The following is a 121,896-nucleotide window of genomic DNA, read 5'->3' as shown; positions in this document are numbered from 1 at the left end:
TTAACTGAACTTTGGCTGAACACTCACAGGGGAAAAAGGGAAAGGCAGTGGAAGCTTGAATGCATTACGTTACCCCAAGAACTGGTGAGCAAATCTCAGAGACAGACAGGCTGACAGTGGGAGAGTTGCCCAAACTCTATGAAAAACTCTCCCAGCTTTATGCTGCACAAACAGCCTGCCTACACCCTTTTGTTGTGCACACACATGCATGCTAGAACAGAGATATGTAACTCCAAAAGTTGCATACAGGGACCTAATTCCATTCTTTCCAAAACATGTCATAAATGTGGATTATTGGTTCGGTGCAGATCCTTGTCCTGTGGTTTCTCCACCATTGCACTAAACTGTTGCTGGGTCAGACAAAACACAGTGGAAAGAATGCTTTAGGACTGTTTGGGACAAGAGAGAAAGAGAAGAAAATGGTGGAGTGATGTTAAAAGAGAAGTATTTACAGTTTCAACAAGTATCTCAGTTTTATCCGAGGGCTCTAGAGCATATGCTAGATCAGCATATGGTTGGTGTTCTGTTGGTGTAAACCCCCAGTCACTCAGAAGTAGGTCACACTTGTGAGGGTTGTGTTTATGTACACTACAATTACATGTAATTATTTACCATCTACTCCTTTCCTGTACCAGAGTGATATAAACATTGACTCAACTGTCTTCACCAACAGAGGAGAATAGGGTATAGTCTTCTTGAGAATTCACAAATCATGTATTTTATTATTCTCTATAGGATTCACTAACATCAGTTTAACCCTCACTGACGGGAAGACCTCTCTGTCACCATGGTTTTCAGATATATCCTGTTTAAAGAGGAGGTCGTTGGAGGCCTACCAGAGAAAAAAGGGGCCTCTCAAGCTAACGTACACACACACACACACACACACACACGCATTCACACACACATGAACTGTGGGAAATCCTGAAAAGATAACAGAGACATCTTTCCCAGAAATTAGACCAGAGGTAGAGATTATGGGGGGAAATCAAACTCCAAGCAGTGACTTTGAGTGAGAAACCCCACCTTCAGGAAAAGACAACAACATGACCTTCAGTGTCAAAGCAATGGAGGGTGTCCTCGTGTAAAAATGTTTAAAGATAGGTCATTCAAGAGACTTCTCGCCCCTTTGAGCTGGCAACACATTGTTTACAGGTGTAATAAATACAATACCGTGAAAAACATGCAGGCAAAATGATGCGTCTTTTCTAACAGTATGAACAACAGTTTCACCTCAGATTGTTTAGGTGTGTCTTGGAAACACGACTGTCCATACTCATCTCTTCATCTTAGTTGTGGTTAAAGGAACAAATGTGAAAACTCTGACTTCTCTGAAACCACCTGAAACGGAAACCGCTGACAGATGCAACATCTCTGCTGATCTCCTGAGTATAGTTTCTCAACACACACAGGTCTGTTGCCAAAGCATTAAGGTTAAATACAAGAGAAGTTATGTTGTGTTATTTATAAGGAGAGTTGAGATTGTCATATAATATGTCATAATAATAATAATGATATATAATATGCTACTAAAAGTCTGTTGAACATTGCAAGATTATGACTCAATTCTAAGTGAAATGGGTGGTTACACATTTTCCGAGATACAGTCATGAACTTTCCTGTCAAGAGTGAGACGTTATCTTCATTTTGGTAACGTTTCACACTATTCCATGTGTTTCTAAGTTTACCAGCAACTGGTCCCCAAAAAGGAAATGATACAAAAATAGCTATCCATATAAGGGTGATTAGTCATACATTAAGTTTTTTGTAAAAGATAGATATTATGTGAAAATGATGACGTTTGTAAATGAGTGTTCTTTTTTCCCCCGATTTTTCTGTTAAAGATTTTCCTTGTTACTCCAAGAGGTTGATAGTCAAACTTTTGGCTTCTTACAACTTTTGTTCTGTTTAAACAACTTCACTTGCATGCACATACCCACATGGGAGACACGGCATACACATCTGTTTCCTGCATGGTGGGAGCTCTGAGGGTGGTGCTCTCTGTGGGTGTGTCCTCTCTGTCAGAGACGACCCCTCTCATGACTCATCCTATTGTTAAGTTCAACTTTCTTCGTCACCCCTCTCCTAAATTATGAGAAGATACTTAGGAATGTTTTACATCTGACGCCCCCTTAGCTCCCACAGTTTAGATTTCAAACCCCGGACCGTGGGCCTTATTTCTGTTCTTTTTTTGTAATTTCCAGTAAACCTGCTCTTTCAGTTGTACAGAGGTATTGTTTCCCTAACAGAATCACAGTCAGTAAGAATATATGTGCCCTCAGAAATACTCACAGTAACACAATCCGACATATCTCCATTAAACTAGCAGTTTTGGTGAGCGGATTTAACAGGAGGGTGGTGGATAAGCAGACCCACTGACCCTTCATCTGTAAGCAGATTACATGTTATCACAAAGAATGCTCAGGGTTTAGGTTGCAACAATAACAGACAGTAGACTGATCTGTTGTAATCAACATGAAGAGGAGACACAAAGACAATAATCGAAACCCATCCCTTAAGTCCTTAAAGAAAAAGAAAACATATTTTCCAAGTCCAACATTATTATAATCCAGGCAATACATTCATATACAAAAGATAGTTTTAGAAAACTTCTGAATGATACCAGTCTTGCAGACTTAATTTAGTACAATATTCAAGAAAAAAAACAATTTCTAGAACCATGGCAATCATGGCATACCATGTATGATGTAGCAATAAAACAACATGCATTATAAATATTTCACTCAATTTAACATAGTAAAGTTAACATGGACTATTGAAGCAGGATTCTCATGAATTTCTATTTATATGATTGTGATATTGTTACTTAAAAAAGCACACGTTATTGCTGTCAACAGAAATCTTTGAACATTACCTCTACAGGCAGCATTAAAGAATTTCATTTAAAGTTTTTTTTTGTTAACACAATGTGATCTCAAATAACCTTTCATTAACTGGAAACTGTCGAGAAAGTTGCTTCCTTTGTGCTGAATGGCTTCATCAGAGTTGTGTGCTTGACAGCTGGAGCTAAAAACAAAAGGTCACAAGAGGCACGGGAGTGAACCGAAACAGTGAAAATGTGTTGTAAAATACATCAAAAAGAGCTGAGGGATGCTAAAACACTGAGCTGATGAGAATTGCAGCTGGGGGCAACTATCAATGGATTTACTGCTAACGAGACATTCAAATATCGATTACATTTATAGTTAAACCAGAATGCTAATAGTGCTTCTTATTGGAAAAAGGTGTATAAAGTGTTTATTATATTTAGGGGTTAAACAAACGTGGAGTTAAATATAAATCAGTTATTGCAACTTAAACCAATTTATTTAAATGTATAATTTTAAAAGAAGTAAACTCTCTAGCAACATCTCTATTACTGAGGACAAGTCAACTTAATTGATAGTATGTTGATGCTTGTGACATTCTTCAGGGTAAAAAAACACACACACACACACACACATATATATATATATATATATATATATATATATATATATATATATATACACACACACAAAGGATCATATATTAATACGAAATTACAAACAAACAAACAAATAAATATTCCTATAGTGATCTACAGCGTGGCAATTGAGCCTAACAGAATCGATCGTTGTGTGCGCGTGTATATTTGTGGATGCTCGCGCGCTCCATGCCCCGCCCTTAACTCGAGGAGTCCCAAGTCAGTTACTTGTGATGAAGAAAGAATAGGGGCGGAGCCCTTATGTGACGTCAATGTATCCCTCCCACCCAGCTTAAATTTACATTTTCTATGGGTCCGGGCTGAGAATGTGTGTGTCTGTGTGTGCTGGAGCTATTGCACAATTTACAAAGGCACACACCTCAAGCCCCAAGAAGTGATCCAGAGGCGCGCTGATGTGGCCTGAGCCACTTGGTCGTTTTAAATATTAAACAACTGGAGTTAGAGAAGTCACGTCGGGGTCGACTTTGAGGTAGGTGTGTGTGTATTTGTGTCTGGAGCTCTTGCGGTTTTGTGTGAGGTTGTTCCACGAGCGCACTAACAAAAGCGGCACGCTTTTAAACTGTCTGTTTGATCCCCTCGGCAAAAGAACAATGTTTGTATTTGAATCTGGACAGTTCAAAAGAAAAGAAAAGACCAAAGAGACTGAGAATGAGATAGCAAAAAAACAAAACTCTTGTTTCATTGTCTCCTTTTGTTGCAGCTCAGGACTTGTAGCCAACGGGACAAACCAAGCACAAACACGTTGGGGTTGTTGTACAGCATATTCAGGCTACTTTGATTCACTTTAGAGCAGACAGATCTGGTTTTACTTTAATTCATTTTTTTGTAATGTGAGAGAAAGAAAAAAAAAAACAACAGCCATAATGAGTTCTAATGTGACCTGTGATATTCAGAGATGTGATTAGGACTTGACATTAAGTTCCAGTATTATCTGCGTATACTTGTGATGCAATGTAAAAATTGAACCGATCTAAACCTCACTTACTGTCTGACATGGCTTGCTATGAGGGTATGTGCTATGATAGCCCTTCAATACTCGTTTAACCCTAAGTCTTGAAATGACACCATTTTGGGGACAAACAGCTTAAGAAAGGGACCATATTTTATGAATGAGCTGTATCTGAAGTCACTATGTGTGAGTTCTAGCACAGCAGTGACTCTTGCAGTCTGTGTCAGCGAAGCACATGGCTTCAGTCAGAGCTGATACACAGGCCACTTTGATGAAGCCAACGGTCAGGTGAGGATGTTTGTTTTTGTTATATTTTTGAGGCAACAGGTCGAGGTCTGTAGCACTTCACAGTGGCCTATGTGTTCAAACGTGTGTGAGAGTTTCTGTCAAACTTTAACAAGATGACAAACAGCCAGATAGAGCATAAATCCTGATAGAGGGTTAAGTGTGTGTGTGTGTTTGCTGGGTGGAGGTGCTGTAGCAGCCAGTCAAATACAACTGAGCAGTTTTGACATGTGAGTTTAGCTTTGGGTCAGTCGACGCGTTCAAAGCAGGTGGTATGTATTAAACCCTTTTAGATGCCAGGGTTTCTTTAAGTTTAGATGTGTACGTGTGTATGCATGGAAGGAAGGGAAACTTTCTCGCACATGTGTTAGTCATTTGGAGGGGGAGTTTGCAAAACGATTTACATCTGTTTTCTGATCTTTGAACCCCCTCCTCCCCTCTCTCTCTCTCTCTCTCCTGTTTCTCCTACTCTCGCTGTCTTCTGTTTCCCGTAAGGGCAGATGCTGTCACAGTGTGTGTATGTGTTTGGTGTTACAACTATAATACCCTCTCCTCCATTATCACTGCACCCAAAGGGATTTAAAAATGTGAATGAAACGAGTTTCCATTCTATAACAGCGTGTGTCCATTTAGTGGTTCTTGTGCATTTCTCAAAGGAATCATTTTAGAATCTGAGCCCATGACAGGAACTCAACCTGACCTCAAGAAAATAAAGGTATGTGGGTCAGGAAAGGCTGTGTGTCCATAAGGGGTAACCGGCAACCACATGTGTTTTGAGAGTATTATCTCAGACAGTCCTGCTGCTCTGTCTGTGGGCACAAAATCTTCATTACTCAGCAGAACGCACTGATCCTTAAGACCGACACGGCACCAGACACATTGACACTACTGTTTGTGTGCGTGTTTTAAAAACTGGGATCTGTTAGTTCATATTAGATATTTTGTTCTCTGGTATTGAAAGGCTGCTTTGTAGAGCACGCTTTAAAGTCTTTTCCCCTGTAATGACCCATGTAAACAAAGACTGAGGTTTTAGATGCTCTCTGTACTGAGAGTGGAGTCATCATGGTTAGAGTTTTATGTCTCCACACTGCAGGTCCAGTCTGCACAGAGACTTTTGGATTTGACTGATTTTGAGACCGTTTGTATTTCGATACTAATTGGAACTATTTGTTCCCCCATATCCCCTCTTCATTTTACAAGACAAGCAAAAGCAAAACATACAGTGGTGGTCAATGTTATTGTTAAAAAACACCCGTATGATTCAATAAAATAATAAACCTCTGTGAAGGCTTGACGATAAAGTACAATCTGGCTACTTTGCCTTCCCCTGAAAAACAATTTAGTACTTCGAAGGTTGTCTAACAAAGTTTTAGACATGACTCATTACAGATCCTTTTTTTCCGAAACATCATATAGACTACAACTGAAAATAGATTTATAGTTTTCTGTCATTGTGTTGGTTAACATTAGAAGGAGATGAATGAAATAAATCAGACGCAACATGACTTACAGTTATTGGGGCTATTGTTCAGACTGTCATTTACAGCCTAAATGTATCCCAGCACATGATGTATTAGGGTCGTTTACCACCTCAACTTTACAAAGTCGTCAAAGAAAACCATGAGAACCTGTCAAAGCATTCGATGCAAACTATTGATATCAATTGAACACACGTCCCTGTCATGTGCGAGCATGGTTTTTGAAGTGATGCAATCACTGAATCCCACAACAGGACAAAGGATCTGTTTACACTCCGCTGTAGTTTTGTTGCTATGGTTTTAGACGCTGATGTCATGATTCGTGTATCAGTGCCCTGATGGAGAGCTGGAGTGAGATCGATGCTTTGAGAGCGTTTGTGGTCATGTGTGTTTCTTGTATAAGATGTCTGGAAGTCAGACGTTCAAAGGTATTGTTTAGACAGGATGGCCACTGGACTTTGATTTACTCAGAACAGAGAGATAAGATATATATTAAATGTATACACAATAGTGAAACAGACGTGCACACCTACAGAGACTCTGTAGAATCCCATTGATTTTCCTCCTGTTATGCTGGAGCTTCAATCACAATAAAGCCCCATTACTGTGCTGACCACTTTGCGTATAGTCCTGGAGAATGGATGACACAGACGGATGCACACACAGACTTTAAATGGCTTCCTCCTTGCAGCTTGTTAGGTAAAGTAAAGAGATTCAAAGTCTGAGCTGAACAAATTGAATTAAGCACTTTGTCGATCTGTATCAAAATATATGATGATGTCTTTTAACAAACAGAAACGGGAACATGCGCCTACGGAAAAAACAGAGCAACTATGTTTTGTTTCAGCCTTAAGCAATTAGAGCTTTGATGATAAAAACGTACTTCAGGCTCTGGCAAGTTTAATTAGACTGTGAATCCACATAATACATTCACAATTAGAAATATGCTTTTACATAAAGAAAGTTAGCAGATGAAACAAAGAGTCATTTTGCCTTTTTGTTGACACCTGGTTACCTCATTATAAATTTGTGTGTGTATGTGATCAGCTCACACCCTTCTGTGTTCGCCTGTCTGGATAACGATAGATTGTCTGGTTACCCACAGTAACAGTTGTTATTGGGGGTTTCTCTTCAAGCATGTAAACAAAGGAGAACCTCCCAAATCCTCTCCGGTGTGCCCCCAAGCCAATCAGATTAGAGCTCCCAGCTGAGCTCTGCCAATAGAGGGAGAAGAGGGGCGGGACTCTGCTCCATGAGGAAAACACAGGCGTAAAGCACAAAGCTTTGAATCTGGAAGTGGAACAGACAGCAGAGCCATAACAAAGGCTCTTCCTTTATGAGTGTATGGCACTTCACACTGCAGAGCCAGACCGAACGACTGTGGCTTTTTTTTTTTTTTTTTACTAAATGGCTTGCACACTAATTAAGAAGCAGACATGTGAACTGCTTTTAAAAGGGTGATGTTTGTAGGAGTAATGGTATAAGGGCACATGTTTACATCACGGGCAGGGAGGAGGAAGAGCCACAAGCCAAGGTGCATGTGTGCTCAGTCTATAATTTGTCCTGACTCTGTGTGTCTAGATTGCAAAACGACTTGTAATCTGTGCATGTCTTGTGCATATGTCTAAGTCCACCTGTTCTCTTTTGACCTATACATACAGAAACATGTGTCAGCTGTTAGAGATCATATACCAGCCTTTTGTATTGGACTAACAGGTGTGCCACCCCCCCACACATTACTTCAGAACATGTGTTGCAAATTTTGTATGAGTAAGCATGGTGAGTTTAGCCTTTGTAAAGAACAGTGTATATGGCAAGGACCAAGTGTTTCTGTCACTCAAAGTTGCCACTGTTTAAAATGGTGTGTGTGCATGCGTCTCTTATGTAATTTTTGTTGTGTGCACAAAGCAAATAATCACTTTGCAGGTTCATCACATTCCTACAGTGTGACTCAAAGTGGTGTCTGTGCCCTTTCAATCCATCCATTCACTCTGTAATCTGCCTCAGACAGGGGCTCACAACATGTGGCAACAGGACAGAGCGCAGGCCGCTGCGTGAAATAACTTCAGTCAGTGCAGACAGAGATCACAGCCCAAAATGAGAGAAGCAGATAGCGAAACCTGCATAATAATCTGACAAGACCAGATGCAGCCACTGCGGCTTTAAAAGTGAAGCCATGACACAGAAAGTGTTGGGAAGTAAAACATTCAAAGTCAGATGTAAACCGCATCATAACAAAGTGAGTCCATGATGCACATGAACATATGTAAAATGGATAAATGTGCTATTGTTTAGTTTATGAATAATAGGAACAGACTTGTACAGAACACAGGATGAACAGTTTTGTAAAGGTTCCTCTATTCTGCATCGTATCTGTAAGTACATTGTTTTTTTTGTTTTTTAAAGGTTTATTTTTGGCCTTTATGCCTTTATTAATAGGGGAGGAAAGTGGATAGAGTCGGAAACAGGGAGAGAGTGGGGAGAGACATGCGGGACAGTGGCCACAGGCCGGACGCGAACCCGGGCCGCCCGCGCGAGGAGCAAAGCCTCGCAACATGGTGCGCGCGCTGCCGCTGCGCTATCGGCGCCACCAAGTACATTGTTTAATATATAACAAAGTACTTCTGTTATTAAATAGGTAAAATGTCAATGTTTCTCTCCAAAGCTTCATTTGCTCTGTAATAATCTGATTTCAGACATGGATATACTGAGGGGAAAATGTAATACTTAGTGTTGACCAACTATGAAATGATGAAAAGGAAACACCAATGTATCTGCATTATTATTACCAATACAGACAAACAGGTCTCTAAAAACAAAGATGCTGTTAAGTGGTCACTTGATGCTGCTGGCGTTCAGTTTGATAAATAAACCCAGTTTATCATCAACTAGCCGAGTTATTTACATTGGAGAGTTTGCACCACTGTGATCGTCACCATTGACAAGCATTCAAACAGGATACAGAGTTGGGTTAGGCGTTGCACATCGGTTACTGTGGTGATGTGCCTCACTTCCTATAGTACAGACCTCAGAGACCTGTACTATGACGCGAGTTCAACATACCCAGGCTGTCTTATCTTGCTTTACTAGCTCCAACAAAGTGCTTACATGAAGCTGGTTATCAACTTGACGAATCAATCCAGAGTTTCTGCGAGCATGTGATTGTCATATTCCAAGAGCCATGTAAAAGAGATCAGAAAAAATCAGAACGTTTAACACAAATTACAGACGACATTTTAATTACAAATAAAGACTAGCGTAGGCTATAAGTAATACCAGTAACCTGGTACAACTTAAAGAAAAAACAACTGGTAAGCTCCAGTGGGGTTTTTTTTTCAGCCTCTTTTGTTTTGATGATGTCAGTAAAGGACAAATACAGACTTTTCTTCGTAAAGCCTATTTCAGAAAACAACAATATGAAAGGAAAGAAACAGTTTTTGGTCTCTCTCATTTCTCCCCTCTCACAAGCAGCTCTAAGTGCTCATCGATAAATACATCTGATTGGTCTGTAGGCATTGTTTTTTTTGTTTTTTTTACAAACTGATTTTACACCCTGAACATAACTCGCTCCAGAGCAGGTAAAGTGTTCAGCGGAAGTTACCAGAATAAACTTGAGAATGTTGAATAGATAGAATGTTGATAGATGGATACTTTATTGATCCAGAGGGACCGACTCGGTCCAAATGAAAACTAAAAACGTGTTTTACAGCAAATATTGCAGATAGATGAGAACTACATGAGAGGGAGAAAATCCAGTACAAACAATGATTTGGATAAACGATTATCCCAGCTGGCAGGCGTAGTAATTAGTTTGGGTGTTTACTTTTCCTCATGACAGTCTGTGGAGCCACCCAGACTCTCCATTATGACATCAGAGTTTTAAACATCCACACATACAAACAGACATATCTAGTCCTGCCGAGCTGAAGCCTAACAGCTCATGCCCTCCTTTTATGACACAATCGGTGTTGACTCTTAGTTTACTCTTTGTGTTGGTGCATCGATGTGCGTCTGTGCTTTATGAACTCTAAAACCCCTGATTGTAAATTCCAATCACCTCGTGTCTCCCTGGTGACATCATCGTATTGTGGGAAGTGGGCTGGATGCTTTCGTAGGTCAGAACATGTTGAGGCCCCAGAATTCCCCAGCTCCTCTTCTCCTGCGCTCCAGACCCCCACTCCAACTCTAAGGCAGGAAATACAAAACAGATCCAACCCCCCCAATACCCCAAGCATGCTTTACAGGATCTATTCTGCTCTTGCTTTCTTCAGCTCTGTGTTCCTGCTCTGGCCTTCTCATGATTCAGTCCTCTTTAAGGTAATAAATATTCATATCTTTACATGTTTGTTTTTTTTAATTGAAAGTTTGAACAATCTAAATATTCTTTATTTGATTACAATTTCATTGAAGACACGCCAGACATCTCCTAAGGACTATGGTTTTTATATGTTTAATCTGTTGTCACTTTCATGTCACTTTCAAATATGAGCTCTGTGTTTGCGTCCTCTACACACATTTTGTGCTCCTGACTAGTTCATTGTGTTCATGTGTTCTCTTATCTTTTTGTCTACTTCTGTCTTTGGCCTGCACTGGCACGTCACGTTCCCCTCAGGGGAGCTGGAGTGTCACATGTTATTTTGCTTACACACACGCACACACATTAATGATAATAATAAACTTTACTTATGTAGCACCTTTCCAAACGGAGTTTTAAAAGTGCTTTACAGGATAACACAACAGAGACGTTGAAAGTAAAAGCGACACTAAACGTAAAACAGTGAAAGATAAAACAGAATAATGAAAACAATAAAAACAGATGGAGTGGGTGAATAAAACAGAGGATCATTGGAAGGCGAGCCTATAAAAGTGTCTTAAGAAGTGACTTAACTGATAAAACAGTCTTTATCATTCATATCTCCTCTGGAAGCCACTGGGGTCTGTAGTCTGGGGGCCCGAATAGCAAACGTTCTGTCAGAGAGCAGCATTAGCGGACCTCAAAGTCCGTGATGAAACATGAGGACTTAAAAGATCAGTAATATAACTGGGGCCCAAACTGCATCGAGCTTTAAAAGTAACAAGTACAATTTTAAAATCAACTCTTAAAACTAACTGGCAGCCAATGCAAGAATGGAAGGATGGGTGTGATGTGTATTTGTGTCGCTTAGTGCCTGTTAAAATCCAGGCTGCAGCATTTTGTACTAGCTGTAAGGAGCAGAGTGATTTTTTTTGCTGCCGATGGAGAAAAGCTAGTTACAGTAATCTAGACTTGATGAAATAAAAGCATGGAAGACTGTTTCCAGGTTTTTTGGTCAACAGGAATGGCTTAATTTTGTTGGAAAGTTGGAAAACGCATGACTGTGTGACTGACTTGATATGGCTGCTCAAAGTGAGATCTTGATCAAATAAAACGCCAAGATTCCTGCACTGGTGAGTAATGAGATGGGTGTATGGACCTAGTCTGCTTGTGAGTTCGGTATTAGCAGAGTCTGTACCTAAAAGTAATATCTCTGTCTTTTTTTAGTTCAACTGAAGGAAATTCTCAGACATCCATTGATGAATTCGTAAGCGAAGACACTTCATTGAGGTTATTGGGGTCACAGCTGAGATAAAACTGGGTGTCGTCTGCATAAAAATGAAAACCGAGGTTGTGCGCTCGCATGAGATGTCCTGGTGGCAGCATGGAAATAGTAAAAAGAATTGGGCCATGGACTCATATTATGATACTGTGAAAACGATGACTCCACATACGTAAGCTGTTAATTTTTTTTTAGTTCTTGACACAAACTTTAAGATACGTACATGCATGTTTACTTCTGTTTCAAACTGTGCTCAGGAAATAAGTGCACATGTTCGTCACTGCCCATCATGATTTATGTGCTGTCACGAGGGAAGCTTGTAAATGAGCATGCACGCACACAGGTCCTGTCCAGGAAATGAGCTCACTGTCACTACCCAACTCTCGGCTTCTTCACTATATCTGTTGCTTTCTCTCCAACACATCACCCACCCTGGCTCTCCCTTTTACATCTCACCCCACACAGCTGTCAGTTAAAAGCTCATCCATCTCTGTGTGTATTTTAATGAGATCGTCCCCTATTTATGTCTGAATGGCCGCTTCATTAACAGAGAGACTAAGAGAAGCACACTCGGTTATGTCCGGTTTGTACAGCAAGGGGGGAAGGCTGTGTGTATAAGGGAGAAAGAAGGGGTGTGGGGGTTGCTTTAGGGGTTTTTGATGACGACATTTCCCCTGAGGGGGGGACCTCCCATCTGTGAGTGGAACAGACTGAATCTGGCCAAGAAAAGATATAAAGAGAGACTGAACTCAAGGAACTGGGTTGAGTTGGATGGGTGATTTTATTTTTTCAATGGGGGTCTCTTTAAGTTTGATTTTTAAGCAAGCAGAGCAAGCTTTTTTGTTGCGTACAAGAGTGATGAGAAACCAAGATAAAGCCTGTTTTTTTTTTGTTTTTTTTTGCACTGATGATCTGAAAGAGCAACCTAAATAAAGGCCAAAGTCTTGGCTTCCTCTCTTGGCTTTAACTTAAACTCAAGAGAGCACCCAGAATTACTTTACAAGCCAATTTAATTTGCCTTTGCTCTTCAAAATACTAGGTTTGTTTCTAATGTTGGATCAGATGTTTCAATGATCAGCATACAATACACCAGAGGCTACATTATGTCGCTCTCTTGTCAGCATGACCCATGGGTACATTTGTGCAGGATCCTGTTAAAAAAAGCTAATCTTGGCTCGCTAATGATGGACTGGGTGTGGTCTGCAATATGCTCACGACCAATGATGGTTGACAGTTGGCCCAACCGTGCCCTGCTCTGTGTGTGTCTGTATCCTGGAGGATGAAAGGGGGGTCACATGGTGGTGCAGCCCACCAGCTGCTCTCCTCGCCTTCATTTTCTCTGACTCTGCAGGCCACCGTTGACTCGTCAGAGCTGATCCCTATCATTTTTGTGCATTTTACCCCATGTGTCTATCTTGGCATGCATCCAAACATAAACGTATCAACCTCTTCTATCTTTTTTGCCCGTCATGTCTGTAACAGTCCGATTTACGTAGGCTAATGTTTTTTTTTTAATTTCCTGTTATATTAGCATGCTTACCAGCAGTGAAACTAGAGAGATGCATTACAGTAGTCATTGTTTGTCCTCCTTCTCATCCTTCATTACTGTTAGACAAAGAAGAGGGCTTTTGATGGTTATGACCGTTTCTCAGGTCTGTCACATGTAGCAGTTCTTTCCTGTTCGAAATGCTGTGTCACTAAAATGAAGTGTGGGTGATGGAAGGTCTCCATGGTAACACAGAGAGACAATGACAGTTGAGAAATGTGGCTGTATTATGAATGCAGGTCTTTGTGCATGTTCACTCTTATAGCAGAGCTAGTTGTGCTGATGCAATCACTTGGCAGAGTGCAGACTCTACCCTGCAAACATTAGTCATTCTATCAGCTCTAATGCAACCTGCCACCGAGAAGAACTCTTTCACCAACAGTCACTATGGTGCAACAGTGCTAATCTGAGCCACTCATCCAGTCACTTCAGGCTTCGTACAAACACACGTTGTTTAATTTTAAACCATGACTTGAAAAGTAAATGTGCGAGAGAATGATAATATTATGTAGAACAAAGTATTTCTATTATGTTTGAGCCTTTCCCTGGGTTTAACTTTCTGAAGTCCTTTTTTTTTTTTTTTTTTTTAAATCTTTTTTTCTTACATATTTGATCAGTAATTTCTTGACACTGGCTGATAGAAAGAGGTGACGCATCCCAAGTGTGTGAAATAACAGGAGCACGAGGGTCAGTCGGATGACATGGGGAAATCAAGTAAACAACGAAAAGCTATCTTTGACTCTTTATTGTAGAATCTCCACCGACCCAGTTTTTCATTCCATTGTTTTCACCAGTTCACTTCTCATTTTTGCATTCCTGGAGTCTCGGGTCACTCCGAATGCTGCACCCTTTCTCTTGGAGATTTGGGTCTTGTTGTAGTCTAATTAGCCCGCGTGCGTGTGTTTGTGTGTATGTGTGTGCGTTTTTGCTGCAAGGTTGTGTTTTGTTTTAATGGGATTCCTGGAACAGCAGGACATGTTGTCCCAAGAACTGAGTTTAGAAGTCGGCACTAAAATGCTTTGGGGCTTGCTACTTGACTGCATATTTTGTTTTGTAGTTTTCTTGCAGACCATTAAATTTTCCACTAAATGAATGCCTGTTATTTGGTATTGTATAGTTTATGACCAAGAAATAGTAACAGCTCAGCTATGCAGTAAATGTTGTTGTCATCGACTCTTTTCTTTACCTGTTGGACTTTAAATACTTGTAAAACATGTGATCTATTGCTTAAGTTAAACAAGACGGGACATTTATTGAAATATTCAGAACGACCCAATGATAAGGCAGAACTTTTGAAGGGCTCTAATTTGAGGTTATGGGTTCCTTTTGAACGCTTCATGTCACTTCCCCTCTCCCTCGGGGCACACAGGAAGTTGTAGCAGATGTGTTAACCTAACGGACACTTTGACAACACTGCCAGCCTGTAAGTTCCTGTGCCCCCTACTGCCAGCGTTAACACACGCTGCCTTTGATGTACACAGGCCACGTGTGCTCGCACGCAGCGAGCTGGTCCACCCAGAGGTGGGCAAACACTATCACCGGGTCACTAAACAAACACTCAACATTATAACCAATGTTTTCACATGTAAAAGAAATGACCTAAAGCTTTCTTCTATGAAGAGATGTAACTTAAAGTTATACTTATATATAGAGAGATAAATATAGATAGTAAGTTTTTTTTCCATTGGCTACATTAGAGGGTAAATAGATTATTTTTAAAGGTTTCTAATCCAAGAGTAGAAGGAATTACTATCCACCATCGCTTTAGTTCACAATCAAATGGAAAAAGCTGTATTTGCATATAACATACTCTACTCCATCCATCAATTCTAATTACAACAGGGTATTTCTCTGTCTTTGTTCTGAAGCATGCAACCACAAACCGTGTTTATCTTTGGCTTCTTTGTTATGTAACTAGAACAGTTTAGCTTCTGGGATGCACGAATGTCGACCCCTAGTGGTGTCTTCAACACATTACAGCAATCATTTGAGTGTTTTGTTTTGATTCTTAAGGACACAACCCCCCCACGTCTGTATCAAACACGTGCCGTAAAATGTTTTCTTACAACTGAGAAGTGTGATTGGCCCGCTCATGTTCCATAAAATTGCTCAGTATTTTTAGACATTTTCAGTCTGTCCTTCCTTGTCGGTGTCAGACAGGCACTCACTCACAGGTTTTTGACAACAGCATTGTCTATACAAATGAATCATTCCTTAGACTATGTGGGAGGAGAGGAAGGTGACATTGAAATAAACAGTGCTGTGTTTCTACCATTATTCTATTAGTCTTTATTGTGCTGTTTTTGAATTACAGACTTCTTTGCTGCAATTGTTTGTAGACTATTTAATGAACGTGATATAAATACTACAATGTTCCAGTAAATAATTAGGGGAATCATTTAAAGCTAAAATGTGTGTCTTCAGAAAAACATCGACTATAAAATCGTGGCTTCTGGATGCACGTTGACAGTGTGCAGGGAAGACAGACGAGGGAGGGAGAGATAGTGTGTGAGAGCGCAGCTATAAAACAGACTCTGAACTCCAACCAGCTCAGTAGCGAACAGCTGTGCAGAACAAAGCACGTCTCCTGTGTGAGGCTCTGTGACGTGCTGATAAACAGGACGGCAGGTTTTAATAGAATTTCCTGGAAGACAAGCTCTTAAGTTAAAATAGCAGACATGGCGACAATGTTCAGATTCCCCGTCTTTCCTCATCTGCAGGGTGAGTTATCCAAAGATTCACTTTTGTCCATTTTTTTTTTATGAGTAATTACAAGAAAGTATTTTACTAGTCTTAAATCTGAAGAAATGATGTGAATGTTTAATGTGAATCTGCTGATGTTTTTTGGTAACTGTAAGTGAACTGAACTCTTCACTGTTTTCATGGAGCATGTCAGCCGTCAGGGAGAAACTAGTGTGGACATTTTCTTGTTTACCAAAGCAAACTAAGGAACAGTGGCTGTCCAATACATTATTTTTTTATACCTTTCGTACCTATCTTTAGCGTGGGAGTAACATGTTATTAGTAAGGTATGGTGTCAGTCCAACTTTATCTCAGTTAATTCTCGGCTTTATAATAAGCCCACATGTTCACTTTTGGTCTGGAAAATATTAGATTTGGACTCATTATCAGGTAAACATTTTTTAAGTAAAAATCCCCCCAACAAATTCTGTGTTGTACTTTAAACTACAGAATGTGTTTTGTTTTTCAACTAAGTAATGTTGATAAAAACAGCTCTTTTATATGTGGACATCATAAATGTGAAACCCTCTGATATGTAGTACAATACAAAGCATTGGCTTGACTCTTTGGGTCACTTATATTTAATTAACTTACTATTGTACCTACTGTTATTTAATTTACTGACTGTTATTCATTCACTATTTTGCATATGAGTTCTGTTATGTACAACATTCCTCTTGACAGTGTGGTACTATTATGTAAGTCCAGCACAGAGTCTCTCCATCACCATAGAGACCATCCAAAAACTCTGAGCTTATGCCAGACGATCAGGCAGATGTTCATATTAGGGTTTAAAATCACTGTGTGATTTTCTGAGAAAAATTTGATCCCTGGAAATGTTTGAATGTGTTTTCTTAATTCCCCCCCGCTTCTTTTTTGATTTTTCCAATTTAGATCCGTGTGATCCTGGTCTGTCGTTGTCATCAGGGAGGAGTGTCATGGCGGAGCCCGACTATCTGGATGGAGACTGTGATGAGCTGATCAAACCCAAGAAGTTGATCAACCCGGTCAAGAACTCCAGAAACCACCAGGACCTGCATCGAGAGCTGCTAATGAACCAGAAGAGGTAAGTGGACTGACAAATACACCGTCAATACCACTCTCCTACTTTCCTCTACATTCTTTCTTTCTTGCTTTTTCTTTCATTTTTTTTCTTGTAAATCCACATGGTGCAGAAACAACCAGACTGAAGTTCAACAAAGACAAATAAATTCCAAACCTAAGATAAGGACTATAATAAAGTGCATGCAATTCACGCGCAGCATATAATTGGAGTGATTATGGATTGTAAAACTTCCTGTCTGTTCAATCGTGTCTGGGTCATTCTTGATTCATCACGGTCATCTGCTTGTTTGTTTGTTTATAGCAACAATATGAAGTTGTCCCTGCTTCAGAACCGCTTAGCCAAGATAAAGCAGTAGAGTTGGGATCCATGACCAATTAGTTTCATCTCTGCTCATGGTGGTTCAGTTAATGCAGTTATCCAGCTGCTTTCATGGTTTTCTTGCAGACTGTGCTGATGCTTCTGCAGGATGTCACTTTGTTTGACTTCACTGGTCCATGCAACCTCCAGCAGCAGTATTATGTAAAGCTAAGGGTATGAAACTTTCATAGGAGCTATTATATAAATCCCCAAGTGCATTAGTGTGTCAAAATTGGTTATGTAAAGGTCATACAGACACACTACACAGGATAAAGCTGCTCCGCTGGCTGATATTAACACTGGATCATCCAGCATTGGATTTAGAGTGCTCTATGTGAGCATCCATGCATAAATGCACATCGATACATTGACCCGAGATCAGCCTTTTAACACAAAATGTTTTAATTTCTCTCAGCAAACAGTGCCGGCAGCTCTGTGCCCGAGCTATTAATAGCGACATAAACACACATGCTGTGGACAGCTGTTACATCACAGCAGAGATGTGCAGTCTTAAACAGGCCAAATAGTGAGCATCAATGAATGATGGAGAAGAGACCAACGTGGACAGAGTAAAGAGGCCATGGAGGAAAAAATCATTCAATTATAAGAAGAAAAAAAAATAGGTTATTGCTCAAAATGTTTTTTATTTGCCATCTATACAAGATATGTCCTGGAGCATAAGGACGGCCTTAAAGATGAGTCTGCTGGTACTCTGTGGGGATGAACATGTTATGATATGGCTCTGTCTTCTATTGAGAGTATAGAACGCTTGCCCACATAATGGATTAGTCATGCTGATGAGAGTGGGGAGGGGTGGTGGAGTGTAGATGGATGCATGGATGGATGAACGGTTGCACAAAAAGGGGGGGGGGGGAAAGTGTTATGTAATCAAGATTACAAAACAATTTCTGGCTGAAGGCCTTTTCTCTGCCTGTGCTACCTTAGCTGCGATGACTCCTCCCACACACGTATAGAAGAATGCCAGAAATTTCAGCCACCAGGACTGTGCAAGTGTTTGAGCAGATGGAGGTATTGATGTGTGGGATTTTGAACACACATTTTTCCCAGTCTGACTCGAGTGTGCGCTCTCCTGGGAGGGGGTCGTGATTATGTAAACGTTGCCCATGGTGGAAGAAGAGTGGCGTAAGCATCTTTACAGTCTGTCTTATTACTTTCAGTGACCTTGACCCTTCTCCCTTCCTGCGTGGGTTACTTCAAAAACAGTGTGACCTGATCACCTCTCTCACTCTCTTGTCTGCTTCAGCTAGTTAAGTGCTTTCATAGGACCCCTCACCGTCAGGAAAAACAAGAGTGACTGAAGTTAAAGTAGTGCCTCCCACTACTTCTTCGAACATCATGTTCTTGGTTATGTAATCTTCAAGATTGAATAATGAATTTGATTAAGGTGTCGTGTTGCTAAACTGCAGTGAGGTAGGGAGGCTGTTTTTTTAGAGTCCGACCGATTAATTGGCCAGCTGATAATATCGGCCAATAAGCAAACCAAGATACTGTTCGTCTCAGCTAATTTTATATATATATATATATATATATATATATATATATACTGTATGCGCCGACATTACTAGATTTATTTACCAGTCAAATAGTTTCATTGAATTACACAATCAGTTCTTTTATTGGCTTTCACCAGCGTTGTACATGAGGAAATAGTTTCCAGTTAAGTGATCATCTTGTGTACTTTATAAAGTATACAGTATCTGTTAAGTGTTTGAAAACATTTGAGGGATCAACGCAGTAAATGTGTATATTCTATCTATCTTTACAGATGAACATGGATCTAAGAAATATACTGGCATCTGATTTTATTTGTCCCCAATATCGATATCGGACTTAAAAATGTAATACTGGTAGGGGCCTAGTTTTTTAAGAAAAGGAAGAACACAGCCTGTGCATGGGAAAATCAGTAATCATGCAGAGACTGATCTGTATAATATATTTTTTAACTGAATTAATGAAGGGCACATTTGATTTATGACCCACAGATATCCTCTGTCCTTTTACTGTTCTTTGTTGGGTTTTTTTCTTGTGGGCACTTAGTATGCCTTCACAATCCATTATGGGATTTGCTGTTAATTGACTTTGTGCTTTTTCGAATTGTTCTTCAACCATCCCTGTACACTATGACTAAGCTTCTCAGCTCACGAGCCTCTCATCCTCGGCCCCCACCCTTCTCTCTCAGAAATTGGAGGAGTTTGGTGCATTACATAATATTTGAGACACACTCACACATTACTAAGATGTCCTCGTCCTCTTTCTGAATTTTGGTGCACAAGCTCGAGACAGTTGTGTAACAATCCCTCTGGCTTTCTCAAAGACTACTGCGATCTGTATTTTCCATTTTTCAAATCCAAGTCCATTCCCATGATGGCAAACAGTCCAGAACATGTAATACAGATCTGTGAAAGTAGAACGAGGTCATTGCGATCATCTGTTACACATGAATGTGAACCATAATCTCCCTCTGAGTTTCATTAGAGCATGATGTCTGAGGTTTTTTTCATTGAGCTTTATCTTGGTGACATGCCGCTTAACTCGTGGTTTCTTCACAGGGGTCTGGCTCCTCAGAACAAACCTGAGCTCCAGAAGGTTCTGGAGAAGAGAAAGAGGGAGCAAGTTCTCAAGGCCCAGAAGGAGGAGCAGGAGGCCCACAAAAAGAGGAGTGATCTGGAGGTCGAGCTCATGAAACGACAACAGAAACTAGAACAGGTAAATGATTAATCGGAAAGTACAAATTAACTGTCCCCTTTAGCATCATAAACATTGTAGAGCTAAGAATTTATTGCTGGTTTGGATCTTAGGAGTTGAAGCAAGAGGCAGTTTATAGAGTGTACTATCAGTAGATAACTAACTTCAAAGATGATTTAATCTAAATATGGAATTGTTTATTTTGCAGTTGGAGCTCGAGCAACAGAAAATCGAGGACGAACAAGAAAACACGCCTGAGTTTGTGAAGATGAAGAGCAACCTGCGCAGGACCAAGCAGGAGACTGACGGGGAGGAACGGACCACCTAAGAACCAGCAGGGGCATCTGGGTCTGGCTGATTGTGCACGTGTGTGTGAGCACAGAGGCGTCACAAGTGTGTGCACGGAAGAGAGAGATTGTGTGGTGACCCGACAGTGGTTTGAGATGAACTTCCTGGCTTTCCCATCCTAGCTGTTCCTCCTTGCAGTGAGGGGAGAGACTTTACAGACTAAAGACACCTGCCCCCTTCTGCCTGCCAACCACGGACGGCCAGTTCAACTCTGCTTCTCACACAACATCCAGCAGAAAACAGAACCCCCACCCCACCCTGCACAAGGGACCCTAAAACAGACATGTAACATACCTTTCAAAGAGGTCAAGAAGCTTCCAATGAGTTCTGATGGAGACAAAACCAAACCCACAAACACACGCACACATACACAAAGGAGTTTTTCCCCCTCTTTTTTCACTCCTGTCTCCACAAACGATGTCGTCTATACTTACTGTTATCGATGTTGTTATTGTTTATTTTTTTGTCTCATCTTCAGACTCAAATAAGGAAAAGTGGACACTGGATGGACTTTTGAAGCTGTTTAATGTAAAAGCCAAACAAATGTGCTTTTGTTATTTATGTTCGTAGCTTTTAGCCCAGGTATAGGGGAGAACACTTTTAGTCGTTCCGTGTTTTAGTTTGTTTCACAGCATAGTTTATGAAGCCGGATCAGGACAAAGGGAGTGTACAATTGTGTGAAACACTCAAATTTCCTTTATTATTGTTTTTATTTTTCAACTTTTAACATGCCATTTCCTCAGCTGATGCAATGTTGAGCAATAGCGGAACTCCCAGGCATGAGAGTGACCATTTCCTTGATATATTCTGTTGTTTTGTATCATTTAAGTGTTACTTAATAAATAATTTAAGATTTTGTTGGGTCGGTTAATAACAATAAGCACTGATCAGTGTTAGTATGCATTAATTAACAAACTACATGGTGTTTACATGTAAGCCACCTGTCATAAAAGATATGATTGATTGGTATTTCTTGGAATACAATTATCTGCATGGCTCCTGAAACAACTCCGAAAAGCTTCCTGGAACTTTTTCCATTCTATTTTTTGTTTTTAATTACAATTGAGGCATTGATGTTCAGGCAGATCATTTTAATTGAAATAATTTTTCCAAAATGGTAATACAATCTGAGAAGCTGTGATAACATTTGAAAAAGCACCTCTGGTGGTTATTCAAATATTACATAGTATTATTGGTCTGAATATCTGGTTATGGGTCTCAGAGATAATAAATATTATTATTCTCTTGGTAAAAGACATTTTTTAACAACATAACCCTGTGTTTTTTCTCCAGAATATTCTTTGAAATAAAAAATGTAACACATTGAATTTATCTTTATTTATTGAAGTGCTTGAATATTTTGAATTGTTACATTGTAATTGATTTGTAAACGAAAAGCCCCTTGAGATGTACCATCTCATTTTTGAGGGGGTCCTACTATTACTAATAGGATATTACGAAAGACAACTTTATTTTCCAAATAGAATATCAGACAAAAATAACAGCAAAGCAGTATGCTGATCAAACATAGTTCATCTGTTATAAGCTCTGTCTATTTAGTCTGATGCTGATGTAGATTTTGCTCCCAGACTGCAGCATTCAGATGTCTAGACGTTGGGCTGTGTTTGGAGCAATTCTCTGTCTTGATTATTTTGCTTCTGTTTGTCACTGATGATAAGAGGCACATTTGAGATTGAACTAAATGTAGCACAAACAGAATCCAGGGAAGCAAGAACAAGTTGTGACAAATTAATATTCCATTGAAATTGTTGGCAGTGGAGTATTAAATTAGGTGAACTGAATTTAAATGTTTGTGTTACTTCAAAATGTATCAGACCAAAACTAGCCCTAAGGAGGTGGTGCTTGTGTTGAAAAGGGAAATGGGAGTTTCTTGTTGCACTTATAATGTGGGTGTTGATTCACTTCAGGGTAAAAAAAAAACTGCTTAAGTCTAGTCTTAAAATTAAAAATGCATTAGTGGCTCTGATAGATTAATAATAATAATAATAATAATAATAAGGAAACATGAACCATGACGTTAGAATAAATACATTTACGCTCAAATAAAAATTATAAAAATTCCAGATTAAAGGCGTTGTGATTACTTTCTTAGTGATCAGTTTTGATTAAAATTAAATTAAAATTACAAACATAACAAAATGTGACTTCCACAACACAGCTTCAAAATGAGTTCTGCTATAGATAGATAGATAGATAGATAGATACTTTATTGATCCCGAGGGAAATTCAAGTGATTTCTGCGATATATATTCAAATACGAAGCACACGGTACATGTTTATGATGTTTATGACTCCTGACATCGCTGGTGGAGGTCAGTAGAGAGGTAGAGAGGTAGAGAGCTACTGCTTTGCTTAAAATCCACGAAGAAGAATTCGATCCGCGCTCTCATCAGAAAGCGACAAACATGGCGGCCTGCAGACTTTTTTTTTTTTTTTTTTTTTTTTTTTTTTTTTTTTTTTTTTTTTTTTTTTTTTTTTTTTTTTTTTTTTTTTTTTTTTTTTTTTTTTTCATTCAAAAACTTTATTGAACGTTTCTTTCAGTACAAACGTAGAAAACAAGCACATCAAAATTGCAACGTCAATATCCAGCACTTCATTTCAAAATAGAGAAAATAAATGACAATCTTAAGAAATAATAAATGAGGTCTGAACTGAGAAGAAAAAGGAAATTAAGGAGAAATAAATAGTAAATGAAATATACAAGGGTATGTAATGTTAGTTGTCTAATACTTTGGGAAAGTTTTTCAAAACATCGTATATCATTTTTGCTTTTTTTCCATTAATTAGTTTTAAGGACTTGAGATAAAGTTTGAAATCATTCAGAAAAGAGACAAAATTGGGGGATGACTTTAAAAATCTATTCTTGTGAATAAAGAATTTTGCCAGACACAGAATCAAATTAAGACAAAGTTCCTCATTTGTATTGTTTGAGATTCCAAATGTAATATCATCTCTGGAGATGGAAGGTAGACGTGACGATATTCCCTTTGCGATCCATTTATGTATTTCAACCCAGAATGTATGAGTCACATCACATGAGAAAAAGATATGGTCCGTGGTTTCAATGTCACTTTTGCAGAATGAACAGATGTTATCTTCAATATTGAAGCGTAACCTGAGTAATTCTTTGGATGGGTAGATGTCATTCATGATTTTGAAATGTATTTCTTTAGTTTTAGGGGGTAAAGGTAGTTTGAGATACAAGGATCTTAGTTTGCCAACAGAACCTTCATCAAATTTATTCAAGATGTTATTTTTGTTTTGCTTTCCTGGGAATGATTTGTCCGTGAATGATTTTCTTATGAAAGAATTATTACACTTTTTATCCCATATTAAGACACCTTGAATTGAAAGTGGAGCCAATCGCGGTTGAATAGTCTGATGTGTCATTATATTTTTCGTCAGGAAGACAAATTCTTGAGGAAGTGCTTTTTGTAGCTTATCAAAATCAGCTTTCATTGGGTTGAAGTTATGTTTTGTGCAGAATTGATCATAGTTTAATAAGTGACCATTGTCATCCATCAAGTCAACCAGGGACCAAATACCTTTTCTAAACCAATCTTCAAAAAACAAAGATTTCTTTCTGTATAGTACATATCTATTATTCCAGAGTACAGTGGAGTGGGGTGAGAAGTTATGGACATATAACAATTTCCAATACAATAATATTTGTTTATGGAACTCTGATAAAGAAATAGGAAGTTTGTTGATGTCAAAATCTGTGACAAGAAGAAATTTTAACCCTCCAATTTTATTAAATAAATGATTTGGAATACAGAACCAGAAGGAGTTACTATGTTGGATCCAGGCTTTTATCCAGTTTATTTTTAAAGTTCCATTAAGACAGTCAAAATCAATAACTTTCAGGCCTCCATCCCTAAAGTCTTTAACCATATTACCTTTCTTCATATAGTGTGCTTTGTTCCTCCAAATGAAATTCATATTGATCTGGTTTATTGATTTAATTAATTTGTTTGGGATAGCAATAGAGTAAGTTGGGTAAATACATCTGGACAAGCTTTCCATTTTCGTTAAATAAATTCGACCAAGAATTGATAGATCTCTTTGGAGCCATAAACTCAACTTTGCTTTACATTCTTTTAGTTTGTTTTCTACATTCAATGATTGACTTATTTTTTGGTCTTTTGTAAGGTGAATTCCCAAATATTTGATTTCTGACTTGATTGGAATGTTACAAATATCCTGAAGTATTGTTTCATGTATTGCAAATATTTCGCATTTTCGCAGGTTTAAAGTTAACCCAGAAGCATTGGAGAATTGTTTTACTTTTTCAATAGCTAGTGGAATTTGATGTCTATTTTTTAGAAAAATTGTAGTATCATCCGCTAATTGGCTGATAATAATATCTGTACCCAATACATTTAACTTTTTAATGTCACTACAATTTTTGATGTGAATTGCTAACATTTCAGTAGCTAATATAAATAAATATGGTGAAATTGGGCAACCTTGAGGGATACCTACCTTAACCTTAAAGCTAGGAGTAGTGCCTTTAGATAATATGACACAGCTGCTGATATCCTGATATAAACCTTTAATAAGATTTCTAAATTTAGATTCAAAGCCAAAATGTTCAAGTACCGACAAGATAAAAGAGTGTTCTACTGAATCAAAGGCCTTGTAAAAGTCTAGGAACAAAATAAATCCGTCATCTTCAATTAAGTTTCGATATTCAATAATGTCTAATACCAGCCTTATATTGTTGTGGATTGATCTGCCTTTTAAAAAACCTGATTGTGTTTCTGAAACAAGATCTGAGATCCCTGTTTGAAGACGAGTATTGAAGATGTAGGTTAGTAGTTTGTAGTCTGAGTTTCTGAGAGTAATAGGTCTCCTGTTTTCTATAAGTCTGGGGTCTTTGTTGGGCTTTGGGATTGAGACGATTATCCCTCGTCTCATTGTGGGTGGAAGTAAACATGTTTCAAAGACTTCGGAGAAAACCTGATGCAGCAACATTTTAATATCTTCCCAGAAGTATCTGTAAAAGTTTCCTGTAAGACCGTCTGAACCAGGAGCTTTGTTCAGAGAGAGGCGACCAATTACTGCATCAAGCTCTTCAACTGTGATTGGGTTTTCACATGTTTGTTTACAGTTATCATCTACCTTTGGAATATATTTAGAAATACCTTTAAAAAATTCCTCACAGGCTTCTTTTGAGAATTTGGAGCTGTATAGATGGCTATAAAATTTAAAGATTTCGGATGAGATTATTTTTTCGTCATTGACCTCGATGTCATTGATCATTAAGGATTTTATATTATTTCTTTCTTGCCTTCTTTTTTCAAGACCACAAAAATATGCAGAATTTTTCTCTCCCTCTTCTATCCATTTAGCCCGTGATCTGATAAAAGCCCCCTGTGCTCTTTGAGTATAAATTTCATCTAATTTGGATTGCAGATTCAGTATTGTTTGTTTGTCATAATCAGTAGGGTTAGGCTTATTGCAGTTGACATTTAGGTCTCTGATAATGTTCAATTCTTTTTCTTCAAATTCTTTTTTAAGTTTTTTACTGAAAGATATAGTAAATTGACGTATTTTGTATTTAAGGAACTCCCATTTCTTCACAGACGTTGTCAGTTCATCCAAATTCATAATCTCAATAATTAGTGACTTAATTTTTTGGCAGTAATCTCTGTTTTTTAGTAGACTGGAGTTAAATTTCCAATATTTGTTCGAATGATTTCTTCCGTTACCAGGCTTGAAATGAAGAGAAATAATACTGTGATCAGTCAGCGGAGCAGCTGAGATATCTGAGCTGATGTCATAACATACTAAGTGGCTTGAAACCAGCCAATGGTCAATCCTAGATTTATGTTGGTGATTTGGGCTAAACCATGTGTATTTAATCGTTCCTGGGTTAAAGTGTCTCCATGCATCAATTAGATTTTGTTCATTACAAAAGTCAGTAAATATGGTATTAGGGTGGCTCGTTGAGAATCGAGGAGGAAATTTATCATAGAATTCATCCTGGACTAAGTTAAGATCCCCTCCTAATATTATATTATCTGTTGAGTGGGATAATTTGAGATCATCTAATTGTAAAGAAATGTGTTCAATCAACCTTTTATTTTCTCTGCAGTTGTTGTAACCATATATATTAAAGAGGATAAATTTCACCTCATCAAGGGTTAGGATGAGAGCGAGCCAGTGACCATACTCGTCTGCGATGTGGGATATAACTTGTCCTTGGAAATTCTTCAGGAGGATGGCGACACCTGCTGACCTGGAAGAGCCATGACTGAAAAAAACTTTGTCTCCCCACTGTTTAGACCAAAAAACATTATCTTCCTCTTTGGAGTGAGTTTCTTGTAGAAATATAATACTAGCATTCTTCCCTTTGCAGAACAAAAAAAAGCTTTTCCTTTTAGTTATGTCTCTTAGACCCCTTGCATTTACAGAAATGAGAGAAATGTCATTTTTAAGTTGAAGCATAAAACGATAACAAACAAGAACACTAACAGATAACCTGAGTTGTTATGAACACAATCTAGTATCTAACAGATACTGAGGATTTATAGCAGCAGGACCCTGAACATATAACTTTCTTATTCAAGAGAACTCACTTGTTAGGATATACCAAGGTTCATGGAAAGACTCTCTGACCATTTATGAAGGCAAATGGGCCCCTGAACACAGCCTTAAGCCCATCTTTTCTTGCTTTTTCAACTTTTGGCCACACAGCTTGTCTTGCCTCCCTGTCTTCTTTGATGAGATCTTCAACGAAGCGAATGTGGAGATCTTTACAGATGGGGTGGTTTTTAGTGGCTCGCCAGAGTTCATCCCTGAAGAACCTTCCATTGAACTGCATGATGACTTGCCGGGGTCTTTCAGTATTTCTCGGGCCAAGACGGTGGACAGAATCGAGGATAAGATCCATTTTGTCCTTCCAGTGCGGAGCAATTCTTCCGACGATATCAGCAACAACCTGACGAGTGTTTTCTTCTTTCTCTTCCCTGAGGCCGTTCACTCTTAAGTTCCATCTCCTCTTGTACCGTTCCAGGTCTGCAGCTCTTCTCTCCACCTCTGTTTCTCTTCTTTCCAGCTCTAAGCATTTCTCTTGTAGTCGTTTTACCTCACCTTCTACTTTCTTGTTTTTTTCTTTGCATTCTTTGATTTCAGCCGAATTAAATTCAACAGCTTTTGCGATGTTGGATATAGTGAGAGTATTTTGCTTCAGCTCCGTTTTGAAATCTTCCATCATGCTTTGAAGAGTGCCAATTGCAGCCAGGATTGCCGCAGTGTTTCCAGCACCTGTGTCCTCAACTCCTTTTTGTTTTTTTTGAGGCACTGGTGGTTTAGAGGGCGATGATAAGATGTTCTTGGTACCTTTGGCGTCCGTCTCCATCATTTCTGATCCGCAGTAGTCATGGGTTAGCAACGCTTCAATATTAGCTTTAGCGGTAGCTTTTGTCATGTCGGAACTTCTAGATAATAAGCTCGTTTACTTGGTAACTGGGTTTATTTACTCGTTCGTAATGCCTTTTAGTAACTTCGTGTAAAGTTGAGAGATATTTTCTGTGAGTTTTCGAATCGAACTTTTTTGATTCAGGGTCCTGCCGCTTAGAGCTATTCACGGCACGTCCATCTTCTCCGCCATCTTACCGGAAGCCACCTGGCGGCCTGCAGACTACTCCGCTGCTCTTCATCAAACTTTATGACAGTATTACCTTCGCTTACCCGCTCGATTCCACTTTGCCGAGTACGACCGGTTTCTACACCTCGTTTTGGACGAACGTTAACATCTTCTAGCCGATTATTAGCAGGTATTATGTTGTCACGTTTTTTTATTTTAGCATGCTAGCTCAGACTGTGCGGAGAGGAAAGGACACGAGAGATGACGAGGACGCTGCTGCTGCATGCTTGTTGTTGTTGTTGTTGTTGTTGTTTGTTTGTTTTTTGTTTTTTTATTTCATGGTCTTCAGTCTGATCGAGGATTGCAAAATACATCAAACTCTTCTCGTAAGCGGCCTCCTGTCTTTTTTGTTATTTTACAGCACTAAAATTCACAGACAAGCACGAATGGATCCGAGTAGAAGACGACGGGATCGGGACTGTCGGGATCAGTAACTTCGCCCAGGTCAGTTCTCAAGCCGGACTCGGCGTCCTTGTGAATGTGCTGGTCACGGTTGTTGACCTTACTTTCTGCCTCTTGCAGGAGGCTCTTGGAGATGTAGTTTACTGTGGACTACCAGAGATTGGGACACAGCTCGCCCAGCAAGGTATGAAGTCCAGATGAACTAGACTTACAGGACTCAGAGAGAGATTCAGATAGTTTAAGAGAGATGCTCAAAAGTGGGGAAAAAAAGGAAGAGCCCGCTAGTCTACCAAAAAGTGTACATTTACTAAATAAATCTATAAAACAATGTTAGCTTCACTTTTATGCAAGTTTGTTTCTTGAAGATGAAAACATCATCAGAACACAGTCTGGTTATTAGTGCAGATAAAGTTCTGCCTTTGTCCCGATTCGACCCTGCACGATATCAGCCAGAAAACGAATATCGGATTTTATCGGACTGCATCTAAAATGTCAGCGTCTAATATAAACGCTCTGATAAGCAGAGACCATTTAACAGACTTTTAAAGTATAATTTCTTTGTAGTATTTATTGAGGTTATTTTTCAGGTTCTTCAAATTTATTTGTATTTGATTAAATTGTGTAATACCCTAGATATTATGTTTTAGGTTACAATTTGTGTAACTAATTAATTAATAATAAATGGCTTAGTTTTTCTCATATCTACTGTTGCTGACTTTTATTCTCTGCTTGAGTAACATCACTGGATCAAGCCTTTTCTAACATTCCACACAACAAAACAAGTAATAAAAGTATTTATGATTTCTGCTAATATCGGATCAATATCGGTATCAGCCAATACTCAAGGCTGCAATATCTGTAACGGAAGTAAGACAGTTGTATTGGGACATTTCCAGCTGTCAGTACAGATGGGACCATTAATGTCCCACAGAAACAGAGAGGGTAGATATTTTTTAACTATAGAATGTTTATTACTTTTGTGTCTTTGACCTCTTGTGTGTGTGTTGTTCTCTCATTGTAGAAACAAAAGATAGAACAAAGGAGGATTGCAATTTCCTGCAACCTGCTAGAAAAGTAGGACATTAGAAGGATGGTTCTCACCACCAACTCGCTCATGAAAAACAAAGTGCCCAAAGAGGATTTATTTAATGACAAAAAAAAATAGCAGTTTGGATCTCAGAAGATAAAAACGTGACGGATCAAAGGAGAAAAACAAACGCATGCATATAAATGCATATTCAAAGACTTTTGAGACATTTTCAGTAAAACATTTACTACCCACTGAAAACAGCTCTGCAACCCACTTTTAGGTACTGACCCACCCGTTGAGAACCACTACATTAGCCAAACTTTTAGCCTTGAGCCCTAAAATGAATGAATCCAACTCTGCTTAACACTTTTGACCTTTGTACTTTGTTGATGTATTTAACATCAACCGTTAAAATGAAGCTTGAACTCGTATTAAAAATAGTACTTTAACTCAAGTATTTTTTTTGATGCCAGTACTTTTATTGTTGAAGTATTTCAGAAATGTCACTGTTCTTGGACAAGGATTTGAACCGCCTAATCATTACACATCTGGCTATCAGCCTCTAGAGATGTTGATTTATTAATGATCTCCAAATGGAAAAGTGAAAGAACAAAAAGTTCTTTATGTTCTTTCCATGCGTCTGACACCCTGGTGTAAGTGATTTTGTTTCTGACATCTATTCTTTCAGATGAATTTGGAGCTCTGGAAAGTGTGAAGGCTGCCAGTGAGCTATATTCCCCCTTGACTGGAGAAGTTGTAGAGGTTAATGAACTACTGGCAGACAAACCCGGTCTGGTAAACAAATCTTGCTACAAAGATGGTAAGCACAAACATAAAATTACACAGTCCAGATGGTGTCATTTGAAAAGTTTTGATGGTGGGAGAAGTTTTTTTCTATAGATTTTATATCCATACTGTTCATTAATTACCTCCCAAAACATTTGTAACTTTTTGGCCAGTGTATATTCTAAAAAATCAAAAAAGAATATAGGGATGTCTCTCTATAATCTGCCGAGCTTCTTTATGCCAACTCAGGTGGTCATCTTCCAGGACGTAGGTCTCTGTATATAAGGTTGTTGATGTAACCACTCGGCTGTCCTGTGCACAAAGATCCATTCAATTATTTACTAATAAAAGCTTTGTATGGAAATGCAAAAAAATCAAATGTGACATTGAAAGTGAACAAGTGTAGATTGATTCATTACAGATATTTTTCTCCTTTTTCATATTAATACCCAGTATTTACATGCAGGTTTAGGGGAAACGCTTTCAAGCCTAATACATTTTGGACAGTAGATGGCAGTATTGCCTTAGTTTTGTCCAGGGGTCTCCCACCTTTTTTATTTGTAAGCTTGTGCGCCTACAAGGAAATGTGGGAACATAGGTCCTAATTCTGAAAAAAGTCTTTGAACTGTGGGAACATAGGCATGCTCCCTATGAGACGAGCAGTTACACAAGGAGAGCTGGACAGTAGAAGGACATTAACCCAGCAGCAGGACTTAAATCTATAGAGTACTGCCAGAGCATTACAAAATGACCTCAAGCAGGCTAGTGGTGTGCACGTTTCTGACTAAAGTGTCATGTGTGCCTGATGCCTACTTTCATGGGACCTATGCTCACAGCCCAGCACCATGCAGCTTGATTCACCAGAGAACACCAAGATTGGCAGGTCCGCCTTGGGCGCCCTGTTCTTTTCACAGGTTCACAATGAGCACGTGTGACAGGCATGAAAGAGTCAGTGTTGAACATGAAACTGCCTGTAACCATGATGCAGCATGACCGGTTTGGTGGTGGGTCAGTGAATGTCTGGAAAGACAACCTTGGAAGGTCCCACAGAACTCTATGCCAACGCTACTCTGACTGTTTGTAGATACTGAAACCTACAAATCCTCTTAATCCAACTGAGCATCCAGAGGACATTATATATCAGTCAGTGCCTCTGAAGTCACCAAGTACCGACACAGACTGTCCCAGAAGATGTCCTGATCCAAGTCTGGGAGGAGATCTCTCAGGACACCATCCAAGTATTCATAACCAGCAACCTCCTGGGCGAGGGGGCTTGAGTAGATTTTAAAATGCGTATGTTACATTTTTTATGAAGAAAAAAAAAAAAGATTAATGCAGAAAAAAACAAAAGTAATGCTTTTTTAAAAATGGCTAATCTTTTTTTCTGCCTCAAACGAGACCTGTTGCTGCCCGTTTTATGTCCATGCTGGATTATGGTGATGTCTTGTATGAGCTTGGCTTTTGCTCTGGACACTGTGTATGAAGGAGCTTTGTGGTTCATATCCATTCTAAAGGCCTTCACTCATCATTGTCTGTAGTATTTGTCTTGGTGTTTTTGTCCATAAGTAGACTTAAGTACTGGTGTATTCTTATCTACAAGGCTATTTTAGGGCTGCTCCCATCGTACCTTCTTACGTCAGTCAGAGGAGTACAGGAACTTTTCTTAACGTCTGTTCCAAAGATCAGAACTGATCTGGGGAAAACGGTCTTTAAGTTTGCAGCTCCCTTTTGAAAAAGACCTCCACACTTAATAAGCTGGTCTCATTGGATAATCATTTTTCAAGTATTATAGTTATGCTTATTATAGTATGTTTGTATATATGACTGCCTGCCTTTTTATCAGAAACTTAACTGTTCTGCCCGTCTTGGCCAGGACACTCTTTAAAAATCACCTTTTAATCTCAATGTTTTCCTGGATGTTTTAAAACTAAACACCAAAAAGTGAAAGGGAAAAAAACCCCCATCCCTTTTGATTTATATCTGTATAAGATTTAAACATGTTTTTAGACCAATCTTATTTAATTCACTTTCCTTGTTTTTAAATAAATGACACTTTCACTAAATCTGTGCTTACGGAAGTAAAGGGCAAATATTGTCCCGATTTGCAGTCCAAAGTACTTTTGAATGACATATAGTAAACATCACACACAAAGTATTTCTACAGAAGTTGTCGCTGTGCTGATTTAAAAATTCAAAACATAGTGGGTCCACGAGATTGGTGAACGTAGGCTGAGTAATGACAGTATGAACACCAAGCAAGGGTTGATATTTAAGAAAACTGCGTCACTGTGATGGATGACATAGCTTTTGTATTTTATTCTTTTGTTGAAAAGGAAAGTCAACCTGGTTTTAAAAACTATGGTATTGACTGTGTGACTTGTAATAAACTGGCCGAGGTTTGTAAAACACCAAGACAGACATTTCTTTTAGCTAACGATTGTTGTCACCCTCTCAATACAGGTTGGCTGATGAAGATGACCATTGCCAAACCCACAGAGCTCGATGCTCTAATGGACGAAGCAGCCTATGAAAGATACATCCGCTCAATCGAAGACTAACCAGACACCTTCTTTAAGTGATAAGCTCTCTTCTTCACAGACACACCTGGCAGAAAACAAGTTGCATCAGTTGCATTGCTATGCTTAGCATCCAGCAGCGGAGTTCAGCAGCTCCACTAGTGGGTGCTGCTGACCTGACAGTGTTGTAGAGCTGCGAAGATTCGTATTCCTTTATTTACTGTTAAAGACTGTCAATCTGCATCAGCATCAATTTTGAGTTGTGGCAGATCCCTAAACAAGAAACTCAGTCAGTGGAAGTTTTTAAGCATTTCAGCCAAAAGAAAACTTGAATACATGATGTAGAATAAGACTGAAAAGAAGCACTTTTGTCTCTGATAATAATGTTGGCCTGTGTTGCATGTGTGGCAGTTACACTGTAGAAAAGGGACCTGTAAATGAATAAACAATTTCTGAAACATTTTGTTTTATTTCTTTAAGTAAAAACTTTATTTAAAAAATGGGTGAGGTGAGGTTTGAGCAGCTGAAGAGTTGAACGAATTTAGGATGGTCACATTTAAATGCTATACATATAGGAAGAAACTTGCATTGCTTAAAATCAAAGAAACTAGTTTTAGTTATTCCCATGTAAAATGCACAGAAACAAACAAAGGTAACATATCAAGCCTTGAGGTAGAGCCCTTTATACCAATATCAACATAACCCTCAAGTAACCCACATCCGTTTTCTGATGCCATTTCGTTCTGCGTTTTTACACAATTTCTATGCACGTTTATTTAAGTTTAATTTCGGTTGAAAAAACACCATCCCATTGCTCAATAGCAGAGGTTATATTAATTACTCCGGGTACATAATGTACAGCACTTCCACCAAGCCTCTTGTAAAGTGGTTTCTCAGTATTTTTTTTGCCAATTCTTTTGAGTAGATTTTAAGTGAAGACTTTTTGGCTTCTTTCTGCCACATCTTTGCAACAAGTGTTCCGTAACATACTGTGCATTTCAACGCTTGTAGCTGCATGGTAAATATGATCCTGCAACCATTCAGTCTTGATCTCTGGGTCACCTGAGAGAGGTGACTGCTCCACCAGGTACTATAGAAAACCTGTCCTTGGCTGTTGGAGTTCTTCTGGCTCTGCCCCGAGTTGCAGGAGGCCTCGGGAGTCCCTCCATCCTGCGATAATCACTCTCAAGCCTCTCCCTTCTCTGGGTTCCCTCGTACATCACACTGGCAGTAAAATCTCTCTCATTAAGGAAGGCGATGGTCTCATCCCTCTTGCGGCTCACGTATCCTTTTAAGACTGCATTGTAAGGATTTGACGCGGCGTCTGCATCTGGATCTTCTAGCTGGTGTTTGAATTCCATGCGGGTGATAACAGGCAACAAGAACTGCTTCCCTTCCTTCACCACATCCCCCGCCCTGTGTGATAAGCCCAGAGCCTCAGAGACCAGACGAGGGGGCAATGGGACTAAATCACAGCCTGAGCGCTTGTCCACATACCGACTAAACTCTTTACGCACCAGAGCTACATCTTGCAGAGAATGATTCCTTCGTTCAGCTAGGTCTGTAATTATTCGCTCGGGATATGTCTGGCCAAACACCACACCTATGAGGAGAGTAAGGAGGGTAATTGTATGTTAAAGTGTTCACCTGTACAGTGTAGGTAAGCATGTTTTCAAAATATTTGACTGTCCAACTAATTTTGAATACAAATATTAAGAAGCAGATAGCTGCTTAAACAGCCTTATAACTATAACTTCCTCACCAGCACGCCGTAACATGGATGAGGGACACTTCCAGGGTTTGTGAATAAGTTCGTCGGGCAGATCTGCAAGTTCAGGGCACCATGTTCTGACGTAGCTGCCGTTGGGGTCACAGGTCATTGCTGCATCCACAGGATGCATGACGAAGTTCCAGTGATCCAGACCACACATGCCCCCATTCTGCCACATCATAGCATCTATTGCAACATCTGCATCCACTAAGGTGTCCTAAACACAACACGTTGAGATACAATCAGTAATTGGTTCTTTTTATACTGTGTGTTGCTGTGAACGATGTCTATTTGAGTGAACTTGAGAGTCATGTGTGACTTACCTGGAACCAGCGATAGCCTTCTTGCCACGGCAGGTAGAGATATGCAATAAGAAAAGATGCCACCACATGTCTCATATAGTTGTTCATCCAGCCTGTAAGCCACAACTGCCTCATGGCTGCGTCCACCAGAGGGTAACCCGTTCGACCTCTCTGCCAGGCCTTCAGGTGGCCATGATTATCACTCCATCGCAGAGCCTAAAAATACCAATAGAAGAATACTCTATTGGGTACATCGTCATGATCCGAGGCAGACCAAATAAAAACATGACAAATTAAATTTAGAGTTCAACTTTACAATTTCTACCTTGTATGGCGGCCTGACGGATTCCCAAGGAAGGTCAGGAAACAACGTTAGCTGCCAGTAAGCCAAATCTCTCCACGCCAGTTTGCGTTGGAATTTTGGGGGTCGACAGCGTGCGCCTTTAGCATCCCACAGCAGCCAGCGTGGGCTCAGCTGACCAAAGTGAAGGTATGGAGACAGGGAGCTAGTATTTGGGGCATCTGCCCTACCAGATTCTTTTTCATACCTATAGACACCTAAGAAACGTGAAGAATCAGAAGCGTCTACTGGATCAAAATTCTTACTTCATGCCAGTCAACAATACAAACAGTAAGACATATTTACAACGCCTTACCATCTTGAAGAAAGGCCGCTAGTCGTGCATGTGCTCCTTCTTCACTGAAATCCCAGGATTTACGAATGTTAGCCGCCCAGTCAATCTGTTTTCCATAATGAACAAAGGGAAGCATTGAGGACTTCATGATACCTTCAATTTATTTTGGGCTGTTGCTTAAGCCCTACAACACTGATCTGCAGTAGATACTGACCGTGGTGCCATCTTTTCTGCGGGGCATGCGGGCCAAGCCTAGCTCATCCAAAGACACACCCTGAGGCCAGTGGCCAGGTGTGGGGAGAGATACTGGAGGATCCAGGGGAACTCCTAATGCAGACCCCGGGTTCTGTTCACAGCAGCTCATGAAGTGAGACACAGAGCCTATTCCTGAAACATAATAATTCAACATAACATTTCAACAACTTATTTATGATTAAACAAAACTCAGTAGACTAATTTCCTTTTGTTGTGACTGACCTCTGAGTCCCACACCCTCTGTGCTGACGGAGTAAGGGTCTTTGAGACAGTATGAGTGAAACATCTTCAACTCAACGCCATCTTTCTGAAAGGCTGACATCACCTCATCATCCCTCTCCTTTAGCCATGGCTCATAGAGGGCATTAGCAAAGACTGTTTTTGCTCCTGTCTCCTTTACTAGCTCCTTAAGGCAACGCAGAGTTGGCCCAAGCTCATCCTTCACTTCTTTTGCCTTGAGAAAGACAAGATGGCTGCCAATGCACTCCAGAGATGAATGGAAACAAGACAACGCTTGATGAAGCCAGTATTTACCTGTAAAATAGGTAATTGAACAACCATCAGGCGGAAAAATTAACTTTCACTTGTATATGGCATGCTAAAAAACATGTAGAGCAACTGCTTAGGCCATAATAAATCATAATGTTGACAGCTTACAAGCTCCTCCCATAGCCACTGTTATCCCAGGTCCCTCCTCCTCCTCAGGGCTCCAGATGAAGATGGGTATGACAGGTGCACCAACCTCCAATGAGCCATTGAGAGCAGGATTGTCACAAAGTCTTAAGTCCCTCCTAAACCACAGCAGTACTGGTGGTTGTGCTGATGGAGAAGTTGGTAACCCTACAACATGCTGACAAGCGCCTTTGCGGCGCTGGCGCCTGTTCTTCGAGTGTTTTGGTTTCAATTCTCCTTCACACATCATTTTGTCACCTCCTTCAACTGTGTCTAGCTTAGGGATTGATCTTGAGGGTATGGGAGCACACACAGTTTTACTTGTCCCTGGCTCATTCTTTAGGGTTGTCTTTGGTTGGTGCCCTTTTACCCTGCCTCCAGTGTTTGATAAGTTGGGGTCTTCTTTGCGTCCAGTTACATTCACTTGCTGGGTGGGACTGCGTTCCTGAGCCTGAGGCACTGAAGTATGTTGAAAAGACTGTATTTGATTGAGCCTTTCATGAGGTTGGTGAAGTGGGGATGTCTGGCCTGGGGTTGACAGCTGGTGATCTTTCATTTCCAGTAAAGAGAGAGCCAATGCCACTTCAAGTTCATCATCTTCAGTCTACATATTCAGAGGGGAAACCATCACAGCTGTTAAATAACTGCTTATGTTTGAGGTAAAGATGAAAAAGTTGTTATGGAACCACGTGCAAACATTTGCAGCAGTATGTAGTGCAAGATCAACTTTAAAAAATAAAGTCTTATAATTGTTGGTCTTGTTTGAACTATTGAGGTTCAGTTGGCAATAATAAGCCAATTACAAAGCTCTTTTCTTTCATTGGTTCAATTCAATAACTCAGGTAAGCAAAGCCTTTTAATACTCTACATTCAATTGTTTCTCTGAAATGTGGACTACAATACTCGGCTAAAACCACAGAACTAACTATACTAGCAGAAGCTAACATGTGCTACCAGTCATTTATATAATATCATGGTAGGGTACAGTAAAGAAGAGCCAGAAGTCGACACTGGCACGCCAAGAGTCTATCTTTCTGAGGGGCCGGTGGACACATTAAAAAGCTGAATGCCACTGTAAGTTGCTGTAGCAATTACACTGAAAAATTAGCAACAAATATGCCCTTATTCACATCTGTGAATGTCAACGTCGTTTAGCTACATTGTTTCTGCTGACATGTTGAGTCACAACTTTGACTCGTCGTCTTTTGCCTCCCGTAGCTCCATAAACAGACGGGGGATATCATTTGGGGATAACATTTTTTTTTATTTAACTTTTCCTACCTATTTGAACAGAATAAGTCATTTTCCAAAATGTTTTCTTACTTCTTACTTACTTACTTACTTAACTTTGGGCCATTTTAGCACCGACCGAGGTATTCAAAAGTTTGAGTTAGTGAACAGAGTTAGAGTTAAAGGGTTATGTATGACTAACCTTTAGAAAGTATTCCTTGTAGATGGAGATGAGAATGGAGTGCAGGGAGATGTTGGCAGTGGAGAGGGGCTGGATGATGGACAGAAACTGTGACCGGGTCTCCTGTTGTCCCAGGGCCGACAGACACACCGCCAAAAAGCCCCCCGGATCCTCTTTACCCACAAGAACTTCCCTCAACACCTTTCTCACCAAAGCTTTACCGTCTTCATCAGGACCCACTGAAGGCGACATCTTCGTGTGAAAGGTTGAGGTGATAGGACGAGACAGCTAAACACGGCGAAAAGAAACAAAGAAAACCTTCAAACATGTCTGGTAAGTTTCACACTGAGAATATGTCACGCTCAGTCCTGAAGCTTGTCTCAGTAGTAGCCTACTGGTTACAAAACAACAGCTGATTTTCAGTTACACAAGACACGTGTTAGTGTTTTGTAACCTGCAAAGCTAAAGGTTTAAAATTGGTACATTTTCACCAGTAGGTGGTGTACTAGTCTAATGAATAAAAAGTAGGCTACCATATGTGAAGCCCCAAGATGTAAGGCAGACATCCAGGGTTGTCTGGCTTTCTTCAACACGCGAGTAACAGTTGGGATTCCCTTCTTTTAATTTGAGTTATAAATAAATAAATATATAATAAATGCAGTAGTGTTGTAGTCAAGTCACTCTATGTCATCTTCCACTCTACAAGAAATAACCCCCTTTCATATCATACACCTGAAATACCTTTTTTTATGACAGGGGTCCACACAAGCTAAATACAATCAAAGAAGGATCATTGGCACAATTTGGATTGATGTTAAAATACGAGGGGGGGAGCACATCTTCCTTAAGATTATCATTCTTTAATTTTTACGCAGCCTTCATCTTGACATGAATGCAGTCCTTTTCAAGTGCAGCTTGTGGTGTAGAGACGGAACAACAAAGCCAGGAGACTGTGTACACCCAGCAGAGAATGTGTATTGATGATCTGGACCTGTGCAGGGGGTCTACCTAATTAATACACGTTTTGTTGTTTCTCTGTTTAAATGATGCCATGCATGAGCTTTAATGCACACAGCAGGGAAAATCATTTGTGGCACTTGTGGACCCAATTCTAAAATGCTTGATGTAGTTCATAAGCTTCACTTTTAAAACTTGAATGCTCATATAACTAAGTCATATTTTGGTCATGCCTAAATATTCTCAAGTAGTTATGAAATATGTAACTATGGGCTTCATGTATATCGACTTAAAGAGTCAATCATTCTGGCATTATTTGAGAAGTAGTTCGAGAGTAAAAGGGGAAGATGTGTTAAGAGCTGTGGTATGTGGCGAGAGCAGGACAGAAAGAGAGAGAAAGAGATGGAGAGAGAGAGGGAATCAATAGTGTTTAGACAGAGAAGTGGAGTCTAAGTGTGTGATCAATAGAGAGCAGAGAGGAGAGATTAGCTGCTTTTCTCTCTCAAACTAACACTGACAAATTGGTGAATTGGTGTATCGGCCCTTGGGCTAAACGGATTGACCTGCTGTTTCCATGTTCTACCATGTACTGTCAATAAAGATCTGTGTTTATTGTGGGTCTCAATGAAGAGAGTGAATGAAGCACTGGAAAAGAGAAGAAGGGACAGGAAGTCAGGGGAATGGTTGAAGTTATAAATGGGGAAAAGCAGAATACAGCATTGGTGCCCAAGTAACCTTGATTCTCACAAAATGTCCACACACCTCTGTCTCATTAACACATGCGTGCACTCACATGTGCATCCTCGTGCACACTGTTATAAAACCATAATAACGTCTCCAGGAAAATTAATGGAAAGACAGATTAAAAACTAAGTGAGGAGAAACGGGCCACTGGTGTAGCTATTTGCAACTCATAAATCATTCTGACACACCCACGCGCATGTAGACACGCAAAGACACACACACACATTCATAGACATACACGTACTGTAATTAACCACAGGCTATTTACTCTCTCCTGCTGTAAATTAGACATGCAGACACAGTTATTACATTAGGGGGATCTGCCATGCAGAATACTAACAGGAGGAGGAGGAGGGGACACAGGTACGCACAACAAACTCCTTATACAAACACAAACACACACGTAGGCAAGAAAGAGGGTATGCAAGAATCATAGACTGACGGGAGTGAAAATGAAGCTGCAGCACAGAGAATAGGGGCCCCCAGCTCTTTGTTCCCTGCTGCATTTCATTATCCGAAACGCCAGCCAACACACACGACACACTCACACACAACGCACCTCCCCCTTCCCTAAAGCTGTCTGCCTGCTCTCAGTGCACACAGCACAAAAGACAGGAAAATAGAGATACTGCGTCAGTGGCATCTGCTGGCATCTGGACTTGGTCATGACAAGCATGTCTGCATGGTCATCATGAGTAGTTCAGATGGTCCAGAGGCTACCAAGTATTGAACAGTTTTTCATCCTGCACTGACAGAAAGCGCTTTCCCATAAATTCTTTTTTTAAGCAGAACAAAAGGAGATAAGGACTTGATTAAAGCAAGTATTGATACTCTGTCTCGGCCAACTTGTCTCCATTTAGTTCATCTGAAGATTTCTCTTTTTCCTTGCAGTCAACCTCCTGCTTGTGTGTGTGTGTCCTCTGATTCCCCCTGCCTTCCTCACCCCTCTCTGTCCCTCTGTTTTCCCACGGTGATCGATAGCTCATTACAATCATTGACTGCGGCTCATCAGCACCTGTTAAGGTCTGGAGAGACAGAGAGAAGGTGCATGTGTGTCTTAGGGGTGCCTGTTGATAAATAGAAGAGATTGTTCTGGAATGATTCAGGGGTGAGGTTAGACATTTGGATGGGTATTTTCTGATCCACATTCACTGCTGTGGGTTTCTAGTTTGTCACCGCTTTATGGTCTGTGGTCTTTGGGAACATCTTATTATGCAACTCACGTGGGTACCATGGTTTGTTGCTATGGTGATTGCCAAGGGAGCCAGAGTATCATAGGTGTTTATCCAAGACAGGAGCAAGGCTATTCACCGTCTATCAGGACATGCTTCAATTTAACACACAGGTTTGGACCACACATTGAGATCGACAGTTGTAGAGGGACAAAGGGAAAACATGTGAATACAACACAGTCAAGTGTGGGTGTAATTTAATGGATAGATTATTCAATATTCATGTTCCTGGAAGAAAGACCTTGATCAAACACCCTGTTGTTGGTTTAATGCGTCACTGCAGAGTTTGGTTTGGGAGAGTATGGGCTGTGTGCAGAAGGAAGCAAACGGAGAGAGAAAGTCTGAGAGACCCTACAAACCCTGGTTAAAAGCAGGGAGAATGATTTAAAAAGAAAATAAAGCAATAGGAAGCAACAGTGAAACATCAATAAGTCTGGCGTGAGGAGTGTTTTTTTTTAGGAACAGGGGATAAAAAATAAAGGAATAAAAAGTGTGCAAGTCTCTCTGCGCATGCATAAATTACACTCATAATTTACATATTCATTATGTTTTGTGTACTAATGAGTGTATTTGCTTAATACCTCCACCACCACTGGCAGCTTTAGTTTAGCATGTCAGATTTAAAAGAGCTGGAAATGAGGGAAAAGATAAGGGATCAAGGGTCATTTGAGGAAAGTGGGTGAGGTCAATGGTATCCCTTCCAGTGATAATCAGATTAATCATTTTTGCATGGTTTCAGTGTATTTTTGTAAAAATCACAACTTGCATAAACCTCTTAGAGACGTCAGAGGAGACACATGAGATGGGGGTTGGTAAAAATTAATTAAAACAAAACAACCATTCTCTTAACTCAGGGCTTTCTTCGTCTTTCTCCTCTTGTCTCGGTGGAATAAGATACTGCTGTTGTAATTACCTTCAAGGCCATCACTTCAGCATTCCTTCAGGTGCCAACAAAAAGTCTCCCCAACAACAAAGATAGCTGCTTTGCAGAAAGTGGAAGTGTACATTAGATGATGAAGGAGCGTTGCGTTTATATCAAACATGCATTTAAAGCACACAGAGTGGGAAAATGATTCAAAAAAGTGGATGAATGAAATGAGCAGAAGAGAGACGAATGAAAATCTCGAGACGGGGGAAGGGCAACAGAGGGATGAGCTACAAATGAGAGCGATGGCGGTGGCAGGTTGGCACAGTGCCATCCAGTCAGGACTTGAGCGGGGGCGGGCATGGGCATGGGTGCAGGGGCGAGGAGGATAAGAATGGAAGAGAAACAGACCTCCATGCTACTACCATGGTGCCACCTTGGCACGGGCACAATGGGGCGAAACTAACGGAGCGGGCAAAGGAAAAAGATATAGACAATACCAGCGAAAGCAGCTATGTGTAGAGGAGTGCAAGATTCCAGCAGACAGAGGATGACTCGGATGCAAATGGATGAAGAGAAGCATCGAAGAATGTTGAACAGCAAAATGGATGGTTTTTACGAAATCGTAAGGTGTTATTCCGGTGTTAATGACCAACGAGGTACAATATTTTGTGTTCCATCTTTTCCCGACTTTTTCTCTCCACGCCAGCGCCTGCACACCAGCCAGCGGGCACCATGCCAGCCTGCAGCTGGGTCATACCCGAAGCAATCCAAGTGCTCGGCGGAGAAATGTTGAAGTCAAAGACAAGGAGACTCACCGCTGAGGATTTGCCGTTAATCGCTGTTTGTTTGCGTGGACAAAGCCAAAATGAGGTGCCAAGGCAACGGTTGCCAGCGATTCTGTGTTGGCATCTTTTCAGGGGTGGCGAGGGCACAGGAAGAAAGATGGCACACTGCCAAGCAAACATAACACAAATTTGCAAACAGAATCCTCCATATGATGAGCAGAAGATACCTTAAATGTTTTGGCGATGTCACCCCCTCCAGGGAGATACCAGAAACGGAGATGGCACCATGCCAAACACAAACAAGGAGGCATATGCGAGCGCCACGATTAGCTGTACAAAAGCGCCGTTAATGTGGACACAAAAAAATTAAGCAAAGGGATGGAAGCAGAAATCAGAAATGCAACTGCGTTAGGAGTTTGACATAAAAGCTATTTTCTTAATACAAACGGCAGTGCTAACTGCTCCACTGGATGGACCGGCTGCCCTTTAAAAAATCGAAAAGGGATTGTACCATTCGTTGCACAGGAAGAGAAAGGGGGAATGAGCTAAATGAATAAGGATAAAGAAAAGAAAAAAAAGGAGCAATTTTGTGCTTAACGAAGAACAGTGGAAGTGAGTGGACAAGGATGATGAAGAGCCTCTTTCCTGCACATGCACACCTGGGATGTTCTTAAAGGGATATCCCCTCAAACAGAGGGATGTGTTGTGTTGGCATCGATGCTGGGGTGTCAAGCTGTGTTTCTCTATTGCAAGTCAAAGAGGGTGTTGCAGTCGTCAGGGGCGGGCAACTGTCTGGGCATCTCATCTGCAGCTAATTAACAGCCACACACTAATTCTAACAGCCTATCATAATTAGTGATTTAATCGCTCGTCAACGCTTTTCTCCCCCCTTAAATTGTGCCTCCTATTTGGACACGTGCGGATAAGCTAAGGAACGCTGGATCTCCCTCCCCTCCTCCTCATCCATCTTTCCTTCATCCTTGGCTCCAGACTCCAGTGGGATCTTAATTAAGCCTGGGCTTCATTATGCAAATGGAGTACAATAAACGACAGAAGAGGTGGAGCAGGATCCAGACTGAAACGGAACGGTGGGAGGGGAGGACTGGATGTGGAAAATGAAGATATGTGGAAGGTTACCATATCACCGATATGATATTACTGTGTTACCATCTTTTTAGATATATTTTTGTAACATGTTTGTCTGGTGTATCACAACCAGATTTGGAGTGTGATCCTAAACTGCTATGTGAGTCACCGCTGCTCCATTTCTGTTGCTACTGAACAACTTATCTGAAATAACACTGAATACGCAAAATGTCATGTTACAAAGCAAATTCATAAGGGAATGGTGACAATAAACCCCTTAATATCGCCAGTTGGCTGTTGTTGTGGATAGTAAGAAAGATGGTAGAGATAGGGAGAGAAAAGGGAGGTAGACACAAACCCTGACAGTGGCAGCAGCATGGCAGCTAATGTCATCTCAGTTTAATCATCGCATGGGATCATGGGGTTCATGAAAATTCATTTGCATATCATTAAATGGAGAGAGGTTATTTGGTGCAGGCGGCCAAAATGGGATTGGTTGAAGCAGGGAAAAAAAGGCAAATGGAGGGTCTCGTTATTAAACAGCAATGTTTTATAGTCCGCCAGCCGATTCATTTAATTTGGCCGTAATTAAAATGTGTCAGACTCAATCAGTCATTCGAACGGGGATACTATCAATGTTTCAGTCAGAAAAAGACTAATCAGTGGATATGTAGTGGGACATTTTCCAATAACAGTGTAAGTGCTTTAGTCTACTAGGAGCTTGACCCATCCTCTCTTTTTCTTTCTAATTTGTGTGAACGAGTATATCAAAACATTCATTTTAACTTCTGCGTATCCTGTCAAGACATCTCAGACAGGTGGTGATGCCAGCCCATGTTAGTCAATAAGAGGACAGCGAGCTCTGTCTTTTTGACCTTAGTGGTAAGCTGTCGGTTGTGTGTGTATGTATGTGCATACATACGTGCAATTCTCATTTGCATAAGTGATGTAATTAGACCGCCCTTTCACATGCAGATCAGTTTGACAACATGGCAATCACTTCAACGCGCACACACACACAGCCATACGCATACACACACGCTAACACACGCTTACTGCCGTGACCACCCCCATATCATGGGGAGTCTGTTGTCTGCGAGCAGAGAGTGTAAAGATTAACATAATCCAGCTAATAAGTGTGAGTAATATTCACACAGTGACGCGTGGCGTAGACACTGTCCTGCTGATGCGTATTTGTATCTCATTATAGATGTAAAGTACTGACAAGGGGCCAGCAGGGGTGTGCCTGTGTGAAGGGGGGATGGTGAGGGGTCAACTTAAAATGTGTCGGCCTGGGGAAGGGTGCACCAAAAAAATCAAGGAAAACCACTCTTATAAAGGTAACTTGTGCATTCTTTTTATGAAAGTCTACAAAGAGCATGTATAATGTGAAGTTAGATTAAGCTTATTTGTGACTTGGATTCTGTACAGTAGGTCAATAAGGAAAGTTTTTTTCCACACAATTAAAAAGACAATTTCACTCTTGTATGGTCCTAAGGAAGTACAGAGTGTCATTTTTTGCAGTAGAATGTTAGAATTATAAATAGAGTGTATTTGCGCTTGCAGGCTAGCTCTGCTAAATGATTGATTAGGATGGTGTGACGACCATTAAAAAGTCATTTAAAAGATGGATAGGGACCACATTTCCAAATAAAAACCACTTTATACCTGATGAAGTGCTGAACAAACTCTCCTTCAAAGACATTTACTGATTACTCTTTGGGTTGGAGTGATTCTAATGTGGGGAGCATCCATGAACTGTTTTTGGCTCTGTATAAGCTAGCTAGAGTGTACAGAGCCAACATTTAGGACACAATCTTAAAAGCACTTGGACTGTGCCTGTAATATTTTTTGTTTTGTTTAAATGATGCAGTGTGGTATTTACTGGGATTGTTTTGTAATCAGATTGCATCCAGACAATGCCACAATCAGGCTTCAACCACACAGTGTCTAAAATGTATCTGATAGCACATTGTCCACTGAAGCTTTATCCAAAGAAGCTGAGCTGTGTCTAAAGGTGTGAATGTATTCCAGTTCTGTCTCTTTAACTCGGGGCTCCACCACAGCAGCATGCTTTGGGATTCATGCATAAACATGAGCTGGCCTTTCAGTTCTCTCCTCACATAACCAATCTAAATCTAAATGAGCCCCCACTACAGATACACCAGCAGGCAATGACATTACACCCCCCCACACCCCAACCCAACCCTCTACCCTACTACCCCCAGCGACACATATACACCAGCAGGCAATAATTTCACGCCATCCCTCCAAGCCCCCCTCCAACACCACTGCGCACACACTCGTACCCCTTTTTGCCGCAACCCCACCAGCTGCACAGTACTCATTTGATTAAGAGGGGGAGGACAGGGAGAAGGAGAAATGGTGGGGGATCACTTTATCAGGATGACTTTCTAAGATGGCTATCATCAGCTGCAAAGCTATCTCAAGCAGCTTCTGTGTTTATTTTGCTGTTCTTCTCCCCTTGTATCTATTTGTCTGTTTCTGCAACCCCAATCAGGCCTTTTTCCACAGATGTGTTTAATCTGTTGGTACATTTTTGAGATGTTTTTGAGATGGCTTAGTGGTAGAGAGCAAGTGACAGGTATTGTTAATGTTTGCGCTTAAGACTGTGAATGAGCAACACATTTTTTGTTCTGCAGTTTTTCCAATCTAGGACTTAGTCTCACCAACACAACATGAACAAAAAAACAAACAGAACAATATAATAAAATCTTCTTTTCCAACCTATGTCGTGGTCATTGAAAGGTTGCATATGAAAACTGGTGTATCCTAAATGTGCTGTAGTTTGCAATTTTGGTCCCCTCTCTCCCAGAGTCGTAAAACACATTATCATCAGAAGCAGCAGCAGAAGCAGCAGTGTAATTCATCCAAGGTCGTTAATATTCATCATATCATTTAGTCACAAAGGAAACTCATCTGGCTGAATGTCAGAAATGTAATTAATGAAGTGACCCCAGAGGTCATGGCTCTATTCAACAAACGCCTTCCACACATTTCTGTTACACACACACACACAAACACATGCACACACGCACACACAGCAACACACACACAGTTGCACATCAAAAGATTTCCAGCAGGACAAAACCACCATCGCACCTTCAACCTAGAACACACGAACACCCGCACATACCACAACACTCACAAAATGGCTTCTCAGTTAGACCAAAGGGATGAGACCAGAACGTGCACCAAAGCAGACTTTATTTAGCTCAGTGGAGTATGGGAGAGAAAGGGAAGAGAAACACACACAGAGGGGAGACCTTGGGAAAGGGACAGTATAGACACACTACACCACTGGAGCAGGACATAAGGACAGGTGCACATCACAGGTATCTTTTTGGTCATCACTATGGCAACAATATATCCAGGAAAAAATAAAAGAATAGTTTTACCTACAGTAAAGATAACAGAGTCCCTTCACCATAGAGGACCTCAATATGTACATATTACAGTCACTAAGAGCAAGAAAAGACGAGAGAAATAAAATTCAACATAATCTGTATACAAAAACTGAATTGTGGTATTTGGAATGCACATTTCTGTACAGAAGAAAGCTCATTGGTATTGTCGTAAACATTGGTTTAAGAACAAAACTTAAAAGGAGTTAGTAAGTACACATCCTTTGAAAAGTAGGTTGTGATGTTAGAGTTCAGCTAAGTTGTAATAGCTGGAAATATCAATTAGAGACATTGCAACACAGAAGACTAAAAACACCCCAGTTAAGGGTTTGGGGGTCATAACTCCTTCAAATAGCTTTGCAGTATCTCTGTAAGTATTCTCAGAAGTAAATGCCCCAAGCAGGTTTCCATGTAAGCTAGAAAAAATAATTCTGGTTTTATGAATGCCTTTCAATTCTCTAAATAGAGTTAATTAATACAATACTGAAAAACAAACCTGATGGAATTGAGCCCCACATGTCCACATGTTTTCAACAGAATAACAGAGGAGCAGTTTATCAACAGCATCACAGGTATCATTACAGTTTGTAGTCATTAAAGCCTAATGATAAAGCGATCAGAGCATGCATCTTTCTACAGTATCGTTCGAAACTACAGTACATTAGCAGCAAACTGGACATCCTTAAGGGCTGAAGTTTAACACTATGGTAAAAAAGAAAGAAAAATAAAACTGCAACATTTCTTAAGAGAAGTAAAACTCTTTAACCGCTATATTACAGACTGCCATGGCTCTAGTTTGGGGTTTTGGTTACAGTCTCCAGTGTGCTTATGAGAGGCAGAAAACAGTAGCTTAAATATAGGGACTCCTTCCTTCTTTAAAAACAGCAATACATCGTCAAGTAAACAGTAGCGCTTATTTTTGTAGGTCATATGGTTAAAGTATTATCACGTCTTTGGATTTATGTCTTAAAGCATTAAGTATTGTTTAGCTATTATTGTTATATTATCATTATTACAGTAAGAATAAGAAATGGTTGTAAAATAACACAAGACAAAAAGAAGGAAGCAGGTAAGTAGGGAGGAAGAAAGAGGGGAAATAAATTAAGTGTACAAAAATAACATCAGTAACATCCAAAGTTTTTCTTTGCGCAGTATAGCCCCCTATCTGTAAATGGAAAAGGGAGCTATGTCTCAATCATCCAATGAAGTCTTGAGTCAACCATACAAAAGCTAAATACTGTACATTTACCCCTCACATTATTAAACACTTTAGTTTCAATAAGGTTTTTGTCACAATCTATTACTCAGAGGTGAAAAGCTCAGATCTTTGCAATACAGAGATGTTTTTGCAGATATCTTGTAATACTTGGTCGAATTTTGAACCGTGACTCTTCTGTTTTTTTAAAAAAACAGACAAGTTCCGTATTAGGATCACATTAGAAGTGAAGCCATATTGAGCTGTAAACCTGAGCATAGAAAGCTTTACATTAAATCACATAACATTGGTCAGCCATTGGTATATTCAAATAGAACAGAAAGGCAGTAGGTCACCTTGCCTGAACACATCAAAGCTGTCATAATCGTTTCACAATCATGACACTATTATATCGAAGCAAGACAATTCATCTCAATTCATAAGATTTATATCAAGAAACTATTACTAAACACACACAATGTCAATTTGAGTTTGGTTAAAGTTTTCATAAACAGTATAATGGTTGAGTGCTATAAAAAATAGTTTGCCCCTTTCAGGATAAACTGGCCTTTTTTCGTTCTGTGCTATTTGGGCTGTTATTCACTAAAGAAACATAGAAGGTGTACATGTACAACAGAAGACTCATCATTGGCTTACGGAGGTTTGAAGCTGCATTCAAGCACCGTGTCAGTCTTTTGGTACTCGGCTTACCATATAGTAGCTGCAGATCTCCCCCATTCACCATACAGACGTCAGCTCTGTCAGCAGTTTGTTATTGAAAACAAACATATTAAAAGTAAATCCACAGACGTAAAATTTTGGTTACGAGCTTTGGAATCTGAGTCAGTCTTTACAAAAGCTCTATGCAAATACCTCCATCTATTTCAAGGATATTTTTCAGTTTTTTTTTTTTTTTTGTATCTTCTGTCACTGTTAACAGCTTTGTTCTTCTTCAAGTTTATCTTTTGGAGCCTTCTATTTACACTAAATCTCTTTGACAATTTCTTTTCCAGCCTCTTACAGACTGACACTACATGCTACACAACTAATCATCTAGCACTGTCAGTTGGAGGGCCCACTGTGAGTCTGTCATGCAGACCGAGAGGTAGACTGCAGGTCTAGCTGGGCAGTGAGGTCACATACTTGGAGAATGCTCTTTGGCCTCTGTGGCATCTGGTTGGTTTAACAAGGTGGTGTTTGGTTGTAGTAAGGTGTCTGACAGGCTCTTTTTTGACAAGAGAGTTCAGACCAGAACAAGTTTTGGAGGAGAGTGAAAAGAAGAAAGCTGTTGTTGAGAGGACTTGGTTTGGGCTCTCTCCTACTAAAAGTTGAGAGTTGTTCTTTGGGCCAAGAAGGCTCTGCATCTTTGGGGTGTTCGGGTGACAGATTTGGCAGCAAAGGTGGGCAGGAAATATGTGTAGAGGTTGACAGGAACAGGAGAGGTTTCAAGAAGGGTGTGTGAGAGGGAATCATAGTCTGTCTCTCTAAGCTCTGTCTCTCTCCGCTGCCCCTGCGGACAGTTCCGCCTGCTCTCTCTCTGCAGCATCAGAGCTCAGGCTCCTGGCTCTTTTCTCCTTGGCTCTGGCATTCTGGAACCACACCTGCAAAATAAAAAATATATATTTTTAAAGGGGTCATTATCTATTTAAGACTCAGTTCTTCTAAAACATGTTTTTTAACTGTCTTTTATTTGATTATTATTAATAAATGTTTACAACATTTACCTGTACCACACGGTGAGGTAGTCCCAACTCCTGGCCAAGTGCCTCACACTCATGTCGATTAGGGTTGCGGTGGCTCCTGTAGAAGTCTCGAAGCTGCATTACCTGGTAGTGGCTCATCTGTGTCCTTTGGCGCTGCTGCAGATGGTTCTGCTGCTGCAGAGTTTGTGTTTCACCCCATTCTGCAGCAGGACCCCCAGATCCGTCAGGACTAGGAGAACCTTGGTCAGCCAAACTGGAACCCTCTTCACATGGATACTCTTCTTCATCTTCTTCATAATCATCCTCCTCCTCTGGGTTTTTCAAATCAGTGGTCGAAGACAAGGAGGTCACAGATGGCTTCACAGTTAATTGGTTGTTGCTGATGGTAATGCCATGGTTTGGGTAAAAGGAGACAGAGGGGCCAGGTCTGTCCATAACAGATGACATCCCAATCTGCCCATTAGATCCATTATTCATTGATAAGTTATAGCCTGCTCTTTCAGCCTCACTCCAGTGGCGTGACCTCATATGGGCATCCAGAGCACTTTTAACCTTAAACAGAGCCCGGCAAAACGGGCAGCGCAGATGGTTGAAACCCAAGCTGAAATTGGATCCTGGCCCAAGTGAACGAAACTGTCCTTTTCTCTCTCTGGCACGTGTATTCTGAAACCAAACCTGTAGATGAAATATGAGTATATTTTAAAATGACATTAAAGCATTTGTTAATTTTTATGTATTGATTTCAAGTTTTTCAAAAATACATTTATATGCAATAAACATTCATAAAGTACCTGAACCACACGTCTTGTGAGGCCTACATCCCGTGCAATGCTTTCCAAGACACCTCTGGTGGGGTTGGAGTCCATGCTGTAACGCTGATACAACACTTCAAGCTGCTCTGGGGTGATCGTTGTTCTCTGCCGCTTATCCCTTCGTTGTTCTTCATCAATTTCTCTATTACTTCTTTGAACTTCAAAACTGCCCTCTGATATCATTTTTGAATTCTGCTTCATGGTAGACAGTGAAGTTTGAGAGAGGCTGGTGAGGGAGCTACTTGAGTGTTCAGAGAGAGTGTTCTTATATTGTATGCTGTTTAAGTGTGACATCATAGGATGTGTTGGGTTAGGGTGCATTTGAGACATAGCACCTGAAAGCATTTGGCTTGCCATCAGGGTGTGGTTGGGGTGAAGCATCATATAAGGCATGGATCGTTCTGGGAAGCCAGAGTGGAGGAATTGAACCTGGGACTGAGCTGCCAGGAGGTGCCTAGTCTGATGCTCCTGCCACAACTGGAATGATGGCAATGACATTGGACAAAGAGTGCACTGAAACTGAGCCTGGGTTTGGGGTTGAAGCTGTACTTTTGGCTGAACTTCTGTGGCTAAACCAGAGTTAGAATCAGGCAGCTTGTGGCTTTTTTCTGGCTCTGGAGGAGCAGGGAGGCTTGTTGTATCAGCAGCTTGATCAGAAAGGGGGCTGTGTATCCGCCCTTGGCTGGAATGAACCGTGGAGGGGATAGCGGATTCATTTTTTTGTGAAGAGGAGGAAGAGCCAGGAGCAGGATTTTCTGCAGTACTTTTGGGCTGCAGGTTGGGCTCGAGTTTTGGAGAGGAATCTGTTTTTAAAGCCAGAACAATTTCCTTATGCTTAATTTCTGCATCTGAAATGCCACTTTGAGTTTGAACAAAATCCGTGTTGGTGTTTTCAAGATGCGGAACTATTTTATCTTCTTGGTTGCCAGTAACAGGTGTTGATTCACTCTTGGCTGTTGGATGCTCATTCTCTGGGCAGGAAGAGGCTGAATCCATAAAAGGTGAATCTGGGTGGGTGTAATACTCATACGTCAGATCCATGGAGTTTTCATTTTGCAATTCATTATGTTGTCCATCACCACAGCTGTTATCATCATTATCATAATCTTCATTCTTGTGGCTACCATTTTTCTGTCTGTGAATGTTGGGATGCTGGTTTTTACCTTCTGATCCATCATCATTCCCACGGTCTTGATTTTTGCGTGCTCTTTGCCTAGCATTTTGGAACCATACAACAATGATTCTGTTAGGAAGAGACAACATGGCAGACAACCTGTCATATTCTTCCTCTCTGGGGTAGGGTGTGGCCTCAAACACCCCTTGCAAGGTCTCCAGTTGATGTTCTGTAAAGCGGGTACGGGAAGAGCGTCTTCCCCTATGGGGCTCTTCTCTCTGGATGTCAGTTGTCTGGGGCTGTGGGGAAATGTTGGATGTAAGGCCTGGGGATAGTGAACATGGGGAAATTGACAAAGGCTGGGATTCTATTTCTTTCCTGGTCTCCTCCAGGGCAATGGTTGGGGGATTATTAAAATTATAAGGAGAATCCTTGTCTCGCTGGCGCTCTTTAAATAGGGTGTTGCGAAACCAGTGTTTGATGACTTTGTGTGGCAGACCAGCCAAAGCAGACATCTTGTTGATCTCTTCATCACTGGGGAGGCTGTTAATGTCGAAGTGTTTCTTCAGAACAGTCAGCTGCTCCTCAGAGATTCGGGTTCGGGTTCTCTTACCCCCCTCAAGTATTGTTGGGCTCACTTGGGGTTGTTGTCCTGTTTGGATAGGGTTTGGTTGGGATTTTTGACCAAGCAGCACAGGATTGAGCTGTGGGGGCTGAATTTGCAAAACTGGACTGAGCTGAGGTTGCTGGGTGAGCAAAGCTGGATTAAGCTGTGGCTGTTGACCAAGCAGTGCTGGGTTCAGTTGAGATTGGTAGAGTTTTACCAACTCAGGGTTCACATTTGAGTCTAACCAAGATTTGGACTGGAGAGCTACTGACTGCATTACAACTGGAGAGAGGAGAGGTAGCTCCATCGGAAAAGGAATAGGGGGTAGGGGAAGTTTAGGCAATGTCAGTGGAGGCATAGGGAGCTGAGGCAAGGGAAGAGAAAGCATTGGTAATGAAAGAGGTATGGAGGTAGCCTGGGAGGTGGTTTGAGAAGTAACTGTGGCAGATGTGCTTGGGTTGAGCACCTCTTGTGACAAATCTTGAGGTTGTGAATGTACTGGAGAAGAAGGAAGAGGAGGGGCAGTTGATGATGGGTCTGAAGCTGGTGTGAGTTCTGAAACTGAGGTTGAGGGTAAGGGTTCAAGTGTTTGAACTTGAGGTCTAACTGTTTCTATTGAAGTTTCTGATTCTGAGGATGGAGCTTGAACTGCAGCTTTGGAACAAGCAGATACATCTCCAGATTTAGGCTGTGGGAGAGGGTACATCTGGTCATACTGCAGCCGGTATTCTTTGGAAAACCTCTCCAATGCAGCTGTTGGAAACAGAGACCTGTGAATGTACTCCTGGTGACTTTTCAAGATCAAGGCATCTGAAAAAAACTTGCCACAGTCTCTGCACTTCTTTCCTCTTCCACAGCATACTTTCTCTTTTTTTCCAGATTCCGCTTCTTTTTTCTGCCCTTCATCTTGTGGCAAGTCTTCAGTCCCTCCATTGAATTCTACTTTGACCTTATCATTGTTACAGCCTTCCAGCCTTACATCTTGTAATACAAAAATCTTTTCTCTTTTCTCCTCTGACAACACCCCTATCTCTTTGTTATCAGAGTACTCCTGTTTATCTGGTATCACATGAGTTGATATCTGCTGCTGGTTTCTGTGTCTACTTTGTATATATTGCAGTGCCAGCTCAAAGCCATAACTTTGCAGCAGTGCTCTAAGAGGCTCGCCATTTACTGAGGCATAGGGAATTCTAGGAGGGGGGCATTGCAGTCCAAGAACATCACATGGGGAAGGATCTGTTTCTCTCTTTTGGCCATCATTTTTAACACTAAAAACAGGCATTTTTTCCTTTCCTTCTACATGGCTGGAAGTGCCGGTTTCAGTGTTGTTTACGAAGGACCCACAGTAGCCTGCTTCTACAATGGCTTCAAGTTGCACAGGATCCTTAGCGTGGCCAAAAACTGGGTTTAAATGTTGTCTCTGTATTTGTTTCTCATTTATTTTAGGCTGAAACTCCCCCTTAGCTTCGTTGTCAACTTGATAATTTGGGATGGAATTGTCAGATATTAACTGACTAAGTTCTGGGTTCTTAACAGTTATATCTGAGTTAAGCTTCATGTCTCCCGACAAGTAAAAGGGAAGAAGAAGTTGCTGCTGCAGATTGAGTAAGTTGTCTGCCGTCAGGGAAAAGTGCTGTTGTAGGAGATTCTCTGGCCCTAAGGGAAGGTGCTGTAATAAATGTGACTGGAGAAGGGCTGTTTGTTGTTGTAACTGAGCTTGGGCCTGTGCCTGAGCTAATTGTTGCTGTTGTATTAGCATAAGCTGGTTTCTAGATGCCAGAAGCTCTGCCACTCTCTTTTTAACTTGCTGGTTGTCACTTGGTTTAGGGAGGGTTGACTGGGCCTCAGCTGGTACACCTGGGAATAGCGAGGAGGTTGAACTGCTAACATTTGGCTTCTTAGTAAAACCCCTGGATATTTTGTCTTCTCTTGCGGTAGCAGCCTGAGTAGTAGTAGTGGAGACTGACACAGGAGCAGCTACACTAGCTGCTGGGGTCTGTGGTGCTGAATTCTGGGCAGCACGAGCTCTGGTCTGATGTAGGACAGAGCGAAGATGTATGTCCAATGTAGAGCTCTGGCTGTAGCCCACTCCACACAATCGGCAGCGGTAGGGTCTAGGATCTGGGCCACGCGGAGCCTCGGGGGCAGTAGCACATGTGCCAGAGTCCTGTAGGGCTCGTCTGGCCCGATGAAGATGAGAAACAGAGTTATAGTGGACCAGAAGAATAGTTTTCTGTGTAAAAGATTCAGAGCATATTGTGCATTTATAGGGCCTCGTTGGATCAAGGTAGCGGTCCATTGTGGGGTTTGAGCACCTTTTGACAGGAGAGTTGGAACTAGGTTCTGATCTGATCTCACCATGCAACCCTTTTTCTAGCTCAGTTAATTCCTCCTCACTTCCGTCAATTTCATCAATCATATCCTTCTCATCAAATTGTATTCCTTCTTTTGTTTCCTCCTTTCTATTCATGTCAGCAGCTTCCTCCTCCTCTATGTCCTCATCTTCAGCCTCTCCTGCTTCTTGACCCACTTGAGGTGATAAACTTAAATCTTGTTGAAATGAACTCTTGTTAATCTCCATGAACTGTGTAGTATGAGGCGTTGGAAGTATATTCAGCCCCTGTGTGTTGTCCAGCTGTGAGTGTGTGTTCTGCATGTGTCTCTGCAGAGCCTCCTGACTGCGGCATTGTCTTGAACAGATGGGACACTCTGTCGCCGCCCTCATGGCATGGTACTGCCAGTGCAGCTGGAGCTTCTCGTGAGTGGGGAACGCCAGGCTGCACCTGCTGCAACGAAAACGGTAACCATGGCGATCAGAAAGGGGAGGGGGGTCGCTGGCTGGGGAGCTGGGTGGAGAAGAAGGGGGGAACTGAGATGGGGACTGAGGAGCCAGTCTGCCATTAGAATGGTGATTGGTGTTGTCTTCAAGGGGTGGGGTGAGTAGAGCTGTGACATCTTTGGGTGTGGCTACTACTTCTTCAGCATTTTCAGCTAAAGTTCCATTTTCAACTAAAATTCCTGCAAATACAGGAAAATAGTCACAAGTTAAAATGACTTATTAGTTTAAAAATGTTAGATGGCTGACAAGACAATGTGTATTAAATTAATTACCACAACAAGCTTGATATTTATTATGCATTTGTTATTATCTAGGATAAACTAGGGTTTATGTTTAGGCAATTTTACAAACCTTTGTCTTTCTTTGAATCAACTGGGTCTATGGCATTAGCAGTAATGGAACAAACTACATTGTTAATTGTGGGGGGTGTATTTGTCACACTTTCATCTGCGCACAACTTTGCTTGTTGTTCTGTCTGCAGCGGAGGTGGCACTTGTTCCTTTACTGGTGTGACCTGTAAGGAGAAAACAAACTTTTTCAGCCTTTTCTTTGTATTTTTATTTTGATTAAAAGTTTCCCTTACCGTTGTTTTTCTAATTCAGATTTCAAGAAAAAGTCACATTGTTAATTAAACATGTTTAATTGCACAGCATAAGAGCAACTGAAGATAAAGATGTATAAATGTGGAGTATCCGTGCACCCTGTCCTAATATCAACCAACATTCAAGGGGGAATATTTAAGTGCATCTTTATATCTTGCACCTGCCTGCACAGCAGGCTATACAGGAGGGCACATCAATGTAGAAATAAGTGTATATGGTCGAGATATGCAGGTTCTGCCCTTAAGCTCCTACGGCACCCTTTAATGTGCCCCAAGGGTTTAATAAAACTTTACTGAGCTGAATAACAAATTTATTCAAATTCATTCTTCATATAAAGAAACCTCCATCTTCACAGCTTCAAGCACAGAGACCAAATACTATATCTATGCAAACAGCTAGCTACCCTAAGGAAAGAACGGACAGCTAAAGATGAGATTCACATGACAAGAGTTTTCTCTGAATAACAGCTTCATGAGAGAGAGCGAGAGAGAAGAACAACCACACACACACACTGCAGAGAAAACTGAAGGTCAGGCTTAATCTAGAGAGCGTAATTGGAAAGCAAGGTACATAATGGCCATCATCACCTCAGTCTGAATTAATGAACCTCAATTACTATCAGAGAGAGTGAGGGAGGGGTAAGAGGGAAGGAGGGAGGACACTGATTGGAAGGGGTGAGGGTGAGAGAATATGAAAAAGAGAGGGAGCCGTGAAAACGAGTGAGGAAGTATGGGGCAATGAACAAAAAACTGATTTGGAGAGAGAGACTGGGTAAGGGAGGGGTAATGCATAAGAAATTGGGAGAGAGCTTGGGAGACAGAAGGGAGGGGCAGGAACAGAGATTGCTGAATAGAAATGATAGGAGTAGTTTTGGGGGGGGGGGAAAGGGACAGCAGAGGGAGGAAAGGGTGAAAAGCAGTCAGTCAAGAGGAGGCGAAGAGCGCATGAGACAAAGGCCACTTAGCATACGGGCCAGGGAGATGGAGGATGGTGATGTGGATAGATGACCAGTCTTTGTTAGTTGGAGAGACACAGTAAAAAGCATGGGGGCCCCTTTTTAGCTTGACTGCACTTCTGGTAATAGAGGGCTACTTAAACATGCATTATAGAAAGACTGGCTTTCCCCTCACTCACTCAGTCAAAACCTCTCTCCTCCACTCTAAAAGACACACATACACATACACACAGAATGCACGGCTGCATCAAAGATGATAGCGGGGAGCTACTTAAACATGCATTAAAAAAAGCCCTGCCTTTCTCTCTGGTGCTTTCTTAATGGAATTGTCTCCCTACATTTCACTCTACCCCATCCCCCACTGCTTTGCCTTCTCATTTTCTTCTACTTTCTGACTTACGCAAATACAACAAACACACACTTGCTTGCATACACTTACTGTGCTGATGAGCTTGTCTACACAGTCCTCGGCCACACTGTGAACACGTGTGAGATGCTGCTGAAGGCTCTTGTATTGGAGGTTGACCTGGCACAAAGGGCACTGGACAGTCTTAGAGAGAGGAGACAAAAACGGTTAAAGCGTTGCATGAAAAGGCTCCAAGAGAGCGTTCATGTGCAGTGTTTTGTGGCAGCACAAAGATTTCAAACTGCATTTATTGTGATTTATGTTACACTTAAATGTATCACCTGCTGGTTCTCATTTTGCTGGTGTAGTCTGGGGCGTTTGGTTGAGATGGGGATTTCCAGTTCCTCGTGTTCAGAGGATGAGCGCTTGACTGAGGGAAATGAATCCCTCTGTTCTCTTTCCTTCACTTTATTTTCTGCTTTCACTAAAAAGTAATTATGAACATGTTAGCAGAATGTTATAAACTGTGTATGCCATCTATCAATGTACTATGATTGTGTGAGGCCTGGTAGAATGCTGGGATTTAAAGGTGTAATTTTAATTCATGATAAAACATCCATCCATACCTGTCTCCTCGGAAATCAAGATACATTTGTCTTTGGTTGTGTCCAAAGGACCAGTGGTGGTCTCACTGGAAGTTTCAATATCCTCGCTGAACTCTCCTGGGACAAGACAGATCTTTGTTTTACAAAAACCTTGTGCTGTATATAATATGTTCTTTTCAACTCTCAGACTAATTGTAGTTTGTATTATTCTCCAGACAGCGTCCTTAAAATAAACTTGTCTTTGGGCCCTACCTAATTCCTCGTGTGCACCCATAAACTATTGATTAATCATTGATTCTCCATTAGATTCTTCTCATGGTGGAGTCAACATAATATAGACTTACAGCACATGAATCCACCTCAATAAGTCTTAATCAGAACAGAGACAAATCACGGGTTACCATATGTCCACATTTGAAGTGAAGACTTGTCATTTAATTTCACCTCGAACAAGCTGCAAACATTTACTCGCCTTCACCTCTCTGATTCATGTCTAGAGCAAACTGCTCCATTGATTAGCAGGTGCTAGTTAGCTGTTGTCAGGGGTTATTGAGGATATAACAAGGATGTGTATTGACTAATCAATTTACTTGATCAATATCTCAGCAACACCCATAGCTCTTTTTCCTCACCCTTTTCATCTCAATCTCTGGTTTTCTCACTGATGCAGCCCACACATGAAATCACAGCCACAAAGCTCATATTCTTACCTTGGTCACCATCAGGGATTTTCCTGATGGTAAAAATGGCTGCCAGCTCCTCACCGCCCATAGGTTGCAGCTGTAGTAGCCCTTCCCTCTGTTGATGTGTTGCAGTTTGACTGTGTTTCAGTACTTGGAGTTTAGAAGACGACGAGTGGTTGCATAGGAGGCAATGGAACAGCCACGAACCACCATCTACCTCACCATCATACTGCTGCAGAAACTGAAATAATGAGGAGGAAAGGAAAACATTTGACTAATGCATTTAGTGCGATTATGATGAATTCCTAAATACAGATATAAATAGGTAGAGTTTTCAGACATGATGGTACATGTTGGGGCTTAAGACAAAATGATTGTGTACTGACTCGGTAAACTCGGACGCTGGCCTTGTGGTGTGAACCGAGGGAATGACCTCGTAACTTCTCCAAACTGCTGGTCACGCAGTCACATAGGTTGCACCTCAGCTGGACAGGATTGCCCTTAGCAATAAGGGCCTCACCCTCCTGACCCCTGTCTCCACCCTCCTGCAGGTGAGCAGCAAGCTGGTACCGTATACGGTGTCTGTCAGTCTGGCAGTGTAAGGAGAAGTTAGCTCTCAGTGGGGTGGTGTATCCGCATAGCCTGCAGTGGCAGCCACCTGCAACCAGGGAGCACCACAAAGACTGTGGCAGAGAGCGCGTGACGTTCAGGTGCTGCTCCACGGACTCTAAGCTGTCAGTTGAAAAACAGGAGCAGACAAGGCATTGAAACACTCCCTGGGAGAGAGGTCCAGTCGGGGAAAGATCTGGTGCTGGAGGTGGGGAGGGAGAGGGGGACGGAGAGGGAGTCAGTGCAGACCCAAGGGTGACTGACTGTTCTGCAACTTGTTGACTGGTCAGTCGCATGTTCAAGGAGAGTTCAGCGCCTAAAACACAGAGAGAAAAAAAACTTTCAAGATCTGAAACCATTTTCAGTCTTTTACTTTGGATTAAACGGAGAGATGGAATGGATGACTCACCTGTGTTTTTTAGGTTTTTAAGCTGTGGGGCAAGGCTTCTACAATGAGACAGATAGTAACCTCTCTGTAGCCGCAGCATATTGTGTGTGTGTTTCTCGCTGGTGGTGTGTATGCGCAGGTTGCGGGCAATGCTGGTCTCATAGTCACACACATCACACCGCCACCGCTTACCATGAGAGTGGGAGTGTGCAGGTGGTGTGAGCTTAGCAGGCTGGGCCGTGGGCGAAGGAATAGAGAGTGGGAGCTTGTATGCAGGCTCTTCTACTGTGTGACCGTTTGAGGAGCTGCTGTTGTTGGCAATGTGAGAAGTGGGCAGGTGACCATTCGAGTGTCCCCCATTTTGAACGTTATTAAGGTGTTTATCTGACTGCATGTGTATGCTGAGGTTGCCTTTCGATGAGGTTGCATAATCACACACCTCACAGCGATAGGGCTTGTAGCCACAGGCGTAGGTTTCACCACGGGCCAAACGAGGATGAGGTTTCCCAGAACTACAGAATCCACACACATCTCGTGTTGCACCTCCACATACACACTTTCCCCCAGAGGCGCCACACACACACTGGCCTCCTGTCTCTGGATGTTTCTCCTTCATATGGACTTGCAGTGTATGCTGTGACTTATAGTGCCAGTTACACTTGGGGCATTTCAGCGTCTTGCAGGAATTGCGTGAGTGCATTATGGTCATGTGACTAGTCAGTGAATTAGGAGAAAGTTCTGGGTTGAGGTTTTTAAGGACAGCGTCTTTCTGCTCTTCGTCTTTGTCCCTCTCGTCTTCTACTTCTGTGTCTAGCTGGCTGTCATTTGGTTCTGGAGCTTTGGCACCATCTACACTGGATATGGAAGAGTGAGGAACCCCTGCAGGCCCAACATCCTCAGCAGGTGTACTGGCAGGCTCCATACCTGCCAGTGGACAAGCCAGGGTAGAGTGCTGGGATTTAAAGCTCTGAGGAAACCCAGAAATCCAGCCCTGATCTCCCTCAGTGTCTTTTACCTCTGTTTCGCTTAGCAGGGTAGGAGAGGAGGACGGACAAGTGAAGTGCTTTGGAGAGGTGGAAAGAAAAGGGGAGGGCTTTGGAGAGTCGGAAGGAGTGGGGGAGGGCTTTGGAGAGGCGGCTGTTTTGTTGTCGAGTGTGCCACTGGCCTTTGCAGTGCTGGAAGAAGAGCTGTGCTGGCTCTGTTGAGGTAATAAAGAACATTTGGATTTGGTTTGGCTTTGGTTTGAGATGGCCTCCTCCTCTTCCTTTTCCTTCTCTCCGCTGCTGCTGCTAAGGGCTGCTGGGAGGCCCCTTGTAAGTGACGCCTCTCCCACACCGCCATGTACCCTTGCTTCTTCCTTCCTTTGCCCTGACAAATATCCCTCCCCAAAGTCTTCTTTCATCCCCTGCTTTTGACACGCTCCATTCTCCTGTAAATGTCGGCCTTCTTTTTTTTGCACCCCTCCCTGGGTCTCCTCTCTAGCCTGGGACCCCTCTACGCCCTCCTCCTCCTGCTGCTGAGGCAGGGTCAGGGGCTCTTTGGCAGGGGCTGTGGCTGAGGTATGAGAGGATGACCCCTGCTCAGGACTGACCGCCAGGGTCAGGAGAGGAAGAGATAAAGCCTGGGGACTGAGGTCAGCATCTCTATCCTCTCCTCCCCCTCCATCCCCTCCTCCTCCCTCACTGTCCATACCAGAGGCTACAGCTGCCACGCATTGCTACCCCACCTGTGTGTTTCAGATAGAGAGGAAGAGGATAAGAGAGCAGGGCAGACAGAAAAAGGGGAGAAATGGAGAAAAAGAGGGAGAAATTAAATACATGAGTCATGTAAATATTATTGCATAACAGTTGGAGGCCATTGATTACAGTCCCTAGATAGCATCTATTCAATACTGCTTTCACAATGCGCAATACAGAGGCTAGTTACTCAGGGGTTAGCGTTAGCCCTTAATGGGAAAATCAATAGCATGAGCGCTAAACTAGGTAGAGGAATGTGGGTAAAGGCTACGCAGGAGGTCTGTAATATTCCTCAGGGGATAGGATTAAATAAAGAACTGAAAGCTTGTGAGCTAAAGGGATTCCACTAAATTGCCACACTTAGATAAAAGCTGATAAAAGAACCATTTTTAAAGCTAGTGTATCCAGTCTACTTCTTTTGGTGTTCATTAGTACAAAGATATTATGTGAGGAAAAGGGGATTTCTTTGTGGCAGGAGCCAATTAACAACTCATGGTAAACAGTGGAAGGCAAAAATATAATAAACAACTGTATATTCTCATAGACTTAAAACGAATGAATATTTGACATTTTTTACATTTATTAATTGCTATATGAATTTAAAATGAAACGTTATGCATAAAGCATCAGAGTCAATAACATTGGAGTGCATAAGAATAATTATAATAATGTTAAAAAGCTGTATATTGTTATACTGCATTTTCTGGGCTATTTAAGTATTAAATTCTAACATAGTTTGATGACATTTTATCACACTATAAAACTTAACATTTCAGAAATATTAAACAATCACAATTCACAAAGATTCTGAATTATCAGCACATCCTGCATTACTACAAAGGCTTTTAAAAAAAAACCTTCATGCACAAATCAGGCCTCTTCTCCTGACAGGTGAGACAAATACATCTCTCTTACTCTGTGTGTCCCACAATCTCATTACTGACCTTTTTTAATCAAGGAGAGACCTTAATGTACCCTTTCACCTTCTCCTTCAACTAACCAACCTCCTCCTCCTTCCCCTTCCTCCCTCTGTCTCATGCAGCCACCCCCTCTCCCCTCTTTGCACCTTAAAGATATATGGCTCATATCGGGGACTCTGATAGTGCTTTAATGTACTGTGTTTATGTCACAGGCCACAGACCCTTGCCCACTGCAGCTGTCCACTGTCCCGCAGGGTAGCGGTGAGGGGCTGAGTCCGCCTGCCTGCCAGCAGCAGCCGAGAACACTCTCTAATCTGATAAGGATTTTCATTTACACTGTAATCAATAACCCAGGTCTATTGGCAATGTAACTATTTATACAAACATTTCTGGCTCTCTATCGATCAGAAGTGCGGGAAACCATCATTTAACGTGTGTGTGCATTTATGTGTGTACATCCTACTCTGCACTGCAAACAGACCAAGATAATATCAATTAAGCAAACACACAGAACAACTGACAATGACTGTTTGTATTGAGCAGCATAAAAAGCAATATACATATTTGTTATTAAGATTCTGTACGTCAGGTATGATACCACACAAATAGTGTAAGAAGTATGTATCTAAGGTGTGTGTGTGTGTGTGTGTGTGTGTGTGTGTGTGTGTGTGTGTGTGTGTGTTTTAAGAATAGAGAGAAAGGAGAGACAGGGGGTGAAGAAGAGAAAGACAGAAGTGTTGTGTGGCTGTACATTAGTAATGCTTCTTTTTTCTACTTTTATTATATGATCTGGACCAACACAGTTGTACATGGACAAATTAATTTTTCAACACATGAGGACCTAATGGATTACAGACAGCCTACATCAGTCTGAGGTAAAGCACTTTGTCTGGCATTATCCGAGGGACATTTAAGAATGCGGGACGAGCAGCGACTTGAAGTTCACTCCCTGTCTCTGTTGTCAAGCCACTGACCAACATTTAGCCTGCACTCTACTTCAGCCTTTGTTTACAGTGGACCGCACCGTACCACACTCCGATCCGGCAAAACCAAGAGCGATCGCGTCTAGTATCCAGTAACAGGTGACTCGACACTCAACTAGATCAACAAAAGCGTGCTTTTTTACGAATTGCAAGCTGCACTGACCAAGCAACCTCTCCTCCCCACCGTCGGGTTGGGTCCTCCCAGGTCTCTTTAATATCGTAAACAAATGACAGACTTACATTTCTGCAGCGGCTCTGGTACAAAGCTCCGTACGCTGAATGTGTAGTAGTCCAGAAAACAATCGCATAGAGAGTCCACTCATTCCTTATGAATGACCCTCTGCGTTTCACGGAGCCAGGAGGAAAAAAGGGGAGAGGGAGAGAGCAGCGGGGTCCAAGTTGTTAGCAAACAACAGAGTAATTAAAGCTACATATAGGCTGTAGTAAACAGAAGATAGGGGACGGAGGGGTTTGTGCGAGCTCCAGAGGTAGAATGAGTTCTGATCACTGTGGGGGGAAAAACACTTGGCTCTTTATTCCTGTTAATTAGTTTCCTTCAAAAAATGGCTGAGATTACGCCTAGTGCGCATGTGCGTAATTGCGCAGACACCGCTAATTAGCCCGTTTGGATCAATAGGATTCCGCGAGAGAGAGAAAGAGAGAGAGGGGGAATAGAGCGAGTGGGAGAGGCTTCAGCGGATGCTAAGAGAAGTCTAGGAGAACAAAATATTTTTTAAAGTACGAGAATTACACCTGAAACGGTGAATTTTAATTACCTACAAAATGATTATGGCTAAATTCTAACATTACATGTAAAAAGGAAGCATACACCAAACCTAATCTCGGTGATAACACTGTGAGTTAAAACAAATAAAAAATAATTCGTAAATAAAAACACATTGTCTATAAAATAAAATAGTGGAGTTTATATTGACAATTTAAACACTAAAGTAAAGTCAATATGCGTCGAAAGGCAAATATAGATGACAAAAAAGTGCGACATGCAGTAATTGCCGTATTTACTATTAGGAAGAACAAACACACTACAGGGCCCTGGCCCAACAAATAAAACACAGACCGTTTGTTTAAGATAAATCATTGCCCATATACAAATGTAGGTGTTGACCTAAACTTTGATTTTTCGTTTATAGGCTATAGTTGCTTTTCTGCGTCAGAAAGGTTAGACTCTTATCACAAGGTTTTCTCCTATAACCTTCAGGAGCAAACACAAAGATCGTGAAATAATTACTTAAAATAATACATCTAAATTGCTCCAATATGAAATGTGACATTATTATATTTTGGACTGTGGCTGTATGTGTGGGATTCAGGGATTAGTCTTATGATACTTAAAATATTTGAAAAACAAAAAGAAATCCTTAAGTTTAAATTGACGTGTCCATTCCTCATCACAGAAGACCTTTGGTTTTGTTCTGCTCTGGTCGTCCCAACCTCGCCACTCGGGTCCATTGTTATGATAATACTATTGTGAATTTCACGCTGGATGTGCAATCTGTCCATCGTCCATTTTTAAGAAGGACATCGCTGCATTTATCTGATCATAGTAGTTCGTTACTTGAATAGGTTCTGATTGTCAAAGCTGATCTCTTATTAAACAATTTTTATGTAAAAATGTATGTTAACAAGGCTACAATATTACACTTGAAATATCCAATGTAAAGATATAGTACTAATACAATGGTTTTACCACAAAAGACAAACAGCTGTACTATTAACTGCAGAAGGTTATTGTGGTATGAAACAACCGCACTATAAGGCCTTATCGCAAACGTATATGAATCTTAACGGTATTTGATGATGATGGTTAAGAGTGCATTTTGAATTCTGTTTGGTCTGATTCTTTTCTTTAATTCCTGCGACCTTTGCAATCGATGCAATGGTCAATAAAAGATACATTAAGATATGACACATTTTGTTTAAAAAAGAAAAGAAAAAAACATTGTACAAAATTCTATATTTTTCATGATGTGAAAATTATAATAATGATATGTCTGGCACAAGCCAGAATGCAGACATTGCATCACAAATACAAATCAGTGACTGGTCCCTTGTTCTCCACATGGATATGTTCTGTTGTTCTTATGAGCAGCAGTCAGAACAATGACAAGTGAATGTTATTTTATGAGCAAAAGACAATGACTCTGGTGATAGAATTTTAATGTAGGTTCGCTGAGAAAGGGAAAGAGAGGGAGTGTGTGTGGTGTGGTATGTGTGTGTGCGTGTGTGTGTGTGTTGCCCATGGATTTATTGCTTCAAATTATAAGATTGAGAAAAATGCTTAAAAAGAAATTCGAGCTAAAGATATACATGTATGAACAATTTGTAAACAGGTTTGATGTTATAGGGAAAAAATAAAAGAATGCTTCTAATTTTGCTTGATCTTAAACAGCATGAATAATTGTATTTATTTTAAGCAAAAATAATTTTGACACTGTAATTCTCTGATGCAATAATAAAATGTGTTTTAATGATTCTTGTGATTATTTGCATTGCCATTTGGTTTATGTAAATTTCAATTTGTATAAATTTGCAATCGCCTTTTATATTGGACCATGAAAGGAACGTGAACACACCCACTCAAATATTTGATGCCTATGTTTGGGTGGAAAGGACAAATATATGAAGAGACCGTTCAAAAGCAATCCTTGCCTAAAGTCACTTATTTACAAAATAGAAAAAAATAATTCTTCGGATTGCTTTAAAGTTTAACCTTGAGGAGGATCAATAAGAAATGTGCAGAGTTGATTTCTGTGACTGGGACTTTGAGTACAATCACAGGGATTTATAGAGAATTTGAATACTTAACCAATATAAAAGCCCTTGTGATTGTGTATATACATTTACATTTGTACACACACTCCAAGATATACCGCCCTCACTGTAAACCACAATGCTTTTCATGCCCTCAGGTGTATGCCAGGGGTTGTTGTTTTCACTGTAATATTTAGTTAGTTCTTCCACCAATTTACTCTGTCAGTGTTAATGGGGCAATTAACCACTGCGATACCCCCCCTCAGGCAGAAGGAAAGCCAAAAGCTCCCAAATTCCAAACTTATCTTTATGACATTTATATGACAAAATGTGGGGGAAGCTGGGGACCCATCTGACACCTTGGAGGGTCCTTAATGTCAATCCCACCCTTGCCCCCGCCCCTTTCTGCCCCAGGGTATGACACTGAGCAGAAAGTGTAATATATCATGTACAGGAGAGGCCCAGGCCCTGTTCAGGAGAGTAAACTTTCAACCGTGCATCAATAGCATCAGTGGGGCAACTCTGATTTACACACTTTTGCATTGTAAATATAAACTGGCCGTTATAGTAAGCCACACACAACCACATAGCTAACAGAGTCCAATTAGACCTCTTCTTCCTTTGAGCCATTTTAGTGTCTATAAGTCCCTCTACCTTTGTCTCTGCTCAGGTTCCCCCTGTCCTCCTTACATCCCAGAGGAGGCAATAACCTCCCCAGCAAGTGCCTCCCCTTGCGCTGTTGTCATAGTAACATGTGGGCTGGTCGACATGACAACCCCAACATGGTCCAGAGATAGATGACAGGCCAGAAATGGGGAGGGAGAGGTGCATGGGGGATATGCACCCCATTAATTTAGTTTGCCTGATTCTGATCCAAATGTGTTATTTTCGCCCTCGCTCTTAGGTTGAAGGGGCATTCAGAATCAACCTGTTTTACATTTATACAGGTATACATGAATACTGTCGGCCTTCAAGCAACTTCTGTCAGGTGTATCCTGCCTTGCCTTATGGCTCCATAGTCTGGCAACAGCAGAAAAAAAGGCATTTTCAGAACGATGAAAATATTTAGCAGGACTTCTGAACACATCATTCTTCTGTATTGTTTTATAAATGTCTGATGAACACATACCTCAGTAAAAGAATGTGCACTTTATACAATTGGCTGAGACAAAAATAACAACAAAAAACGTCAATATAACTGACAAGAAATTTGTGTCAAAAAAAATTGACACTCAACAAAGAGGATATGAAGGATTTTATATTGAAGAATATGGTTCGGATATTGCATGATAACAATTTTCTGATTGAACATGCAATTGGTGAGTTCACCAAAAGTATGTCATATAAAAAATGTTCCCAACCACTTAAACTCTTCAGTTAATCATAACTGTTTTCTATTGAAAAACTGAATATTTTGGCTTTGATTTGTGTTGGACAAAGGCATTGTCAAGCAGACCCCGTGCTAAGTGATGAAGACCTACTTCAATAAATAGAAACTAGCAACTGAAAACCAAAACATTAAAACTCTTCCCTATCACCTAAAGCTACATGGTCCAGTTAAATGCTAAATAAGTTTTTACATTGTACATTTTGATTTGATATCTTTTTTTGTTGTGATTCTTTTCTGGCCTCCTGCTTGAGTCTGTTTCTTTTGTGTTTTGGATATGTTCACTCACACACGCACACACAAACACAAACACCTACACACACACACACACACACGTGCCTAATTATTATTATTTATTTATTTTGTTGCCACTCACCTCAGCCTTTGACATATAGGCCTACATTACTGTTACTCCCTCCGAGGTCTTAATCAAGGCTCAAGTCGTTCGTTTTGCTCACAGACATTTATTTAGCCACGTCTTCTTCTTGTTACCAACGATGCCAAAACAGTGCCAAATAATGCCGTCAGAACTAATAAAATAAGCAAACAAAACTTACAATTAGTCTGACATCCAAAAAGAAAACACATTAATTTCACATACATCAGAAATAATCATACCTCATTGGCCTCATGAACTCCAAGGGAATAAAGTTTCTTTTAATCCGAGACTCCATTAACTCTTCCAAACACTTGTCGTCCCATGCTTCTTTCTTAATGAGTCACCTACTAATTTGTCCCCCCAACAACGTAATCAACCGGAACAAAAAATATGTTCCCCACTCAATATACATGGGCTTGTAACCAAAATAAAAGGTACATGAACTTGCATAAATTAACGTAAAACATACCCTTTTAAATCACATTTTATGTACAATATGAACTCTATTTATACATTGTATTTATTCACCTTCACCAACTATGGAAATTATGAATTATATACATGTTGCTTCTATCAGCAGCTACACTCCCACCAAATCTAATGTGTTTTCCTAGTTAAAACTAGTGTGGGTCTATTCTGCTTCTAACAGTGTAACTGTCTTGTGAATAGGTCTCTCCAAGTGTGTCTGCTTGTTGAGTCGCGTTCCATGGTCATCTAATGCAGAGTCACTGATTAGCAACTGCACTTTGCGCACACATCCATCTTTACTTGGATAAACTGCAGTGACCTTAGCGAGTTTCCAATCATTTCTAGGTGCTGTGTCATCTTGTATGAGCACTATATCATTGACTTTGGCATTTCTACTTGTTTTTTGCCATTTCTGTCTTTGCTGTAGGCTCAACAAGTATTCTTTTTTCCATCTGCGCCAGAACTCATTGGCCAGATATTGCACTCTACGCCATCTCCTGCGTAGGTATAGGTCTTCTTTCACAAAGTCGCCTGGTGGTGGTGCTATTATTGACGACTTCATGGTCAAGAGAAGGTTGGGCGTGAGTGGCTGAGGTCCGGTAGGGTCGTTGAGAAGGTGTGGGGTGATGGGTCTACTGTTAACTATGGCCATCACTTCGTAAAGATAGGTCCTCAACGATGAAGTGTCTAGTGTCTGGGATGACTGATCTAAAATGGAGGTTAAGACACTTCTGATCGTACGGATTTGTCTCTCCCAAACTCCACCCATATGGCTGGCAGAGGGAGGGTTCATGACAAACTCGCAGCCGAGTTTCTTCAGACCTTCCTGATCCATCTCCTTGATTGCTTCTTGGAGCTCTCGTCTGGCTCCAACAAAGTTGGTGCCCTGATCTGATAAAAGCTGACGCACATTTCCACGTAGAACGATGAAGGCACGGAGTGAGTTGAGAAAGGCATCAGTTGACAGATCGTCGAGTAGCTCTATATGTACTGCACGTGAGCACAAGCATGTGAACAGCAGTCCATAGCGTTTCAGCTCTTTTCTTCCCTCTTTGACATAAAACGGGCCAAAACAATCCATCCCGCAATACGTGAAGGGAGGAGTCGTTTCCATCCTCTCACTCGGCAGGTTTGACATCTTCTGCTCCTCTGTTCCACGTCGATACTTCCTGCATTTGACACAGTTGTGGATAAAGGATGATACTGCTTGACTGCAGCCAAGTATCCAAATGCCGTTTGCTCTTAGTTCATTTGTTGTCAAGCCACGCCCTGAATGTTGCACTTGCTGATGGTAGTGATCAATGAGTAGCCTTGTGATGTGGCTAGTCTTCGGTAAGATAGCTGGGTGTTTGACGTGTGGATGCAACGAAGCCTGCTCTAATCTGCCTCCCACTCTGAGGACACCCTTGTGATCCAGGAAGGGATTGAGTCGATAGAGCCTGCTTGTTTTGTCCTTAGTCAACTCACTTCGGGACTGAAGCTCCTTAATTTCCTTGAAGAAAACTGATTGTTGTACAATGGCTATGATTGCAAGCTCAGCTTCCTGTCTTTCTTGAAGACTTGTGGCTTCATTGGTTCTCTCTTGCATCTTCTTAAATTCTTTCACCAATCTGATGAGCCTTGCGATAGCTTTGACTAATCTTGACCAGCTGGAGAACTTCTCAAAACGTTCTTCCAAAGAAACCACCTTGAGTGTGTGGTGTACAACAGCTTTTCGTACTTCTGGGTCTTCAGTATCAAGTTCTCCCACCTTGACCTCTCCCTCGGGTAGCTCTACTTGCCAGAGAAAACTTGGCCCACTGAACCAGCTTGAGGCGATGAGATCTTTGGCTTTAAGTCCACGCGAGGCATGGTCCTTGTGATATTGTTTTTCTCTTTCAAATCTTTTCTTCAGACACTTAAGTCGATGTTCTGCACATTTCTTGTTGTTCGGTAAGTTTGGTCTGTCTTGTTTGAATGGCAAAGGTAGTTCACAATGACCATCGTCTTGCATTTTCACTCCCCTTTCCATTATTGAAATGAACCGCAAGTCTTCTTGGGAGAAATGAGAGTCTTCTACTTTCCTTTCGTTAAAATCAGACTCAAGCACTTTAATCACCTCCAATGGTGTGATTACTTCTTTTACTTGGGTGCGACAGATGTAGTGCACTTCCTTCAACAACTGATCAGATGATGATTTGGGTGTCACTTCTTTGACAACAATCCTGTGGCTGCATCCAATCGCATCTCCATAGTCAACACGTGGATCAAGTCCTCCAACTATGGTCCAACCAAGATCTGTTTTCTGAGCAAAGGGCTCATTGTCTCTTCCTGACACGACTTCTCTGGGCACCAGAGCTTGTGAACAGTTGTACCCTATTAGCAGACCAACATCGCATTCAATTAGAGGAGCGATCTCATCAGCGAGGTGCTCTAAGTGAGTCCATGCTCTGGCTACGTTCGGAGTGGGAATGTGACTTATATTGGCAGGGATGAACTCTCTTGTATACGTCATGGGAAGAGGGATTGTCCTTGATGAGTAAAAGCCTCTAACTTGTAAACCTGTCAGCTTTTGACTAGGAATGACTGTGTCTTTGGACGACAATGTGGAGAGTTTTAACTGCACTTCTTTCTTGTCCGTTTCCAGTACATCTGCCTTCTCTTGCAGCACAAACGTTGTGTCACTCTGACTATCCAAAAGAGCGTAAACCAGTATTTCTTGTTCTGGATTACTCGTTGCGGACAACCACACTGGAAGAATTGTGGATGTGAGGTCACTGTTGTCACTTTGAATCACACGGTTTGAGATGGCCTCATTTGGTGTTTCTTGACTTAATTCTTTGGTTCGTTTGGTTTCCTTTGATTCACTTGTCACTTTTGTTTCCCTTTGGCTGTCATTATTCTTTCTCAACTCTTTGTCTCGTTCTACATGTAAACATGTTGGGTGTTTCCCCTTGCATGCGTTGCAGATACTTCTCTTCTCACATTTCTTGGAGATGTGACCAGAGTTGAGACAACCGAAACACAAGCCCTTGTCTTTTACAAACTTCACTCTTTCAGCAATCTCCTTTTCCATGAACTTTCGACAGGTTGGAATGTTGTGATTTGACATTTCACAGAATTCACACTTCCGTGTATCTGTTCTCTCTTCTGTACTGCTCGTAAACGTCCTTGCTCCAATATTCCGATTCTTTGGAGTTTTCGCTTTTTCTTTTTCTGAGTCATTTGCCTTGAGGGCACTTAGCGACGTCACTGGATTGCACGCGATCTTGGCTTCCTTTGCTACGAAGTTAACAAAATGGCTGAATGTTGGAAATGAACCACACTTCTCTTCAATCTCAACTACTACTCGATTCCATCTTGCAGTAAGCCAATCAGGAAGCTTGCTGAGCAGTCTCTGATTCTCATTGCAGTCATTTAGAACTTGAAGACTCTTTATCTGTAGCATTGCCACTTCACAACCTTTGAGAAAGTCTGAAAACTCTCTTAGTTCCGAATTATCCTTGGTTCCAATCCTTGGCCAGGCTGAGAGCTTATCTCTGAAAGCTTTGGCGATTATAAATGGACTACCATATCTTTCTTCTAGAGTGCTCCAAGCTGTACGGTATGCTATTTCTGTTCCCAGCAGGAAGTAGCCTTCAATTGCCTTTCTCGCAGGACCACCAACATACTTTCGGAGGTAGTAGATCTTTTCAGCCACTGGGATGTTCTTTCTTTCAATCAGCATTTGAAAAGACATTTTCCAATCCTTGTACTTAATAGGATCACCATTGAAAACTGCAGGCTCTGGAACTGGTAGACGACTAATATTGATCGACTCTGCCAAGGCTTTAGCCAGTGCTGTCATTCCATCTTCTGGTGCTTCATTGCGAGTAGGTTGCCCTCTTGTGGTATCTTTAGGCATATGGAATGGTTGTGCATATGGATTGAAAACTGAGAATTCCATTTTCACTTCAGGCTGTCTTACAGACTTGTATGGCAGCTTTCTTGGTTTGCTCCTTCCATGCATAAGATCTGACAATTCCTCATCTGAGTTGCCTTCTTGTTCATATACTTCCAGTCGCGCTTTTGCAGCATTCATTTGTTTTACCGTTTCCAAACGTTCAAGCTCCCTTTTCTTTCGTTCCATTTCTTTCTCAAGCATTTCAATTTCATTTTGTCCGCGCTCCATTTCTTCCATGACCAACAGAGTAGCTTGAGCTGCAGCTACTTCCGCTGCTGCGTCTTGTCTTTTTGCGGAGAGCTGACTTGAATGTCGACTACTTGAGAGTTTGGATCTTTGGGAGGCTGCTGGAATGAACACTGAGCGAGCTTCACTCCAGTGCAATGACCTTTTGTCTTGATATCGCTCATCTTCTTCTGTTGCAAGATTCTCTTGTACTTGCTGGAAGATCTTCTGAGAAACTGCATCACACGTATCAACTCTGCGACGAGTGTCTCCATCAGGAGCTTCATGGCTACGTAACTCTTCATACGCTTGCTTGACTTCACCAGCAGTGTCTTGTATTCGAGTAAAGTGACCATGAAAACTTTCTCTATCAGATGCATTAAGTGCTCCTTTGGCTTGTTTGGCAGTAGATTTCCATTTCTCATAACTGCTGTTGAAGCGAGCTTGAAGCTTATTCACAATTTCCTCATGAAGCGCTTGGCCTTTCTCAGTGAGTTTCCTGGGTCTTACACTTTTCCTCAAGCCCTCTTCGTTCACTGCTTGACTTGTGCTAGGCTCATGGGGATTTGGGATCGCAACTTCTTCTTCAACATCTTCTTGCAGCAACACGACAGCTCCAGTGTCAGTCTGTTCTTGGTAAGACATATTGCTATACTATCTATGTTGTGTTTTAAACTTAATTTAGTTTGAATATAACTTAAAGGTTTGATAAAGATGTTTGCTTGTAGTTAAATATAAATTAAAATGTAGACTACTTGTCAACTTAAATTGTTAAGATTTTCTTCTTTCAAAAATAGTTTGTGTATGACACTATTTTTAGTTAAACCAAAACGATATCTTCTTCCACTTGTTATAAACAGAAATAAATTTCAAAGTCAAAAAATGAACCTTGTCCTTTAAATAGGCCTACCTTACTGTACTCTTTTAAATTGTCAAACAAAACAAGCAATTAACTTAACATGAGCTTAGCAATGATAATCACTTTGTATCATATCAGCACTTCTCAAACTTAAATGATTACTTCAGACAACAGCAGGCTATCCTTTTAGTATTCAGAATGTCCCTTTAAAGTTAGCAGGTTAAACCAACATCTTCACATTTAACTTATTTCAAACGTGTTACTTGGGTGTTGAGTTAACCACGCTGCACCGTTGGACCCTGAACGCATCTGGAATGTCCGTGCGTGCGGCCTTTGAAGTTTGAGAGCGATGTCACCCCTCAACGAGCTGCTCCTTAACGGCTCCGCGGCTGCGACAGGCTCCTCTCTCTTCTCTCCAGCACGACGCAGGCTGAGTTCTGACTGTTACTCCCTCCGAGGTCTTAATCAAGGCTCAAGTCGTTCGTTTTGCTCACAGACATTTATTTAGCCACGTCTTCTTCTTGTTACCAACGATGCCAAAACAGTGCCAAATAATGCCGTCAGAACTAATAAAATAAGCAAACAAAACTTACAATTAGTCTGACATCCAAAAAGAAAACACATTAATTTCACATACATCAGAAATAATCATACCTCATTGGCCTCATGAACTCCAAGGGAATAAAGTTTCTTTTAATCCGAGACTCCATTAACTCTTCCAAACACTTGTCGTCCCATGCTTCTTTCTTAATGAGTCACCTACTAATTTGTCCCCCCAACAACGTAATCAACCGGAACAAAAAATATGTTCCCCACTCAATATACATGGGCTTGTAACCAAAATAAAAGGTACATGAACTTGCATAAATTAACGTAAAACATACCCTTTTAAATCACATTTTATGTACAATATGAACTCTATTTATACATTGTATTTATTCACCTTCACCAACTATGGAAATTATGAATTATATACATGTTGCTTCTATCAGCAGCTACAATTACTCCTTGGGGATGAGTAAAAGTGTATCATCTAATTTCATCTCACCTCGTATGATCACTTTAGCTATGCCCTGCTGCAGGAGAACATTAAAACCATTAATGTTAGATGTAGATGAGTTAGTACACGTATCCAATATCGACATCCAATCATTATCCACCATAAGAAGAGCGCACAGATCGACAGACAGTCAGATAGATTAAGGGATCATTTATATTCATTCTGCTTACAGCCCTCCAAACTGTTTGATACACAACATGCCGTAAAACTGAGCAACAGCGCCCCCCTATGGTCGGTGCCTGTAACTAACTAACACACTCGGCAGCAGGGACCATAGACTGCAGGGACACAAGAATTCTTCTCGGGCACCGTACTTTCGCGGAAGTTGTGAATCCTCTGTTTGGAAGAAGAAAAACAATGATGGAAGATACCAAACACTTTAACTACACAAATATAGTATGAGTTGTATTTGCTGGTATACGTTTATATTCAAGAAGTCTCAACATGGATGCTGAATGGGAAGAGGAGGTACGACATGTCTGCAGAGAGTGCAGTTGTACTATCACTAGCTTCATAAAACTAGCACGTTTAGCTTCAGGGTGTACATTAAATAACCTAAATACGATTTCTTTAACCAGGTGTCTCTTATTGTTTTAAACTCAACAGTGCTCAAACGTTTGCATTTGGTTTATTTTAAGGTTATTTACGTGAACGTATGAGGAAACGTGGCGTTATTCAGTTTACTGACCATTAGATTTTGTAGGCACCTTGCAGTGTTTATAGTCTTTATCTCTAAAATGCAAAGTACAGACGGTGTGTACTTAAATATAATTTGCTTTGTGATGTTTTCAGGAGCAGCTTGTCGTGGTGGAGCTCTCTGGGATAATCAACAATGAGTTTTTGACAAAGACTGGTGGCGCTTGTAAGATCCTGGTATGTTTAAGTTGTGGTGAAAGCTTGGCTCACTGCAAACTTTACTTCTTTCTATCTTCATTGTATAATCTCTTCTGTCTTTGTGTTGAAGGATATTGACAGTGAGAAGCCCATGATTCAGGTTGGACAGTATGTGTTTGCAGGGGAATATGAAGGTAATGACAAAAGAGGAAAGCATAAACAATGCACGTTTCTCCTTTCCCTTTTTAAAATGCAAGTTTTCTTGTTTTAAACATTGCAGGTATCACTTTCCCCAAATCCCTGTTCCCTAACAACTGCCAGTAAACATATCTTGCAATTGGAAAAACAATAAATAGTCAACATACTGAAAAGTCTGATAATCACACTGTGATTATGACAGCGTCAACAGCATTACTAACGCTTTATTTTTAAATTGAAGGAATACAATAGAAAATGTCATAAACAGTCAATAAACTCACCTTATGGTTAAAAAATGTACTTTTCTTCACTCTCCAAAGACACTTTGGGATCTTATGTTCTATTCGAGGAGGGACCACAGAAAGGTAAGGTGCTCCATATGTTTTACTCGTGTCAGTTTGCTTCTGGATATTTCTTTCTTTGCTAATTGTAAGTTTTGTTGGCTCCGCAGGACAAGCAGACAGCGGTCCAGAGCTCAAGTACATGTGCCACACCGTGAAGAAACTGATGATGCAACGAGTCTTCCTCACTGAAAAGAAAGAGGTTGAAATTAGCTCAGGTCTGTCAGAACAGCAACAATCAACACAGCCTAATGCTAGTTGATCATTTTATTGTCACTTGTCTTTGTGTAACCTTATTTAACTTTAATCATAGCTTGACCTTTTTTAGGATTTTTTGAAAGTGTCTTTAAAAAAATAAAACAAGTCGTGAACTATTTCTACTCCCCTTATTTTTGTTTTGTTTTTGCAGTGTATATTAATATTATATGCTTACCTTTAAGGAGATTTCTGACACTGTGTGCTGTCTACCAGGGCATTATAATCTGCTTAGAAAGCTCTAAAGTTGTAGTATGATACAATTTGCTATGAGTGAGCTTTCGTTTATGCATAGGATAAATTATTTTTATTTTCTTTCTTTTATAGATAGATAGATAGATAGATAGATAGATAGATAGATAGATAGATACTTTATTGATCCCGAGGGAAATTCAAGGCATCCAGTAGCAGTATACAGACAGGCAGGACACAAGACATTAGTTACAACTTGTATTGTCCATTCAGGAGGCGGTGAAAGTGGGGACACGGATGATGTAACCTGTCTAAAAGAACGTTCCAACTAACGAAGAAGAAACTGATAAAACAATGGCCAACAAGGCTTGATAAACATGGTAGTGAGCTGAAATGTAGAGCCCTGCCTGTCTATGGATCTCCTAGTGAGGTGGTAACAGCATTTCTGGGGCTGTTAGAGACATTATATCTGAAACAGACAATCCAATGAATGTGGGATTTGTACACATTTATGATAGTGTGATGTATTGGTATTTCTTGAAGGACTGCTCTGATAACACAATCCTTTCCCTGAAATTATAATTGCATTTTGCTAAATTGTATCTACAGAGAAGTAAATGTGCTTTTAAAAATCATGATCTAAGTTCAAACACTTCCGTCTAACTATGAAGGGTACTGTCATATTTCTAAAATGTCATCATTTTTGTTTCCCTTTATTGTAGAAAGTGTTTTGAAAAATCGGCTTGAGGGAGTGCGGTAGAAATGTGAAAATGAATTTAAATGTACTTAAAAGTGTCTCAGCATTGGAAAAAGTCTTTGTTAAAAACATTGATTTGATGTGGGTTGGGGAGGGTTGTTGTTTGTTGATTAATTTCCCAGTCAGAACTTATTTACAGTCAAGTAGCCAAGTGGAAGGGGTGTGTCTCGTTTTCATTTGGTAAGAAACCTTTTTTGTCAATTTTCGGGTTTCAAGAACTTTCAGTGTTATTAATAAACACAAGTATTTTGCAGTTGATTTTGTTTGTATTTATGTATTTGAATATTCAAAAGTAAGTGAATCGGAGTTTCTATCATCCTACCTGTCGCAATCACTGAAAACAGTTTTGTGAATGAACACATTTCTGGTGACTTTGAGGACGTGGCGGTTCTCGGCCAATCCAATCATCTATGTTCTCTCGAAGTGGACCAATAAACGAGCGACATCGCACTTGCCTTCACGGCGTCTGATTGGTCAGTTGTTGATCTGGCACAGGAAGTGGATGGGTGTGTTTCCGTGAGGAGGGTCTTATAATACATCGAATAACTTCTCCGAAGACACCGGTGAGTTTTCTTCTTGTTGTATTAGTGTAACGCAGTAAGTAATTTTTAACCTCACTTAATAATGTATCACAAAGACTGAACGTGAGCGGCCAAACGGAGGGGTATTCTTCTGAACTGGACCTCAGGCAGTAAGACTAACGGTATGCTATGTTAGCCAGACTGGTTACTGGAACCAAACCCTGGGATCTGGATTGAATAGTAACTTTTATTAAGTGGGTTTAGTCACCTACTTTTATCATGCTTCTAATCGTAATACAACGTGGATGAAAAGTTTTAATAAACGTAGAGATGAGAACGTGAAAGTAGAGATATCAGACTCAAACAGATAATAGTGATCTTTTTAACATCGTTTATAAAGAAGATGTTAATCTCTTATTTTCACTGCTGCCTGTTTGTGCTCTGCTTTCCAATAACTTGACTGGTTTTTTTTTAAAGCGGTAGCTGACAGATGATTTTTAAACACTTTCTGTTTTGCAGATCAAATGTGTGTCCCTGGGATTAGATTGAATTGTATCATATGCTTGTCTAAAACAAACCCAACCGTAACATTTTACAATACGAGTAGGAACCTATTGTTGTATTACCTTAAAGCAGGGACTTCATAGACAGAATGTTGACATTATAGTTTGGCATTTTAATGTCTTATAATACATTTGATATTCTCCAGCGGAAACATGTAGGAACAAATTTTCCTGACGATTCAGCTGTCGAAGTATTTTCCTGAAGTGTGATTTGCATGTTCATAAGTAGCTGAAAGCTGTGATCTAAACTGCCCTGTACTCTTGAGTATACATGCAGTAACTATGCTTTTCACTATAATGCAATGGCCTTATTTATTTTTTGGTGTCTTCTTTATAAACCTTTTCCAGAAAGCGTTGTTTGAACACGAGATGGAGCTGCGTCCACTTGTCATGTGCTTTGCTCTCTGTGTGGTTTATGCCACCAGCAAACCAACGGAGAAGAAGGAACGAGTTCATCACGACGAACCCCTGAGCAACAGAGAGCATGACGACGCAGATAATTTTGACTATGACCATGAAGCCTTTCTGGGTCAAGATGAGGCCAAGACCTTCGACCAGCTAACGCCCGAGGAGAGCAAGGAGAGGCTCGGGTAAGCTAAATGTCGTGGAGATTATGTGAAGTCAATAGCAAATAATTCACACGATTGTTTTGCAGTCCTATTGGTGATAGAGTTCTTGAGTGACATGAGTTGTTAAATGCCAAACTTGTGTCATTTCTCTGCAGCATGCTGGTTGAACGTATAGATGACGATAAGGATGGCTATGTGACAGTTGAGGAGATGAAGAAGTGGATCAAGCACGCTCAGAAGAGGTGGATCTATGATGACGTGGATCGACAGTGGAAAAGTCATGATCTGAACGGGGATAATATGGTGTCCTGGGAGGAGTACAAGAACGCCACATATGGATACATCCTTGGTACGATTGCTTAATTTAGCTTAAAACTTAAATGAATACATTTAATACCTCCTTTAAAAGTTACTATAATCTCTTTAAGAAATGGACACAAATTCACTTTGCAAGCACACAATCCACCAAGCTGCGTTGTCCTACTTTCAGACGACCCCGACCCAGATGATGGCTTCAGCTACAGGCAGATGATGGCCCGTGATGAGAGGAGATTCAAAATGGCCGACCAAGACAGTGACTTAAAAGCCAACAAGGAGGAGTTCACAGCCTTCCTTCACCCGGAGGAGTACGATCACATGAAAGACATTGTAGTGCTGGTAAGTGACAAAACACACACACACTCACACAGGTGTTAAATCACAAAAACTTTACAATTGTCTTCTCATTCTCACTTTTTTGGGTGTTCCTTTCCTTCAACAGGAGACTATGGAAGACATCGACAAGAACGGAGACGGTTTGATAGATTTAAACGAATACATAGGTGAGCTTTGAAAAACCTGTTATCATGCAAGCGTTATCATTTTGGGTTATTGTTGGCAAACCATGACTGGAAGAAAGTGAAGTGGTCAAAAATACAAGTAACAATGACTAATGGAAATATTTTGAGGAACGGTTATGTGATAACATCTTATCTGTGACTCGGCCTGTTCATAATTCGCAATCCCTTAGGTGACATGTACAATCAGGAGGGAGATGCCACAGAACCTGAGTGGGTAAAGACAGAGAGGGAACAGTTCACTGAATTCAGGGACAAAAACAAAGACGGGAAAATGGACAAGGAGGAAACCAGGGACTGGATCCTGCCCAGTGACTACGACCATGCGGATGCTGAGGCCAAGCATCTGGTCTATGAGTCAGATGCAGACAAAGTATGTAGGATTCTTCATATTAATTTCATATTTTGATAGTGTTTTATTATAAATTTCACTTCCTGTTTCATTCACCAAATACTAAGTAATTAGTATGTGTAAGTTGTTAATGTTTATTTGTACAGTAAGTTACCTTAGTCTGTTTGAATGTGTCGGAGGGTTATATAATATTACATTTAGTATTATTACAAACTTCTTAAGGATGTGTTTGCTTTTATTAATTCACTTTAAACTTTTTTTCTAACTGTGGTTCATCAGTAAGTCTGTTAAATAAAGGATGACTGGATCTAATTCAATCTCTACCTCCATGAGCTCCATTATGTTTAATGTGAAATTTTGTTTTGATAGTCTGTAGCCAGTTCAAATCATACAAAATACTTAGAGTAATACAACATGGAGTTCACCCACGTGCTGGTAAATAAAAATAAATACAAACATGTAATCCTTCTTCCATCAGGATGGCCGTCTGACCAAAGCCGAAATTGTTGAGAAGTACGACCTCTTCGTGGGCAGCCAGGCTACTGATTTTGGAGAGGCTCTGACTCGACATGACGAGTTCTAACACACACATGCACACACACACACACACTGGCTCCAGAGACTCTGTGCTTGTCTGGTGAACCACCTTACTGTTTTGACAGTGGATGAAATATTCCAAGCAAAATGAGTTACTCTAATCCAACGCCACGGACAATAATTTATTTGATATTTTGAGTGTGTCCCATTGTATACAAGATAACACTCTCAGCAACGTGAACATGCTCGACCAGTATGCCCTCATGCTCATGTTTGTGGAAGAGTGGAACATATTGCCATCCTTTGCTCACTCTACTCTTGCCTTTTTTGGCAAGGATCAACAGTGTTACATTTATATTCCTCTGAAAGCAGGGTTTTTATAAAAATAGCCATGTTTTGTTCCAAAACCATGATAGAACAAGTTAGGCAAGTAATTTATCTTACATTTCTTTTTTTGATGCACTGGACTGCAAAAAGTAAACATGATTCCCAGGCATTAGAATTCGCCCTACTCCAACCAAAACCAAACATTAGTTGCTGATTGAATTGTATTTTGTTGTCTTTTTTTTTTAAAGAAAAGAAATGTGTTTTTTGCTGGATTGTAAGATGTTTGGAATGAGAAGTAAGAAGTAAATTCCAGTGACGATGAAGACTATTCAGACTAGTGCAATACAGTGTCATTTTTGGGACCACACTATTTGCCTGTCAGGCCCGAAAAGCGTCCAAGATACAGTTGAGTTGAAGGAGTCAAGATGGATGCAATATCCTTGAAGCCACATCTGTTCTTTTTTTCTCATCACCCAATAGTGTGTGTCTGAACACATTACTAAATGTGTCCTGTTTTTGAGCAGCTTGAGAAAAGGTTTTTTTTCCTTCTAAATTTGTTATACTTGTAATATCACTTCCCCCATTTATAACCACTGTTGATGATTTTTTTACAGTATACTGTTATGTATATGATATTGTTTTTTTTGTTTTTTACAACTAAGCAACAACCCTTTCACTTGTGACTTTATTGTAAATAAGTTGTTGGTCTGCAAACAGAGCACTCTAACAATCAGCTCCAGTTCTTTTGTGATTGAGAATGTCTCAATAAAAACAAATAAATTGGAACTTTTAAGTTGTCTGTAGTGTTTACACTGCTTTCTATCTATAATAATTCCTTTCAAAAAGACCTTTCATTCAAAGTTGCTTCTCTTTTTGCCCAACTTTCCTCCTGTAAAGGAAATGGTCCATTTCCTGTTTTCCTCCATGCTGATGACCCAGTGAACTCTGGATTATTGCTTTAGGCCCTTTTACCCTCACAATCTCTTTAAGAAGAAGTTTTCCATTTCAAATTTGCTGCGTCTTTGATGAATTCAAGAACCAGCCCACTTGATATCTATGGTTTAGCACTACATAAATAAATGGATACAGTTTACTGTGTAGATCTCTAGCTGTCTCATACATATCAGGTATATTTATCCTCATTAAACATCTGACTATCTGAAAACATGCCCTAGGATTAGGAAAATTATTTGACAACAATCTTCAACAGTTTTACAGACTATTTCTCTACATTTAAACTGTACAAGGGCACAGACAAAGTGGGTTGAACTTCAGCTGGTGAATAAATAATCTTCATTTGACTAATTTAACTGACCCACTGAACATGAAGGATCACAAATAGGACAAGCTGGCCGTGCTGTTCTGTGCTGTACTTGGACAAAAGAGAAGTTTGTTTGTCCAGAAGACCGCTGTTTGGTTAACAGGATTTAAGTGAAAACGGTCATCTTTTTCAAATTCTAAGAAAGTAATTTGGGTGGCAAAAAATGAACAAAACCGCAACAGTTTCCTGGTGTTACATCATGTAAGCCTGTGGAAGATTCACTCTCTCATGGCCTGGTTGTCAAAATATAGTGTTTAGTGTTTTCTTTTTTGTTGCTCCTCTTTCTTCTCATCAACTTTCAAGGTGAACTGTTTCACTTTAGCATTGAGCTCACTCACCTGGCAGAGTTTCAAAATGTCTACTGTTTTGGTTGATGACTAAATAAAATATCATTTAGCTTAAGCTTTACTTTGTTAGCATGCTAACAGATATATCTAAGAGATGGTTAACTATGTCAACATCACTGTCTACCTCCTAAACATCAACATTTACCACGTCATTGTGAACACATTAGCATTTAGACATTTATATTGTGCTCCAAGAGACTTTCCTGAACCATGGTATTCCTCTGCGTCTTGGAAAAGCATCTCTCTCTAGTCTAGTCCTTTAAAAAAAGAGTGCATGCTTTAGAGTCAGGTCAGTGGATAGTGATGGAAAATGGGGAAAAAAGGAGTGGGGAATCGCATGCAGTAAAGGTGCTACTTCTGGAGGTACTTCAGATAGGCTAGAAAAAAACGTTCTTTTCCACCTGATGGCTTTCTTAATCGCTGGTGTCTACCAGCAGGTTCTAAGGTTTTCACAATTAAGGACAAAAACAACCTTCTGGTCACAATGCCAAGCAGTTGCTTTCTCATTATAGGCTATGGTCATGGCCAATAGATTTCCCTTATACTAGCATTTGAACTATAGTCCTGTTTTATAGGGAAATGGGTGGTTTAACCTGCTCTAACAATTTCAGAAACTCTTTTTTAATTTTATTTTGAACAAAATGTACAAGCAGTAATTCCTGCCCGTAACACTGGATTGATTAATAATTTTGCTTTAATAACTAGTCTTAGTGCATTGTTTAAATTGGACAGAAATGTTTAATTTTTTTTTAAAGCATAAACAGAGGCAGCTTGAACAGTAGGCATGACAAAACAATAAATGTTGCTGAACACAATGTGAGAGTTTTGTACATACCTGCAGCTATTTAACAAGGCAAATCCATGTTAGCCTACCTCACAGGGCACTAAACTGTTTCAGATGGATGATCTGTGGTTATATTTTTCCATAGAGTGCAGCAGAGAAACATTCATCTACAATATGCGATTTTATGTGAATTTACCTTTTAAGAACACAAACACAATGTTGTAAACATGACAGATTCTTTCAGGCTTGTCTACTGGTACTAGACTTGACATGAATGTGTGTAATGTATCCTTGAAAATGTATTCATAACTTACACAGATCTTTGTTTAACAGTGCATTTAATGTTCTGTTGCTCTACTATATCTTTTTATAATGAAGAACATTACACCTTATAATGTGTAATGTAAAATGTTTTATACAGAGTATGAACATAATCGATGCTTGTCTTCTCCTTTGTGGTCCATGTGCTGCATATATTGTGTACACATACTGTCCTCTTACTTGTCTCAGAGATACCCACAGTACAGTAGAACCTTTGGTGTTCATTGACGTGTCCGCTGTCATCCATCTTCACCATACCTCCTCCATTCTTTGCCGTCCACCCTGTCATTCTCAATGCCTGCAATATCATAGTGACATCACTTACTAAATGTGATAAAAATTGGATTACAGCGAGCCATCACTCTCAGCAGTTCTTCTTCGTCTGACTCTAATTCATCATCATCCTCACCCTCACTGTTCTTGTCCGCATCTTTCTCTCCCAGAAAACCATCCTCCCCTGTCTGGCGGCTGTCCTGCATGTTTTCTGAGTCAACAAAGGGCTTTCTGTAGTCAGATGGACTACCAGCATTTGCAGCTGCAGCGTGATGTTCTGGTGTGTCCAGTGATGTGCAGGGTTCGTTTACATCTGCGCTTTGACTCACATTTGTTCGCTCTGGTGATTCTGGGGGTGTATAGAGGGGTGAGCTATCAACATGTACTAGCTTGGCTTTTACAGGTGCAACCTCTGGGGTGGGTGGTGGGGTGCTTGTTTGCTTAGAGAAGGGGGAGGACAGCAAAGGTGAGTATGGTGGTGTCTTCACACGAGGTTTGCAGATAGGTTTGTCTATTTCTGCAGATGCAATTCGTGCTTGACTGTAAGGAATGCTGGATTGAGAGGAAGGGCTTGTTACAGGTTCAGCAGGCTCGTTATTCGAGGTTGTTTGTGATTCAGGAAAGGTGAAAGGGGGAGTGCTAGTGGCATCGTGGGTTGCAGAGCTAAGTCTTCTGTTTGGTAAATCCTTGGTAGGTTCAGGGGATGTATCTGTTGCTGATACAAGGTTTTCTTTGGATGGAGCCACTTCCCGGGTAAAGAGAATGGGGCTAACATCCACAATTGCAAGATCAAATATGGGTGAACTGCAGGAGCTTTTGGTTGGTGTACAAACAATACTATTGAGGATCACAGGGCTATTCAGAGGTTCAATTGGGATGAAGCTGGTGTCCGATGAAACAGGCAGTCTTGTTGAAGCAGCTCCTTGGCAGGAAGGGAGGTCCTGGTGAGCGTAGATGCTGGAGTTATCTGGGAAGCTGAAAGAAGGATTGCAGGTCCCTAACTCTTCACTGCTGAAGGGTTCTTCCTCCATTTGCTGCATAGAGCTACGGTGACTCAACTGTAGAGGAACCACAGTCATTGTGTCAACATTTAAAAAAACAATGACTAATAGCTTGTCCAGAAGAGCCGAATGGCTTTTAAACAACCAGGCACTAATGCTTAGTAAGTAAGAGTGAGTGACAACATATTTGTCGGGTAGATTATTTATTTATTATCATATGAAATAAAATACTTAGGACACATAGCAAGGGAATCAATATAAAGATATTTGAGAAACTCAATTTGCGGAGGAAAACAGCTATGTAGCTTTTGGAACAGTGCGTAACGAATATCTTAACTAAGATTTGTGGGGTCAACAGTTAAGACAACTAATAAACTTATTAGTTGAAAATGAACTCATTTGAAATTTAAAGTTTGGCTAGAATACAATAGAGGGTTACTAAGGGAAAAGACAAGAATACATCTTTATAGAATACCAAATAAAACAAGGGAAAGGTCATACATTTTGCACATGGATGAGTAGGCCTACTAGCCCCAATAATGAATGAACAACTCACCAGTTGGAACCAGCGTAAACTCTTTGGGATGATATGTCGTAAAGAATATTTTAAAAACTCACCAACAAATCCTGGAAACGTTTTTTCTAAATTGTAAAGGTTTAAGATCTCACCACGTTGGGATGTTTTCCTTGAGCAACACAGCCTCTCTCCAGTGGATCCATCTTTCCTTTGTGTCTCCTCCTTAGCCATATGACCATATATAATATACTTCCAAATACACTCATGAACACCATGCTCAGAAACAGTGCTTTACCCACAGTGCACCCTGTCAGCTGGTCATCCACCAGTGCACCATACGGGACTACAGTGTTGAAAGAGATGGACAGAGTTGTTGTTATAGTCTGCTGGCTCATCATTTACGTGTGGTTGATTTAAGGTTGTAATGTGAATGTGTGCTTACTTGGTTGTCCGTCAGATAACACCTTCACGACTACAGTGGCAAAAGTGAAATCACCTGATTCCTGGTCAACAGCTATCACCTAAAAAGAAGTTAGATTATTTTATCACACCACCGCCATCTTATATTTGTCTTTAGTTGTTGTGATATTTTGATGAAAGACAGAAGTGTTGGGATATACAATAGGTACAGGACTTAAGGTTCAGTATGGTCAAATGCTAACACGAGTCTTTCACTGATTCTCACCTCTAGAACATGTTTCTCTTGTGGTTGAAGATGATCAGTCCAGGCGATCAGAAGACCCTCCTGTGTGATTCTGTAGATGTCTGTGTGCTTGGATCTAGGACTGAATGTGTAGTATATCATGGGATTAAAACCCTATCAATGTGGAGAAAAAAAAGTAGGTGATCGGTAACAATGTAAATCAAATGCAGTTATGCATTCAGCTTTATCTCTCTGTTGTTGTTTACATAATGTGTTTGTGAAGTGTATTACATGGTAAAAGTCTTGATCGTGAACATGCAACATCAATGCTCTGTTGCCATAGGTATTGACGAGAGAGACAGGGCTTTTTCCTCCTGTTACGAAGCCTTGATATTCAGTCTTTTCAAACTCAGGAGGAAACTGGTTTACAGCCACAAATCGGACCAACACTGAAGCAAGAGAATACTTCCTTGGGTCGTCGTCCTGAAATGCCTGGATGCAAGAAACGCAAAAAGACAACAAAGACAGATGCATATTTGACAGAAAAAGACAATTTCTTTTTAACCTTTTGCTAAAACCTAAAATGAGATGCTTACCATGACCTGTAGATGCACAAATGGAATTGTAAGTCTGTCTGTCACTCCGTGAACAAGTCTCACTTCCCCTGTCTCTCTTTCTATCAGGAAATGTCCATAATCGTCTCCTGGCATGGACACAAACGCAGTTACAGATGTACCAGTACAGTAAATCCTCATTAATATTTAAATTTAAGATTGCATTAGTATGTTTTGTACCTGAGACTATAGCATAGCTGACTGGAGCGTTAAGTCCTCTGTCTCCATCTACTGCACGTATGGGACCAGGAGAAAAGTCCAACACAATGTCCTACAATACAATATAACATTTAAAAATTAAAGATCCACATCACTTCTCAAACAATACCCACTTAAGAGCTCAGGATTGAAAGATACGAGGATTATTTTAAAGTTGCCCTTACAATTAAAGTTTTTCACCCCAAAAGGGCATTTAAGAAATGCCAAATTGCATGATAAAACTGAACAGCACCTCCCTTTTATGGTGTGGTTAGAAAAGAAAATCAAAGCATTTTATTTGTAGAATTAATTAGTCAATATTTCTATATAATAATGGTAATTTATGCATTTTAGCAACTGACCTCTTCCCCCTCTGTGATATTGACAGTGTACACAGGGCTAGTACAAACACGATTTGTCTCATTCTGAAGGAGAAGCATGCAGGGCAGGAACTGTGGATACTGGTCATCTCCATCCAGGACAAAGATGGTGATGTTGGTGCTGGTACTGAAGTGCTCAGCAGTGCTAATTTCCTGAGTCAAATTTTTTTAAGGGATATTAAATAGGTAAAGCAAGTTTGAAGTACAGTAATATGTTAAGATTTGAGAATTGAAAATGTGTGGGTTCAATTCAGAAGAAATTTGTCGTACTTGGCTTACCGAAGCGTGGATAGTGACACTGAGCGAGGTTATGGTCTCGTAGTCAAGAGGCTTGGACAAGATCACCTCTCCGCTGTTGGGGAGGATGACCTTGAAGTAGTCTGCATTGGGCTGCAATAAAGATAATATTACTTGATGCAGTGTCTGGGTTTTTGAGTTTTTATTTGCTTTCATATTGAAAGAGTAAAACTTACTGAGGTCTGATCGATGGAGTAAATGATCTTGTCATTATCTGCGTCTGTGGCCAGGACAGTGAAGACCACAGTATTCACTGGAGTCAGCTGTGCAATACACAGGTGACAGAGAAACACCTTTGAAGTGGAACCTTGAATATTTAATGTATGCTTGATTAATGTGGTTGTGTTAGTGGTAACTCCATACCTCACTAATAGTAAGAGAGTGTACACTGTTTGCTGCAAACACGGGGGAATTATCGTTCTCATTGAGAATCTCCACCATGATCCTATACACACTCTGAAATAACACACACACACACACACACACACACACACACACACACACACACACACACACACACAAAGACATACAAGCAAATACAAATGGATTTGAATTCAGCAAGACACATTTAGAGCTGTGTGTAAAATACTCTATGGGGAATTGTAAACCTGAAAAATGTCCTCCTCATAACAGGACAGCTCAGCTGTCAGAAAGGGACCCTGGACCTGAGCAATGGGACATCAAAGGGAGAAGAAAACATGATTACAGATAATAAAAGACAACTTTATTATGTGTGATACAACATTTTAATATAAACATGATCACAGGCTTAGAAGTGTTATACCAAAATGAATAAAAATGTATTCCACATTTGCATAGAAAAGGACATATGTTCAAGCTATGAAAAGAAAGGTTTATTATGCTTCAATTTATTCTAATGTATTTATTATACCAGATTGAATCCAACACATACCTTCATTTGCTTTACTTAATGTCCTGTATATATACCATATTGTGAAATAGAAGCTATGATATTGTAATATACAGAATCTTGTACTTAACATGGTGTGTGCCATAAATGTTATAGACATTCACCACACTTTCCAAAAATCGTGTTCTTTTATGTAAAATGTGACGTTTGTCTTTGTTTTTTAAACTAAGACATGGAAATGTAAATGTTTAATCAGTTGCATTTACAGGTGAAAGGCAGCCATATGCTGAATTTATGCTTATTCAGAATAAGTTGAATTCTGCAAACCTGCCCTTTTTTCATGGATAGCATGACAGAAGTAAAGGGACTAAGAGATGGAGAGTGAGACTTCTAATCTTGTTGACCCTGTTACAGCTGCCATGATGTAAGACAGCTGGCGAGGAAGAGGATGACGGTAAGAGAGATTGTGTTCCGTCCAAGAATAAGGTTACAATGGTTCAATCTCTGATAGTTAGTTCTAAACTTAGAAACAACTTCTTTAATACCCCTCTACACAATTACAAGCATTCTTCCAAGATAATGGGATTTCAATCCGTAATCCTTGCATTGTATTCAAGGCTGTCTGGTGATAAGAAAGCCCCGACACTCTGTGTTTTAGTTGTCTCTTTACCTCCCTGTCCAGGATTTTGTCAGCTGATGTGTTGAGCCGGATGTATCTTTCGTCCAAGAAGAACCAATTGGCATCCTTTCCCTCCAGCCTCCAGTTAACCCCCTCCATCCTGGTGTCAGCCATGAGCTCAGTGACAATCTCCCCCCAAAAGCTGTTTTCTCTGATTGTTGCAAATACATCCTGACCATCCAAACATCCGCCCCACCCTGACATTCCTGTCAATGCAAACACAAACGCAAAGTGTCAGAAACCATTTCTTTCTGGCCAAGATCTGTAATGGGATCTGTAACATGAACAATGGAGAAGTGGCCGTACCTGTTACTGTGCTAAAGCATAGGATCATCAAAAGTGAGCACACTAGACACTTGTCCTGAAACAATCTCCTTTTCATTTGGATGGAGGCCATTCCTGGGCACAGTCAAGCCTCTGGAAACAGATCTTTCTAAATGAAGAGAGAAAAAACTACAGCAGGTAACTAAACATGTCCATCCTTTCCCCTTTAACGTGTATGAGTGGGCTGGACCTAGCTTTGCTCTGTGCCCTTATGCCAACATATCTTAAGAGTCACCATTAGGCTAAGACCCTCTTCTAATGAACGAAGAGGAGAACACACACTCACTGACCTGTCGTATAATGCCATCAAATCCCCTTTAAGTGGGTTTCTGCCATGTGCTTCCCATTGTGAGGTAGAACACTGAATAGAAGACATGATATCCTTCTTCTCTGTATTTTTCCTTGTTATCACTTTTCTTTTAGCCTCTACCTGCTAATCTTTTCAAAAGGGAAACTATTTAACAATAGACTGTAATTGTTTCAGTATGGAGAATATTTTACATTCTTTAATAATCTTCCTATAACACCTGACAACACCCACAGTTAAATTCCCAAAAAGCAGCATCAATGGATAGGTTCAAAAATCAAAACAGCTAAGCAAGAACTCCAACGTGCCGTTGCTTTCAATAAATGGTAATTAAACAGACTTAAGCTTTCGCACACATTAAGTAATCATGGCTATAAACACGGACAATCCATTTGGTCTGTCGCTCATTCAACTGACCTGATGCTGTCAAATCCTCGGCTGCTCGTCTTTTAGCCTCCATATCATCCTGACCTGTGATTGATGCAGCATTTCTGATTCCTAAAGTCCTCGAAAGCCTCTGAACACCTCTTGGAAAGACAGACTGAGACTTTCAGTCCAAGTGACATCAATAGACACAGTATATACACTCACACACGCATGCAAACACACACATGCACACACTGACACACGCCTACATACATTATCAAGCAGACAACAGCTTATGGTGTGTATCCTAGGATAAATGTCAACCCCAGAAGCTAAAGCCTTGGGGCGGGGCTTACCTGTTCAGGGACAAAGACTGAGCCAACCAGATTAGATTGTCAATGAGGTAAGAGACGGGTCACAAGTGAATTGAGGAGATTTGTCTGGCACAGATAGATCTGGCCTTTATAAACAGCTCGACATGCAATCGAAGCTCAACAGTTAGTATCTTACAAAGCATGACTGAAAATATTTTATACTTTTGTAAATACTGATCTTTAAATCTGAAGGTATTGATGTATTTTAATTGTATCATTTGTATTGTATTATTTTATTTGTATTAATAAGAACTTGCTACTGAGAGCTGTAATTGTGTAACACAGTCTGTGCCTGTTGGATTTGTTAATTCTCTAATGGATACTGACATGGGATAAGCTATCAAACATGGCCGTTCAGATTAACCCACATCCTTTTTCACACCTGCCCCAGCCTGTAAAGCCACACACAAACGCATATTTACTGGCGTGTTTCAGCACATGTCTCCAGGGCTTTCATGATGAAGGTTGTCATCTTACATGATAAGAGATTTTCCGGTTGGGACAGGCATGTGAGGGCTTTCCATTGTTTAAAAGGTGCAGGGAGAGCAGAAGTGTTTGGAGAATGAAGTTTGCCTCAGGGAAAGGTTAAACTACAAAGTCTCAATCTCATATCATATTTTTCTGTGTCAATGTTTTTGTCACACAGCATTTAAGAGTTCTGATTTTGTGCATATCTTGTGGGGTTTTTTCATGATTTGTTGATCATAGGCTTACTTTGACAACAGTGGACTTGTTGAATTTGCTTAGCTTGGGTATGACCACTGGATGTCAGCAGAGATGTGGATAAATAAGAGAAAGTTGGTTGAGACGCAGAAGCAAGTCAAAGGATCAAACTTTGCTGTTCATAGGCAGTGTGGTTGTTTAGTTTATCACAGGTTTATATTGTGATCATGGTTATTATAATAAGCATTGTCTTTTTGAGCAGATTGTCATGCACATTTTAGCATTGAGCAACTTTGGCATGCCAGTGGCCTCATTGATGCTTAAATCATTGTAGCTATGTTTTGTTTTAAGTTGCTGAATTTGTCCTGCACTTGCTGGAATCAGTGTTCACTGTGTGTCACAGGAATCTTTTTCTTCCTAAAGCAAAGGGCTCATTTTGTTCCTTTTGTTATTTCTAATTTAATAATGTTTTGCAGTCTTAGCCTCTACATCTTTATCAGCTTTAGTCTCAGCCTGGAATTGCCATATAGGGAATGAGTTGATGTTGAAAATCCATTGAAGCAAAGACAGCAGGTCCTGTGGGAAAACGTTTTAATTGCAACTATTACAGAATAAGTGGCATGAGTCATGGATGAGGTTTTGTGTGGTATGTGCCAAGTTGTGGGGAGATCTCAGTTACTATCAAACTCATGCTTCTTACATAAACCTCAATCTCCTTCAACAGATACAAGGGAATCTCCAGTCTTTACATCAGTTGAAAACACCTGGGTGCCCTATCATTGCACTAAAAATACAATGGCAAGACAGGAAAATGTAAGTCCTTGACAGCAAGTCTGAGATAATAAACAGAGCAGAGATGAGAAGAAAAACAACATCAGCGAAAAAAAGGCAGAGCCAGGGATACAGATTGAGGGAGGGCTGAGCACAGTGGGATACAACACTGGGACTTTTTCTAAAGCAGTGAAACATGACTACTTGTGTTTACCCCCACCCTATCTCTCTCATACACACACAAACGTCTTGCTCCCTCAGCATGGCTCCCCTCCAGCCTCCAGACCAGGTTTTAGCTGATTACCAAGACAGAGGTCTTTGGGAATTAGCAGCTTTGAGCAGTGCTGGTTGGAGGGTTTTTTTTTCCTTTTTCTTATAACAAAATTAGGAGTATCCCTCTGGGAATGGAAGCTGTGCAAGACACAGACAAGGGTGACCTCACACGCACTGAACACCTGAACTTTTCTGCCTACATTTCTTTGTCTCCCTCAATAAAAGCAGGCATCTCGAGAACGAAATGTGAAAAATCATCAACTACACAACATCCGCCTTCTTGATAATAGAGTTTAAGTGAGCTGAAGAGATATATTGCCCCAGGGGTGTGTGTGTGTGTGTGTGTGTGTGTGTGTGTGTGTGTGTGTGTGTGTGTGTGATTGCAGTGAAGTGACGCCCTGTCTGCATCCAGATGTTTCATGTTACCCTCGCGCGCTCTTTGGAGAAGTCTGCTCGCAGGAGAACAGGGAAATCTTAAACGTCCGTGTCATCAAAGGGTTATACGGGCAATAAAAAAACAATGCGTTTTGAGTAAAGAGTTTGGATTTTTATCCAGGCTCGCCTCTTGTTCCGTTCTGAGAATGCAGAGCGGCAAAATAATGACGCTCGTGCTGTTGGAGATACATTTACTCTGTGTGCTCGCGCTGTCTGTGCAGGGTCATGATAGTCCAAACCAGGACAATGGTGAGTTTTGTTTATTTCACTTACCTTTCTTTATGATTTGATATGAAGAATAAACTTAAGAACAAAATTCCCATTATTATAGATGGCACAGTTATTATAGTCCCTGAGAAGATCTATTATTTTGGTTGAAGTGGTATAGTACACAAAAGTTGTCAAAAGTAGGCTTAAAGGGATAATTGAGCAGTAGGAAATATTATTGCTGATATGTTATGATTCCCTTGCTGATTTTGTGGTCTACATGGTAATAAGCCTAACATGTCTACATGTTGTCGGGTATGGATTAATAACAACAATCTCCATATACAGTATAACTAATTTAAAGAGAGGCAGACAGATTCAGGACACTGCATCGTAATTACTCTCATCACAACCCAGAAACTATTGTGCCATCATCTGTAAGAAACAAGCAATGATGACAAAGTTGTGTCACAAATCGGTCTCTGTGTTTTTCTCTTTCACAGTGATTGACCTTCTGGTAGCTCTGAACATGTCCCATCACATCAGTGGCGTATCCAGACTGCAGAGTCCCAGTGGCATGGCATACAGAATACGTCCCAGAGCCCCTCACCTGACTCTTCCTGGAGCATACTCCAGCTTGTTGTACTCCAACCTTCAGGGCAGCATGGGCTTACATTTGGTGATGCATCAGGCATCGAGATCCAGCGCTACTCTTTTTTCTCTCTCCTCTACATCCTCACCCATTCTTCAAATCATCTCCTCTACCCAAAATGAGTCTCTACGGTTCGATTACAAGACTGGAGAAGGAGCTCAGAGCCTTACCAGTCTTTATTTCCCCGGTAGAAACCCCTTCTCCAGGGATGAGTGGGTACAGTTGGCTTTGAGTCTGGAGACTACGAGATTGAGATTTTTTGTGGATTGTCAAGAAGCTGTGGTTGTAGAGATAAAAAGTGAAGAGACACTCAGCCTACAACTGCCTCAAGATGTTGTTATCACTCTTGCCAGCACCCATGGAAGAAAGGACAGCAAATTTAGTGTGAGTTTGTTTTACATTCATTTTACCTAAGCACTCACACTAAAATTGCAAATGACTTCATATTTGCTTTTATTCCAAATATTTTGTGTTTTTGTTTTGGGGCTTCCAATTAATTAACTACAGCCTTTATATGACAGTTTTTGTCATAAGTTTCTGACTTATTTTGTTCACGCTGTTGAGGACATAACTGAAGCTGCTTGAACTTCATTTAAATCGCATTTAAGAAATGTACATGGGAAAAACTACATACATCTACTCTTTCCAAACAACATGTATGTTAAGTAGAAACTAATATATGAGCATTTGTTTCTGCAGGGATATTTGAAGACGGCCGAGATTTCAATGAAAGCATATCCAAAGCGTCCATGGCTCTGTGATGGTGTTGAAGGTGGAGAATTGTTATATTTATATGTGCCTTTATATTACATTTTCATACTCTATAAATTCCTTTATATATATATATATAGTCTATATTCCTTTATATGGAGATACATTCTCTGGAGTTTTCTCAGGAGGTTTATATCTCCTCAGATTATATCTCCTGAACAATGTTTACTAAACCTCAAGGTTGGTCTTAATTTTGATGGGGGTTTTTTTACAGGATGTTTGTTTAAGCTCCAAATGTGTTCTTATATTGATTCAAGAATTATTCATTAAGTCTTTTCTTACAAAGTGCTGCCTTCTTGTTCCAGATGTTCATCCTCCATCTCAGTATGTGGATGCTCGTAGATCAGATTCTCTGACTGACAGCAGTCAAATGTTCCAGCAGGATGCAGCTCCCAGTAAATCTCAAACAAACTACAGGTCAGCAGTCCAAACCCACCATTATCCCCATGACATCCAGAGGGACCAGCTGCTGAGAGCTGTGGTGCAGGGCCCCCCAGGATCTCCTCAAGGGGTAAAGTCTGTTTCTCAGGCGCAGAAAGATGACAGGCTGAAGAAGCTGGAGAGGAGACTTGAGGAGCTGGCTATCATGCTGGACATGGTCAAAACTCAGGTAAAGGTCTTATTTGGAATAAATCCCTTTGTCTGATCATATATGAGTTTTAAGCGATTCAAATTATGAAACCTACAGTATATATTAACATGTTATGCTATTTTTTATTCAGAATGCAGATCTACAGTCCCGTGTACAGTACTTGGAGGGATGTGAGTGTGTGAGGCGACGATGTGTGTGGGAGGGGCGTGAAGTTGATGACGGCCAGCAATGGCAAATTGACCTTAACACCTTGTGTACCTGCAAATCAGGAGAGGTCACATGCCAAGCAACCAATAAAGGTAACGCTGACTGAGCTTCTGACAGTTCCTCTTCTCATTCCCTCCATTTTTCCAACATATTAAGACACAAAAGTGCCTTTCCTTTTGGTGATTTTGGTGGACATTCAACAGCCTAACTGGGTTTTAGACTGGCTAAGGCTATCTGTCCACCTTCACCACTTGTAGACACCCCTGTGGCGCCTGTAAGGACTTCTTCTACAGCACTAGGAACAGCAAAACAACTCTCCTTCTTTTAAAACTTGTTGTCACAAGTGCATGTTTTGTTCAGCGCTCACTGCCTCTGCAAAACAAGGCAAGATTATTTCATTGCATCAAACCATTATACTCAGCATGGACCAACATTTCCTTTGTAAACATGACTCTGGCACCAACATTTGGGAAAACATTATTAAAGTTTTTAACCCTACTGAGCAACATGATCTTTGCAAATATGTTATAAAAGTTTTGAAATGGAAATGAGCACCTAGTTTTACACAGTCATTTTTTAATTACTTAAGCATTTCAACCAATGTTGTTGTCCCCATACTCTAAGAACACTGTTTTGGGTTTTGTTTCAAGTTTCACTGGTTCAGCAGCTGTCTCCTTGGCTCTACGCCTATCACCTGCCCAGACCTCTGTCATCAGGCCCACTGACATGAATTCCCCTAGGCTGTCTTTCATAATGAACAATTATGGATCCTGTTTCAAGGAGTGACAGGATCCAGCTACCAAGGCTGGTAAACACTGGAATTTCTTCCAGAAAATTGTGAATTACAGCATACTGTCCATAGCTTAGAAAGCAGTGATAAGAGTACCCATTGGTACCCATGTACCAACTACACATGTGCTAGCTAAGAGGATTGACAGCTGCATAAAGGATGAATTTGAAAGGTCAACCAATCAATCTTTATTTGTATACCAATCACAATAAACGTTATCTCAAGAGACTTTACAAAAAGTACTGTAAAAGACCATACTCTTTGTTATATTATTCACAAAGACCCAACATTATCACCATGAGCCCAGCACTTAGATACATTTAGCAAAGCTACAGTAGCAAGGAAAAAGTCCCTTTAAGAAGAAGAAACCTCGAGCAGAGCTAGACTCATATTGAACAGCCTTTTGCAAAAAAAAAAAAAACATTGTTGGGGTTGAAAAGCACGATAGAGAGAGATGCAGGCAGGGTGATGAGTCTGTGGAGTGAAATGTCTGAAGGACATTGGTTGTGCAAAGACATAGTAGTCTTGCTATTTTCCGCACACAAATTAAACATAAACAAAATTCTATGACCTTTAACTGTATCGCAGAGGAGGACAACTCAGGAAAACTTAAGTTTTGGCTTAACATTGTACACCTGGATGTTATGTCTAGACTATTCACTAAAGAGGCCTCACTTCTGTCTTCTTAGGTTTCCTATTGTTTCCCAAGTCTGCCTACGTTGTCTTCTCCTGCTCATTGTTTTTTCCGCCTTCATACACATGTTCCCAAAGACAGCCCCCTGTCCTCTATCACCCCCCCCCCCCCCCCCCCCCCACCCTTGACTGCTCTCTCTGTCACTGTCTATGGCGTTTCTCTCATCTTCCTCTTAAGTGATTCTCTATGCACTCCAGATGATTCACACTCACGGACTCACACTCCCGCACACACTTTGATCTCACGCATGCTTGGCTTGTTGGAGGAAATTCCTGTTGGCTGCTGGCACAGTAGGCAGCCTCACTAGCCTCTCTCATACTCTGTGATTATTGCCCTCGCTCCCCCCACCAAACACATTTTCTCTGTCCTTTGAGAGTCTTCATCATAATAATTATCTGCTGAAATGTCCACACTAAGCAAAAAATAATAAGTGACATGGTCCCCGACAGCCTTCATAAAAAAATGCAGCTTTTCTGCTATAGCTATTGGCCTAAATACCTTTTTTTAAGAATAATATTTCTAAGAGACATACAGTAGAATAAAGTTGTCTCTGCAATAATCAGATGCAATGAGTCCTCCAGAAAACGGCTGTTCTTCCATTTACCCCTTTTCCTCCTACAATAAATCTCTCTCAGTGTTAACAGACTTGCCAGTCTTAAATCGCTGGAAGGGTGCAGACACTTGTGTTTATAGTAACAATCCATTAAAACAGAAACACAAAAATTGTGTGTGAGAGTGTGTGCATACAGCATTATAACCACACTGTTCAGTCATTACTGGAAAAAGCAGAGCCAGATGTTCCCCAGTGTAAAGAAACGGTGAAGAAAACCAGCACATGCATTTCCACAGTCCCGCTTTGCTACAATCCAAATTTGGATTCACAAGGGGGATACACAACACTGCCACAAAAGAAAAAAAAAGTGCCTTCACTGTAGCCTGTGTCTTAGATCCAGGATGTGAGCCGGATGGTACCGTTCATAATGTTTCCTACTCCACTGTGGATGGTTGCCAGACATGTACATGCAAGGTAATACAAAAAACATTATTCAATCCTCCTGATTGCTGTGGTCCTCCTCAGCTCATCATTTTCTTTTTTCTCTATTTCCTCTTCTTGAAATCAGGGGGGTAACAGGGAATGCTCTCCCTGCCAGGCACCAGACTGTACACAGAAGGAGAATGTACCTGGAGACTGCTGCCAGCGATGCAGAGGTTAGGGCATAGGGGAAAAGTAATTATAATATCTGTGCAAGAGAAACATGATATTTATTATAATTTCTATCTTAACAATATTACATTTCCAAAAAATGCTTATAGAGTTTAGTGTCTGACGGTCTTCTTACCTATTATACACAAAGTTGGAGACACATTTTTCTTTCTAATGTATTTATATGTCTCTTGAAAAAGGCACCTTCAAAGGTAGGCAACATCTTATCCATAAAGTAATGAGATGTCAAATGTGTTTACAGGCTGCGTCCATTCTGGTGTTTCGTATGAAGATGGAGCCCAGTGGAGGCCTGCAGAGAAACCCTGTGATGTCTGCTACTGTTTGGTTAGTCATATTTTGACTGGCAGCTTAACCTTTCATCTTTTCAATCACCTTCATCTGAATTAGTTTTGTTCTCTTCTCACACCAGGAGGGTCATGTTCGCTGTGAGAGGGAGCGGTGTAACACCCCTTGTAAAAACCCAGCTGCCCCTCCACACAATGCATGCTGTCCAGTTTGTCAAGGTGGGCTTTATTGATGTAGTGTAGCAGTGTGTGCAGCATTCAGAGACCTGCAGAGTCATTTTTGCATTTCTCTCTTGTAGGGTGTGGCGTAAACGGTCATGACTTCCCCAATGGAGCTGTGATACCTACTGGAGACCGTTGTCAAGAGTGTATATGTGTGGTAAGTCGGATGAATACATTCTTTGGAGATCTTTTTTTTTTTAAGGTTTATCTTGAGTAGATATCTCCCCCTGCAGAATGGAAATGTGGCTTGTTCCCCCCTCCCCTGTCCCGCCTCATCTTGTCGAAACCCAGTGCATCGTGCAGGAGACTGTTGCCCACGGTAACTAACCTGCCTCACCTGATTTCTGTTGTTTACAAGCCAGCATTTATGCATCTTATTCATTTCCTTCTTTGAATGTACAGGTGGTATATGTGTAAGATGGCCCATTTTGAAGTGCAGATGAGAGAAAGTTTTGACGTTTTTATGTTGTGTTTTTAAACCTGTAGATGTGAGCAGTGTGAGTATGAGTCAGAGGTGTATGTAGATGGACAGAAGTTCTCCTCCAGGATAGACCCCTGCCTTCACTGCACCTGCTCAGTGAGTTCAGACTGGAAAAGTGATCTTTTTTGGATATGTGATGTTCATATGACTGGACTGGACTCGGTATGTTTTATTGCTGTTTTCCGGCTCAGAGGTTTGAGAAAACATGTTCAAACCTATTGGACCTTATGAAAAATGTTGATAACATTACAAACATGAGATAAAAGGTTCAATATGTTGCATTTAGTGACATCTTGTGGTGAGATTGTAGCTCAACATGATGAACTCTTTAAAATATTACTCTTTTGCGCTGAAGATATAAAGAAAACATATTTAAGCAACACCATTTTTTTTTTTTTTTAAATCAAGAAAACGTATTAATTTATCTTCCATTCATGCAAATCTATTCTTCCTGGTCCTATGAGTGTTCTAACAAAATGTAGTCAAGAAATTAGTTTGGCTGAAGACATTTGGGTCTTGTTAAAACTCACTTACACCATGACCATATCAGTTGTTCATTGGCCTGTTAGATCTATTTGGTCTAGCTTAATTTTATTGGTTAAAGATTTACTGTTTCAATTACTTCTTCTGTGTTCATCTGTAAGGCTGGTCAAGTGTCTTGTGAGCGTTTTGATTCATCATGCCCCACACTACAATGCAGCCATCCAGCTAAACGCAAAGGAGAGTGTTGTCCCACATGTTATGGTTAGTTGTTTTATGTATTAATCAAATTAAGCAGTTTCCTACTTTTTTTTTGTTAAATAACTTTTGCCAACTATCTCTGGAGTTCTTTTATACTGATCAACTTAAAGAAAACTAAAATAGAGTTTGTATTTATTTTCACAGAATGTGAATATGACAGGAGAGTGTATGCTGATGGAAAAGTATTCACTCCTGTTGGAAGTGGACCCTGCCTGCAGTGCAGGTGTAAGGCTGGAAATGTGATTTGCCACGAGGAGAAGTGCCCTCCTGTGCAATGCTCCAATCCAATTATAGACCCACATCTTTGCTGTCCAACATGCAAAGGTAATAACTCACACAAAACACAGACAGAACACACATTTGTGGTTGCTAAATAAAGGTATGACAATTCCCCTTTTTCAATTGTAGTTTGTGTGTTGGAGCGGGAGGAATATGAGGAGGGCTCCAACTGGAACCCTGAGGGTCCTGAGGGTCACTGCTCCAGATGCACCTGTGTAAACGGGGAGACTGTGTGTACACAGACACAATGCCCTCCTACTGAGTGCCTGCACCCCACCAAAACCACTGGTAAGTATGTGTGTGTATGTGTGTGTGTGTGTGTGTGTGTGTGTGTGTGTGTGTGTGTGTGTGTGTGTGTGTGTGTGTGTGTGTGTCTGAGCTTGCTTTTGTGTTTATCCTGCAGTACCCTGCCACATTTCTTCCCCCAGGCTCCTGTTGTGCAGTATGTGAAAGCTGCACCTATAACCACCGTATCTATAGCAACGGACAGAGGTTTACAACCCCAGACCAGCCGTGCCACATCTGCACCTGTCAAGTAAGCTCATATATTATAATCTAGGTTAGTCCCATTGAGATCAGAGATCTCTTTTTAAAGGGAGACCTGTACTGTACTGTTGGCCTAACCATACGCTGATACAACCTCGTCTTCTCTTCTTAGCATGGCAGTGTGGCGTGTGAGGGAAGACCCTGTCCTCCTCTCAACTGCTCCAACTCACACACACCACCTGGAGAGTGCTGCCCCAAATGTCCAGGTACTCAAATTCACAAACAGATTTAATTTGTACACATTTTTGCAATAGACCCTTTTCACAGTTATTTCTGTTTAACTTAAGTTGGCATTTTCTCAGATTGCTCCTTTGAAAATCGTGTCTTTGTGGACGGAGAGGCTTTCCCTAACCCCGTGAGTGTGTGTGAGGAGTGTAAGTGTGTGAGTGGCAGGATTGACTGTCACCAATCACAATGCTCTCATCCTCATTGCAACGCACCACTACCTGGAACATGCTGTCAGAACAACTGCAACGGTGACAAAACACTAGTTTGTTAACCATTTAGTATCTATAAATATGAGCTATCTAAAAATGACGCACAATCTCTCTCTGTTAGGCTGCAGCTATGCTGGGAAAGAGTATCCCAACGGACAGGAGTTCCCTCATCCCACTGACTCGTGCAGGACATGCAGCTGCATCGTAAGAATAAGCAGTGTCAGAACATTCCGTTCCTGCTGTGCTGATATCTGTGTTCTTCATGAAGCAGGTTTTTATATATTTCAGTGTGTCTGTTACAGAATGGGAATGTCCAGTGTTTAATGAAGAGGTGTCCACTGCTACACTGTTCCTCCCCAAATGTGCTGCCTGGAGACTGCTGCCCCCAGTGTCCGGGTAAGAATGTGAAAGAGAGGGTAGAGAAGTGTCTTGCATATTGCATGGAACAATAGCGGAAATGCCAGGATAAAGTGACCTTTAACTTAAAGTTCTATGAGAGGTTATGTGCTGGAGTGTTGCACACGATTATGAAGTAATGATTTTAATTTTACACTTGCCCGAGAGCCTGAAAAGTGCTGTGTGATTACACATAGCAACGAGTGTTCATACACACCCATGACAGAGTGCACATACTGCTTAGCAAACAGGAAGCTGGGGTCTAAATATATATCCACAATTTTTTAAAGCTAAAGCAACCCATACAAATACGTACTATCACATCCCTTTCTCTGATTTTCTCTTCAGCTCCTCCATCCGACTGTGTGTATGAGCAAAGACCCTACAGACATACTGAGCGTTTCTACCATCCAACTGACAGCTGTCGATCATGTGTGTGCACCAATGGAAATGTACACTGTCAACGCAAGCCCTGCCCCTTTGCTGCATGTTCTCACCCCATCACACAGGAGTGCTGCCGAACCTGCGAAGGTAATGCTTCCCTTATGCCATATTTTCCAAAAAAAAAAAAAAAACTCTGAAAATGAAACATAGTTTGTCAGTCACATTAGAAACTGCACTATTTGTAGTTTAATCATGTTTCTATTATTATGTTTCTCTTTAGGTTGCCTCTTTGAAGGTCTAGAGCGAGCTAATGGGGAGACATGGGACAACCCATCTGACCCATGTGCAGTGTGTGTTTGCCGTGAGGGCTCTGTCCGGTGTGAGAGAAAGCGCTGTCCATCTTCCAATTGTAAACACCCTGTCCAGAGACAGTGCTGCCTATCCTGTGATGGTGAGTGGTCTGATTCACTTTCCAGAGAGAAATGGATCAGTTTCTGAAGAGGAAAGAAAGCTTTTATCCGTTTTTGGAGAGGAGATATTTTCTAAAAGGTTTTCTTTTTGCAGGCTGCATGTATCATGGTACAGAATATCCGGATGGCACAGAGTTTAGTGACAGCACAGATCCATGTAGTGTGTGTTACTGTTACGGAGGGGAGGTGGTCTGCACAAAGATACCCTGTTATCAAGATTGCAGCCATCCTTACAAACCGCCTGGACAATGCTGTGGCGAATGTGAACGTATGTCAATCAAAATCTTACTATATTCTCAGTTTCAGTTTGTTCATTGTTTCCTTACATTTTGACAAAATAATGTTTTTTTAAAACAGGCTGCTTCTATAACAACGCTGTCCTTACAAATGGACAAACAATCCCAGACTCAGGAAACCTGTGCTCTGAATGTACCTGCAAGGTAGCATCACCACACACACACACACACACACACACACACACACACACATTCACACACACTTTCCTGCTGATTAATCTCTTTAGACATCATATCATGTTTATCTCTAAAAGAGTGGTTCAGTGCGATGTGGGAAGAAGACGTGTCTAGCAGCTTTCTGTCCCTACCCGGTCACCAACCCCTGTGGATGCCCTGTCTGTGAAGGTACCTAGTTCATAACACGTCCAATTTATTGTTTAAAGAACAAATCAGTAATTTCAAGTTTCACTCTTTGTCTAGGTTGTCATTTCCAAGGTAGGAATTATGTTGATGGACAGACGCTTCCAGGTGGCCGGGACGAATGCCAGGACTGCACATGCTCAGTGAGAGAGAGAGGGTCTACAAAAAGTTTGAGGCTGCTGTCTTCCTTCACCCGTACAGCTTCTTATCTTTTTGTCTTTTTACAAAGAAAGGGGAAGTGGTGTGTGCAAAGCGAAGATGCCCTGCTGTATTGTGCTCCCATCCTGCACTGGATGGCTGCTCATGTGGAGAGTGTGATGGATGCAACTTTAATGGACGAGGCTGTTTTAACGGAGAAAGGTTTCCACACCCCTCAGACCACTGCCAGATCTGCTCCTGTTTGGTACGTTCACTGACACGTTTTCAATGGACACTAAATGTTTAAAACTAATAAACTAGCAGGATAACAAGATAATTGGAAACCAAAAGAATTACATTCAGATTCAGACATCTTTATTTATCCCAGAAGGGCAATTTCGTTTTACAGCCTACTGAGCCGAGTTGTCCTGTTTGTCAGTATTTAGCTGATGTTACAGTTGAAGACCAAAGCATGTCAAAGTCAGTGTGATAAAAAATTAATCAAAAAGTGTTTAGTTAACAGAAATGATGAAAACATGACCAACATGGGTTTTTTGAAAAGACTATGTTGTTCTGAAAAGTTTGCTTCGACAGAAGTTTTGCAACTGTGATTTGAATAGCAGCAGTTAAAATGTATGGACTCTACTCTTTTTGCATAGAACGGTGGTGTTGTGTGTACCCATAAGTCTTGTCCCAGTGTGTCTTGTGTGCGTCCTGTGACCCCTGCTGGTGAGTGCTGCCCTGTGTGCTCAGGAATTTGTCTCCATCAAGGGAAAGAGTATCAGTCCGGCTCGTCGTTCTCTTCGCCTTCTGATCCGTGCTCGTCATGCCACTGTCTGGTCAGTCAGACAAAGATTAAAGAGAAAAAAATACAAACAAATTTAAATAGCCTGATTAAAGCAAACACGTCTTCTATGTTGTTTTTCTTTTATCTGCATCTTTTGGTCAGAACGAAGTGGTGAACTGTCAGAGGAGACCTTGTCCGGTCCAGTGCTCCCACCCAGTCCCTTCAGATACATGCTGCCCAGTCTGTGACTCCTGTTTGTATGAAGGTGTCATTCACCCTCACACTCACACCTTCACAGCCTCTTCCAACCCCTGCCAGCGCTGCACCTGTGTCAGAGGAACCGTCACTTGTATGCCACTGGTCTGCCCTCCAACCCCCTGCATCCGACCAGTTACCAAGCCAGGACAGTGCTGTCCTGATTGCACAGGTTTTTCTTTACTGTTTGCGTCGACATTTTATTCTCTTTATTTACCGTGCACAACAATATTTTTTTTATCTAAATGAACCAAGTCTCTGCAAAAAAAGTGAGAATTATTACTTTGACGCACAACATTATTAGAGCTGTTCTTTTTCAATTAATAGAGTGTCTTCTTAAGATTCTCAACTTAAAGCATGTACAAAATATTTGTGCTTTTCTTATCATAAAACCAGTCTTTCCAAAAGGAAGAACTAGTCATTAGCAAGATGATAAAAAAGCTTCTGTAATATACTGTTTGAAAAAAACCCTACTTCTTGGATGTCTTGTTGTTTAAACCTCAAGGAAAAACAAATAACTTCAGAGAACTTTTAAAAGTACTTTTGATAACTAAAGTCAATCAATCAATCAATCAATTTTTGTTCACAAAAATCACATCAATCAAATCTCCTGTTGTTTCATCATTTCCTGTCTTTTTTCTCAGGATGTACTCTTGATAGGCAGCAGTTTAGTGATGGGCAGACGTGGACCCTGAGCTCAAACCACTGCACCACTTGCATTTGTCAGGTCAGACTCTCTCCCTCTTTTCCCTTATATTTGCATCGTTCCTTTTGTTTTAGTGCTTAAAATCTGCATGTCCTTCAGGCAGGTGAGGTACAGTGTGCGTCTCCTCAGTGTCCCAAGCTATCTTGTATGCATCAGGTGACAGATCCAGGAACTTGCTGTCCTCGCTGCAGAGGTAAACAGATCACTGAATACTCAAGTCACAAGAGGAATTAGTGTAACCACTGATTGCATTTGTCCCTCAGGTTGTGTGTATGGAGGAGAACAGCACACTGAGGGCAGTAGCTGGTTTGCAGAGTCCACCCCATGTATGACCTGCATGTGTGTGGATGGGGTGACCACCTGCTCTGAAGTCCGCTGTTTGTCTCCCTGCATGAACTTCATTAACGTGCCCGGGGAGTGCTGCCCTGTGTGTGCTGGTAAGCAAATAGACGTTGTGTTTTTATATCATCCGTGCCATTCTTTTTGGTGCATAATGATCTTCATTTTTGTGTGTTATTGTTTTTGATAGACTGTGTATTCGAAGGACGTGTCTACGGCCCAGGCGACAGCTTCTATCCAGCTGGTGACCCCTGTCAGATCTGCACTTGTGAGGTAGAAGACACATCTGACAAGTGTTAACCAGAACATTTTATGTTAAACACGTTTTATTTCTTTTTTTAAGACTAACTGATAAAACTTGTAGTTTCTAAAACATCAAAACTGGAAGCAAAGGATCACAGAGCCCACGTATTTAAAGTAGCTGAACTCATCAGTCCAAAAGTAAAAAACAATCCATTTCAAACAGCAGAGAATATTTTCACATTTTGAATCTTAAGGATTATTAAATTACCCCAAGGATTGATACATTGTCAACATGTACTGATTTATTGTGAATTATCAATCATTGTGCTTCATTTTGAAAAATAAAGTATTATTATTGAGAAAAACTATGGAAAGTGCAGAGGTCATACTAAAAACAATTACTTGTAAACATAGGTGATGCCGGATGGAGAGCAACATCTGAGGTGTTACCAGAAGCAGTGTCCCAGCCTGGTTGACTGTCCAAAGAGCAACATCTTGTTTTCTGGACCAGACTCCTGCTGTCCTGTCTGCGCACGTCAGTACTAAACTGCATTCATTGATACACTCTAACATGTCTGCGCCTTCTGTAATGACTGTATATGTTTGTATGTTTAGAGCCTCTCAGTAACTGCACGGCTGCACTGATTGGCAACGAGGTCTTGGCAACAGATGACCCTTGTTTTAGCTGCCAGTGCAAGGTACAAAAAGAAGGATATGTTTGTATTTGTTTCAAAATGAAGTGCCACTTAGTGATTCATAATTTTGACTGACACGATAAGACTGACTGACAGATTGTTGTAGACTGTAATGGAAACCCTCATAACAGTCACATTTTAACAGTAGAGCAAATGAGTAGGAAAGTTGTAGTCATAAAAAAAATGTTGTTTACCGTGTGTTTGTGTGTGCGTGCATGTGATTCAGGACCTGACATGGACCTGCTTACACCAAACCTGCCTCCCACTCACCTGTCCTCGTAATGAACAGTTCACCCCGCCAGACTCATGCTGCCCTGTGTGTAAAAGTGAGATAACAACAACTGTTCTGCATTTCAAATTTCAAGTTACTGTTATTAGCATACACTTTGACGGCTCTCCTGTGTTTCACACAGATTGCGTGATTGAGGGCCAGGACCGCCGTGTCGCCAATGGCAGCAGATGGACTGACAGCGATGACGACTGTGTCACATGTACTTGTAACGTGAGTTTCACAAAGATAAATGTGTGTGTGATCCAATACAAGACGGTCCAATACAAGATGATCCATTGGAGCAAATGTGAACTCAAGAGAAGTTTTAAAATGAACAAAATAACTGTAAGACTTTTAAAGAAACAATACATGCTTTTTAATACAGCCTGTATGTCTAACATACAGGCTTTTTAAATATTTTTAAGGAGTGATTTTTCAAAAGACACTAGACAATGGATTTAGCCTACTTTTTATGTGCTTCCTCTTCCAGTTGGGTTATATTGAGTGCAGCATTGAGGAGTGTTTATCTGCTGTCTGTCTGAATGGCCAGAAAAAAGTAAAGATTCCAGGGAAATGCTGCTACGAATGCCAAGGTATAACTTCCAACCCAAATAAAGAGAATATGTCGTACTGTTGATCCAAGTATTTTTTCAGCATGGCTCTTGTTTGTATGTCTTTGTAATATAGACTCAGTGACATCCTGTTTGCACCAGGGGACAGTGTATCAGTCTAATGAACGGTGGGACGTGGACGAGTGCACTAGCTGCACATGTGTGTCTGGAGACGTGCACTGTCACAGTGAACGCTGTCCTACACTCACCTGTGCAACAGTCAGTATAACAAACACACAGTCGCATACTCACACACTTTCACAGTGTTTCGTCATTGTCTTAAAAGTTCCCATGATGCTTCGGTCAGTCTGTAGTGGGACTTTAAATATCTGTAATTTCCCATCAGTGTTAACACACCAGCTTCAGACTTAATTTTGACACAGATGTTGATTTTGCTTGCTCTGAGACTTCTAATAGTTGTGTTTTTTTGTTTGTTCTCAGGACGAAATGCCAGCAATTGTCCCTGGTTTGTGTTGTCCTCACTGCCTTCCTCGTCCAGCCACCTGCATTGCCTTTGGCGACCCTCATTATCACACGTTTGATGGGCGCATGTTGCACTTTCAGGGAGCATGCACATACGTCCTGGCGCAGGACTGCAAGGGAGGGGACTTCAGGTGAGAGGGTTGTCTTCAAAGCTAGTTATTTATGCTCATAATAAATACGCTCTCCAACTGTTGATTTGTTCTTTTGAAAAAAAAAATTGACAGCTTCAACCATCCTTGCATTCTGAAAGATCCAAATAAAACAGTCTTAAGGAGAAAAAATTCACCTTTTATTGATGTACTTTACTTGATGTACTATTTATCTCTACTTATTACTCAACTATTATGGATTAGTATTCGTTTGGTTTTAAAGGCCCTCAAAACCTGATAGGATTCTTCATATAACTGATGGGTCTTCGAATAGAAAAATGTAAGCTTCAGAGACTTTAAGGGGTCACAAGAGAGGAAAACTAGGAATAACAATACTACAGTAACTTTAATAAACATTCAAGATTCTTTGAACTTGTAACTTTCTGTCAACAAATATCTAATATTTGCATTCAACCAGTTTTGAATCAAAAAGAGAAATTCACGTCTTTCTTGAAAAAGAAAAAAATGTCTCTTTTATGTGACCTTTCTATTACTTTTCAAATGACTCATAATTAATGTTCAATGACTCCTCTTCATCTGTTCAGTATTCATGCCACTAACGAGGATCGAGGTCGTAAAGGAGTGTCCTGGACAAAAGAGGTGACTGTGTTCATTGGAGACATGACTGTGCAGCTACTTCAGGACTGGGTTGTAAAGGTTTGTGTGTTCTTCTGCGGTAGATGATCTTTTATAGTCATAGTCATAGTACAATTTGTGTTCTGTGTCTTCTCAGACTTTTTTTTGCTCCCTAGGTGAATGAGGAGGTTGTGACTTTGCCGTTCCTTAGTGAACCATACATCTATGTAGAACGACAAACCAACACAATCTTACTCAACACTAACATTGGGCTGAAGGTAAAGTAAATGCTCATTGTCTTTCTGAATATCATATCTATAATACCAACAGTATAGGCACTCCCCTGTTTGTTGTTATGACACCCTCTGGACAACCTTTAGGTGCTGTGGAGTGGCCGTTCACATCTTGAAGTGAGTGTGCCCGGCTCTTATAAGGGCCACACATGTGGGCTCTGTGGAAACTTCAACAACTATTACCAGGATGACCTTCGAATGCCCAGTGGACGACTCAGCCTATCAGAGGCGGACTTTGGCAACAGCTGGAGGGTAAAATAAACACAAAAAAGGAAAAAAAATAATACAAGAAGCACATTTTCCCTTTAATTAAAATTTCATGCAAACCAAAAACTCCTTGTCATTTTAGGTCACAAATGGAAGCCACTCCCTCTCTTCCTGTCGTCCTGGTGAGAATGTCGACCCCTGTAAAGATGCAGGTTACCAGGCCAAGAAGAGTGCTAATGCACGCTGTAAGGTGCTAAAATCGGCTGTGTTTAAGTCCTGCCATCGCGTGGTACCACCAGAGCCCTGGTACGGTGCATGTGTGTACGACCTCTGTGCCTGCGGGGCAAATACAGATGAGTGTCTGTGTGACACGCTGGAGGCCTACGCCAGTCAGTGCAGAGAGGCTGGAGTCATCCTGCAGTGGAGGAGCCCATCACTGTGTGGTAAGAGAATCACACTGGCCCAAAGAACATTTTCTTTTTATTCTGCTTTGTAAAATGAGCATCAGGTGGGAGAAAGTGAGTAAAGGTTAGGACAATTTTAGATGTTTCAGTACATGAGAGATTTCTGTATTTGTGTTTTTCTCTGCTTCCTATTTTAAAGTGAGACTTAGCTCAGTTAAAATTAATGTCACAAATTGAAAAGTAATGGATGGAAAATGTTTCATATCCCAAGAATAAATCTTCCTCAGAGTGAATAACTAGCCATTAGTATCATGCTTTATCATCAAAGGCCTAGATTTGATTATCCATGTTGGGGGGTCTCTGCAAGAGTTCAGGAAGACAACCCTATTTTGGACAATACAGCCCTCTCTCTTGCTTAATGCGATGATTGGGAAAGTATGGTGTAAATCAAAGAAAAGTATGAAATTTGACTCAAAAGTGTTGTTACTCAGTTGAGAGAACTTGCATAAAAATATGTGTAATAAGAAATAAGATATTTTTTATTTCAGCAACACAAAACTCTTCAGCAAAATTATGTGACGCAGTTTTCTAAAACTACATTGAAAAGCGTATTTTCTCTTGATGTATATATATATTTTAGACTTCTGATTTCTTATGGTCACCAGTTTTAGGGAACCCGTCACGGTCAAAATGTTAACAGCCTCTTTTTGTTTCCTCTCTGTCACTGTCTTCCACAGCTGTGGGTTGTCCGGTGGAGAGGGGCTTTGTGTTTGATGAATGCGGTCCACCATGTCCTGTAACCTGCTTTAACGCCAATGTACCACTGGGGGTGATTGAGAGCCACTGCTTCAAGCCCTGTGTACCAGGCTGTCAGTGTCCTGCAGGACTGGTTCTACACGACAACTACTGCATCCAGCCAGAGAAGTGCCCCAAGATCATTCATGACAAAACCTCATAGAGCTTTCATTTTTCCCATGAACACTTACCTGCACACACACACACACACACACACACACACACACACACACACACACACACACACACACACACACACACACACACACACACACACACACACACACACACACACACACACACACACACACACACACACACACACACACACACACACACACACACACACACACACACACACACACACACACACACACTGATAATCAACAATCCACTGCAGGTCTGTGTACTGTTACTGTATTCCAAGTTTGAAATATAAACATTTCTCAACAGATGAACCTCTGTAACCTGTGGATTGCACACGTGACTGAAGTGAAATACTGCATTTTACTGTTTTTATAAAAAAAGTATTCTATGTAGCACTGAATATTTATACTGTATTACGCAGAGATTTGTTATCAGAATAGGGTTTGTTCTGTGTGTTTCACACATGTATGACTACAATATTTTAACAGTGTTGTGTTTTATCAAGCGTCGCTTTACTGTACAGGTCTATTACAGCACTGTGTGATGTCTGACTATCTCTAAAGTAAGCCACATAATCTCAGGTTCTTTTTGTTTTCCATGTTCATACAAATAAATCAAAGTTTTCATAAGACTTGTGGTATTTCATTAACTGTTCACATTGTCTAAATGAACAAGACACAAGTATGATCTGTAATGTGTTATTTTACAGGTCTGTGATATCCTAATTATTTCATACAATGTTGATTAGAGATAATTCATGGGATCTTATACAATAGGTACAGTTTTGGGGACAAAGTTCAGTTCACTCACAGTTAAATATGTCCTATTAACAAAACTTACTGCGGTACGATATGCATCTAATGACAACATACATTTTGAATATTATCCATGTCTCTTTACAATTAAATCTAATTAAATGTGTGTGGAAAATATGTACAGAGAAACTTTACTTTTCAACATTTATAAAGTATTAAAAAAAGGTTGAGGGGTGAGTTTAAATTATTATTAAATATAACACCTGTTTCAGAGAAATTGTAAATGGCTGAATATAACCTTAAAACTGTTAATGCTATGTAGCCTAAATATATTAATTAATAATAATAATAATTAGGGCCACTACAAAAAATAGGACAAGCTTTGACTTTTTTTTGGAGATTTTGACTTTAATGTCAGAATTCTGATTCCCAAGAAAAAAGGTGTTATATGTAAGTTTCAAAAACACTGTGTTTGTAGCGATACTGCATGGTCGTCACCCGAACTGCACCAGTAAACTGTTGCTTGCTCTCCCTCACGTGCTCGTCTTACTTGCTCGTATGTACACAAACAAGCATTAACATCACCCCTGAAACCCTTGATATTTACCGGCATGTTTCTAGAGGAGGTAAGGGATCATACATGAGAGAATATCTGTCCCCTTCTTTAATCTACAAACAACTACCAACTTGTTTGTGCCAAACTTTTTTAACACAGATGTAATGTGCCACAGGGTCACATATCACATTTCACTCCTGTCTCCCTCTGACAGGATACACTCCTTTGTTGCCTGGTAACCTGATCAAGCTGTTGTCCAGAGGATTTCTGTAACCATAGTAATATCCTGTATAATTCATCAGCCTACACTGGAGAAAACATGGAGCAGGTAAGAAAATTTGAAGTTAGCTTACTGCTAGAATTATAACCATGTGTTTCTTTAATCTATAACTCCATGTCCTCTTACCATTCCTCAGGATTGGATCGCTGGTCTGTATCGATCTCTTGGTTTGTCTGCTGAAGCAGAATTGTCCTCCCATGATGTGAGTCTCCTCTTCCAAAAAGTGTTTCATGTTCCCTCCAGCACTGATGACGCCACGATGGCCATGGAGAAGGTAAAATAAATAAAAGGCATCAAAGCAGATATGATCAAAACTTCACAAATACTACCATGTACCTGTATGTGTGTTTTCAGATTGCAGGAGGTGACAAAAGCTGGTTTTGTGTTGGTGAAAATGTGTTGGATGTTCTTGTAGAAATGGAACGGGAGAGGGAAAAGAAGGAAGAGGTAGTCACATTTTTTTTTATAGAAGCATTAGGTCTGAGAAATCCAAATTTGTATTTTGTCCTTATTCCCTAAAAGCCAATATTGTTATCTTTAGCTCTACTGGGACCTTCAGCTCCTAAACGTTGGAAATCTCAACACTCTCTATGTGATGGACAAGTCAAAAAACATGTTGCACCATAGCATGGATTCCAATACTTTTAAAAATGCTCACAACCAATCAGAGCCAGACTCCTTCCATCCAGATAGTTATGGTACACAGTGTCCAGAGGTATGTGCTTCCAGTGTGGCATTTTTATCCTACCTACAGGCAGTCATTTTACTCATCATTTCATTTACTGTCCATACACAGAGGGAGACACTGATGGGAAATAAAGAGCAGAGTGGAAGTGTGAGGGCGGTGAAGAGGCTAAAGAAGGCAGCCAGGCAGTCCTGGGCAAAGTGAGCATCTGCTTCTAGAGCAGGGCATCTAGCTTGAGTTTTCTTTTTGTAATACTTTTTCTTGTGTAAATTGCAGAAGGAATATTTTGTGTTGTACTTGTTTATAGTCAGGATTTGGTTTCTGGTTACTTTGTTGATTGAGCATGCAGTTGCAAAACAAAGACTAAGACTTCCCCAACATATGATGCTCTGCAAAGGTTTAACAAAAAAAACACATGTTAGACTTACAGCCACGTTGCCTACCTCCTTACAATGCTGTTTCATAGGGCATCCTGGAAGAAACAAAATGTGTTATTATATATATTATTGCTTGTCCCTGCAAATACCTACTTTTCCTTTGAAGCACATTTAAAAAAAAAAAACAGGATTTAAATATATTTTTGTTTCAACTCAGAACCAATTACAAAATGCAATGTATGTTTCAAGCCATCCTTTCTGCATACAATTCATCCTTACTGTATTTTTGATGCTGATACGTTTCTTTGTTTGTTGCTTTTTGTTTGAGATTGGTGTCAGAGGGTGTGCAAAGTATGTTTCCCTCCTCCACGCCTGGTGCCAGCCCGGTGGTTAGATGTCAGGCCTGGGGCATTGTCACCTTGTCAGACGTCCTTGCCTTGGTTGAAGAGAAATATGATGTGGTGACCAACCTGCTTTACACAGAGATGCTCCAAGAGCATTACAGTAAGGACAAGAGAGTAATACTGACAATACCAACCTCCAAGTACAACATCCTCATCATCGAAGAGCCTAGGCCAGGTGTTTAACAGTCTTACTTTCTTTTGCTTCTTCTTCTCTTTGGTAATACCATAGCGTTGAGCATCTGGGAGACCCTTCCACTAATGCAACAACACAAGGAAAAGGAGCAGCTGGAGCATCTTGCAGAGGAGGCTTTAGAGTTGGATGACATGCTGAGTTTGGCTGAGCTACCAGGAGCATTCAGGATATATAGGTAAGTGAAAAGACACTGTTCAGAAATGATCTTTAACGGACAAGACAACAACAATTGAAAGACATTTCTTGATTTCACTATGTAAGTGCGCACTTTTGCGAATATGTTATGATCAGAAAATTTCCCTTAGTTATGGACAAAAAAGATGTCATACAAAAAACAAAAACATTAACAACACAAGACGTTTTCCTCATAAGGCATCAAACAGAGGCAATGCAATAAAACTAACTTATTTCCTGCAGGGCCTATCTGGGACCATCCAGGGAAGAGACTTGGTCTGCTGTTTCGTTCCTGTACGAGTTACAAACATTCCGTCAACAGGAAAAGGACGCACTTACAGTCTTGTGCAAGAGGTCAAGATTTTTCAAGAATGTATTTCTGATGTATTCAAACACATCAGGTGCTAGTCACAAAATATCAATAGGTAGAAGTTGATGGCAGATGTTTGTACTTAGATTTTCATCAAGCACTTCACATACAGGCTCATAAGTGGTCTCAGTAAATCAGTAATAAGTTGTTTTATTAATCTGTTGCCCTCCAGGCTGGACAGTTACGCCCTGAGACTGATATGTCTCTATATCAGGCTAGCAACTCTCCGAGCTCAGAGAGAAAATATGTCCTACAAAGCTCTGCCACCAGCTCGTCAGTCCTGGCAAACATGGTGAGCATGAACAAAGAACACTCCAGCATTGTAAGATAATTAAAATACACACTATCATAAGGTCTACATTTATCCCTCATTTATCTGTACAGGCCCCACGTTAAGAGCCCCCTCAGAGCAGAGCAGGTTGCCCTATGGCTACATGGTGAGGAAGAGAAGCAAAGGAAAGACTTCATTTCAGAATCACCACAGCAGGTTTGTAAATGTGGTTATGGGCAACTGACTGTCATAGGCAGTGTTTCATAGCATAACATTCGTTTTTGCAAAATGTCATCTTCCGGAGTAAGATACTAAAGGGAACACTGAAGTACTTTTATCAGCATGTTGACTCTGTCCCAGCAGGCAGTGCTGCAGCTCCTGGTGCTGACTCAGGAGCAGGAGAGGAAGCACCTGATCAGGTTGTTACACAGGGTCTCCCTAGAGAATATGCAGGAGTCAGGTTGTACAATGCCTCAAAAAGAAGGTACATCAATATAGTATACCCTGCTACCTTTTTTTGTTCCAAAGGCTGGTCTTCTCCGTGAAAATAATCTACTTCTTTCTTTACTATTAAGCAGAAAGTCCTGAGCAATTTGCTCTAAGAAACAGCTGCTTAACAAGGTTGAGACAGATCTTTGCTGACCTGCAGACACAAAATGAGACTATGCCCACCTCAAATAAGACAAATCCTCAGCCACAACTTCAAACAGACCACTTGAGTAGTAAATCTGAAAAGTGGTCCCAACAACAGCTGGAAGATTGTTCCATGCTCCTGTTGGCCCAGATGATGGATCTCCATGAAGTCAGAGCATCTACACTGCTGCCAGCACTGATGGACAAGGTGAGTCAAACGGTTGCAGCGTCCAATCCAAAGATTTACAGGAAGAAAGCCGACAGTTCAGATTAAAATGTTTGTCTCCTAGAGTCCACAACATGTACAAGATCTGCGAGACAAGTACGAATATGAACTTCAAGCACAGAGCTTCACTCTCCAACTCCAGATCTCTGAAGCCCCTCTTCCTTCAGTCTCTATCAGTCCTGGTGTAAACTTCACTGAAAATAGCAGCAACCAGCAAATCATAGCTGAATCCTGCCGTAGTGGACCAGTCAATGCTCAAAACAGCAGCAGTGGGCCAGGCGAGGTTCCAATGGTTGATCCAATCCAAGGAGGCAGCAGGGAACTACATGCTGCCAAAGCTGCAGATGAGACTGACAAACAAGATGTTTGCATAGGTAAGGCAAAAAGAGACAAAAGCTGTGTTTTCACCAAAATCCAAAAAGTAATTTGGAAGTACCAGGAAGTACTTTCAAATCAGAGAAAAGGTTCCTTTAGCCCATAGTTGTTCGTTTTCACTTAGTTCTAGTGACGTGTGATGGACTCTCCTGAGTGCTGCAAGAATTCAATGAGAAATGTTTAACAATGCTCCATAAGCGCACCTTTAAGCACCAACCCCTTTTAGTAGTTATCTTTCTGGGGTAAAACAAAAATCATGGAACTTTTGGTCCCAGCTTGGTATCTGATAATATTTGATCAATTCCTTCAGATTGTGGAGCCATCACGGAGGACCTGCCCTACCTGGAGATCTTGTGTGTATCAGATGCAACCAGCAATCATCATCAGCCTCTCGCTACAGAGGTAGAAACCCCTGAAGAAGTCAAGGGCAGAGAAATGAAGAGCACCCAGTGCATTGAGAAGCAGGACTCGCTGATCGCCCTTGCGTGGAGCAAGCAATCAGATGATGATTGCGAGGCTGCAGATGAAGACACTGAACAAAGCCAGGAGCCAGAGAGTAGTCTGAAGACCCAAGTCGAGCCAACAGAAATAAATCCCTCCACTGAAGAAACATCCCTGAGAGAGCATAATTCACAAGAGAGAGACAGAGAGGTGGTGAAACCCAGCATGAACCAGTTTGTTTCCACTGGTTTACCTGATGAACAGGTACTCCGTTTATCTTGTAAACATCAGACAATTATGCCACAAATCAGAATTCCTTACTTTCATAATCTGACTTCTTAGGAACAAGTATTTCCTGATAAATTTGAGAAGGGAGAAGGTATAACTCACATGGACACAGCCGTGGTTCAGGTTGAAATGTGTCCCACTGAAATAGACATAGAACTTTGGGACCTGAGAGGCCAAGAATCTGCTTTAAATTCACAAGCTACAGTGAGTCTAATTTAACACGTGTGCAACCTGTACTTATAATTTCCTTTGAAAATGTCCCCATATAAATCTGCTGTTTCCTGTGGTAAAGGTTGACAGTAGCCCTGCAGGGAAAAAGGACATTGGGGAATCCTCACTGTTGGCGACCGAGCGGGCAGGAGAACCAGTCTCAGCAGTGGAGCGAGAAAGAACAATGCGAAATCTGGTGGACATGCAAAGAAAGGTTGAACAAAGGCAGCAAAGAGACAGAGAGAGACAACTTCTTAGGGTAAGATACAATTACATAGAAGGGAGACTTCCTCAAATGAAGAGGTGTACAAAAAACTACAAAGAGCTGACAGATGATTGTAAGAGGAAGTGGTGAAATGTTATTCTGTTTGTCCCTCAGGTTCAGAAGCGTCTGTCCATCATCCAAAACAGAAAGGCAGAGGAAGACCTGCTTGGCCTGAAACACACAGACAGACTGAAGCACCTCACACAAGATCTACCAAGGGTCAATTAATATTCAGAGAGGGAATTAGGAAAAATGTTTTGATTTTTTGACTTTCATTAATATATTTTTCTGTGTTTTAGGAGGATAAGAACCAGCAAAAGACAATTGTCAGAGAGCGACTGGAGCAGCTGAGAAGAGAGCGCTCCTACGTCATGCAGTCCAAACGAGAAAGGTAAAGGGCAGTCTTTAAAAATTCACCTGAGTTACCAATTTCATGCAGATCACCATGCCTTCTACTTGTGTTGTAGAAATACTGCAGGATTTCAGGAACTTCTGGGTCCAGTTGCTCTCCACGGCAGGGACACAAATGATGGAGCAGACTGAAAAACTGCAGCTGTTTGAATGAGGTGATATGGACTTTAAAAAACTAATGGTTTTGACTTAGTACCATATTCATCATTATCTATGGTTCAACAAGTGGTGCACATATCGCTAACTTGCTGGGCTTCCTTTTGTTTGTGGCCATATAAATACCGTGAAAAAATCTTCTCAATAAGTAGCTTTTGCACAATGGCCATATAGTTTTTCATGAAAATGATAGATCTCAAACTTCTAGTGACTGTTTATTACACAGTTTAATTATCATTTTGACAAACATAAGCATCAACAATAATGTCATTTATCAATGACCCCCTTTAGTTGTGTACACATTTTCCCCCTGTGGCCTAAGTTACATACACAATGAGTCACAGAGGTGCATGTCAACAGTCTACAGAAGATCTATTGATTTTTCTTCATGTGAACGTAAAATTAATATTGGCATGGTCGGCCATTACTCACTTACGTAAGAAATTCAGTGACTAGACAAAGGACACTGCTGTAGACGCTGACTGCACCTATGGACTATGGCTGTATTTATTTACAGGTAGAATGGGATGGAAATATAGTTACATGTCGTAGGACTTATGTTTGGTTAACAACTCTAAAATGGAGGATTACGTATAATACAGAGGGTTGGTGCGGGCCCAGTGGTTTTCCTGAAAGAGAGGAGGATCTCTCAGTCCTGACCAGTAGAGGGGGAAATGTCTACATGGGAGAGATTCTCAGCAAATAAACATTCTGTTTTTGCCTCTTTAATTGACCCCACTCACACTGCAGTCCAACACAAAGCAGGAATACCTATCACTCTAATAAGCCTGAATATTCCTCAGCAGCTCACACATACTGAGCCACTGAATTACACACATACAAAGTACATGAGTGTGTCCTCAAACAAAGTGTTCACAACTTAGATGTAAGTTATGTGGTCTCAAACACAAGCATCCAAACAGACAAAGACAAGCTGAAACTAAGAAACTAAGAAAAACATGGTGCCTACTGTTGCTATACTCAGACCTTTAATATTTTAGTATAATGACAGCTGTGGACAAAATACAACCAGTCCCATTTGAAAATGATGAAAGTTACTTTTTGAGGTGTAAAACCTGTGCGGATCTCAGAAGGCTGTGCGAAGGACAATCTTTTAGGGCCTCAGGGCTGTCATCAGGTCAGCTGTTATGATAGCAGGGCACTTTGATAGCAGTGATACACTAAAATACAAACAGGTGTGGGGTCAGATTTCTTGGTTGAGTCCAGATGCTGGATCTACATGTGCAAGATCTTCAGCAAGAAAGCAGCATGCACTTGTTTGTGACAGACTATACTACACCTTATTTAAGAGCCAACAATATTTGCATTTTATACACTACACTGGTGTTTCCCACAGTGAAAGGTAAAAGCTTGTGATGAAAAACAGCGTGACCTAAGTCATGTTCAGTCAGTGAACCTCTGAGAATAAAATCACCCTCTGGCTGGGCTTAGATAAGCACTCCTGTCCATAAACACAAAATGGACATCACACATCCAGCATATCTCTGACTTATGGGTACAAAGGAACTGAGGAGGGTTGATATAGGTGCATGTGTGAATTTTGCTTTTCTCTTCTATTTCCTGGGAATCATGAAAGGAGAGAATTGTATGTGTATGAGCGTCAAGTTTTGAATGGTGTTAGCTATGGGACTTGAGGGTCTTTCATGTCTTAATGTGTGTGCATGTCTTCATGTATGAGTCTTTTTATTGGTGTGCGCACTGCACCCCTGGACCATGATGGCCCCCTTCCTCATCAGAACTATCATTGTAGGCCTCTCTCCTAGCTCCACCTCCTGACCCTTGACTCCTGTCAAAATCTGTCAGGTCAACTTCCTCCGCATCTGCAGCGATTACAGGATTTTCAGCACGAGCAGGCAGCAAGCACTCGAGTTCCTGAAAGAAAAGTGGATGGATTAAAAAAACAAACAAAAACAAAACAAACACGTAAAAACATAACCACTCTAGTGTAGTAAAAAATGTCTGAATCAGGAGGTTTAACAGTCGACTCTTACATTCAGTTTTTCGGGGCTAATCCAGTTGTTTTCAGGGAATTGGACATCAAACTTGACATAAAGGTCTCCCTTCTCAAAAGGGTTTCTGTACTGAGGCATTCCCTCTCCCTTTACCATTCGAATACAACCTGCCAAAAAAACATCAACATGCAGTATGACAATTTGGCCTCTGTGATCACTTCGTAATTGTGTACTTAATATTCTTAAATAAACCATAACCTATCATGATTTAGCCACAACTAGTAAAACACTGGACCGTAATGAATGTGGTTAGGTTGAAAGTTTTACCTGGCTCAATGACCTTGCCAGGAGGGTATTTGACAAGCAACTGACGCCCATCAAGGTGAGTGACGGTCATCTGGAAGCCACACAGAGCTTCAACCAGGCCGATACGTTGGACCATGTGAAGGTCACTGCCCTCACGGCGGAAATCCTGATAAACATTAAAATCCCAAATTCGTTTCTCCAGTTCATCATAAAATTATTTTCAAATAAATACTGAAAGAAATCCCCTAAACAACTCATATCCATTATATCAAAGAATTTATAGCTGCAGAATGAATGCTGAAAATCTGTTGGTATTTACCTCATGTTCTTTCTCTTGCAGCACCAGGACTATATCTCCTGGTTCAATACCTGGTGCTTGGTCAGCTTCACCAGAGAATGTGATCTTCTGTCCGTGCTTCATGCCTTTGTCCACATGCACCTCCAGAAGCTTTGTCTCCTTACACACTTTGTGACCCTCACACTTTCTGCAGCGATCCTTCTCATTTATCACCTCGCCTGCACAAACAAACAGATTGGACAATTTTAATAAGCTTTTGTGCTTATTAAATTAGGTCATGCATGTTTCTAAGACAAGACCATGTGGGTGTTTATGGACATATTACCCTCTCCACTGCAGTCTGTGCAGACAGATTGCATCTGTTGGACCATCCCAGGAGCTAGCTGTCTAATCATGATCCTCATGCCTCGTCCTCTGCATGCTACACACTTCTGTACTGCTCCGGCCTTACCCCCCTGACTGAAAGGCAAACCATAAAGAATCAGAACTTAAATTATTGCAGTTACATATTATCTTCTGCAACGATTAAAATGCAACATTTATTTAAACTCACCCATTACAAGCACCACACAGCACATTCTTACTGAGCTGCAGTTTGGTTGTTTTGCCATTATAGAGGTCTTCTAGAGAAACTCTGAGGAAAAATGAATTGGATTTTTTTCAACATATCATGTTAGACACGCCAACGGCAAAACCCAAACACTATTTTTTGGCAATACACTTACTTAAGAGGGTGGACCATATCTTCTCCTCTCCTCTTGCCGCCGTTGCGACCTCTTCCCTGCCCCCCCATGAACCCAAAAAGTCCTCCCCCAAAAATATGAGAGAAGATATCGTCCATGCCAGGTCCTCCACCTCCTCCCTCCCGTAGTCCCTGTTCTCCATAGCGATCATAAAGCTCCTTCTTCTCTGGGTTTGTTAGTACCTCATATGCAAAACTGATCTCTTTGAACTGTAAATGAAATAAGACAAGCAAAAACAATATAGTGGCATAGTGGATAGTACAAAAAACATGTGAATCTAAACCAAAGAACCACGTGAGATGTTTGATGAGCACTTCCTACAAAATAAAAAGACAACTAAGTATCTCGTGTGTCACATTTTGCAGACTCAGAAAAAATAAGTCTTAGAACGGTACAAACGAAAAAGTGATGCGCTTCGCTCTTGGGAGAAGCTGTTTCATGTTCTGTCACCAGTTAGTCCTCAAAGGGTTGTGCTGAGTCCCAACTGTTGAACATCTGAAGCACTTGTATGGGTACTGTTGCTTAAAAGGGTGTTGCTGCTGCTGCTGCTAGCATGACATGCTTTGATCAACATACCTTGTCTCCAGCATCAGGGTTCTTGTCAGGGTGGTACTCCTTAGCCAATTTGCGATAGGCCTGAAATAAACAAAATAATGAATCAAGGTGACTGTTTCAGTGCCCTGAGCTGAGGATCCAAATCTATAAAAAAAAAAGCGTGGCAAGCGAATCGCTAAGTGTATTGATTGACCGTCGATAACAGCCCAGGGCTGGACTTGTAGGCCTGCTGTCAAAAACATCGGGACACCGCAAGAGCATCGTTGAATTTGACACCCCACCCTCAAAACACGTTTGTGAGGATGAATTCAACAACCACACCTGACAACATATGCGCTGGGAAGTCAATTCACCTGCTTTGTTAATGAAGGTGTAAAGACGTCCAATGAAAGTCATAAAACTCTGATATTTACTCGGAATAACAGTGATAGCACTTTGTGTCACGTTATGACAGTGGCTTGTCGCTAACCCCTCACAACAGAAATAAAATGTCCTTTTAGAAAAACCAGTCTGGATCATTGTAAACTGCTTATTATTAGTTTTTGTACTACATTGGATTAGATATACGTTACTGATCTGGGGTTATTTAAAATCGAAAGAATAAAATAGTGGCTTCAATAAATGTGGTTGAATGTCTTAAGGCAGGTTTATCATGGGCCTTGGCTTTATTGACTAAACAATCGTATCGGTCTAATGCGTGGATTGAGTTTGTTTTACATCGCTTAGTGTAGCCCGGATATATTAGCTAGTAACCGCCTCATTGACTTATCCAAAAAGGTTAACTCTATTTATACGTCACGCCAGGTCTTTTTATTAACTTAACACATTGTCCTTAAACCCATACGCAGACTATTAGTACAGAAAGTCAATGTTTTTTGCTTATAGAGCTATAACTGCCAATGTTACAGCTCGGTTTGGAGGAGGCTAATTGCTGGAATGTGGTTATCATCACACGCTAGTAGCCGGCGAGCTATTACACTCGTGGTCCCAAGTGTTTGTTTAAATGAAAGGCCAACTTAATATTTTTTTTAAATAAAACATTAATGCCTGAAAAGCCAATTCCGTTAGTTTTTTTAACAACATAGGAGAGTTTCTTTACTGCAAAAACGCCTATCCGTAATGAACATTTATCTATCCATCGTTAGCTTAGCTTACTGTTAGCTCAGCATCTTTAGCCTGCGTTATCTAAACCAACTAGCTTGCGATAAGGGCCCAATATAACTGGTTTAAACGTGTCCATATTTTTTGCTTTACTCTGCTCTCACTCTACCCTGTTTGCTCCGACATACCTTCTTCAGTTCATTCTCAGATGCAGAGGGTGAAACTCCGAGGATGTCGTACAGCTTAGTATCCACAACGTTCGCCATGATGCTAACCGGCTAACTGGAGAGAGAGAGAGAGAGGGCGAGCGAGAGAGAGGGAGGGAGAGAGAGAGAGCGCGAGAGAGAGAGAGACCGTGTGCGGAGCTTCAGCGGAGAGAGGAGCCGATCAAACCTTTACCGGCTGACTGCTGCTG

The 121,896-nt window shown here is 40.8% G+C and overlaps 12 protein-coding genes across 20 annotated transcripts in view; 7 read left to right on the top strand and 5 right to left on the bottom strand.

Moving 5' to 3' along the window:
* Nucleotides 1-3,767: 3,767 nt before the first annotated feature.
* On the top strand, nucleotides 3,768-21,868 carry fam107b (family with sequence similarity 107 member B). Of its 2 annotated transcripts, none has more exons than XM_079346709.1 (4): nucleotides 3,768-3,956; nucleotides 16,958-17,129; nucleotides 20,057-20,213; nucleotides 20,401-21,868. In XM_079346709.1, the coding sequence occupies exons 2-4, from the start codon at nucleotides 17,002-17,004 to the stop codon at nucleotides 20,518-20,520; spliced, it is 405 nt and encodes a 134-aa protein (XP_079202835.1). In that variant the 5' UTR covers nucleotides 3,768-3,956; nucleotides 16,958-17,001; the 3' UTR covers nucleotides 20,521-21,868. The 2 variants fall into 2 exon arrangements, with proteins under 2 accessions (XP_079202835.1, XP_079202834.1); XM_079346708.1 differs by lacking the exon at nucleotides 3,768-3,956 and adding an exon at nucleotides 15,838-16,042.
* A 4,549-nt stretch (nucleotides 21,869-26,417) lies between these two features.
* On the top strand, nucleotides 26,418-33,409 carry LOC306824986 (glycine cleavage system H protein, mitochondrial-like). The gene is made up of 5 exons (XM_079345443.1): nucleotides 26,418-28,345; nucleotides 28,577-28,659; nucleotides 28,738-28,801; nucleotides 30,336-30,467; nucleotides 32,894-33,409. Exons 1-5 carry the CDS (start codon nucleotides 28,237-28,239, stop codon nucleotides 32,989-32,991), a joined length of 486 nt encoding a protein of 161 aa, XP_079201569.1. The 5' UTR covers nucleotides 26,418-28,236; the 3' UTR covers nucleotides 32,992-33,409.
* Nucleotides 33,410-44,098, bottom strand: LOC306824985 (deoxyribodipyrimidine photo-lyase). Its single transcript, XM_079345442.1, has 10 exons — nucleotides 41,842-44,098; nucleotides 38,017-38,247; nucleotides 36,570-37,188; nucleotides 36,135-36,446; nucleotides 35,872-36,044; nucleotides 35,679-35,763; nucleotides 35,348-35,580; nucleotides 35,044-35,238; nucleotides 34,712-34,937; nucleotides 33,410-34,552 (listed from the first exon to the last, which is right to left on the bottom strand). Exons 1-10 carry the CDS (start codon nucleotides 41,851-41,853, stop codon nucleotides 34,008-34,010), a joined length of 2,631 nt encoding a protein of 876 aa, XP_079201568.1. The 5' UTR covers nucleotides 41,854-44,098; the 3' UTR covers nucleotides 33,410-34,007.
* A 101-nt stretch (nucleotides 44,099-44,199) lies between these two features.
* LOC306824984 (zinc finger homeobox protein 3-like) lies at nucleotides 44,200-63,974 on the bottom strand. The gene is made up of 11 exons (XM_079345441.1): nucleotides 63,430-63,974; nucleotides 59,572-61,276; nucleotides 58,940-59,478; nucleotides 58,581-58,794; nucleotides 57,892-57,987; nucleotides 57,607-57,749; nucleotides 57,359-57,469; nucleotides 55,714-55,876; nucleotides 50,782-55,541; nucleotides 50,012-50,665; nucleotides 44,200-49,888 (listed from the first exon to the last, which is right to left on the bottom strand). Exons 2-11 carry the CDS (start codon nucleotides 61,238-61,240, stop codon nucleotides 49,772-49,774), a joined length of 8,466 nt encoding a protein of 2,821 aa, XP_079201567.1. The 5' UTR covers nucleotides 61,241-61,276; nucleotides 63,430-63,974; the 3' UTR covers nucleotides 44,200-49,771.
* A 3,797-nt stretch (nucleotides 63,975-67,771) lies between these two features.
* On the bottom strand, nucleotides 67,772-72,354 carry LOC306825837 (uncharacterized protein; the record flags this gene model as incomplete). Its single annotated transcript, XM_079346791.1, has 2 exons — nucleotides 67,772-67,878; nucleotides 67,967-72,354. The coding sequence occupies one exon, from the start codon at nucleotides 72,352-72,354 to the stop codon at nucleotides 68,359-68,361; it is 3,996 nt and encodes a 1,331-aa protein (XP_079202917.1). The 3' UTR covers nucleotides 67,772-67,878; nucleotides 67,967-68,358.
* A 2,168-nt stretch (nucleotides 72,355-74,522) lies between these two features.
* On the top strand, nucleotides 74,523-76,008 carry gtf3c6 (general transcription factor IIIC, polypeptide 6, alpha). The gene is made up of 5 exons (XM_079346316.1): nucleotides 74,523-74,729; nucleotides 75,054-75,134; nucleotides 75,226-75,289; nucleotides 75,614-75,658; nucleotides 75,745-76,008. The coding sequence occupies exons 1-5, from the start codon at nucleotides 74,706-74,708 to the stop codon at nucleotides 75,894-75,896; spliced, it is 366 nt and encodes a 121-aa protein (XP_079202442.1). The 5' UTR covers nucleotides 74,523-74,705; the 3' UTR covers nucleotides 75,897-76,008.
* A 1,249-nt stretch (nucleotides 76,009-77,257) lies between these two features.
* On the top strand, nucleotides 77,258-81,327 carry calub (calumenin b). 2 transcript variants are annotated; one of them, XM_079346314.1, is made up of 7 exons: nucleotides 77,258-77,401; nucleotides 78,271-78,512; nucleotides 78,647-78,840; nucleotides 78,982-79,148; nucleotides 79,252-79,312; nucleotides 79,501-79,700; nucleotides 80,158-81,327. In XM_079346314.1, the coding sequence occupies exons 2-7, from the start codon at nucleotides 78,292-78,294 to the stop codon at nucleotides 80,260-80,262; spliced, it is 948 nt and encodes a 315-aa protein (XP_079202440.1). In that variant the 5' UTR covers nucleotides 77,258-77,401; nucleotides 78,271-78,291; the 3' UTR covers nucleotides 80,263-81,327. The 2 variants fall into 2 exon arrangements, with proteins under 2 accessions (XP_079202440.1, XP_079202441.1); XM_079346315.1 differs by having other exon boundaries at nucleotides 77,385-77,541.
* A 1,605-nt stretch (nucleotides 81,328-82,932) lies between these two features.
* LOC306825678 (uncharacterized protein) lies at nucleotides 82,933-90,033 on the bottom strand. 4 transcript variants are annotated; one of them, XM_079346564.1, is made up of 17 exons: nucleotides 89,838-90,033; nucleotides 89,096-89,222; nucleotides 88,781-88,995; nucleotides 87,848-87,904; nucleotides 87,603-87,695; nucleotides 87,416-87,502; nucleotides 87,213-87,332; nucleotides 86,925-87,095; nucleotides 86,545-86,635; nucleotides 86,347-86,453; nucleotides 86,042-86,242; nucleotides 85,793-85,924; nucleotides 85,550-85,628; nucleotides 85,260-85,450; nucleotides 85,147-85,167; nucleotides 83,726-84,647; nucleotides 82,933-83,614 (listed from the first exon to the last, which is right to left on the bottom strand). In XM_079346564.1, exons 2-17 carry the CDS (start codon nucleotides 89,184-89,186, stop codon nucleotides 83,556-83,558), a joined length of 2,637 nt encoding a protein of 878 aa, XP_079202690.1. In that variant the 5' UTR covers nucleotides 89,187-89,222; nucleotides 89,838-90,033; the 3' UTR covers nucleotides 82,933-83,555. The 4 variants fall into 4 exon arrangements, with proteins under 4 accessions (XP_079202690.1, XP_079202687.1, XP_079202689.1 ...); XM_079346561.1 differs by having other exon boundaries at nucleotides 82,933-84,647; XM_079346563.1 differs by having other exon boundaries at nucleotides 82,933-84,647; nucleotides 87,222-87,332.
* Nucleotides 90,034-92,294: 2,261 nt separating this feature from the next.
* On the top strand, nucleotides 92,295-110,032 carry kcp (kielin cysteine rich BMP regulator). Its single transcript, XM_079347232.1, has 45 exons — nucleotides 92,295-92,551; nucleotides 93,013-93,545; nucleotides 93,861-93,933; nucleotides 94,238-94,542; nucleotides 94,655-94,823; nucleotides 97,163-97,242; nucleotides 97,337-97,424; nucleotides 97,682-97,764; nucleotides 97,850-97,943; nucleotides 98,024-98,103; nucleotides 98,180-98,265; nucleotides 98,433-98,523; nucleotides 99,072-99,171; nucleotides 99,313-99,492; nucleotides 99,577-99,735; nucleotides 99,876-99,982; nucleotides 100,106-100,199; nucleotides 100,296-100,469; nucleotides 100,552-100,634; nucleotides 100,733-100,826; nucleotides 101,175-101,357; nucleotides 101,491-101,661; nucleotides 101,775-101,948; nucleotides 102,038-102,120; nucleotides 102,231-102,321; nucleotides 102,397-102,479; nucleotides 102,566-102,739; nucleotides 103,134-103,313; nucleotides 103,424-103,688; nucleotides 104,161-104,243; nucleotides 104,322-104,415; nucleotides 104,486-104,659; nucleotides 104,752-104,834; nucleotides 105,219-105,339; nucleotides 105,420-105,502; nucleotides 105,726-105,825; nucleotides 105,913-106,001; nucleotides 106,261-106,363; nucleotides 106,458-106,600; nucleotides 106,823-106,995; nucleotides 107,559-107,670; nucleotides 107,766-107,867; nucleotides 107,970-108,134; nucleotides 108,232-108,532; nucleotides 109,231-110,032. The coding sequence occupies exons 1-45, from the start codon at nucleotides 92,449-92,451 to the stop codon at nucleotides 109,449-109,451; spliced, it is 6,327 nt and encodes a 2,108-aa protein (XP_079203358.1). The 5' UTR covers nucleotides 92,295-92,448; the 3' UTR covers nucleotides 109,452-110,032.
* A 981-nt stretch (nucleotides 110,033-111,013) lies between these two features.
* On the top strand, nucleotides 111,014-117,463 carry LOC306825725 (uncharacterized protein). 4 transcript variants are annotated; one of them, XM_079346664.1, is made up of 19 exons: nucleotides 111,014-111,074; nucleotides 111,163-111,300; nucleotides 111,381-111,473; nucleotides 111,568-111,741; nucleotides 111,823-111,911; nucleotides 112,417-112,592; nucleotides 112,722-112,860; nucleotides 113,103-113,213; nucleotides 113,402-113,521; nucleotides 113,614-113,716; nucleotides 113,864-113,984; nucleotides 114,079-114,341; nucleotides 114,424-114,733; nucleotides 115,045-115,439; nucleotides 115,518-115,667; nucleotides 115,756-115,932; nucleotides 116,053-116,157; nucleotides 116,238-116,329; nucleotides 116,406-117,463. In XM_079346664.1, exons 1-19 carry the CDS (start codon nucleotides 111,066-111,068, stop codon nucleotides 116,479-116,481), a joined length of 2,841 nt encoding a protein of 946 aa, XP_079202790.1. In that variant the 5' UTR covers nucleotides 111,014-111,065; the 3' UTR covers nucleotides 116,482-117,463. The 4 variants fall into 4 exon arrangements, with proteins under 4 accessions (XP_079202790.1, XP_079202791.1, XP_079202789.1 ...); XM_079346665.1 differs by having other exon boundaries at nucleotides 114,076-114,341; nucleotides 114,502-114,733; XM_079346663.1 differs by having other exon boundaries at nucleotides 114,076-114,341.
* On the bottom strand, nucleotides 116,708-121,773 carry dnaja2b (DnaJ heat shock protein family (Hsp40) member A2b). The gene is made up of 9 exons (XM_079346674.1): nucleotides 121,670-121,773; nucleotides 120,402-120,461; nucleotides 119,808-120,034; nucleotides 119,636-119,716; nucleotides 119,408-119,541; nucleotides 119,104-119,300; nucleotides 118,806-118,950; nucleotides 118,518-118,645; nucleotides 116,708-118,398 (listed from the first exon to the last, which is right to left on the bottom strand). The coding sequence occupies exons 1-9, from the start codon at nucleotides 121,745-121,747 to the stop codon at nucleotides 118,210-118,212; spliced, it is 1,239 nt and encodes a 412-aa protein (XP_079202800.1). The 5' UTR covers nucleotides 121,748-121,773; the 3' UTR covers nucleotides 116,708-118,209.
* Nucleotides 121,774-121,826: 53 nt separating this feature from the next.
* Nucleotides 121,827-121,896, top strand: part of ppp6r2b (protein phosphatase 6, regulatory subunit 2b) — a 14,808-nt gene continuing 14,738 nt past the window's right edge. The window contains exon 1 of the mRNA XM_079346670.1: nucleotides 121,827-121,896. This exon is cut by the window's right edge and continues 10 nt beyond it. The gene's annotated coding sequence lies outside the window, so the exon portion shown is untranslated.

This window comes from Symphodus melops, assembly GCF_947650265.1.
Source record: "Symphodus melops genome assembly, chromosome: 6".
Lineage (NCBI taxonomy): Eukaryota > Metazoa > Chordata > Actinopteri > Labriformes > Labridae > Symphodus > Symphodus melops.
The sequence above is the reverse complement of the archived record's forward strand: the minus strand, read 5'-3'. Positions and strand labels throughout refer to the sequence as shown.

What these genes read in the sequence shown, in the direction of transcription:
- kcp (XM_079347232.1), top strand. Translation starts at nt 92,449, where the DNA reads ATGCAGAGCGGCAAAATAATGACGCTCGTGCTGTTGGAGATACATTTA. An exon ending in GTCAGATCTGCACTTGTGAG is followed by an intron (nt 104,835 to 105,218) that starts GTAGAAGACACA and finishes TTGTAAACATAG; the next exon opens with GTGATGCCGGATGGAGAGCA. An exon ending in ATGCTGCCCTGTGTGTAAAA is followed by an intron (nt 105,826 to 105,912) that starts GTGAGATAACAA and finishes TGTTTCACACAG; the next exon opens with ATTGCGTGATTGAGGGCCAG.
- LOC306824986 (XM_079345443.1), top strand. Translation starts at nt 28,237, where the DNA reads ATGACAGTATTACCTTCGCTTACCCGCTCGATTCCACTTTGCCGAGTA. An exon ending in TTCTAGCCGATTATTAGCAG is followed by an intron (nt 28,346 to 28,576) that starts GTATTATGTTGT and finishes GTTATTTTACAG; the next exon opens with CACTAAAATTCACAGACAAG. An exon ending in CAAATCTTGCTACAAAGATG is followed by an intron (nt 30,468 to 32,893) that starts GTAAGCACAAAC and finishes CTCTCAATACAG; the next exon opens with GTTGGCTGATGAAGATGACC.
- LOC306825725 (XM_079346663.1), top strand. An exon ending in CTTACAGTCTTGTGCAAGAG is followed by an intron (nt 113,214 to 113,401) that starts GTCAAGATTTTT and finishes GTTGCCCTCCAG; the next exon opens with GCTGGACAGTTACGCCCTGA. An exon ending in TTTCAGAATCACCACAGCAG is followed by an intron (nt 113,717 to 113,863) that starts GTTTGTAAATGT and finishes CTGTCCCAGCAG; the next exon opens with GCAGTGCTGCAGCTCCTGGT.
- calub (XM_079346314.1), top strand. Translation starts at nt 78,292, where the DNA reads ATGGAGCTGCGTCCACTTGTCATGTGCTTTGCTCTCTGTGTGGTTTAT. An exon ending in GAGAGCAAGGAGAGGCTCGG is followed by an intron (nt 78,513 to 78,646) that starts GTAAGCTAAATG and finishes ATTTCTCTGCAG; the next exon opens with CATGCTGGTTGAACGTATAG. An exon ending in CACATATGGATACATCCTTG is followed by an intron (nt 78,841 to 78,981) that starts GTACGATTGCTT and finishes TCCTACTTTCAG; the next exon opens with ACGACCCCGACCCAGATGAT.
- LOC306824984 (XM_079345441.1), bottom strand. Translation starts at nt 61,240, where the DNA reads ATGGACAGTGAGGGAGGAGGAGGGGATGGAGGGGGAGGAGAGGATAGA. An exon ending in TAGACAAGCTCATCAGCACA is followed by an intron (nt 55,877 to 57,358) that starts GTAAGTGTATGC and finishes TTCTCCTTACAG; the next exon opens with GTCACACCAGTAAAGGAACA. An exon ending in TACCTCACCGTGTGGTACAG is followed by an intron (nt 49,889 to 50,011) that starts GTAAATGTTGTA and finishes TTTATTTTGCAG; the next exon opens with GTGTGGTTCCAGAATGCCAG.
- LOC306825678 (XM_079346561.1), bottom strand. Translation starts at nt 89,186, where the DNA reads ATGGCCTCCATCCAAATGAAAAGGAGATTGTTTCAGGACAAGTGTCTA. An exon ending in CAGCTATGCTATAGTCTCAG is followed by an intron (nt 86,454 to 86,544) that starts GTACAAAACATA and finishes TGTCCATGCCAG; the next exon opens with GAGACGATTATGGACATTTC. An exon ending in GTTATCTGACGGACAACCAA is followed by an intron (nt 85,451 to 85,549) that starts GTAAGCACACAT and finishes TCAACACTGTAG; the next exon opens with TCCCGTATGGTGCACTGGTG.
- LOC306824985 (XM_079345442.1), bottom strand. An exon ending in GCAGAAAAGATGGCACCACG is followed by an intron (nt 35,764 to 35,871) that starts GTCAGTATCTAC and finishes TATGGAAAACAG; the next exon opens with ATTGACTGGGCGGCTAACAT. An exon ending in CCGTCAGGCCGCCATACAAG is followed by an intron (nt 35,239 to 35,347) that starts GTAGAAATTGTA and finishes TGGTATTTTTAG; the next exon opens with GCTCTGCGATGGAGTGATAA.
- gtf3c6 (XM_079346316.1), top strand. Translation starts at nt 74,706, where the DNA reads ATGGATGCTGAATGGGAAGAGGAG. An exon ending in GTTTGCAGGGGAATATGAAG is followed by an intron (nt 75,290 to 75,613) that starts GTAATGACAAAA and finishes CACTCTCCAAAG; the next exon opens with ACACTTTGGGATCTTATGTT. An exon ending in CGAGGAGGGACCACAGAAAG is followed by an intron (nt 75,659 to 75,744) that starts GTAAGGTGCTCC and finishes TTGGCTCCGCAG; the next exon opens with GACAAGCAGACAGCGGTCCA.
- fam107b (XM_079346708.1), top strand. Translation starts at nt 16,000, where the DNA reads ATGGCGACAATGTTCAGATTCCCCGTCTTTCCTCATCTGCAGG. An exon ending in CGTCTTTCCTCATCTGCAGG is followed by an intron (nt 16,043 to 16,957) that starts GTGAGTTATCCA and finishes TTTCCAATTTAG; the next exon opens with ATCCGTGTGATCCTGGTCTG. An exon ending in GACAACAGAAACTAGAACAG is followed by an intron (nt 20,214 to 20,400) that starts GTAAATGATTAA and finishes TTTATTTTGCAG; the next exon opens with TTGGAGCTCGAGCAACAGAA.
- dnaja2b (XM_079346674.1), bottom strand. Translation starts at nt 121,747, where the DNA reads ATGGCGAACGTTGTGGATACTAAGCTGTACGACATCCTCGGAGTTTCA. An exon ending in TGCAAGAGAAAGAACATGAG is followed by an intron (nt 118,951 to 119,103) that starts GTAAATACCAAC and finishes AATGTTTATCAG; the next exon opens with GATTTCCGCCGTGAGGGCAG. An exon ending in TTAGCCCCGAAAAACTGAAT is followed by an intron (nt 118,399 to 118,517) that starts GTAAGAGTCGAC and finishes CTTTTCTTTCAG; the next exon opens with GAACTCGAGTGCTTGCTGCC.